At 45.0% G+C, this 128232-nt stretch overlaps 2 protein-coding genes across 2 annotated transcripts; one reads left to right on the top strand and one right to left on the bottom strand.

Annotated features, from left to right (window-relative positions):
- Positions 1-7332: 7332 nt before the first annotated feature.
- ZDHHC17 (zDHHC palmitoyltransferase 17) lies at positions 7333-82780 on the bottom strand. The gene is made up of 17 exons (XM_073560020.1): positions 82511-82780; positions 65608-65714; positions 59714-59836; positions 55265-55342; positions 51413-51557; positions 49661-49725; positions 47691-47853; positions 46270-46395; positions 43082-43224; positions 28512-28612; positions 24445-24569; positions 22703-22765; positions 22400-22493; positions 22179-22262; positions 18080-18237; positions 16005-16099; positions 7333-12831 (listed from the first exon to the last, which is right to left on the bottom strand). Exons 1-17 carry the CDS (start codon positions 82571-82573, stop codon positions 12693-12695), a joined length of 1872 nt encoding a protein of 623 aa, XP_073416121.1. The 5' UTR covers positions 82574-82780; the 3' UTR covers positions 7333-12692.
- A 20242-nt stretch (positions 82781-103022) lies between these two features.
- Positions 103023-107584, top strand: LOC141072842 (uncharacterized). Its single transcript, XM_073560023.1, has 3 exons — positions 103023-103096; positions 105821-105974; positions 106064-107584. Exons 2-3 carry the CDS (start codon positions 105832-105834, stop codon positions 107070-107072), a joined length of 1152 nt encoding a protein of 383 aa, XP_073416124.1. The 5' UTR covers positions 103023-103096; positions 105821-105831; the 3' UTR covers positions 107073-107584.
- Positions 107585-128232: the final 20648 nt, after the last annotated feature.

Here is a 128232-nt window from a genome sequence, read left to right as displayed (position 1 = left end):
TGTAATCAAGTCTCCATATAAATGCACCTGCTCTGTGATAGTCTCAAGGTTCTGTTTGAAGCACAGAGAGCATCATGAAGACCAAGGAACACAACAGGCAGGTCCGTGATACTGTTGTGGAGAAGTTTAAAGCCAGATTTGGATACAGAATGATTTCCAAAACTTCAACCATCCCAAGGAGCTCTGTGCAAGTGATCATATTGAAATGGAAGGAGAATCATACCACTGCAAATCTACCAAGACCCGGCCGTCCCTCTAAACTTTCATCTCAAACAAGGAGAAGACTGATCAGAGATGCAGCCAAGAGGCCCATGATCACTCTACATGACCTGCAGCGATCTACAGCTGAGGTGGGACAGTCTGTCCATAGAACAACAATCAGTCATACACTGCACAAATCTGGCCTTTATGGAAGAGTGGCAAGGAGAAAGCCATTTCTCAAAGATATCCATAAAAAGTGTCATTTAAAGTTTGCAACAAGCCACCTGGGAGACACACCAAACATGAGGAAGGTGCTCTGGTCAGATGAAACCAAAATCGAATTTTTTATATGTTTGGCATAAAGGCAACACAGCTCATCACCCTGAACACACCATCCCCACTGTCAAACATGGTGGTGGCAGCATTGTGTTTTGGGCCTGCTTTTCTCCAGCAGGGACAGCGAAGATGGTTAAAATTGATGGGAAGATGGATGGAGCCAAATACAGGACCATTCTTGAAGAAAACCTGTTGGAGTCTGCAACAGACCTGAGACTTGGACGGTGATTTGTCTTCCAACCAGACAATGATCCCAAACATAAAGCAAAATCTACAATGGAATGGTTCACAAATAAACGTATCCAGGTGTTAGAATGGCCAAGTCAAAGTCCAGACCTGAATCCAATTGAGAATCTGTGGAAAGAGCTGGAAACTGCTGTTCACAAACGATCTCCATCAAACCTCACTGAGCTCGAGCTGTTTGCCAAGGAAGAATGGGCAAGAATTTCAGTCTCTCGATGTACAAAACTGATAGAGACATACCCCAAGCAACTTGCAGCTGTAATCGCAGCAAAAGGTGTCGCAACAAAGTATTAAGTTAAAGGTGCCGAATTATATTGCACGCCCCACTTTTCAGTTTTTCAGTTTCCACAAAAATTTAAAATAACCAATAAATTTCATTCAACTTCACAATTGTGTCCCACTTGTTGTTGATTCGTCACCAAGAATTTACATTTGGTATCTTTATGTTTGAAGCATGATATGTGGGAAAAGGTTGAAAAGTTCCAGAGAGCCGAATACTTTTGCAAGGCACTGTAATTCTATCTTTTCAGTCACTTTATCATGTGTATAATATCAAGCACCTAGCCATGCAGCCTACCTACAAGCATGTGACAGAATGGCTCATTATAAAGAGTTCACTAAATTCAGTGTAATAAGTCAATTCATTAAATTTATTGGCTTTAAATATTCCTCCATCAACTGCGAGTGGTATTATGAAAAAGTGGAAATATTTAGTACAAAACAGCGGCTCTGCTGCCAAGTAAGGTTACAGAACAGGCTCTCGAGTGCTGTAGTGCATAAAAACTGCGAACACCGGGGCAGACTTATCAATGCAGTCCAATTCGTAGACAGTATCAATTTAGACTAGACAGTCTTAACGCTGCAGGTTTCACAATTATAATTATAAGACTGTCCAGTCTGTTGCCATGCCTTTTCAGTTAGCTTGCTTTGTGGCAAAAATGTGCGCCAAATTTTTTGTTTAATTGACAAGGCACAAAATCAATCTAAAACAGAAGTTATGGCGCACTACCATGCAAGACAGTGTTTTGGTTTTTTTTTTTCTTTTTTACAAAAAAAATAATTGTGAATCATTTAGCTTGATAACTCTCCCCTGGTAAGTGCAGAAAATTAATCCTACTCTGGCATGATCACAAAAGCTGGGCAGCTGGATGTAGGCCTTACACCACCAAGCACAATGATAAATGCAGGATAGAGTAGTGTAAAGTACACCACCTCTGTACTCTAGTGGAAATGTGTTCTGTGGAGTGACAATTCAGTCTGATAGTCTGCATATGGCAACTGTCAGAATAACATTATTACCTGACTGAATTGTGCAATTATAAAAGCTACAGTGGAGGAGGGATAAAGCCATGAGGTTGTTCTCCAGGGGTGGACAAGAAGAGAAATCTTAAAAGCTTCAGCATACCAAGACATTTTCAACAATTGTACGATTCTGAAGGTGAGGGAAAGTACTTTTCCTCTTCCAGAATAGTAGGATCCCAGTGCGCAAAGCAAGGTCCATAAAGGCAGGCGAGTTTGGTGCAAAATAACCTGACTAGTCGCACAGAACTCTGATCAAACACCTTTGGAATGAACGAAAACTGAAATTGCAAACCAGGCCCTATCATACATCATCAGCAACTGACCTTAAAAATTCTCTTTTGGATGAGTGGGGGGAAAATCCCACACAAAACCAGAGGAGTAAAAGCCAGTTTACCTTTAAAAGGAACAACCAACTCCATACTAATGCCTATGGTGATAGAATGGGATGTCATGAAAGCTCCTGTATTGTAGAAGTAAAGTGTCCATATGGTGTAGAAACCATAGGGCCCCAAAGCGAAACAAATTACCTGCTCTGGATATGGGGTTGGAGGGGCCTAAGGCCATATAGAGTTATACAAGTACTATTAAAGATTGTGTTTAATACATCTCCCTCAGGTGATAGCTGCAGACAGATACTATGATCGCTGTTGGCACTAGTCACAAGAATGGCCTAATAGCAGTTATATGATCTGTATATACAACTCCATGATAACAAAGTGTGGTACACCAATCTAATCTTTGAATCTTTGAATAGATACACAAGTGTTGACCCCAGGCCTAAAGGGACTGTCAGCACAGAATAACTGTTCAATCCAAGTACAGTCACTAGGTGCATCATGGTGCGGCCACACGTTTAACTACACCTTCCCATCTGCTTGGTTTCCATCTATCTCCACCCTTTTCTGGCTCAAGAAGCCAGAACTGCCAGTTAAAGAAGAGGTGGGTGCAGATTGAGGGTAAACAATCAGGAGGGAAGGTGTATACAGTCATATGTAAAAGTTTGGGCACCCCTATTAATGTTAACCTTTTTTCTTTATAACAATTTTGGTTTTTGCAACAGCTAGTTCAGTTTCACATATCTAATAACTGATGGACTCAGTTAAATTTCTGGATTCAAAAGAGGTTTATTGTACTAACAGAAAATGTGCAATCTGCATTTAAACAAAATTTGACCAGTGCAAAAGTATGGGCACCCTTATCATTTTCTTGATTTGAACACTCCTAACTACTTTTTACTGACTTCCTGAAGCACTAAATTGGTTTTGTAACCTCATTGAGCTTTGAACTTCATAGCCAGGTGTATCAAATCATGAGAAAAGGTATTTAAGGTGGCCACTTGCAAGTAGTTCTCCTATTTGATTCTCCTATAAAGAGTGGCATCATGGGCTCCTCAAAACAACTCTCAAATGATCTGAAAGCAAAGATTATTCAACATAGCTTTTCAGGGGAAGGATACAAAAAGTTGTCTCAGAGATTTAACCTGTCAATTTCCACTGTGAGGAACATAGTAAGGAAATGGAAGAACACAGGTACAGTTCTTGTTAAGCCCAGAAGTGGCAGGCCAAGAAAAATATCAGAAAGGCAGAGAAGAAGAATGGTGAGAACAGTCAAGGACAATCCACAGACCACCTCCAAAGACCTGCAGCATCATCTTGCTGCAGATGGTGTCACTGTGCATCGGTCAACAATACAGCGCACTTTGCACAAGGAGAAGCTGTATGGGAGAGTGATGCGAAAGAAGCCGTTTCTGCAAGCACGCTACAAACAGAGTCGCCTGAGGTATGCAAAAGCACATTTGGACAAGCCAGTTACATTTTGGAAGAAGGTCCTGTGGACTGATGAAACAAAGATTGAGTTGTTTGGTCATACAAAAAGGCGTTATGCATGGAGGCTAAAAAAACACAGCATTCCAAGAAAAACACTTGCTATCCACAGTAAAATTTGGTGGAGGTTCCATCATGCTTTGGGGCTGTGTGGCCAATGCCGGCATCGGGAATCTTGTTAAAGTTGAGGGTCACATGGATTCAACTCAGTATCAGCAGATTCTTGACAATAATGTGCAAGAATCAGTGACGAAGTTGAAGTTACGCAGGGGATGGATATTTCAGCAAGACAATGATCCAAAACACCGCTCCAAATCTACTCAGGCATTCATGCAGAGGAACAATTACAATGTTCTGGAATGGCCATCCCAGTCGCCAGACCTGAATATCATTGAACATCTGTGGTATGATTTGAAGCAGGCTGTGCATGCTCGGCGACCATCAAACTTAACTGAACTGGAATTGTTTTGTAAACAGGAATGGTCACAAATACCTTCATCCAGGATCCAGGAACTCATTAATAGCTACAGGAAGCGACTAGAGGCTGTTATTTTTGCAAAAGGAGGATCTACGAAATATTAATGTCACTTTTATGTTGAGGTGCCCATACTTTTGCACCGGTCAAATTTTATTAAAATGCAGATTGCCCATTTTCTGTTAGTACAATAAACCTCATTTGAATCCAGAAATATAACTGAGTCCATCAGTTATTAGATATATGAAACTAAAATAGCTGTTGCAAAAACCAAAATTGTTATAAAGAAAAAAGGTTAACATTAATAGGGGTGCCGAAACTTTTACATATGACTGTATAAAGGATTGGCAGTCATCCTGTGCTGGCAGGGCCCCTTTAAATGGGCTGTGTGGTCTTAAACTACAAGTCACATGGTGACGGCACACTTCTGAATTCTCACATCACATGTAAGGACTCCCCAGTGCCGCCACCTGGAGCGGGGACCATGTGACTGTAACTATGCAATATGCATACTCATGGTCACATTCAGATTAGACTGGTGCAGCCTCGCTCAATGCAAATATATTGAGAGAGCCCGGAAACCGTGTAGTCGGAAGAGTGACTGCAGACTTGTTTAAGACCGGACAACCACTTTAAAAATTCATTTGTGGTCCATTTTACGACTATACATATTACACTGTGTTCCAAATTATTATGCAAAAAGAGTTTAGGAGTGATAAGGTTAGAATTTTTTTGTTTGTCATTTAAACTCATTGATGGTGATGTGTGTCAGGGCTCTTTAAATCACTGAAAGCAATTGCAGATACCTGTGCAAATTAGTTTGGCAGGTGTGTCCAAATAAAGGCAAGACTACTTAAGAAGGCTGTTCCACATTATTAAGCAGCCTACATTTTTTGCCAAAATGGGAAAGAAAAAGGATGTCGGCTGCTGAGAAGCAACAAATTGTGGAGTATTTAGGTCAAGGCATGACTACAATCAACATTGCCAAGACACTTCATCGTGATCATCGGACAATAAAGAAGTATGTAGCTGATTCCCAGCACACATGTGTGCGTGCTGATAAGGAAAAATTGAGGACTCTTTCCAACAGGTAATTGCGTCAGGTTAAAAGAGCAGCTGCAAAAATGCCTTGTCATAGCAGCAGACAAGTTTTTGAAGTTGCTGGTGCTGCCAACATCCCCCAAACAACAAGATGCAGGGTCCTTCAGAGGTTTGCAGCTGCACGTAAGCCATCCTGTCGACCACCTCTATCCACTGCACACAAGCAGAAACTGCTCCAGTGGGCCAAACGATACATGAAGACTGACTTCCAAACTGTTTTGTTCACCGATGAGTGCCGTACAATGCTCGATGGTCCAGATGGATGGAGTGGAGGATGGCTGGTTGATGGACACCCCATGAAAACACAGCTAAGGCGCCAACGAGGAGGAGTAATGTTTTGGGCTTGAATCATGGGGAGAGAGATTTTAGGTCCCTTTAGGATTCCTGAAGGGGTAAAGATGAACTCCATAATCTATGTGGAGTTTCTAAAACAGCACTTCCTGCCATGGTTCAAGAGGAAGAACCGTGCTTTCCGCAGCAAGATCATATTCATGCGTGATAATGCACCGTCTCATGCTGCAAATAACACATCTGCATCTCTGGCTGTATGGGCATAAAAGAGGACAAACTTATGATGTGGCCACCATCTTCCCCTGACCTCAACCCCATTGAGAACCTATGGAGCATCATCAAAAGGAGTGTCTATGATGGCGGGAGGCAGTTCACATCTAAGGCCTCTTTCACACTTCAGTTTTTTGTGTCAGTTAAAATCCGCCAAAAGGACGGATAGCGGATCCGTTTTAGTACTGATGACAACGGATGCCACCCGTCCATTTTTTTGACGGATCCGCCAAATGAAGAATGTTAAAGGAATCGCAGCCTGGAAAAGGGGAGAGAGAGAATTTTTTTTTTTTGTCCGGCACCCAGATAGAATTTCGGGTTAAATCAGTGTCTGGAGGATCCGCTGGCGAAAAAAACGTTCCAAGCTCCGTTTGGAAGTCTTTGAGGATGTTAACGGACAGCAACATTTTGGCGGATCCGCACAAAAACGGATGCAACGGACGGCAATCCGTCAAGATCCGCCAATAATGAAAGTCAATGGGGGAAAAAACGGATCCGCAAAGAAAAATGGCGGATCCGTTTTTTTTCCAAATCGGCGGATCTTGACTGATTGTCAAAAACGGAAGTGTGAAAGAGGCCTAAGCAACAGCTCTGGGAGGGTATTCTGTCCACATGCAAAACAATTGAAGCACAAACCATCCAAAAACTGACAAATTCAATGGACGAGAGAGAGTTCAGAAGCTTCTTTCGAACAAGGGGTCCTATGTGCAAATGTAACATCACCTAGAAGAAAGTTGTGACTTGAAAACTGTTTGATTTCATTTTGTAATAAGATGATAATGCTTATAATTTCACAATTGACCATTTTTTTGTTCAAAATAAAAAGGTTGAAAACTCTGCTGTGCATAATAATTTGGAACATGCATTTTGAGTGTTTATTATTTGTAAAAATACTGTTTTCATAGGCAGTTTGTTCAAAAACATTGCAATTATACTAGAATATTAGATGACTGGAAAATAACAATGACTGCAATTCATATAGGTAATTTAGAGAAAATATGAGGAAATATTTTTTGCATAATAATTTGGAACACAGTGTAGAAGTAATGTTTTATGACATTACTTCTGATTTCCCCCTCTTCCACCCATCCAGATAATTTCAGAGATTGGGCCATCTGGTTCATTTATTATATAAGCTGCATTACAGGTTTAACGAGGTTCAGATGGGAAGTGTTTTGTTAAATACAAGTACAAAAGTGATTAAATGTTCAAAATAGTGTAAGGAAAAGTGAATGTCACAGAGTCAAACAAGATAAACAAAAAAGATTACAGCTATCCACACGAGAACACTAAACCGAACTGTCAATATTTATTTGATTAATAACTTACAAAAAAAATTTTGATGAAATTAACTTATGTAAGGAGAGCTAAATTATGAAATGTACAAGTTGTTGCTCACAATGTAGTACAACAAGACAGACAGTAGTAAAATAATACTTGGCACAGTTAAATAAATACAAAATGAAATATACATACAGTTCAATAGCTTTAAAAAAAATGTATTGCAGTATTTTTGTAGTTGGCTCGCAAATGGTAAAACATGTAGAGGAAACAAAAAGCATTTTAGGGGCATAAACAAGGACACAGTTCCCCAACAGAGTTAGGTTTGACTATATAAAACCTCATCTCTAATATGAGTTTCCACAGATAACCTTGCCCTTTAACCAAACATGCTTTTTTGTACTAATTACTGCATAAATCCAGGCAGCCAATCAATGCAACGGTAGAATATCAGTGCATAGAGCTACACAGTCTACTGCATAACTTCTTACAATATTGGGTATTAACAAAAGACTTGTGCGCAAAAGAAAGACGTACAATAAAAAAAAGGAACAAAACCGAGAACATAATAGTGCAGGCAGACTTGATCATGAAGAGCCTCAGACAATATTGAGGTGATGGACCAACGCTTCCAACAATGGCCAACATGGTCGTCTCAAGATCAGGCTAGAAAATAATGTGTTCATGGAAGTTGTCCCAGTCTCCAGCAAGGGTTAACAAGTATTATAATCTCTTCCCTTCCAGAGTAGCACAGGGTTTAGGAAAACTACAGCAAGTTCCACAAGAAACCAGGAGGTGACGTTAGAGGCACCAGTATGGAATATCTTTTAACATTAGTTGTTTCGGAGCAGAGTACCCACAGTGGACCTCTGTCTTCACTATGCCCCATTAGACAACATGATACCTTACAATACATTCAGAGACGGGATATTCTTTTAGAAATTAACAGATTTGATGACATTTGAAGACATTTTAGTCATCATGTGAACACACCACCAGAATAATGAAAACAGGGTGTTCTGTAGGGTATATCATCACGTAGTGTATAATAATTCACTTTATTTTACATGTTTACCTGTATATAAATAGGAAAAAAAAAAAGTGTTGAACCTGTGAAAACCCAACCTCAACAGTCACATGTGAATATACCCTTAGGGCATGTTCACACAAAATAGATATCGTACATTAAAAAAAAAACAATTCGATACATGTAGAGCGTGTCTTCTGTGCAATATGTACATGGAGGTCCATCCATTCAGATAAACGAGACAGATGCAGGAGTGTTTTCAACCAATCTGGTATATGTGACGATGTAAAGGCCTCTCTCCGGACTTCCGATATTAATAACAGGTCAATGTCCAGTTGGAGTATTTGAGAGGCCTACACTGCTGTGTTACCATTATTGGGAAGAAGCGACATAAGCATTAGGAAAACGCCATGGCCCTTCACCTCCGCTTGCCTTTTTTTCTGAGGCCACATAGCTTGCCACGGTCTATAAATGGTGGACCTCACTGCTTCTGAGAATAGTGGAACACAGCTAATAGAAGCTGATGGATTAGAGGGTCTACAGACCAATTTTAACTGCACGTCTCTAACGTGAGAAAGCATGGTAATCACACAAATGAAAGAGGACTGGCACAGGAGCACAACTTAGAGTAGTGCATTATGGGGAATGGGACTACACGGGCAAAACTCAGTTCATGAATTTCCCAGAATATTTTTTTACATTTATAGGGAACATGAAGAACCTTCTTTATTCTCTGACACTTTTTGGAAAGACTTAAAAAAACAAAAACAGCAGCAGCATAAATAATATATCCTAGGAGATATCAAGAAAGTAATTTGTTATAAAGTATCTATTTACACTTACAAACTTGCTGTTTGTGCATAGTTCTAATGGAATATATTCCTACAGTTAAGGAGGGCATGATGAAAACCAATCCTACCTTTATTAGACTTTTTTTCTCTCTCATCCACCTGTGGTTATTAATTAAATGGACTAGAGCTGCATTGCCAAACTCTGCCAAGGGATAAACGTGGTGGGTTTTTAAAATTGATTAAAATTAATAAGAAAAAACCCTTTAGGTCAGTTTTTTTTGTATGCAATTTAATATATGTATCACTGTCCATCAGCCTTGCAGACTGGTGGTGTGGGCTAGCTAGTGTTAATAAAACTCTGAAAAAAAACCACACCCCATAAAGGTATTGGTTATCTTCTATTCTGAAATCCATAAAGAAATATTTGCATTTGTGAACGTCAATTACATTTTCAACGATCAACTGAACTTTACTAGATGTATGATCATAGATTGAGCGGTGTAAACTAGGTGTGCCACAGGTGTTAGGTTTGCTATCAAGTTCTTTGTCTGAGTTTTGTTTTTTAAAGAGCGTATGTAAGAGATAATGCTTTCCTTACATTAGCAAAAAAACGAAATAAAGAAATGTATGCAGAAGTCTCCTGGTAGTGGTGACTACAGGCAGCTGAAATTCGAACACTTGAACTAGAAGTCGAAACGGAGTTCTAATTGCTAAAAAGCCACAGAGACAAGCGAGTCGGCTCAGCATTCCGAAGCAATATGGATAGTATCTTATAAAAAAGAAATAAAAAGGGTTCCAAAATGGATTTTTCTCCCCTAGTAATCCTAGGTGACTGTGAAACAATACCCAAATCAGGCACAGGGGTAGATAATTAATCTGGGTAAATATACCTCTGCCTACATAAAAAATAAATGTAGCATTAGTCTATATCCATCTTTCTATAGAAAAACATAAATATCTACTACACACAGCATTTTCTATACCTACTGTAAATTGTTTTTTTTTTGTGATGAGAAAAATAGAGGAGCTTTTCATTTAGACACAGTGGGACACATTTACTAATATTTTGGGAAACATGTTAGATACTTTTGTCTTATTGCATCACTCATTTAGGCCAATATGTTATGCACAATCCAAACGCATCGGATATCGAACCCTCCAAATATTTCCTAAAGCACAATTTTTTTTCATATAATATGAACCAAAATTTTGGAACGTTCATCTTCATCAACCTCACAATACTAAAACCTGTACAAAGGCTAGCGCTAAATGGGGCTTTCTTGAGCAATTTTTTTCCCCCCATGAAGTGAACAGATGCAGATTCTAGATGTGTTCGGATTTATTCAGACATCAGTATTTTTGATTAGTTCTAGGCCAAAACTAGGGGTGCCTGCAAAACACAGAACAGGTGTCAGTCTTTCAATTAGGGCTCTTTCAGACGTCCGTGATCATCTGTCCAATCTCGGATCACGATGCTCAGACTAGCCGTCACGGTCGGGAAACGCGTGGCCAGTCTGTGCATTGCGATCAGAGATTGGACAGACGATCAATGCCGTCTGAAAGAGACCCAAGGCCATGTGCACGTGTGAACATTTTGTGAATCAGCATTTATAAGCCAAAACCAGGAGTGGACCAGTCAGAGGAAAAGTATAATAGAAACACGTCCCCACTTCTGGTTTTGGTTTACAACTACAGAGGTAAAAAACTCCCCAAATACTCAAAGCGTACACATAGCCTCATAATTTCTCAGTGTAAGGTCAATTCCTGGTTTTGGCATACAAATACTGATGCAAAATACCGACCAATTATGGACGTGTGAATGAACCCTTAATGAGAGCAGAAATGTGTTTAGACTTCAGATCTGACACGATCAAATGAAAAAGAAAAAGGCCGTCTACATTGTAGAAATTTTTTTTATCTAAAAAAAACAAAAAACCTGCAGTCATTAAGTGAGCAAATGGTAATAAATAGATTCCTATACATACACTGCAAATGACCAGGGCAGAGTTGTGTTTTTTCACCCTATTCCTTCCATATTTACAGCCCTTCTCCCGCTGACTTCAAAGGGAGGAGAAATGCTAACTGGTGAATATTTTTTTAGATAGAGTTTTTAGCCTAAACTGCATACAAATTTGAACTATACAACATGCTTTTTCACCGTTCTACTATTTAAACCGGCCCTCCCCAAAATATGGAATGACTTGAAATATTAATGGATTACAACAAAGTCATGTAGATCAACATTTTCCATATAATCCCTTATAATATAAAAAAAAAAAGTCAAGTTACAAACAAGTAGCAGGCTTACATCAGAATGCGAGACTTTCCACTATACAAAGAGGTTTCCTAACCGTTTGTGGAGCTCACAGATACACGTGTCATCACAGTATTGTTTTACCGGCTAGGTTACAGGTGACTTCGCTAAGAAATTTACGCACGACAGGAATCCTGCCGCTAACCAGTGGATGCGTATTGGAGCTGAACGTCTATAAAGTGACAACATGACACAGCATCCAGTAATATACAGTATATGTGCCGTTAAACATTTCTACCCCTGGGGACTAACACACAGGAAAATACTCTAAATTGCACAAACAGAAATAAAATGGAAAAAAAATTACAGCCATCATATTTTCTTTGGCTCCTCATCCATATCCACTGCCATCTAGTCAGTGTGAAAAGAGCTTTGTCCAGGACACAACTATGGGATCCAGTCAGCTCTGAACAAGTTCTTAATGTTGCAGTTTGGCGATTTACTAACGTTTCCTTAGATTCCTATAGAAGGCTACTTGCATGCAACTGCTGGACTTCAGAAAGGGAAACTTTGCACCAGATCTCCAGATGGTAAGGGCAGTGGACAGTCAGACACACAATGTAGGAAACATACATTCATCAATAAATTTTTTTGTGTGTGTAACATCTTAATCAAGTTAATCGCAAAAGCTTAATGGCCCAAAGAAAAAGGAAAAAAAAAAAAAAAAAAAAAGTAGGATTCTTCAGGCCAGAAACAAGATTCACATTTTCAATTACACTATGATAGAGCACGATTGGAGGATCACATTACAGGAATTAAATGCCACAGTATTGTAGATCAAGCCAGGCCACATTAGGGAATCATGATGGTGTACTAGAAAGTCCCAGTCCACTGGGTGTACTCAGAAAGAAAGGGGGTAATGAATAGATTCTGTGCAAGCAGACTAAGACTGAAGCTCGTCAAGAGAGAGATGCCATGCTTGGTTGTGAATGGTGCAAAATAAATAATAGTTAAAAAATACACAGAACAGAAACAGATTGCAGATGCACGGCTCTTCAAAATATTTCCAACGCATGGATCTGTTAAAATCCCCCCCCTCCCATATCTTCTTTCTCTACATCAGTGCGGGCAGAAGGTCCTGTCCATGGTCACTGTGATTGATAAAATGCTGACAGAGAAGGTACTGTAAGATTTATCAATAGCCCTACAAACAGCATGCTATAGTTCAAGGGGCAAGTTTTCGCAAGAGACATATAGACATCTTCAGGTACCACCCATATTGGATCTTCTGCGGAGACTACACCAGCTGGTAACCTGAGCCTGACGTTTGTTCATACTCTATTGTGTACTGCCTTGTCCAGTCCACTGTTACAGGGCGGAAGAGACCACAGCATCGGAATTCAAAGAAGTCTATGATATTTCTGATACATCCATGGCTGTAATGTGACGGGGAAAAAAAACTTTAATCAGAAGCACAATGATATGCAATGCACCAAATCACTTATTCACCAAGACAGGAAGCAAGTAAAATAAGACAATGGTCCAAGGGTTAAAAATTGTAAAATCTAACATACTACTCAGAACAATCCAAGCATTACAGATATAGATCTTCCTTGGATTTCCCATTTATATGGTTATTCAAGAATTATATTCTTACTAGTGTTGAGCCAAGAGATTACCAAGACCCTGGTCTGGTGTCCACAGTGGTGCAGCTGGACCAGGGTCCTACAACCTCCCACAGCCGGCACTAGAATGCCAGCATCCTGGGTGACATGTCTGAGCACTAGACCTCAGTGACTCCATGATGACTAAAGTTGTGGACCCTGGGCCAGGCTTCTGTGAATCTTTGTACTCAATTGTATTTTTTTACTTTATATGTTAGAATACTATAATTCTCTGCTTTAAGGTCCGATCATTTTTTTTTAATGAGGGGCCTGTTATTCTGTATGGATGACTCTGTGGGGCCCATTATTCTGTATGAAGGACTCTGTGAGGCCCAATTTAACATGTGTGGGGATCACAGTTGAGACATATCATACTAGGTCCATACTTTGCCAGGGGAAGAATAAGGTGGGGGAGAAGTACAACTGGGTCATCACACCATGCAGGTGGAAAGTATCATACGGTGTTTGGGGGGACACGTTTGTTGGCATCATACTTTATGGGGGCAATGAAACGGAATTCAAGGGGCTTCAGTAGAGAAAAACTTGTAAGGGCTTCAATGTTGTGAGATATGCTCTTCTGTGACCCACCAAATATTAGTTTTATGTGGGGGCAGGGTCTTTTAGCAATTCTGCTATGTGGCCCCATGTTTTTTTTATGTATGCCCCTGCTTGCGAGGAAATACCCAATGCTCCGGTCATGTGATCTGACTCTTAAGGTCTATCAATTAAAATGTACTTTGTTCATGAGACAAGTCCTTTAAGTTTGTTTCCATATGAAAATGTTCATCATTATATTTGATAAGGAAAAACAGCCTCAATTGCAGACATTTTTTTAATAAATATCAAGGTTGGCGTGCAACTTTGTCCAAGCTTTTAATTTTTGCCCTCTGTGTATTTGAATTTGACACTCCTGCTAGGGTAATCCTAAGCTCTATGTAGAAACAGGACGTCTATTTTCCATGTATGAGTCATAAGTCACTGCAAAAGACCCTGGCAGGGGGAGGAGAAGAGTGCAGCTGGGCCTAAAGTTGAAGAGGGGAATGATTCAAGCAGGGACAAGAGACTTCTGGTTTTTACATAGAGCAGATAAAAAAGAATTAGCTGGGTAGAACGGAAAAATGAGTAAGTTTAAGTACAGAGTGCTATATAATATGATGATAGCAATGTAAGGGAGTAAAAAAAAAACTGATGGGAGTTAGTGATGAGCGAGTATACTCATTGCCTGGGTTTTCCCGAGCATGCTTGGGTGTCCTCCGAGTATTTTGGCGTGCTCAGAGATTGTTTTCGTTGCCTCAGCTGTATGATTTGCGACTTGTAGACAGTCTGAATACATGTGGGAATTCCATAACAAACAGGCATTCCACACATGTATTCAGCCTGTCTAGCAAATCATACAGCTGAGAGGACAAAAACTAAATCTCCGAGCACGCCAAAATACTCGGGACACCTGAGCATGCTCGGCAAAACCCGAGCAACGAGTATACTCGCTCATCACTAATGGGAGTGCTTCTTTAAGGTACTGTCACGATCTATTTTTGGATCTGTGCCAGTTTGGACTGCTCACATATAAACTTTTTTCCTTTCTGGCCATCGGGGGTTAATGTCAGTTTTTCCCCCCGGTGGCCGCTGGTGTTCCTACAACTTTAGTCTGCTGGTGGGTTTTTCCCCTCGGTGGCCGCTGGTGTTACTGCATTGTGATTATCTATGCAGGTGGGTGCCCCACCTCCCTTTTTAAGGTCACCTGGTGCTGCCGCTCACTGTTGGTGATACACTGCCTTTTGGAGACCAACCGTGCTGAAGAAAGGAGCTATCTGGAGCAGTGGTGATTCTGCTGGAAGCTGTTCGGGTGCCTTTCTCTGCGGTCCGGTGCAGGACTGCAGAGCAAGCTAAGTGTTGTTTGTTTTTCCCTGTCTGTTATTTTCCTTGGTGTTTTATTAGTACAGCGGTGAGGACCAGTGTCCGCACTTGCCAGTTCCCTAGTAATGGATAGGTTCAGGGCAAGTGAGGGACCCAGGTATCCTGTTCAGCGACAGGTTGAAAGACCCTGTATAGGGAATGTCAGGAGAGTTCAGGGCACTTCCTTAGGAGAGTGCAGGAGGTGTCCATTTCCCCATTCCCTATTGCAGGGCCCACCATTGTAATTGTGTCCCCGGTGTCCCCTTGTTTGTCTTTGTTGGTTTGGTGACCGACCGATCGTCGGGTCGCGGTACACAGGGCCAGTCACTTCGTGACAGGTACGCACTGAACGATCTCTATAGGCTTCCATTTTTCTCGGCAGCACCGTTCCTGTATTCATAGGGTAACGTGCTGCTGAGAACAATGAATGAACGTTTTCCTCATACGTTGGGTGATCAGCAGCTTGTCTTCAAATGAGAGTTCTAGGGAATGCTCGTTCATGACAGTGATTCAGTGTAAATGCACTTTCAGATTCCCTCCCTTATCTATATCCATAATCTACGACAATTAGAAGTCATAAGAGTTTCCCCACTGTCTGTTATATGTTGACGACAATCCCTTCTCTCCAGTTCAGTGTTCACTTCCTTATTTATTGAATGCTTAATTATGACTTTTTTTTTTTCAGATCTTTAACTTTTTAAACGCAACCTGGATAAAACACCTTTAGATGAGGAATTCTATTTCCAAAATTCTTTTTTGGTATTTTTCAGGAGTTATTGTATTTTGTTAGCAAATAGCACGCGCAGTCTAAAGATCTATTTTTGAGTTTAAAAATACTGGTCCCCTATGGAAATCTGATGAACTCCAATAGAAGTCAATAGAACCGAGACCTTCTGTCCTAGCTGGCATTGATCTGTTATGAACAAAAGCTGGATTCTAGAAATCTGATGGCTTGAACCACCCAAAATAGAAACATTTCACATATTCTGGACTTTCAGAGCTGCCTGAATGTAGGACAACCTGAAAGAAAGGAGGAAACCTCTGCTTACTTGAAAGGGCTTTCAATTGAAGTGGTCGTAACTTTGAAATGTTTGTACCTTCTTGCATTCATCCGCTCATTTGTAGTAATTCCCAAACATGATATCTGTCAACATCAGTGACACATAAATGTCATTATACACTGCTGCAAATACAATTTAATAGGAATATAACTCAATCAATGGTTAGCTGAATATCAAGATTTATTTGCAACTACAAACAGGAGGAAACAGAGGCTGAGAAAATTAAAAGAAGTAAATAGGTTTAATCAATGTCTACAGGAGAAAGAAGAAGAAAGGAGAAGTCCGAACAAGAGGTGGGTGGAGAGGAGTATTATTAGGTCAGAATACAGAGCTACAGGATCATAGTACAACACATTCATTTCTTATTTTACAACTAAACTACCTTAATATAATGCATTTTACAACAGTTCATTGACCTGAACTTTCATATTGTGTATTTAAAAAAAACAAAAAATAGTTATACTTACCTAATTCAGCAAATCTTATGTAAAGATTACATTATGTCCAGAGAAAAAGAATCATGGACACATTATATGTGGATTATAATTAAAAGCACCAAGCTCCATGTCAATATTCTTCTGTATCCAAAGGACAGATGCAATAACATTTTAGGAAACGATTTGTTAATTTAGAAATATTAAGGTAATATAAATTGCTCCCATGTTGGGTGGCCAGAACACTATTTTACTCTACACAAATAAATGAAAACTGCAAACTAGAAAGAACAAACTGCTTTCACATCCAACACATTTGTCAGCATTAGGTTAGTTTCACACTAGCGTTACCAAGCGCAGCGAAGGCCGCCGCTAAGCTCCGCCCCCGGCAGCGCCACCTCCGGTCAGGTCCTCCTATGGTCGCATGACACTGCATGCGATCAGCGTACCCTATATTTAGAGTTGGGTACGCTGGCCGTGCGCTAGTATGGTTTTGCCGGCGCATGCGCCCTTTTTGCGCTGCGCCGAGCGCACAAAAATAGAACAGAGTGCGCTTGGCGCACAACGGCATAGTGCAAAAAGGGCGCATGCGCCAGCAAAACCATACCAGCTCACCTATCGCTAAATATAGGGTACGCTGATCGCATGCAGCGTCATGCGCCCAGAGGAGGAGCTGACCGGAGGGGGCACGGTCGGGGGGCGGAGCTTAGCGGCGGCCCTGCGCTTGGTAACGCTAGTGTGAAACTAGCCTTAAAAGGGGTTTCCAGGCTTGGGACTTAACTCTATGTGGCTGGAAGGTTGTGAACCCTCACAGTGTGCACAGACAAGATTCTCTGGTGCTGGGAACGAGCAGTTATGTTACCACCAGTATGCGATTTGTATACTTTCGGTCACATTCCGACTAGACGTATCCAGCCTTGGTACTGAGCAAGGCTACGCACATCTAGCAGGCATGTGACTACATACTTGCAGCAATGAGCCTGTCTGCTCCCGGCGCTGGCATAGGAGAATCCTGACAGTGAACTCACTATGCACTATAGTGAACACCAGGCCTGGACTTCCCTTTAAGTGGACAACTCACATATCTGACCATGAAACATAAAGCAATAGGGAACATCCACAACGGATATTTCCACTGCTCCACAAAATCACCAAAAAGGCGCAGATTTTGCATTAAAAATGTTGTGGATTTACAATGAAATTTCAGGGTAAAATTCGCAGCACGGATTGATATGCAATGAATGAGTGGCGCTGCAGATTTGACAATTTACACTAAAAGTTCTCTCGGCAGCTTGTGGATGAGATTTCATAAATCAAAGCTGGTATTGTAACAGGAAATCCAAAGCCTGACCCATGTGACAGTAAACTTAAAACTTTTGATGCCAAATTTTGTTATACATAGCAATCTATTTTTCTTTTTTTTTTTCCTGTGTTATCATCGAGGTCTATAAATAATGGTCTGCTGAGGGATGTCATGAGGAAAGCAAATTTAGAATGGAAAGCTTATATCTGGGAATAAGTGGTGACAGACGTAGATGGCAGCAGTTTACACGTTCTATTAAATCGTTATTATATACGTTGGCTTTGCTCTGCGAAACCAGGACCAATAACTAACGGGAATATCCTTACCTGGTACATCTGACACATCAATAACACGGCGACCCACATTAAGTGAAACACACTGTTGAGGAACATCCAGAACATCCAGGGTGAACAGGTAGCAATCTGGGTTACATATGTCCAGAATCCATCTTTACTGTATGTAGTGTCACAGTGTATTCCCCAATCTAGAAAAAACAAAATAGTCAATATAGTACTTTACTGAAACAAATGTCTGAGCTCTAGTTTTATATATCTTTTAGCACATCATTAGAAAATGTCTTAAGACATCAGTGGTTATACACTGGATTCCCACCAATCTGCTGTGTACCACCTAAAAAGGGCTACTCAAGTGCCTGGCCTCCTCAATTTTGATTTGGGGTTTGGATGAAGGGGTTCACATGTTCTTTCCATTCCAATACACAGATTTTCAGAGCTATGGAATCGAGTGGGGCAATTTTCAATGCCCCTTTATTTTGGCAAACGAAGGAGATCTCTTCTTAATGTCTCACCGTGTTTTACGTTGCTAGTCAGGGCCTTTGTATCAATATATTGGCGGCAGTAGTAACTGTGCAGCAGCAGATCTGATAACTAGAGGTTAGTTATGACATAACAGACAAAAAAACAAAATGTAACCACTTCTTTCGCAATTGCTTACATAGACAGTGCTCAGGGAGCAGTAGGGGTTGTAATTTAAGCAGAAAGTGGCAGTAATACTGCATTCCATCTGGTACTCATAAAAGTCACTGAGAAATCTTGGTCCTGGTTGAGAGATACTAGATATTACCAAACCCAAATATCCGACTTAGGTCGGTAGTTACTTATATCTTTGTCTACTAACCTCTAGCCCTGGGCCAAAAATTAAAAGTCTAGACATATTTCACAATAATGCCTCATTTAGATGTCCATTTAGTATTGTGCAAAAGGCAGGTGGAGAAAAAAATGCTTTAAGAAAATAAAATGCGTTACGGTACTTTATTTTTCTCAATTAACAATATGCAAAGTGCAATACCATCAGGGAGGCATCTGATTGGAATCAAATTTACGACTCCAAACATAGTCAATGTCATTAAGAATAAAGAAGAACAAAAAGTCCTGGAAGTGATGATATCACCTCAACAAAGTCCTGATCACAACATCATGAAGTCTGTGTGGGATTACATGGATAGAAGGATTTGCAGAAGCGTACATCCACAATATCTGTGGTTAGTTCTCCAAAATGTTTGGAACAACCTCTAAGCCGCGTTCCTTTAAACACTGTGTGGAAGATTACCATATATACTCGAGTATAAGCCAAGTTTTCCAGCACATTTTTTGTGCTGAAAATGCCCCCCTCGGCTTATACTCGAGTGGTTGTCAAAGAAGACGGCGGGGAAAATGCGGGTCACAGGAGGCAGGAGCAGGCTGTTGTGGCTAAAGCCTGTGCCAGCTGCTAAAGAGAAATGAAAATTCACTGCACAGGCAGTAAATATTTATTTCTCTTCTAGCACGCACAGTTTCAGCCGCCAGCTTCCAGAAGCTGCCGGGCTCTCACAGGTGGCCGCTACTTAGGAGTTAGGGTATGTTCCCACGGTCAGTAGACGCTGCGTACATCCACAGCATCCAAACCGCATTGTCCAGATGTTACGGCATAGTGGATGGGATTTCAAGAAATCCTATGTCCACTAAGCGTGCACAGAAGCCCGCAGCTTACTCGCTGAGATAGACATGCGGCATCTTTCCAGATTGCAGCATGTCTATTAACCTTGAAGAGACATGAGTCTCTGCAAGATAAATGTCACCCATCCAAATGTATTGGACACGGTGATTCCGCACGGTTCAATGAACACATGCGTAATCACCTGCGTTCAAAAGCCGACAGAGCTTTAGACACAGCAGACAAGTGCTGCGCTCAAAGCCCTGCCAATTACTGAACGTGGATACGTGGAGTGGAGTGAATATTCATTACCTTAATGAGAGGGGACATGTGATCGCCTGGCCGCTGGAGCTGCTTGTACCTGTGCAAGATGCAGCGTGGACGCGCAGGTAAGGTAAGTAGAATGTGTATTTTTTATGCTTTTCTCATGGGGGCCATACATTCAAGGATAGAGAGAAGGAACCATGCATACCAGGATAGGGATGAGGAGACATGCAGACAAGGTTAGGGATAAGGAGCCATGCATACCAGGATGGTACTCGAGTCAATAAGTTTTCCAAGTTTTTTTGTGGCAAAATTAGGTGCCTCGGCTTATACACGAGTATATACGGTACTTATAAAAATGGATTAATTTATGTTGCTGTAAGAGCAAAGAGCAGCAAATATTGATCTGATTTAGAATTTCCTATTGGTTATTCATTCAAACTATTAATACTTCTATTCTTTTAAAAGCACTCTTGCTTTGCACCATGTTTTCCACATCTGCTTAAAAGATTTGCACAGTACTGTGGTGTTCCATCAGTGAAAACCACAGATAGGACACTCAATATATGTGGCTGTTCACATACCAGAGTTTTCGCAAACCAAGCAGTCTGAAAAAACAAACAAATATACTTATTCCTTTTTGTTTTTATTCTCATAGCCAATTCTCCAATGCAAGTGTGTGTGTGTGTGTGTGTGTGTGTGTGTGTGTGTGTGTGTTTTAAAAACTCAAACTGCACTCTGATGACATCTTAATGTCCGATTTTTAAACATGTCTGGTAGCAGGCAAAAACAGACAGCAAAAACAGACACCTGGAACAAACACTGCTAAAAATCTGATCCCGCATACGGATATTTTTTTATTTTTTTTGCACATGAGAAAAGACACTGTCGTCTGAATGAGTATAAATGTTAAATTGACTCTCGTATAAGCCTAGGGTGGAAAATGCAGCAGCTACTGGTAAATTTCAAAAATAAATATAGATACCAATAAAAGTACATTTAATTGAGACATCAGTAGGTTAAATGTTTTTGAATAACCATATTGAATCAGGAGCCCCATATAATGCTCCATACAGTTCATGATGGCCCCATAAGATGCTCCATACAAAATACGCCACATATAATGCTGCACAAAGGTTAATAATGGGTCCATAAGATGCTCCATAGAATATCCCCCCATATGCTGCCCCCATAAGATGCTTCATTGTATATGCCGCCATATGCTGCCCCCATAAGGTGCTCCATTGAATATGCCCCCATATGCTGCCCCCATAAGATGCTCCATTGAATATGCCCCCATATGCTGCCCCCATAAGATGTTCCATTGAATATACCCCCATATGCTGCCCCATTGAATATGCCCCCTTAAGATGCTCCATTGAATATACCCCCATATGCTGCCCCCATAAGATGCTCCATTGAATATGCCCCCATTTGCTGTCCCCATAAGATGCCCCATAGATTATGCCCCCATATATTGCTGCTGCTGCTACTGCAGATATTAAAAAAGAAAAGCGTGCCGATGTGCTGAGCAGGCGGAGACTCCGGCACGCTATGGGGGACAATTGTCGCCGCTGGCTTAGGACCCGGCACCTGAGATATTCACCTGTCCCGGTTCCAACGCTGCTCGCCACTGTCTGCCCGCCGGGTCCCTCTGTCAGTGACGTCAGGCAGCAGAGGGAGCGCACTGACTAAGTCATCGCGCCCTCTGCTGCCTGAATGTCACTAACAGAGGGACTCGGCAGGCAGACAGCGGCGTTGGAACCAGGACAGGTGAATATAGCATATACTTACCTCCCCCTGGCACGTCTCTGCAGCCCCGTTCTCCCACGGTCTCCTTTCCTTCCTCCAGCGGTCACGTGGTACCGCTTATTAAAGTCATAAATATGTGCATATTCATTACTTTAATGAGCGGTACCATGTGACCGCTGGAGGAAGGAGCCTAAGACCACGGGACAAGCAGGGGGGGCTGCAGAGACGCACCAGGGGGGTCAGTATGATCTGACACCCCCGCTTCCCCTCCCCCACCTACCCCTTGGCTATATGACTCACGTATAAGCCGAGAGGGGGACTTTCAGCCCCAAAAAATGGGCTGAAAATCTCGGCTTATACGCGAATATATATGGTATATTGTTAAAAAAAAAAAATCATTGGTCTAAAAAAATGAAAAGGGTGTCAACGACATTGTTCGTCCAAATAATTTAATTCAAACCAGAAATGTATACTTACAGGAAATGCAGCCATAAATCATCCAACAGATCATGCACAGCAAAAAGAAGAGGTATCCCATGAAATAGCGATGGTTTCCTGCACCTAAACAGGTTCACACCAAGGGCACAGTGGTTACTTTTCTAAAGTTTTGATTGCATTAAGCTAGTCAATACACGACGAGAATGGTCTTTTGAAATCAAGAATATTTTTCAGCACAACAACCAATATCTACAACATACCTACACAGTTGCCAACCCAAGGACAGTGGTGGTCAAACTTTGCTATGCAACGATTGCAAATCCCACAGTGTTTAGACCTCACTGGTTTTCTGATCTGTGAACAGGATGACAGAAAGCATCACTTTTAGAAGCGGTTCAGTAAATGGAAATCTTCAGATTTTTCTAAGTATAGGAGGCTGTGAACAAGACTACTTATAGGGATGGCACCTATCACATTATTGTGCAGTTCGCCTGAATGGGACTCATTTTCATTCTCGAATGCTTTTTTCTAGTGAGGGTGAGACTTATTTCTCACATACTCACCAAACAGGTACTGCAGAATATGCTCAGATCTAGGCTGCCGGTTTCAGCAAGTTCAACAATTGTCTAATAATGAGAAAATACCAAACATTTAATGCAAGCAGCATTACACTACAAAATAAAGCACGTCAAATCAACAAAAATACATTCAATTATTCAGTAAAAGTTCCATCTTATTTTTCACATGCGCTCAGCAAAAATGGAACAAGGACTCTGCCTCTTGTATGAAAGAACCTCACTCAGTAGGAGGAACGTTTAATACAATAGCCCATTTGTGACATGTGTTTACAGGCCTCAGGTGCATGGAGCCATAGGCAGTGTGCCACCACATTGTCTTCCTCATAGTGCTGTATTAAGGGTTTATGAAAGCTATAAAATACAGCATCCTGGAGTCTGACATTATTATTTTCCTGTTGGATTCATTGTAACATCGGCTAACCCCTTCATGAAATCAGATGTACAGACATATGTACTGTATACAACCAAAGAAGTCTATGGGTGTCTTATTACGGCTTGATAAGGGTCTTATAGTGCATAAAGCCATTATATGCCCAATAACCTTAGTGCTTAAAGGGGTTGTCCAGCCTTAGGCTACAAGTCTGCAGTCACTGAATCCTCACATTGTGCACACTGCACGCTATGTGTATTCTCCAGTGCCGGGAGCGGCGGGTAAGAGACTGCAAACATGCAATCTGCATGCATACGGTCGGTCATGTGCCGACTAGACCTGCCTGCCCTCGCTAAACACAAGTGAATTGAGTGAGGCTGGAGATGTCTAGTAGGAATGTGGCAGGAAGTTTGCAAATTGCATACTTTTCGTCACTTGTCTGCCCACTCCTGGTGCCAGTGAATCCTCAGGGTAGGTGCACACGCTGCGGATTGGGGTGCAGATTTGGCCGCGCGGATTTTGTAAAATCCGCAGGTAAATACGCAGGTCAAAAGATCTGCGGTTTTACCTGCAGATTGGTCTGCGGTTTTGCCCTGCGGTTTATTACCTCTACAATGGAGGAGATGGTAAACCGCAGCAGAATCCGCAGAAAGAATTGACATGTCAATTCTTTCTGCGGTTTAGAAACCGCAGGAAAACCGCGCGGAAGAATCTGCACCGTCTGCACTGTGGTTTTTAATATCCATAGGATATTATGGTACTGTACACCGCAGCAAGAACTGCTGCGGATCCGCAGTGGCCATGTGAGGCGAGGATTCACAGGTCTGTAGTCTCGAAGAGGGACTGCAGACTTGTAGCCAAAGGCCGGACAATGCCTTTTACAAGATGACGCAGGCATTTAGCAGTCATGAAGAAACACAGCCAATATCTTGACAGGTAACCACATATGTTCTTTATTTCTAACTACAGTCTTGTATAATTAATCCTTTCAAGCTATTGTACAGGTATTCAGCTGCTTACGCATTTCATGGGATCTATTAGTCAAAAAATGCCATGACTGCAATCTCTGAAGCCTTCCAATGCCAAAGAGGGAGTTTATCTGGGTAGGATTTTTTATGATAATCTCAATAAAAATGAATTTTTCGCTTATTTTTAGGTACTGAACAGTTCAGACTGCTCGATATCATAGATGTAGTAATATTTGCCATCCCATACTGCAACCAATCAATTATCAACCAAGTAAGAAAAGCTTTCACTTGGCAGTTGTGAATGATAACCAGATGTGGAGAGGGCTTAAAAGACGTTGGAATAGTTCCATATTTGCAGTCATGTGAGACAGAGCTACATTTCAATTTACCTTTTTCTTTTGTTCCTCCGTGGCCTTGATAATGCCTGGATCAGATTTCCAGGATTTCCCAAAATTGTAAAACAGGGCAACACTGTTCGCCAAAAATGGAAGATGGATGAAGAGAAAGTTCAGATGTGCTACAAATTAAGGAAAAGCACCAAAGTGACAGGCACAACTAAAACATTCATTTGTGCTGATGGATAGAGAGACATATACCGTACTCTATAAACCGCATACGCTGAAGCCTTGTGTGGGGGTCAGCCCGAATTCTTACAGCTAGATGAACAGTCAGAGAATCAGTCATGAGATCTGAACAGCAGACAAAACAGCGGTGAGAAAATTCAAGACGGTTTCTGGAGGTCATACAACAACCATGGGATGAAATTCCATACATTTCTGCCGAACAAGCTACCCCTATGATGTGTTAGATGCCAAATAACTACACTGCCAAGATTTAGCATTATGTTGGTTTGAGTTTGGAAAATGCAAAGTTTGTAATATTTTATTTAACTCATTGAGGCCATGCATCTACAAAGTATGTACCAAGTGCTAGAAAAATACAGTGCGGGTAGAAGCATCTATATGGTGTCCCCAAGTACTGGCAATTCATGTACAGTACTGCAGAATATGTTGGCGCTATAGAAATTAAATTACTTTTATTAATTCCACCGACTGCTGCAGTATATTATATAAGGGATCATATGATTGCATGTTTAGGTCTCTAGTAGAACTAAAAGATGGGGGATGAAAACAAAAAAAGTTTAAAAAAAAAAATTTCAACCCAAATAAAACCATCTTTTCACCTAAATTAAAGGTTTTAGATATACTAATATGAATATTAAGGTACACATAATGGATATTGCTGCTACCAAATGATCCAAACTACAAAATCAACACATTATTTATCCCACATAGTAAACTCCACCATTAAAAAGGAAAAAAAAAGGCAGAGAAAAAAAATAAAAGTTAACAAAATATTGTGGCATGATAAAATCTGAAAATAATTACGTCTGTGTCAGGGGTTTACCACGACAGAGGAGCCAGAAGACCATGCTGTCTGACTTCATGTATTCCTGCACTGATTAAAAGCACTTCACCTTCATATTTACAGTGCAGGGGTTAATCTGTTCTGATGAGCACTCAGACTTTTCTGCTCTGAATGTCCCAGCTGTTCAGTGCTTGCCACTCCACTGTTTTATATACACTCACTGGCCACTTTATTAGGTACACCTGTCCAACTGTGTGTTAAGACTTAATTTCTAATCAGCCAATCACATGGCGGCAACTCAGTGCATTTAGGCATGTAGACATGGTCAAGACAATCTCCTGCAGTTCAAACCGAGCATCAGTATGGGGAAGAAAGGTGATTTGAGTGCCTTTGAACGTGGCATGATTGTTGGTGCCAGAAGGGCTGGTCTGAGTATTTCAGAAACTGCTGATCTACTGGGATTTTCACGCACAACCATCTCTAGGGTTTACAGAGAATGGTCCGAAAAAGAAAAAAAATCCAGTGAGCAGCAGTTCTGTGGCCGGAAATGCCTTGTTGATGCCAGAGGTCAGAGGAGAATGGGCAGACTGGTTCGAGCTGATAGAAAGGCAACAGTGACTCAAATTGCCACCCGTTACAACCAAGGTAGGCAGAAGAGCATCTCTGAACGCACAGTGCGTCGAACTTTGAGGCAGATGAGCTACAGCAGCAGAAGACCACACTGGGTACCACTCCTCTCAGCTAAGAACAGGAAACTGAGGCTACAATTTGCACAAGCTCATCGAAATTGGACAGTAGAAGTTTGGAAAAACGTTGCCTGGTCTGATGAGTCTCGATTTCTGCTGCGACATTCGGATGGTAGGGTCAGAATTTGGCGTAAACAACATGAAAGCATGGATCCATCCTGCCTTGTATCAACGGTTCAGGCTCGTGGTGGTGGTGTCATGGTGTGGGGAATTTTTTCTTGGCACTCTTTGGGCCCCTTGGTACCAATTGAGCATCGTTGCAACGCCACAGCCTACCTGAGTATTGTTGCTGACCATGTCCATCCCTTTATGACCACAATGTACCCAACATCTGATGGCTACTTTCAGCAGGATAATGCGCCATGTCATAAAGCTCGAATCATCTCAGATTGGTTTCTTGAACATGACAATGAGTTCACTGTACTCAAATGGCCTCCTCAGTCACCAGATCTCAATCCAATAGAGCATCTTTGGGATGTGGTGGAACGGGAGATTCACATCAGGGATGTGCAGCCGACAAATCTGCGCCAACTGTGTGATGCCATCATGTCAATATGGTCCAAAATCTCTGAGGAATGCTTCCAGCACCTTGTTGAATCTCTGCCACGAAGAATTGAGGCAGTTCTGAAGGCAAAAGGGGGTCCAACCCCTTACTAGCATGGTGTACCTAATAAAGTGGCCAGTGAGTGTATACTTGCCTCTATCAAGCTTCTATATTGTCTGGTTTGGCATTTTGGAGTATTTTTCAGGAAACTGTTGTGTGATGATTTGTCTTTGCGCATACCCTCATCCTCTCCTATTTGTTTTTTCTCCCTTTACTTCCCAGTGTTCCACCCTGTTGTTTGTGAGTGTATATTAATATGATTGGCATTTTCATTTATCCTTGTACATCTTCCCTTGTTAGTCTTGTTTTGTTTAGTCATATACACAACAAGTCCCCACTTCCTTGGGTGAGAGAGGAGACAGGTAATGACCGATTATTAAGCTCAGTAAGGCACATGGCCCCGGCCTCTTCTCTTCACCAGGAATAACTAGGGCACCCCTAGCTTTAGGGATAGGGAAGGAGCCCCTAGCCCCGGGATATCTTGCCACTGTGCCATGACAATGTCGTCATGGGCTTAAAACTCAAATGTTTTTTTTTTTTAGGATTAATAATTCAGAATAAAAAATAAATGGATAAATAAATACGGTAGTTGGGAAACTGGGACCACACTAAAGAAAGTATGACCGAAGCACCAGAGCCACTTGAAGAATAAATCCTATATGGGGGCAAATTCTTTACAGCCAGCTTGATAGTATCCTGTTCAGTTAGAAAATATAGTTAGCGACCCAGCAGGAGACTCATTACACCCTCACTCTTTATAAAATTAAGGAAATAAAAAAGGGAACAAGAAGAGAATAGGACAAAAAAAAAAAGGAAGTAGAAGAATAGGAACAGTAAATGCTTTAAGACGACAAACACCTTAAATTTATAAGGGAATTACAGCTGAGACTTTTTTCTTTCGTCTAAAACATTTGCAGCGCTTCAAAACAAAAAAAAAAAAAGAAAAAAGTGAGCCTACCCAGTTAGTATAAGATTGAGCAGTTTGGTAATTAACACCCAATACATGGAGCAGCATGGAGTAAAAACCATGATGTCCAACGTTCCATTCTTTTCCGCAATGAGCAGTTAGACCACGATTACCTCTCGCTCATAATAACCAAAGCAGAATTAAAATTACCCATATGTAGCTAAAGGAAATGAATGCAGAGGAGGTCCAGGCAAACAAGTCACTTATGATTCACTCACAACACATGTCTAGACAGACGTCATCATTTAACTATGTGCTGCCTGTTCATGGTCTTGAGCCGGATGTAAGAGAAATGAAGGCGAGCAAGAAGACTTTACTGCTGAATGCCATGAGTCAGCAGATGAAAGACATGAAATCAGAGGAACATACAGCGGAGGAAACAGGAGGAATTGGGAGGCTGGCTGCAGGAACAACATGTCATTTTACAGACATCATCGCAGACATGGGGGCCGTGCGAGATCCTGCCTGACTTTATCTGGAAAACATCTGTTCTATGTAAAAAAAAAAATGCATTACGAATTATGGTATAAAAAGACAAAAAAGAATTGCTCCAGTCACCAAATTAATGACAATATGGCTAAGCATACTATTCTATTGCATTAAACGTCATCTAGTCTACATAAATGGCGTTAGATCCGGCATGTGACACTATTTGCTATACTATGAAGGTCAACAAAAGAGGTGCAGAAAAGTAGAAGTTTAGAGGAATTTAGCCTGCCAAACGAGCCACTGCCACACGAGCCACTGCCACTGGAATATGAGAAAGGATATCATTCCAAAACCAGAAGAACCAGGTAACGTACATCCAAAACTTTGTTGCCAGATATATCCCAAGTGGTAGAGCACTATGCATTGAGTGATCAAAGAAAGACCTGCAAAAAAAAAAAAAAAATATAATAAAAACGTGAACCTATATTTGATCATATACACAATGATTCAGGAAAAAAAACAACAACTCTCCCTTCAACAATCTATAACAAGCAAAAAAATCTGACTACAGTCATCAGATTAGAAAGGAAGGCAAAATTATAGAAGTTAAATTTGGGAGTACACGTGACCATATATACACATCTTGCAGATATATGTATGCTGTACCTCTTTACATAGTCTACATTGCATTTATACAGAAGAAGGAAAAGGGAAAAAAAAAAAAAAAAAAAAAAAAACACATGCCACCCCCTTTAATGTCAAAAGTCACTTTTTCAATATCTGCCCCAATGAAAATGGGCCCCATGGATATGATTTTTGTACTGCAGCTTTCTCGGCAAACATAGCTAAGAAACATGATGTGAACAGAGCTGTGGTGCATTGTAAGGCCATGGTCACACTGTCAGTATTTGGTCAGTATTTCACCCTAGTATCTGTAAGCCAAAACCAGGAGTGGAACAATCAGAGAAAAAGTATAATAGAAACACATCACCACTTCTGGATTTATCACCCACTCCTGGTTCTGGCTTACATGTACGGAGTTTAAAAAAAAAACAAAAAAAAACAAAAACCTCACCACATACTCAACGTGTGCACGTGGCCTAATGAATCCAAGTGAGGGAAAGATTTAATACTATACATACAGAAGTTGCCAACATTTCTGAGACTTCAGATAGTATACTTTTGGAATATTTTCCAATATAAGCTACTGCAGCAGTGTTTACCTAGAAAAACACAATGTTAATTTTTACATGGTTTTTGCAGCAAATTTGCAAAAATTGGAGTAGCCCCTTTAATTTTTATGTATTCCCTAAACTCAAATAAGCCACATATCGCCATATGCAGTTGTGCTCAAAAGTTTACATACCCCCAGCAGTATTTTTGCTTTCTTGGCCTTTTTTCAGAAAGTATGAATGATAACACCAAAACTTTTTCTCCACTCATATTTAGTGGTTGGGTGAAGCCATTTATTGTCAAACTACTGTGTTTCCTCTTTTTAGATCATAATGACAATGCAAAATATCCAAATGACCCTGATCAAAAGGTTACATACCCCATTTCTTAATACCGTGTATTGCCCCCTCTAACATCAATGACAGCTTGAAGTCTTTTGTGGTAGTTGTGGATGAGGTTCTTTATTTTCTCAGATGGTAAAGCTGCCCACTCTTCTTGGCAAAAAGCCTCCAGTTCCTGTAAAATCCTGGGCTGTCTAGCATGAACTGCGCGTTTGAGATCTCCCCAGAGTGACTCAATGATATTGAGGACTGACATGGCCACTCCAGAACCTTCACTTTGTTCTACTGTAGCTAATGACAGGTCAACTTGGCCTTGTGTTTTGGATTGCTGTCATTTTGGAACGTCCAAGTACGTCCCATGCACAGCTTCCAAGCTGATGACCGCAAATTTGTATCCAGTATTTGCTGATAACGTGCTGCATTCATCTTTCATTTAACTATGACCAAGTTTCCTGTGCCTTTGTAGCTCACAAATCCCCAAAACATCAGCGATCCACCTCCGTGCTTTACAGTAGGAATGTATTATTGACCTCTCTCCAAATGGTTGTGGCCAAAATGTTCAATTTTGATCTCATGACTCCAAATGACCCTGTTCCAGAGGTTTTGAGGCTAGTGTCTGTGCTGTTTTGCGTATTGTAGGCAACATACTTTGTGGCATTTGGGCAGTAATGGCTTTCTTCTGGCGTCTGGACCATGCAGCCCATTTTTCTTCAAGTGCCTCCTTCTTGTGCATCTTGAAACATCCACATGGCTAGTTTTCAGAGAGTGCAGTATTTCAGCTGATGTTATTTGTGGGTTTTTCTTTGCATCCCGAATAATTTTCCTGGCTATTGTGGATTACATTTTTGTTGGTCTACCTGACCGTGGTTTTGTTTTTACAGAGCCCCTGATTTTCCATTTGTTAATCACAGTTTGAACGCTGCTTACTGGCATTATCAATTCCTTGGCTTTTTGTATCCCTTTCCTGTTTTATACAGTTCAACTACCTTTTCCCATAGATCCTTTGACAATTCTTTTGCTTTCCCTATGACGCACAATCCAGAAACGTCAGTGGCTGGATGGAAGATGCAAGAGTCTGTCTGGATCCCATAAACTCACTCAGCTTTTATGCACACAGAATGATTACAAGCAAACAGGTCACAGGTGAGGATGCTACCTTTAGTAGCCATTCAAACCCATTTTGACAAGTTCTGTGCATGTTATCAGGCCAAAATCACCAGGGTATGTAAGCTTTTGATCAGGGTCCTTTTGATGTTTTGGGTTGTCATTATGATTTAAAAAGAGAAAACACAGTAGTTTGACAATAAATGGCTTCACCCAACCACTAACCATCAGTGGAGAAAAAGTTTTGTTGTTACCATTCATATTTTATGAAAAAAGTCCAAGAAAGCAAGAAATCCTGCCGGGATTTGTAAACTTTTGAGCACAAATGTATATGATGACCTAATACCAGCTCCACCTATGTGTAATACAGGAATGTAGGCAGACATTGACCATGTTGCGTAATCTGCACACACGTATACATTCCAGCAATGTCTTCATCTTTGGACACAGGGCAGATATGAAGTTTAATGATTACAGCAAGTGAACCTTCACTAAACACTTATGAGAACACAATGTAACAGGATTCTACCCGGCTAAACAAATTTTCTCCATCTTCTCTTACTGGCAGTTTACCACATTGATATTACACACACATTTTTGCTAGGCTTGGACAAATCTCACCCCGTTTTGGAGCCAGAATTTGAGAATGATTAGTTTATTATGAGGTGGAGGTCTCCTTTAGGCCTCACTCACATGTGTGTATAACATTGCCAAGTGGGTGGCTCCGATGCTCGGATCGCATGCACCCATACAAGTCTATGGGTGTGTGCAAAACATTGGACTGCACTCGGATGGCATCCCAGAGGGGTCAGTTGTACGTCGAGACAGGCAATGGAGGAGATGGAGAAATTACTTTCTCAGTCTCATATGCAGTTGTACTGCAATCTGCTCATGTGAGAGGATAAGAGCACTGACTTGTCTCTCGCTCGTAGCAGAGCAGGAAACTAGCTTCAATTGCATATCGCACCTGATGCTATACGCCAATGTGACTTAAGCCTTACACCGACTTTACCTATGCCTTCAGTTAGCAATTAAAATACTGTTAAATATTCCAGAAGGAACTGTGCCCACAACAAACCTCCATCTTACACCATGTGCAGAATTATTAGGCAAGTTGTATTTGAGAGGATTCTTTTTATTATTGAATAACAACTATGTTCTCAAAGACTCATATCAAAGCTTAATATTTTTGGAAGTTGGAGTGTTTTTTTTTTTAGATTTGGCTATCTTAGGAGGATATCTGTTTGTGCAGGTAACTATTACAGTGCAGAATTATTAGGCAACTTAATAAAAACCAAATATATACCCATCTCACTTGTTTATTTTCACCAGGTAAACCAATAGAGCAACACAAAATTTAGAAATAAACATTTCTGACATTCAAAAACAAAAAAAATTAGTGACCAACATAGCCACCTTTCTTTACGATGACACTCAAAAGCCTTCCATCCATAGATTCTGTCAGTTGCTTGATCTGTTTACGATCAACATTGCGTGCAGCAGCCACCACAGCCTCCCAGACACTGTTCCGAGAGGTGTAATGTTTTCACTCCCTGTAGATCTCACATTTTATGAGGGACCACAGGTTCTCTGGGGTTCAGAACAGGTGAACAAGGGGGCCATGTCATTATTTTTTCTTCTTTTAGACCTTTACTGGGCAGCCACGCTGTGGAGTATTTGGATGCATGTGATGGAGCATTGTCCTGCATGAAAATCATGTTTTTCTTGAATGATACCGACTTCTTCCTGTACCACTGCTTGAAGAAGGTGTCTTCCAGAAACTGCCAGTAGGTCTGGGAGTTGAGCTTCACTCCATCCTCAACCCGAAAAGGTCCCACAAGTTCATCTTTGATGATACCAGCCCATACCAGTACCCCACCTCCACCTTGCTGGCGTCTGAGTCGGAGTGGAGCTCTATGCCCTTTACTGATCCAGCCTCGGGCCCATCCATCTGGCCCATCAAGAGTCACTCTCATTTCATCAGTCCATAAAACCCTACAAAAATCAGTCTTAACATATTTCTTGGCCCAGTCTTGACGTTTTATCTTATGTTTCTTGTTGAAAGGTGGTCGTTTTTCATCCTTCCTTAGCTTGGCCATGTCCCTGAGTATGGCACACCTTGTGCTTTTTGATTCTCCAGTAACGTTGCAGCTCTGAAATATGGCAAAACTGGTGGCAAATGGCATCTTGGCACCTTCACGCTTGATTTTCCTCAATTCATGGGCAGTTATTTTGCGCCTTTTTTTTATCAACACACTTCTTGCGACCCTGTTGGATATTTGCCATGAAACACTTGACTGTTCGGCGATCACGCTTCAAAAGTTAGGCAGTTTCAAGACTGCTGCATCCCTCTGCAAGACATCTCACAATTTTTGACTTTTCAGAGTCCGTCAAATATTTATTCGGACCCATTTTGCCAAAGGAAAGGAAGTTGCCTAATAATTAAGCACACCTTATATAGGGTGTTGATGTCATTAGACCACACCCCTCCTCATTAGAGATGCAAATCACCTGATTTACATAATTGGCAGTTGGCTTTCAAGCCTATACAGCTTGGAGTAGGACAACATGTATAAAAAGGATGATGTGATCAAAATACTCATTTGCCTAATAATTCTGCACCCAGTGTAGTACTGAGCCATAGTAGAGCCACATACAATATTTACTCACCTGCATTTTTAAGCCATGTTCAAGAGTTCAGTATTTGGTGAGTATCTTACCTCAGTATGTGCAAACCAAAACCAGGAGTGGAACAATCAGAGGAAAAGTATAATAGAAACACGTCACCACTTCAGCATTTCTTGGAGGCTTACAAATACTGAAGTAAAAAACTCACCTGAACGAGTGAACGTGGCCTTAGTATGTCTGCTGGTCTTCTAGTTTTTGGACGGACTTATTTTTGGCCATTTTTAACTTGCTTCTTTGATAACGAAATCTAAAATACAACTACAGCCAAACCATGCCAACTTTTCTCATCTGGCCTCTTTTTTGGTGTGAGAAGAATGGCTGACAATTTTGAAGGGATTGTTTAACCTCCTACAACCAGGACTCATGAAATACTTTCTATTCAGTCACCATAAGGGCCAGAACACAGATCTTCGTATCATTATAAAGAGAAGAATTTCAGCTTTTATAGCAATAATCTTAATGCAGAATGGAAGAACCAGTAAGAAAAGTCTCTAAATCTGGTTCTGTGTCTGTTAGGCCTCATTGAGACGTCACCTCTTCTATGAGAGTTATCCATGATTTCCACAGACACATTATGGGGGTTGCGCACATGTCCAATTTTTTCATCGGACTGAGTGGCCCACAGAAAAGTCCAGACTCTAACCTATCAATGCAAGTCTATGTGTCCGAGAACAAATCAGACAGCACTCAGATGCCAACCATGTGCTGTCCATCTTTCAAAGAATATTTACTATGAGACGCTTGAGAAACCCTCAGCAGTTTTTTTTTTATCTTATAAAAACTGATGAAACTCAGACTTTTTTTTTGTATGAAAAAAATTCATCGATATGTGAATGAGCCCTTACGCAAGTGACATCAGGAAGAAAGATCAGCCTGTGAGGGTATGTGCAGACGATCCAGAACTGGCAGCACTTTGGACGCAGCGCATGTTCGCAGCCTTTACTGATCATGTCCACATACTCTTACTCCCCGTTCGTTGACCACATGGGGGATAAAAGGAACTTTTCTTCATGTAAATCACCAACTTTATTAGTCAGGGAGAATATGACCTCCTTCAGCTCTCCCACATATCTACTAAAGAGCAAGAAGATGAACAATTGCACTTCTACTCACCCCCTGCACCTATTTGGACACTCAATGACTTAATGCAAAATTGCACAATCCATTCATGAGTGTAATGTGCTGGGTGGCATCTTCATAGTATAACAGGTGTCCACATTTAGAAAATTTATTGAATAATATGAAGTTTTTGTTTTTCTTAAGTGTGTGAAGATTGTCCTATCAGTGAAAGGGCTAAGCAAAATTAGGTATAACTCGAAATAAGTGTTGGACAATTTTTTCCTACAATTCTTGTAAGAGCCATGACTTTTGTCGTTTCCTACACAGCTGTATGAGGACTTGTTTTTTGCTTTATACCTTTATAGAATACTAGCTATTGAACCCGTTCTACACTCAGGTGGCAAGCATTTTTATTGGTACATTTCCATCTGCAAATTTGCATACACAGTGTCTTCAATAAATCCGGCAGCGTTTTATTGAAGCAATGTACTACAACGTCAACAGAGCAGTGCGCACGCCATTATCCCTATGGTTGGCGCGTGCGCACTGCTCTGTTCACTTAAAGACGCACTCCCATCAAAGTTTTTATCCTCTTACTATATTGCAGTCATCATATTATATAGCACTATGTACTTACTATTGCTCATTTTTTCTTTCTACCCAGCAAATGCTTCTCTTTTCTCTTCTTTTTGTAGAAACAGGAAGTCTCTTTCCCTACATTTAATAATCCGCTCCAACTCCTGACCTAGCTGCTCCCTCCTTTCCCTGTCAGTGACTCATGCAGGAAAACTTCCTGTTTTCATATAGAGCAGAGAAGGATTCAGCTAGTCAGTGTTTATCCCCTTACTGACCGCTGACAGGATAGTACATCAGCGGTCGGTATCCCCTGCTTTCAGGTGGGCTCCGGCGGTGAGCCCACTTCAAAGCCGTGACATGTCAGCTGTTAGAAACAGCTGACATGTGCCCACAATAGGCGCAGGTGGAATCGCGATCCGCCCACGCCTATTAACTAGATAAATCCCACTACCAAATGCTGACAGCGGGCATTTAACTAGAGTTTCCGGCACACGGCTGGAAGTGAGTTCATCACCAACACGTTGCCATGACAACCAGAGGTCTCAAAGAGACCTCTATGGTTGATGTCGGCAGATTGCTATGAGCGCCAACCTGTGGTCGGCGCTCATAGCAATACTGTATTTCTGCTACATATAGGTGATCTGAGCCGATGTAGCAGAGCCATCAAGTATGGCATGCTTCTAGCCTCCTATGGAGGCTATTGAAGCATGTCAAAACTAAAAAAAACAAAACAAAAACATAAGTTTAAATCACCCCCCTTTCGCAAAACAAAAAAATCAAACCTACACATATTTGATATCGCCGCGCTCAGAATCGCCCGAATAAAAAAAAAAAAAAAAAAAAAAAAAAAAGGGATTAATCCGATCGCTAAACAAAAAACGCCAGAATTACGTTTTTTGATCACCGCGACATTGCATTAAAATGCATTGTCAGGCAATCAAAAGAATGTATCTCCACAAAAAAGCATCATTAAAAACGTCGGCTCGGCATGCAAAAAATAAGCCCTCACCCAACCCGAGATCACGAAAAATGGAGACGCTACGGGTCTTGGAAAACGGCGGGGGTTTTTTTAAGCAAACCTTGGAATTTTTTTCACCTCTTAGATAAAACAGAACCTAAACATGTTTGGTATCTATGAACTTGTAGTGAAAATGTCTGGTCAGTTTTAGCATTTAGTGAACCTAGCAAAAAAGCCAAACAAAAAACAAATGTGGAATTGCACTTTTTTTTGCAATTTCACCGAACTTGGAATTTTTTTCCCGTTTTCGAGTACACAACATGGTAAAACCAAAGGTGTCGTTCAGAAGTACAACTCCTCCCACAAAAAATAAGCCCCCACATGGCCATAATGACGGAACAATAAAAAAAGTTATGGAAAGAAGAGGAGCGAAAAACGAAAAATCGGAAACCGCTCCGGTCATTAAGGGGCTAATCACGTGATGTTATAGACCTAATGGAACAAAGAAGAATTAGCTGCGTAGGAAGGAAAAATTAGAAGTACACAGTGCTGTATAATATGATGAACGCAATGCATTAAGATATACATTTTGATGGGAGGAGGGCTTCTTTAATTAAAGACCTAGGTTTAGCTATGTTAAGTGGCTAAAGAAGGAAGCTCTGCTTGAGAAATCTATTTAGCCCATGACATTACTTTAGAAAGACATGGAGCGCACATACAAAACGTATAAACTGATTTATAGCGACTAGGCAAAAATGTTCAAAACTGAACATGAGGTTCTAAGATTTAACATTCTGATCAGACAGTATGGAGCACACTGCCAAGTCATGGCAAACCTTAGTGGGACCCTAACTTTAAAGGCGAGGCTATACCACACCAGCAGCAGGGGGAGCAGGTTTCTCACTACCCAAACCGCAAGGCATGCGCCCACAGCTCCAGGTTATATCACTCCACAGGCACAGCCCCACTGCAACAATGGCTGCCTCCCAGCACCAAAACCAAGTTCGAAAACTCAACTTCCACATGGTCTCAGATTCAAAACAGAGAGGAAAAATTGGTTGGCCCCCACTTGCAGTTTCCCACTAATTTAAAAACAACTGGGCAAAATATTGGTGCTGGTCCAAGTAAAAAGGGGACAGACCATGCAATAACACTCAGCTGTGGAGTGACACTTGGTCTGCACACCCAAAACTTATACAATGATATTTTGCGTTAAACCATAATTTACAAAACTGAACAAGAGGGGTGGGGGAACCTAGAATCATGGGGGTTCTGCCTTGTAGCATGGGTGCTGTGGTTTGTCTGGGTCGCTCTCCCTGCTGGTGCGGCAACACTATGGCAGAGGTCAGCACATGGTCAGGGTCCCACTAAGGTTCGCCGTGACGTGGCGGTGGGCTTCATACAGTCTGATCAGAATGCTATCCAAGAACCTCGTGTTCAGTTTGTTTTTGCTCAGCTGCGAAGGATCAATGTATAGGTGTTTGTTGTGTGCTCAATGGTTTTCCTATAGGTTAGGATATATTTATCCCATTAAAGTAGAGGAGAGCAGAACCGGCGAGAAAAATAAGAAATCCGGCAATTTTTGAAAAAAACGATCCGTCGCAGATTGTGAAAAACTGATGCGACGGATCCATTTTTTCACTAGACCCAACTGCCCTACCTGATAATAATTGGCGCATGCTCAGTTTAAAAAAACGGAATCAGTCGCTGGATTTCATCATTTGTCCGACTTTTCATCGGAGACAAAAAACTTTACTTTGTCCTTTGTCTCCGGCCGCCAAACACAAAATTTCCGACGGATCTGGCGAATGACGGATGAAACGTGAGGCCATCCGCCGCAATCCTTCACTAATACAAGTCTATGAGACAAAAACGGATCTGGCGGCATCCTTTGCAGGATCCGTTTATCAAAAATTGCTATATTGCGACCGATGTCAAAGAACTGATACGTGAAAGCAGCCTTAGGGCAATAACTGCTGAATCCTTTTTGGCTATTTCCCTGTACACAAGTACAAAAAAATGTATGCTTTAGGAACATAGTGTGATGCATAAGAGTATATATAAGCAAAACTTATTTTACTAATGCTCCACGTAGTATGGCATACATGATTTGCAAGCTGCCAGAGCACCAATAAATACAGAGCCTTGCGAAAGTATTCGGCCCCCTGGAACTTTTCAACCTTTTCCCACTGTGAGGCAGTGACCGGTGTCATATGTGAGGGTCGCTATGTGTCCCCCAGGATGTGCTCTGAAATGTATTAGATCCGCTGGAGTGCCTTGTGATCACAGCAACGTGTCTGTGACTCGCAGGGCAGAATAAAAGTTTGAGCCTGGTCAAGCTATTTGGACCAAGGAGTTTAATTAGGAAAACCTGGTATGGGCTTTTATTTTTGAAACAGACTGCAGGAAGGTAGTGGGGTCCGGTCCGTTTCCTCCAGCCCTGGTCTTATGAGTGGCCTATGGCCACAAATTGGAAAAGGAAAAAAAAACCCTGCTGGGAGGGTTTATTTAGTCAGTGTTGCTCTGGTGAGGAAACAGAGCAGGTGATCTGCAGAGCACGCCCTGTGTGAGTTAACACAGGGCCAGCGGAGCCAAAGGTACTGGCAACCCTCACTGCACACCCGGCAGTACGTCGCTCACGGCAACTGCCGTTTTGTTTACCCGGCTGCGATTCGGAAGATATAGCATGCTGTGCACTGAGTGAGTTTTTGTTGGACATTAAAAACCTTTTTGTTTTGAACTTGCTTGGGTCACTGCCTCATAACTGCACAGCGTGGACACCGCTGCTTTACACCACATACAGTCATATGTTAAAGTTTGGGCACCCCTATTAATGTTAACCTTTTTTCTTTATAACAATTTTGGTTTTTGCAACAGCTATTTCAGTTTCATATATCTAATAACTGATGGACTCAGTTATATTTCTGGATTCAAATGAGGTTTATTGTACTAACAGAAAATGTGCAATCTGCATTTAAACAAAATTTGACCGGTGCAAAAGTATGGGCACCCTTATCATTTTCTTGATTTGAACACTCCTAACTACTTTTTACTGACTTCCTGAAGCACTAAATTGGTTTTGTAACCTCATTGAGCTTTGAACTTCATAGCCAGGTGTATCAAATCATGAGAAAAGGTATTTAAGGTGGCCACTTGCAAGTAGTTCTCCTATTTGATTCTCCTGTGAAGAGTGGCATCATGGGCTCCTCAAAATAACTCTCAAATGATCTGAAAACAAAGATTATTCAACATAGCTTTTCAGGGGAAGGATACAAAAAGTTGTCTCAGAGATTTATCCTGTCAGTTTCCACTGTGAGGAACATAGTAAGGAAATGGAAGAACACAGGTACAGTTCTTGTTAAGCCCAGAAGTGGCAGGCCAAGAAAAATATCAGAAAGGCAGAGAAGAAGAATGGTGAGAACAGTCAAGGACAATCCACAGACCACCTCCAAAGACCTGCAGCATCATCTTGCTGCAGATGGTGTCACTGTGCATCGGGCAACAATACTGCGCACTTTGCACAAGGAGAAGCTGTATGGGAGAGTGATGCGAAAGAAGCCGTTTCTGCAAGCACGCCACAAGCACAGTCGCCTGAGGTATGCAAAAGCACATTTGGACAAGCCAGTTACATTTTGGAAGAAGGTCCTGTGGACTGATGACACAAAGATTGAGTTGTTTGATCATACAAAAAGGCGTTATGCATGGAGGCTAAAAAACACAGCATTCCAAGAAAAACACTTGCTACCCACAGTAAAAGCAGATTCTTGACAATAATGTGCAAGAATCAGTGACAAAGTTGAAGTTACGCAGGGGATGGATATTTCAGCAAGACAATGATCCAAAACACCGCTCCAAATCTACTCAGGCATTCATGCAGAGGAACAATTACAATGTTCTGGAATGGCCATCCCAGTCCCCAGACCTGAAGATCATTGAACATCTGTGGGATGATTTGAAGCGGGCTGTCCATGCTCGGCGACCATCAAACTTAACTGAACTGGAATTGTTTTGTAAACAGGAATGGTCACAAATACCTTCATCCAGGAACTCATTAATAGCTACAGGAAGTGACTAGAGGCTGTTATTTTTGCAAAAGGAGGATTTACGAAATATTAATGTCACTTTTATGTTGAGGTGCCCATACTTTTGCATCGGTCAAATTTTGTTTAAATGCAGATTGCACATTTTCTGTTAGTACAAGAAACCTCATTTGAATCCAGAAATATAACTGAGTCCATCAGTTATTAGATATATGAAACTGAAATAGCTGTTGCAAAAACCAAAATTGTTATAAAGATAAAAGGTTAACATTAATAGGGGTGCCCAAACTTTAACATATGACTGCATCATGCTTCAAACAAAGATACCAAATGTAAATTTTTGGTGAAGAATCAACAAGTAGAACACAATTCTGAAGTTGAACGAAATGTATTGGTTATTTTAAATTTTTTGTGGCAATTCAAAAACTGAAAAGTGGGGTGTGCAATATTATTCAGTGCAGCAAATTCACTCCAGAAGTTGATTGTGAATCTCTGAATGATCCAATGTTGTCCTAAATGACTAATGATGATAAATATAATCCACCTGTGTGTCATCAAGTCTCTGTATAAATGCACATGCTCTGTGATAGTCTCAGGGTTCTGTTTGAAGCACAGAGAGCATCATAAAGACCAAGGAACACAACAGGCAGGTCTGTGATACTGTTGTGGAGAACTTTAAAGCCGAATTTGGATACAGAATGATATCCAAAACGTTAAACATCCCAAGGAGCAGTGTGCAAGCGCTCATATTGAAATGGAAGCAGTATCATACTACTGCAAATCTACCAAGACCCGGCCGTCCTTGTAAACTTTCATCTCAAACAAGGAGAAGAATGATCAGAGATGCAGAGGCCCATGATCACTCTCAATGAACTGCAGAGATCTACAGCTGAGGTGGGACAGTCTGTCCATAGGACAACAATCAGTCATACACTACACAAATCTGGTCTTTATGGAAGAGTGGCAAGATGAAAGCCATTTCTCAAAGATATCTATAAAAAGTGTTGTTTAAAGTTTGCAACAAGCCACCTGGGAGACACACCAAACATGTGGAAGAAGGTGCTCTGGTCAGATGAAACCAAAATCGAACTTTTTGGCAACAATGCCAAACGATATGTTTGGCGTAAAGGCAATGCAGCTCATCACCCTGAGCACACCATCCCCACTGTCAAACATGGTGGTGGCAGCATCATGGTTTGGGCCTGCTTTTCTTCAGCAGGGACAGGGAAGATGGTTAAAATTGATGGGAAGATGGATGGAGCCAAATACAGGACCATTCTTGAAGAAAACCTGTTGGAGTCTGCAAAAGACCTGAGACTAGGATGGAGATTTGTCTTCCAACAAGACAATGATCCCAAAAATAACACTAAATCCACAATGGAATGGTTCACAAATAAGCATATCCAGGTGTTAGAATGGCCAAGTCAAAGTCCAGACCTGAAGCCAATTGAGAATCTGTGGAAAGAGCTGAAAACTGCTGTTCACAAACGATCTCCATCAAACCTCACTGAGCTCGAGCTGTTTGCCAAGGAAGAATGGGCAAGAATTTCAGTCTCTCGATGTACAAAACTGATAGAGACACACCCCAAGCGACTTGCAGCTGTAATTGCAGCAAAAGGTGGCGCAACAAAGTATTAAGTTAAAGGGGCTGAATAATATTGCACGCCCCAATTTTCAGTTTTTGACTTTCCACAAAAATGTTAAATAACCAATAAATTTCGTTCAACTTCACAATTGTGTCCCACTTGTTGATTCTTCACCAAAAATTTACATTTGGTATCTTTATGTTTGAAGCATGATATGTGGGAAAAGGTTGAAAAGTTCCAGGGAGCCGAATATTTTCGCAAGGCACTGTAGATATTAGAGGCAAAATTGATCAAATGGTAGCAGGTCCACAATGTTACAACTTTTGGCATTTAAAAGTCTGTTTCACCCAGCTCTGGGTAGGGCTGATGCAGGAAGCGCAACGCCTGCGTGTCTAATTCCTGACAAGCCGTGGCATCTTGAGTCACACATCTTACTCCAGTCTTTCATTGGAGTAAGATTAGGGCCGATGCACACGCCACTTGTCCAGATGAGCATGATTCATTGAGACGTATGCCTTTTAATCAATTGGAAGAATCTGACTCCAGCATGTTCTGTCGTCAAGGCAAGTGTGAACATCGCCGGTCTTGATGACTTGGGCCATTGACTTTAAAAACAATGTGGATTTGGTTGAGATAGGATAAATAGTGGCCAGTTTTTGCTTTTATTGTACTCCCGCTGCTCTCCCGATTTTTTTTTTTTCCTTTCGTTAAATCCGCCATGTGGTTCCGGAGATGTAGGCCTTTGCGCTTGTAGCCAATTGTTGTTGTTTTTACTATGGGGCTTTGCTCAAAGGATCCTCAGCAGGCCGATCTTCAGGCTGCTCTGCGTAATTACTCTGGACAACTAACCCTTGGTAAAAGACCATTAGAAACAGTGCTAAATGTAAAGGCTCATATCTCTGGACTCTTGTTTCAGATAAAAAAAAAAAAAAAAGGAGAAAAGAGAAAAATTCCCAGGGGAATAGCAGACCAGAAATTGGCCACTAGTTCTGCAGACAAGTTTCTTTTAAGATTATGTTAAATTTAGGCACAGATTCAAAGTATTTTAGCCAGAATGCTGGTGCTCAGCACTTTGAAAAGTTGCTAATTTTCAGCGCAATGAAAGTTTGCACAAAATTTTGCGACTTATGGCATTTTCATGCCAATTTCGCCAAAATGGGTGGGTGGAACTGGGTCAGGCTGTGGTGTAACAACGCCATCCCGTCTAATTCAGTACGAGCTGTGCTGTACATGGCACTAGGAGTCTCTTAATAAATCAGGTGGCTCTGACTCGAGCATGCCCCCTCAGCAAGGTTTTGATGAATCGGGGTCTTCGCGCATTTTCTCATACGTAACCCATTGTAAATATGACCCGTCTCAGATTTCACAGAAAAACACGTTCACTTACTTTGATAGAAATTGTACCATTACCCAAACTCCACCGTACATGAGTCCTTTAATTAACCAGGAATCAATATCAAGATCAGCAATAAATCCGACCAACCAAATCACCAGGAATGGTGTGCCTAGCATAACTTTTTGACGAAATTCCTGCAAAAACATAAAACAGCAGATTAAACTGAAGTCAATAATTTATTCAACATATCTAGAAACCAAAATATACTTGTTTGTGATGTGATGGTTGGAAACTAAGATAATAAATGATAAACTTGTAGTAATACACCCAGATGGATCCGGGATGCCTGACTCTAATTAACAAAACTAGAATGTGCACAAATGGCTAAAACAAATAAATCCCAACACATATTTCCGTGAGATGTGTCATTAATCAGAGAGACGAGAGATGGAATGCTTACCCCTCCAGTGATCCCAGTCAGTCCTGCATTGATGACTGCTGCAGCCAATCACTGGTCTAACTGGTAACATTTGCATTTACAGTACATGACCACTACGGCCAGTCATTGGCTGCAGACTGTCCAAATGACTGATGCAAACCTGTGACATGCTATAGTAATATGAGGAAATATTCATCAGTGTTGAGACAACCCAAATATCATTAAAAGGTATCCAGTCATGTAAAAAAATGCTATAAACCAGCAGATATATAGAGTTAATCAGCAGCTTAACATTGTTCTAAAGCTGTGCTGGGATCCGGCTCCCCTCACAAAGTGAGCGGTGACTGTGACCACACTCCGGCACTGACTGACATCCAGCTTTGCACTGATGCAATACTGAGCCGGCTGTCAGTCGCTATGTCCTGAACTGTGGCTGAAGCCGGGAGGAATAAAGTTAATTTTATACCAATAGCCAGGCTTTCAGTGCCACGGCAGCACAGCTTTAGTACACTATTAACCTGCAGATTAATCCTACATTTGCATATTAATAGCGCTTTTTGACATAACACGTTCCCTTTAAAAATGAATGGGAAGGAGCTGAGCACTATGTGAATTAGTTTCTGTTCAAGAACACAATTACAGCCCTCAAAGGGAACCGTGTCATATTATACAAGCAGTCTGATCTGTGGACAGCCTGGCATAGAGAAGACACTGAGCAGAATGATGGGTTTGTTGGAAAAGATTCAGTAGAACTTGTATATTATGCATTGAAATATCTGGTGTGTGTATAAAAGTATAAGTGTCCAGTGGGTGGTCGTAATCAGTGACTGAAAGCCATACAAGGAAGACTGTCATTCATTGTCTAGGACCGCCCACTGGACTGCACATCATATATTAATAAATATGAACGTAAGCACTAGGGATTTCAACGATGTTTTACGGAAACCTTTCAGAACGTCTATAGCAATCTGATCATCTCCTACCCTGAAACATCCCGCTGGCAGAGCAGATACCAGTTTCAACATAACAGATTCCCCTTAAAACAACCTTCTTCCTAACAAAAAAAACACAAAAAAACAAGCAAACAAAAAAAAAAAAAAAATCACATAAAACACAATAAAATTACCCTTTTTACGCTTTATCATGGGGTTCCTCCAATTCACTTCTTCTACGCAGAGTGTGGGGAGTGTCTGACTACTGAAAGGGTGAATAGTTTAGTCTGAGAAACTCTTCCCCTGCATTTAGATAGACCAGGTCTCTGTGCAGAGAAGATGGCAGCCATTAAACACCCATGAAAAAAGGACTAAGAATTGGAAAAACCAATGCCAGAAAGAATAAAAAGGAGGACACCAGGTATTACATTGTGGCATTTTTATTATGAGGTGGAAGTCCCGTTAAGATTTAGGTGCCATCAAACAGTGCTATATTTTCAGGCTAGGCCTTAGACCTCGGCTTCACATTACATGCAATCATTTGGGCGCAGAACTCGTATGAAGCTGTCGAGCCGCAGGACTGTGTGTGTAACACTCAATGGGACACTGCCCCATTGCCAAAACATTGACAACTTTACGGGTCTTGGAAAATGGCACCACTATACATTTTCCAATACCCGTAAAGTTTTCAATGTTTGTCAATGGGGCAGTGTGAGCGTATATTTTTGCGGCAGATACAATGTTTTGTTGCTGTGGACGCTAAACCATAACTTAGATTATTTATCTCATTATGCTGTTTATTGATCATGTTAATTTTATATTTTGACAGATCAGACTTTTACAAACATAATACCACATTGTGTATTTTTTAAATTTCTGTATTTTTAATTTTTTTTTTTTTAAGATATTTTTAAAAACTGTTTTTTTTTTTTTAAACTTTTTACTGTATTTGTTAGTCCCCTCCGGAGACTTTAACCTGCAATCGCTTGTGCCATGTACAGCAATACCATAGTACTGTATTTTGATAGCAAAAATCACAGTCTCCTATGAACACCAGCCAGAGGGGTTATAAACTATTCTTATTATTCAATAAAACTCACCAAATAGAGTGCCAGATTCTTGAATTTTTGTACCAGTCAGAGGCTGGGGTTCAAAGGAGTACCGTCATGACAGACCCTGGCCATCAATGCAACACATTGGTGCCAGATGATTGCATCATGGGTGTGCCGATGGGCACATGGATTGGTGTACTTCCTGCCGGCATACTGTAAATGCTGCTGTCAGATTGACAGCAGCATTTAACAGGTTAACAGACGAGCTCTGTTCCATGTGCGGCTGAATATCACAACCATCAACTCAGTTTCTGAGCCCGAATCAGAGTCAGGGAGCGGGCGAATGACATAACTGTACGTTACATACTGGTAAGGGGTTAAAGGAAGGGATCTTTTTCCTACTAAAGAGGTGAGAGGTCAGCAGTAACACACCCAAGTACCACCTGCATCGAATCAGAACATTGGTCAACTCCATTCCACAACAATTTACAGGCATCTGGATGGTTGACATCTTTTTTGCCACTTAATTCTGTGCCTGTAGACACATACGGACTCGAAGTACATTCCGCATGTAGCCATTGACCCAAACGTGTGAAGGGTATGGTTGTACATCATCTCTGGAGGAGCTGAATGTAAATCTAACACAAATCAGTGCCACCTACATGTAGGAACCTTATATAACTAACTTAAACAGATACGTTTAGATAAAAAAGGAAATTGGATCTCAAGTAAAAAGGTTTCAGAAATACAAATCTTCTGCAACTGCAAACCCTAAAAACAAGACCGAAAAGGCCAAGGGATTTGTCACAAATTTACCTTGTCTGCTTTTAGCTTTTTCAGGAAGGAGGGACTATCATAGCCTTTGGCTTGTCTTGCTTCTTGCAAATGGTTAATCATCCAGACATTTTTTCTCTGTTTTGCTAAATCGAGTGGCGATTCTCCCTGTTGTAATACATGTAAGGTAAAAAAACATTTTACGTATATTAACAAAGGTAAAGAAGTATTTCATGTCAGACATTCAAATATTATCAGCAGTATATCTTCCCCACTAATAATTTCACCAGTATTTCTTCCCCCTACAATAATCTCACCAACATTTCTTCCCCCTTACAATAATTTCACCAGCATTTTCCCCCCTACAATATTCTCACCAGTATTTCTCCCCCCCTACAATAATCTCGCCAGCATTTCTTTCCCCCTACAATAATCTCACCAGCATTTCTCCCCCTACAATAATCTCACCAGCATTTCTCCCCCTACAATAATCTCATCAGTATTTCTCCCCCCCTACAATAATCTCGCCAGCATTTCTTTCCTACTACAATAATCTCACAAGTATTTCTTCCCCGCTACAATAACCTCACCTGTATTTCTTCCCCCTACAATAATCTCACCAGCATTTCTCCCCCCTACAATAATCTCACCAGTATTTCTCCCCCATACAATAATCTCGCCAGCATTTCTTTCCTACTACAATAATCTCACAAGTATTTCTTCCCCGCTACAATAACCTCACATGTATTTCTTCCCCCTACAATAATCTCACCAGCATTTCTCCCCCCTACAATAATCTCACCAGCATTTCTCCCCCCTACAATAATCTCACCAGCATTTCTCCCCCCTACAATAATCTCTCCAGTATTTCCCCCCCCAATCATCTCGCCAGCATTTCTTTCCCACTACAATAATCTCACAACTATTACTTCCCCGCTACAATAACCTCACCCTTATTTCTTCCCCCTACAATAATCTCACCAGCATTTCTTCCCCCTACAATAATCTCACCCTTATTTCTTCCCCCTACAATAATCTCACCAGCATTTCTTCCCCGCCACAATAATCGAACCAGTGTTTCTTCATCCCTTCAACATCACCAGTATTTCTCTCCTCCACAATATAACCAATATTTCCCCTCACAATATCATTAGTATTTCTTCGCTCATACATCACCAGTATCCACCCCCACAATACTCAGTGTTTCCCTCCCTCCAATAATATCACCAGCATTTCTCCCAATATCCCCAGTGAATATCCCCAGTGACTACTACATTACAACTCTTTATCTCTGCATAAGTAACAAAAAAAAAGTAGTTAAATTTATGTTCAAAACAAATTTCTTTATGTAGTGTATGATATACGATACACTTCCGAGACCTTAGACCTTTTACGCATTGGAAAATACACAATGCCATAGAGATGTATTATTACATTTTCCACTTAAAATCAAGTAATTTTACCTTGATATTCTGTGCGTCAACATTGGCACCAGCGTCAAGGAGCAAACTAATAACTGTTGTATTTCCAGCCAAAACAGCCCAGTGTAGTGCAGTGTTCTTATGGTACTTGTCACCAAGATTAATGGACACATTAAACGTAAGGAGCAATCTCGAGGGGTCCACACTATAGAGGCAGGAAAAAAAAATTAAGTGTAACTGCAGGTTAAAAAAAAAACAAAACCCCCAACAATTTGATATGTAACGGAGACAAGTTAGAAGTTTTGCTCACAGACCTTCTAATGAGCACAGCTTCTGTCTCAGAAGACAAAATTGGTCATGGGTAGAGAATGTTTTAAGATAACAAATAAGCAGTACTTACCTGTAATTCTCCTGCCGCTTCTCCACCAGTGACTTCCCATCTGCAACACATAACCGCTGCAGCCAATCACTGACCTTAGAGGTTTTTTGCCATGTACCCCGTCAAAAACCAGTAGGCCAGCAACTGGCAGCAGTGGTCAATGTTTTGTAGAAGGGACGTCACTGCTGAGGCACAAAGACTGACGGGAAGCAGGGACTTAAACCAAGCAAGAACTGCTCAGTTTATTAATTTCAGCACTACCTACCAGTGAATGTATTTTTGTCTTCCCAGCATCATTCTTGTCAAACTGTCTGGTATGGTATGGTAGATCATCATCATTTCAAGTGGTCCTTCAGTCCAAACTTAAGATACATGACTATACATTTCGAATGTATGGTCAAAGAACCTGGTGCCCCCATTATGAAGGTTCTGGCTACTAGCTCTGCTGTTCTAGTTCTATTTCTTTAGTCTTATAAAATGGCCACTACAGTCTGTGACTGCTCTATGGTCCACATTCTTAGAAGCCACCGAACGCCTACTCCAAACATGGAGTGACACTGAGTGCATGGACACCATCGCTAACTTTGGGCAGAACTCATGACTAACCATGCTTTGGGCCTAACTAAGCAGAGAGACAGTTCAGTTTCTAAAATGCTGTATTTTAAAGGCGAGTCTATTTTGTGTGATACTTTTCTTCTACTACAAAAAAAAGAGAAAATTACTACAAAGTGGACCATAAAAGTAAATGTGACTCGTCATAATGCACAGGCAACCTTTTGTATCACCTCTGAAAATCTGCCTAATTAAAGAGGGGTCCAACACCTTGGATCTCCTTTTATTATTCCCTTCAGGTATACATGACAAAGTATTAAACAGCAACTATCATTTAAAGAAGATCTTAGAGAAGGTTTTGCCTATGTAATCTGAGGGCAGCATGAGGTAGAGGCTGAGCACAGATTTCAGCAATGTGTCACTTATTAGGCTGTGTGCTATGGTTTCATTACAATGAGTGTTTTATCAGCAGGAGATCTTAACATTACAGGACTACAGCTTGTGTGCATCCTGGTCCAACTTCACCCCCAGTAAGTAATATACTTTCGATATGCAATGTACACAAAAAATCTGCTAATCAGGCGTGTTTTGGCGGGGACAGCTTTCAGACCTCTGCTACATCTAAAAAAAAAAAACTCTCATTGCGTCACAACTGCTGCATCCAGCAAACTATGTGATAAATCACTGGAATCAGGGTCTCTTTTCCTACATTATGCTTCTTTCAGGTGAGGTAGCAAAAACCTGCTGAACCTGAGGAGGTGCAGGAACATTGTCAGATCAGACCACAGCTCCTGACCAGCGGAGGAAACAAAAGAGAGGATATTACAGCATGAGACGGCAGCTGATTCTTTTTGTGAGATGAAACATTTCCTGCCTGTTTTTAAGCAATGGTTTACCTCCCATGCTGTCCTGTCTGTATACTCTATTGCTTCGTCCCCTGCCAGGAGCTGTGGTATGATCACACCATGTCCCTGCACGGTCAGACACAGCCATGTTTTTTTTATTTAGAATGGCTTACCTTTTTTTTTTTTTTTTTTTTGAGTTTTGCTTGTCAGGGAAATAAACAGAAATAAGTAGTTACCTGTGCGTCCTATAAGCTGCCCACATTAATGCAGTCATGCCATTATGATCCATCATATCTATATCCTGGAACAAAAAGATGACGATATGTTATTGAGGTGTAAATAATTCTCAAGCTCGCATTTCTAGTCGCCTAGAAGATATCAGTAGCTAAAGGACGAGTCTGATGGATACAGGAGACGGCCTCTCGCCACTAAGTGACCGTTTCTTCTTACTACTGAGCCTAGAGACGGAGTAATCCGGTGCAGAACCTGGGAGCCCAGCACCACTTCACATGTTTATGGCTAAAAGCAGACTCTGGTCCATCGAGTTCCACCAATAACCCAACAACTCCATATAGAAAGTAGCATGTGGCCTGGACCCTTACAACTCTTCATATTGGGAATCTAACATTTCAAACCCATTTTCTTAAGCAGGTTTAAAATAAACCCTGCAGAGCATCTGGAATTAGTATTCCTTTACTCCTCTTATTGGCCCATAGAAATACATGTAGCTGAACGCTCCGATCCGAGTGCAGGCGACTGACGCGTGAGACTCGTCCTAGTTTCTCGCATGTGAGTATGAGCCCTAAAAATTTGACTACACTTCTGTAATTGCAAAACCAAATCGAAAAAAACCTCTTTTCCCCCCCCCTAAGACATAAAATTTTAAGTTCATGGTAACAATCATTGCAATGATACACATGGAGAGGCTTTTTATGCCTCTTCTAAAAGGATGTGTTCGCCATCTGCTGGCCAAGAGATGTAACATCATTGTTGAATTTTGGGAGGAAAAAATGATAATAGTGATCTTCCATATTTTTTGGATTATAAGACGCACTTTCTTTCCCTCCAAATTTTGGGGGAAAAAGGGGGTGCGTCTTATAACGCGGATATACCTTACCGGTACCGTTGCTGCATGCTGGGATTGGGGGGTGTCCGGCAGTGCTACGGGGGTGTCCAGCGGTGATGCGGGGGCTCTCTTCAGATCTTAGTGCCAAGATCTCCATCTGCGCATTTGCTGCTCCCCTGCGGTCATTTTCCCAGAGTCCACCACACAGGAAACCATGGGGCTCTGGCTTTTCACAAAATGTTGGCCGAGTTCCCACAGCACCAGAGACACGGGCAGCAGCACCGGAGACACGGGCAGCACCGGAGACACCCGCAGCAGCACCGCTGGACACTCCTGCAGCTCCGGACAACCGCAGTGGCGCGTCGCACATCGGAACACCCCCTCATCCCAGCCTGTGACCTGCAGCATAACCCCACTCCTGCCTCCTCAAGCAGCGACCCTGAGACCCCCGCTTCAACGCAGCCACCACCCCCGGTAAGCAATAAGACGCATGGATTATAAGAAGCACCACCATTTTATTAAAAAAAAAAAATTCCTATTTTTCTCCTCAAACTTTGGGGTGCATCTTATAATCCCGAGCGTCTTATAATCTGAAAAATACGGTAATTTGTTCTAGAGGAGTTAACACCAGTATCCACTCACAGGACAGCAAATGGGATATTAGCTTAGAATCTATAGCAATTTCCAGACTATATTCAGATATGTATTTTGTTCAAACAAAGTATTCAAATTTAATCTAGATTTGTAAATATAGTTTAAAAAATAGATTTAATCACAAATAAAATTTTTAATATTAAACATACTTATTTTATGCAAAACATATAGGGTGTTAGGAATTCATCATATACATTTGTTAACTAAGGTTCTAATTAGATTTTCAAAATTAATGTATAATTATAAGACCAAGGTAAATAAACTCTACCTGTCCTTTTGCTATAAGATATGCCACAATTGAGGTATGCGCAAACTGGGCAGCTAGCTGAATACAGCTGCAGCCTTCTCCATCTATAAGTGAGGGGTCAGCGCCATATTTCATCAACTGGACAACCATGGAGAGATGTCCCTGCCTGAAAAACAAACAGAAGACCAACATAAATACAGAGACTTAAATTCTTCCTACCAATATATAAAAAAACGAAAAAGGAAATATAATCTTAGGATTGGGGGGTTGCCCTGCGCTCAAAGTTCATTTTAAGATCTTAGAATAATAATTTCCACAATTGGATGTGTTAAAAAAAAAAAAAAAAATGTTCCTGTGCTGAGATAATCTTATAAGTGTGCACCAACATAACAGCCGCGTCTGACCGTGCAGGAACATGGTCCGATTGTACCACATCTCTAGGCCAGCGGAGGAAGCAATAGAATATAAGGACAGGACAGCATGGGATCGTAAAGGTTTCTTTTTGCAACATAAAACATTTTAAACAGAGTTTCTTAGGAAATTCCTCATGGGCAATGGCTTCCAGTATACAATTGGATGTGGAACTTGTTTCTGTGAGGTAAATCATTTCTTTCTGTGAAGCAAAACATTTCCCACAGGCAGAGAAATGTTTTACCTCACAGAAAGAACCAGCTATGATCTCCTGAAGTAATGTCGGTATACTCTCTTGCTTCCTCCCCTGCCCAGGAGCTGTGGTATGATCAGACCATGTTCCTGTACGGTCAGACACGGCCATTACACAGCAGGGGCACATTTATAAGATTATCTCAGCACAGGGACATTTATTTTAACACATCCAATTGTGGAAGTTATTATTATTCCAAGATGTATTGACTAAAATGCTGTAGGAAAACCAGGTTCTAGGTAAATCCTAGCACTAGAGGTCCTGAGTAGGAGCACCTGGCTAGCTATGAATAACCAAGCCATGTGCTCAGGTCTGTCAGCTAGGTGAGCGGAGCAGTGTGAGGTATCAGTGAATGTGAGCACGCTGAGCTTAAAGCAGGGCCTGAATTCCTGTCTACACGAGACTCCATTATTAGCTTGCCATCACTGAAAAATTACTGATTTTTGTTTTTACTTTTGTGCTGGAAAAAGGCAGTTTTCATTTAAAGAACTTGTGCAAGGTTATGGCATTTAAAGGGAAGGTGCCACTAGTTTTCTTGTTGTTTTTTTTGTGAAATTAAGCTTAAAATAGTAATTAAAATGTATATGTATTAATGCAATGTTTGCACACATTTCTATATGAAAAATATTATATTTTTCTTACAAATTATATATATATATATATATATATATATATATACCACTAGGGGGAGCATTTTCCATTTTAGACCTCAAGCAGCTATAGTAAGACTTACCAGCTTTACTGATAGCTGAAAAACTGGGGCAGTAACTGCCGACATCACCATTTCCCTTCCCTTTTGGGTGTTCTAGTATCCCTGGGGCAGAATGAAGAGTAGCATCACAGGGCGGCGCCATTTTGTGGGTGACTGCCCTGTGATCTGCTATCACCAGCAGTTACTGTCTCTCTCACCCAGACTACATGATTCTCTCACCCCCCCTCCACAATGTCTGGCCATTCACTGCAGACCTGCAGCTCCTTATCTTACTGAGGGATGAATCACAGCTCCTGCTGATAGCTCATAATGCTGATGGGACACTGTTCCTCCTTGTCTTTGCCCTGTCTGAAACTCTGCCAGTGCTTTTCTCCTGCATTTTACTCCTGTCAATCTAGTATCTGCCGGGAGCAGTACTGCTTATGTTAGCAGATCCGAGGGCTCCATGAACATGGCAGCAGAACACTCACACTACTGTGATTTGTGCAGCCCACAGAGGCGTGCCCAGCTCACAGCAGTGATGTTGCCTAAAGGGCCTTTTACACATAGCAATATCGCTAAAGCGTCAACGATTTTGTGACGCAACAGTGATATCGCTAGCGATCTCGCTACATGTGACACTTACCTCCGACCGGCCCCCTGCTGGATATTGCTGATCGTGCGAGAACGTCCTGGGCCGTTTACTTCTCGCTGGTGCTGACGAGCGACGCATGGACGCAGGCGGAAGTCGTCATCATCGCTGCGTGTGACAGGTAAGTAATGACCGCCGAGCATCGCTGCATCGCTGGTGAGATCTGCCTGTTTGGCAGCTCACTAGTGACCGTTTAGCGATGCACCAGCGATCCTGACCGGGTCATATCGTTGTTGGGATCGCTGGTGCATCGCTAAATGTAATGGGGCCTTTACAATCGATAGGAGATAACAGACGGACGCCGACCCTATGACCATGGGCTGCCGTATTATGACACTGATAGTGTAATGCTGCTACTGTGAAAGCAAGATGTCAGCCCCCAGTGCCTTCTTTAAACTCCTATAACACACGAAATATGTTTCAAATGCATTCAAAACTTGGTTATAACAGCATGTTATGCTACATTACATTGATTTATTAATGATCTACAAGGGCGGTACCTTCCCTTTAATAAACCTCACTCTGTTTTGACAAGAATCGGGTGCCTGTGTGATCTCTAGTGCCTACATGATAGCGTGAATCCCTACAATGTATTTTGTTCTTTGGACAACACCTTTAAATTCAACTGGGCAGACAAGATGTAAAGTAGAAATAGCCACAGTGATATCCATTGATTACGATCAAACTATTTGGCCAAGGTTGCATTAATTTGCAAAACTTCTCCCTTCGTTTTATAGATGAGGTCTAGCATTGATATATGAAGGGAGGAATGAGACCAGACTCAGGGCACTGAACTGCCCATATAATCACATTGGGGTCAGATTAATGTGAAAAACCGAAGACTCGCTGTTAGGGGTATACTGCGACAGAGAAGGTCCAGAAGACCGTGGTGTTTCACATACTCCTGCACTGGTTTCTGTCAGCCATTCTGTGGAGCGCTCCTGAAGCTTTCCGGCTTCGATGGTCTCAGCTGTACGCTGCTGGCCCCTCTGCTATATATACTCGCCTCTGACAATCAGGGATTGCCAATGTTAGCTTCATACTGACTAGTTCTGCAGTAGGAGGTGTTGGTTGCTTGAGGAGCTATTTAGAGAGTTTCCTAAAGACTGTTCCTTTGTGATTTGTCTGTGTGAATATCCTCATCCTCTATTTTTTTTTGTTCCTTAACCCCTTAGCGAGAGCCAATTTGGTACTTAATGACCAGACCAATCTTTACAATTCTGACCACTGTCACTTATGAGGTTATAACTCTGGAACGCTTCCATGACCCCTGAGTGTAAGAAAGGCACCGTATTATCAGGGAGAATGGAGCGTTTAATAAAAAGCAATAACACCCGCTCTAAGTAGCTGTCTACAGGGAGAAGTGTTATAGTACCCCAAAGAGGTTCTCCAGCCCTTCTCTCCTCACCCAGAGTGAAGGGGTATGTAACCTCTGCAGCCAAAAAATGGCCTCCGTGGTGATCAAGGAGTCACTGCCGAGACCCGCGACTGGTGGCAGCACTTGTGTCCGTATGGCAGGATTAGGAAGTACAGCGCTTGTCTCAGCACATCCTGCTCAGGTCGTACAAAAAGGTGACTGCTGCCATCAATCACTGTCCTCAACCCTGACAAGTTGGTTACCCTGTGGCACAGGGATTTATTTTTTTATATTGTTATATGCCAAAAAAAGGGGGATGGCAAAAAAAAAAAAAAAGACGGCAACTCTAGGTAGTAAGAGTGGGTGGGCTGCTGCAATCCAGCAAGTTGCAGTTTCTGCTGACTTATTTCTAACTTGTCTGTCGTCACACAGCCACATTCACCATCACTACTTGGGATTTAGCACCTTAATGTTACATAGTCAGAGTCCTGATGGAGCTCTAGCCTTACCTAGTTGCCCAATGAAGGGGAGTGGAGTTTAGATCACCTCCAAGTTGGTCCACAATAGCACCTTTAGATATGTAGAACCTGCAAATAAAGGAACACGAGGGGTTATCCTTACAAGACCAGCCAAGTCCTTGAGTCCTATATTGGTGTATGGGTGTCACAGGTGGGTTTCCTGCCATCTGCTGGAGCAGACAGTCTTTTGAGTAACTAGTTTCACACTGGCGGTGTAATACAGTCTCACGCAAGGAGAAGAGTGGCTTTCAACAATGATAAAATGTGATCATGATTTTTTTTTTTTGAGGAAGGGTTTTCCTGATATGTCAGCCTCATTAAGAAGTTTAGTTGCATTTACTACAAGCTTTGACCGTTACAATTGATGTTTTAATGTTCCCAATAATAATAAAAAATGGATTATATATCCAAACTCATCCCAAAATAATATACAGAATAAAATTAATCAGGAATGAAGAGCAATAAGGAAGAATTTTAAATGTTTAAGGGTTATCGTCCAAATCACATTATGTTCTTGTATTACGGTAATGTATGGTGGCTTGGTGGTTCGCATAGTAGCCTTCCGGCACTTGGGTCCTGTATTAAATGCCCACCAAGGAATTTATATGGTCTCCTCATGAGTGAATGGGTTTCCTGCAGGTACTCCGGTGTCCTCCCACACTCCAAAGACATACTGATAGGGGATTTAGATTGTGAGCCCCAATGGGGACAGCGACGATAATGTCTGCAAAGTGCTGTGGAATTAATGATGCTACATAAGCTAGTAAAATGAATAAAATAAACATTTATTCAGTTGTGCCAATATAACTTATTTTTAAATCTGCGCCGTTTTGCACCAATCACTCTCCATGAGATGCCTCTCCAGGTTCTATTCACCCTCTAGTTGCCATTGGAATCATCCTGCTGTAGCAACAGTGAACCGGGTTGATCATGTGCAGTGCAGTCTCTCTCAGCTACCTTCCTACCAGCACAGTTCTGTGAATTTTACCTTTAGGATACACTATGTTCCAATACATTTATTGCTCTTGTACAGACTGGCTGATTTTATTTTCTGCTATATACATACAGTGGGGCAAAAAAGTATTTAGTCAGTCAGCAATAGTGCAAGTTCCACCACTTAAAAAGATGAGAGGCGTCTATAATTTACATCATAGGTAGACCTCAACTATGGGAGACATACTGAGAAAAAAAATCCAGAAAATCACATTGTCTGTTTTTTTTCATTTTATTTGCATATTATGGTGGAAAATAAGTATTTGGTCAGAAACAAAATTTCATCTCAATACTTTGTGATATATCCTTTGTTGGCAATGACAGAGGTCAAACGTTTTCTGTAAGTCTTCACAAGGTTGCCACACACTGTTGTTGGTATGTTGGCCCATTCCTCCATGCAGATCTCCTCTAGAGCAGTGATGTTTTTGGCTTTTCGCTTGGCAACACTGACTTTCAACTCCCTCGAAAGGTTTTCTATAGGGTTGAGATCTGGAGACTGGCTAGGCCACTCCAGGACCTTGAAATGCTTCTTACGAAGCCACTCCTTCATTGCCCTGGCGGTGTGCTTTGGATCATTGTCATGTTGAAAGACCCAGCCACGTTTCATATTTAATGCCCTTGCTGATGGAAGGAGGTTTGCACTCAAAATCTCACGACACATGGCCCCATTCATTCTTTCATGTACCCGGATCAGTCGTCCTGGCCCCTTTGCAGAGAAACAGCCCCAAAGCATGATGTTTCCACCACCATGCTTTACAGTAGGTATGGTGTTTGATGGATGCAACTCAGTATTCTTTTTCCTCCAAACACGACAAGTTGTGTTTCTACCAAACAGTTCCAGTTTGGTTTCATCAGACCATAGGACATTCTCCCAAAACTCCTCTGGATCATCCAAATGCTCTATAGCAAACTTCAGACGGGCCCAGACATGTACAGGCTTAAGCAGTGGGACACGTCTGGCACTGCAGGATCTGAGTCCATGGTGGCGTAGTGTGTTACTTATGGTAGGCCTTGTTACATTGGTCCCAGCTCTCTGCAGTTCATTCACTAGGTCCCCCCGCGTGGTTCTGGGATTTTTGCTCACCGTTCTTGTGATCATTCTGACCCCACGGGGTGGGATTTTGCGTGGAGCACCAGATCGAGGGAGATTATCAGTGGTCTTGTATGTCTTCCATTTTCTAATTATTGCTCCCACAGTTGATTTCTTCACTCCAAGCTGGTTGGCTATTGCAGATTCAGTCTTCCCAGCCTGGTGCAGGGCTACAATTTTGTTTCTGGTGTCCTTTGACAGCTCTTTGGTCTTCACCATAGTGGAGTTTGGAGTCAGACTGTTTGAGGGTGTGCACAGGTGTTTTTTTATACTGATAACAAGTTTAAACAGGTGCCATTACTACAGGTAATGAGTGGAGGAAAGAGGAGACTCTTAAAGAAGAAGTTACAGGTCTGTGAGAGCCAGAAATCTTGATTGCTTGTTTCTGACCAAATACTTATTTTCCACCATAATATGCAAATAAAATGAAAAAAAAACAGACAATGTGATTATCTGGATTTTTTTTTCTCAGTTTGTCTCCCATAGTTGAGGTCTACCTATGATGTAAATTACAGACGCCTCTCATCTTTTTAAGTGGTGGAACTTGCACTATTGCTGACTGACTAAATACTTTTTTGCCCCACTGTAAATATAGCTGTTTGTGTGTTTTTACAACCTTTGTTGGTTTCTAGCAGTGTTCAAAAATTCTTCTGCAATCCCCTACAATGATCTAGGCAGCACAAGGCTGAGCCTTGTTTGTTGCCTGTGACTAACGGATGAGTCCTGACTAGAGATGAGCAAATTTGATCGGATTCGGTTCTGAATATGATCAGAATCGTATATTGTTTTTGCAATATTCATTAAACACAGCCTAACGTCATTAGAGTCAATGGGAGTCGAAATTACCTAACATGTTCGGAACCAATCATACATTCGGCACGAATATTGTTTGAATATGGCTCAAATTTGTCAAAATTAGATTCGGAGCCAAAATCCAAACAAATTCACTTAGGCTAGTTTCACACTAGCGTTTTGGAGCGCAGCGTCGGCCTGCGCACGGCCGCCGCTAAGCCCCGCCCCCTGCCGCGCCTCCGCTGTTAGCTCCGCCCACCGGCACATGCGCCCTGCGTCCCCTATCTTTATCACAGGGGGCGCAGGCCGTGCGCAGTATGCGTTTGGCGGCGCATGCGCCTTTTTGACGGTGCGCCGACGCAACCAAACTGCAGCAGGCCTGCGCCCCCAGTGATAAAGATAGGGGATGCAGGACGCATGCAGCGTCATGCGCCGGTGGGCGGAGCTACCAGCGGAGGCGCGGCAGGGGGCGGGGCTTAGCGGCGGCCGTGCGCAGGCAGTCGCTGCGCTCAAACGCTAGTGTGAAACTAGCCTTATCTCTAGTCCTGAGAAACTGCAAATGCTTCCCTGTTGATCCATACTGCAGAAGATAATCCTCTGCCATGTGCATTAACAGAGCAGCATTTGAAATTTCATATCACTGATCTGTCAGCGGCAGGCAGAGACATCTTTGTTCTACACTGACTACTAATTACAAGCTCCCTTCTAGAGGAGTTCAGCAGAGACACCTGATACACAGAGTTTAAGTCCACAAAATTTGTATGAAAAACATATGCAAATTTTATTAGTTTACAAGACAATTCAGTATATAATGAAGAAATAATCAATTTTCGACAGAGGGTCTTTATATTAGAGACAGGTTGCACAAAAAAGACCAGTGTGTCCAGACATGATATTAAGAGGTGGGGGAGCAATTAACAACCACATATCAAATATTATAAAATGTCTTTAGTGCTTCTAAAACTAATCATGGCTGCTGGATAGATTAAATCATTATTGAGGATCCAAATATCCTCTCTTATAGTTTAAATGTCTATACATGGATTGCTTGTTTTAACAGTCACAATTTAATTGCAAACTTGCTCACACCCATAGTGCCTCAGTCAGGATCACACGGTACTGCAGCCCCAACGCGCGTTTCGCGCTGGTTTCTTCCGGGGGCTTAAACTCTCTGTCTCTAGGTTATTTAAGAGTGTCCAATGGGGATTTCCCTAGTCCCAGTAACAAGACTGTGGAATCCCCCAATCTGGCTATATACGTATATGTATTTTGTTCTGACTTTGTTATCAGAGTTCAGCAGAGTTGCGAGCTCCTATAAACCAGCTAATTATGTAAAAATACATAGGCAGCTATACAGATTTAAATGGTGGTAGATAAAATTGAATATAACATACACCTCATTGCTTATCCTTATTCTCTATGATCACATTCATTTGATAGTGCATGCTGCAAAACAAGTATACACCTGGTACACAGATTGGAGGAATATATTGTAATTTTGCAGCTTGTTGACCCTTGCCAAGAACTATGTGACAAGGATGCTGCATTTATGAAGCTTTACTCACTTCACCAGATCTATCCTATTGTTGATGGCAGCCCAGTGAAGCAGAGTAACATTCTCTTTGTCAGGTTGTCGCACATCATAGCCTGCGTCCACCAGCTCTCTGCAACGCTCATATATTCCATATCTGAGGAGACGACAGAAGGGGAAAAAAAAAAAAAAAAAAAAAATCAGACGAATACTAATATAAGCAAATAGATCAGAGCATTGATCATCACAAAAATTGTAATAAAGAGCCAAATAGCCGCCTAGAGAATGTAGTAAGGCGATAAAACACTCCTATAGATATACTTGAAAACGAAGAGAGATGTAGTCAGAAAGTCTTGTCTATAATAATCCAAACATAATAATACAACAACATTTTATATAGTATTTTTCACTCAGAATAAATAGTAATATAAAGCATCACGTAGATTGTAAAGGACTCAGGCAAAGCAAGGGATAGGGAAACCAAAAGTTGGCTTTTACCCCTGTAGGGATTGATTAGCTTGTAAAAATTTTGAGAGGACCACGTCATTCACTTCCTCAGATGACTCTTGTGAGTTCAAAAATCAGATAATAGATCACATGTAGTACAACTCATGTGATATATTATGCTAGATAAACTTATAATCTAATTTACGCAGAACCTAGCTCGTGTGAATTGGGTGCGAGAACGCCAAAACACGTGAGGGACATCCTTGCCGCCCTTGAGAACCCTAAAAACAATCCTTAGGCACTTCAGAGACATGCAAAATTGTAGTCCTAGAGGACTAAGGGTATGGCATTGACAGGATCCGTACTGGAATTAGAGAGGGAGATGCCAAACATCTACTGGCCCAAAGGGAATGTAGCTGAATCACAGTTCTGGGAACTATGGTACTAGAGGGCCTTAATGAACAACTTAGCTTTGTCTCATATTTATAGGCCTATTTCTCTGGATTTGGTTTTTATTTGTGCGTCTTTTCTTTATTTGTATTTTACCAGTTGTTTATAGTCATACTGGCTACTGATTGACTCTAACATTGATGCTGGATCTTAGGATCTTAAAGTGATTGAGCCATTTTATCGGACCAACATATGCAACTTACCCCTGCTGAGATGAAATTTAAAGATCCATCTTATTCTCCAAGTTATGGAAATGTATTTAAATGACTTATTGTTAAATATTCAGGGGATTTGGTATGGGATATGTATGAGAATATTTGTTTTAGATATCTGATCTTTTATTCTATTTTTCTTTACATCAGCTTACTATGATATGTTTTGTACTGGTCATGCACACTGTACTCACTGTCTACATATTGAATTACATATATGTTTTTATAGTGTTCTAGCTGAATAGCTCGGGCATAGTAACTAAACTGTGTTTAGTTATAACAAATTATAATGATTATATTGCACATAAAATATTTCACATCATATATTCAACACTACAGATTTGCAACAAAAATTAACCAAATGATTACCCAAGTATTGATACACCTCATGCTTCTGCTTTTTACACAGCCTCCTCCTGCACCTCACGCTCCTCCTTTTAGTATCAGCCACAGGGGATATATACCTTCCCGCTCTGCCCGTTCGCAGCCCCGTTCTCCACTCGCCGTCCCGCTCTCTTCCTCCGAAGCGCAGCTCTCCACCCGCCGTCCCGCTCTCTCCCTCAGCAGCCCTGCTCTCCATCCACCGTCCCGCTCTCTCCCTCCGCAACACCTGTCTCCACTGGCCGTCCTGCTCTCTCAGACCTCAGAAGCCCCACTTTCGCTCCACAGCCCCGCTATCTCCTTCCACAGCCCAGCTCTCCATCCACCGTCAGAACACTCCTTCCACAGCCCCACTCTCCAATCGCCATCCCGCATTCTCCCTCTACAGCCCCGCTCTCTCCCTCAGCAGCCCGTCTCTAGTGGCTGTACCGTTCTCTCCCTCCACAGCCCTGCTCTCCACTGGCTGTCCCGCTCTCTCCCTCAGCAGCCCAGCTCTCCACCCACGTCTCACTCTCTCCCTTAACAGCCCCACTCTCCACCCGCCATTATGCTCTCTCCTTCCGCAGCCCAGCTCTCCAACCACGTCAAGCTCTCCATCCATGTCACGCTCTCCCTCCACAGCTCGGCTCTCCATCCATGTCCCACTCTCTCCCTCGCAGCTCCGCTCTCCACCAGTCTGTGGGCGGGGCTATGTGGAGTGGCTTGATACATACACACACACTCAGCTAAAAAAATATATATACACATACACAGTCATATGTTAAAGTTTGGGCACCCCTATTAATGTTAACCTTTTTTCTTTATAACAATTTTGGGTTTTGCAACAGCTATTTCAGTTTCATATATCTAATAACTGATGGACTCAGTTATATTTCTGGATTCAAATGAGGTTTATTGTACTAACAGAAAATGTGCAATCTGCATTTTAACAAAATTTGATCGGTGCAAAAGTATGGGCACCCTTATCATTTTCTTGATTTGAACACTCCTAACTACTTTTTACTGATTTCCTGAAGCACTAAATTGGTTTTGTAACCTCATTGAGCTTTGAACTACATAGCCAGGTGTATCAAATCATGAGAAAAGGTATTTAAGGTGGCCACTTGCAAGTAGTTCTCCTATTTGATTCTCCTATGAAGAGTGGCATCATGGGCTCCTCAAAACAACTCTCAAATGATCTGAAAACAAAGATTATTCAACATAGCTTTTCAGGGGAAGGATACAAAAAGTTGTCTCAGAGATTTAACCTGTCAGTTTCCACTGTGAGGAACATAGTAAGGAAATGGAAGAACACAGGTACAGTTCTTGTTAAGCCCAGAAGTGGCAGGCCAAGAAAAATATCAGAAAGGCAGAGAAGAAGAATGGTGAGAACAGTCAAGGACAATCCACAGACCACCTCCAAAGACCTGCAGCATCACCTTGCTGCAGATGGTGTCACTGTGCTTCGGTCAACAATACAGCGCACTTTGCACAAGGAGAAGCTGTATGGGAGAGTGATGCGAAAGAAGCCGTTTCTGCAAGCACGCCACAGAGTCGCCTGAGGTATGCAAAAGCACATTTGGACAATCCAGTTACATTTTGGAAGAAGGTCCTGTGGACTGATGACACAAAGATTGAGTTGTTTGATCATACAAAAAGGCGTTATGCATGGAGGCTAAAAAACACAGCATTCCAAGAAAAACACTTGCTACCCACAGTAAAATTTGCTGGAGGTTCCATCATGCTTTGGGGCTGTGTGGCCAATGCCGGCACCGGGAATCTTGTTAAAGTTGAGGGTCGCATGGATTCAACTCAGTATCAGCAGATTCTTGACAATAATGTGCAAGAATCAGTGACGAAGTTGAAGTTACGCAGGGGATGGATATTTCAGCAAGACAATGATCCAAAACACCGCTCCAAATCTACTCAAGCATTCATGCAGAGGAACAATTACAATGTTCTGGAATGGCCATCCCAGTCCCCAGACCTGAATATCATTGAACATCTGTGGGATGATTTGAAGCGGGCTGTCCATGCTCGGCGACCATCAAACTTAACTGAACTGGAATTGTTTTGTAAACAGGAATGGTCACAAATACCTTCATCCAGGAACTCATTAATAGCTACAGGAAGCGACTAGAGGCTGTTATTTTTGCAAAAGGAGGATCTACGAAATATTAATGTCACTTTTAGGTTGAGGTGCCCATACTTTTGCACCGGTCAAATTTTGTTAAAATGCAGATTGCACATTTTCTGTTAGTACATCAGTTATTGGATATATGAATGTGAAATAGCTGTTGCAAAAACCAAAATTGTTATAAAGAGAAAAGGTTAACATTAATAGGGGTGCCCAAACTTTAACATATGACTATATATATATATATATATATATATATATATATATATATATATATATATATATATATATATATATATATATATATACACACACATACACATACATACACTTTATTATGCACTCGCCACTTTTGTTCTTCATTTTTTCCCTTTTTTCCCTTTCACTGAGGATCGTTCACTCTCAGATCAATTATACTTAATATAGTACAGTAATTTATACAAGACCAATCCATACTCACACCTTAATGTGATGCTGTAACATCTTCCCTCAGTGGACATGTACGCATGCCTGTGACGCTTGTGTTCCAGAGCATCGCCGTCGGCACCAGAGGTGTGACACGTGTGGGTCACTGTTGCCATGGTGTTGGGTCGCATAGGAAACCGGGGGGTGATACAACTTCCGGCAATCGCGTCATGCAAGTGTGAATGCGCCGCCATAGATGTCCTCAATTCACAACAGCTGATGGAGGCACTTGCTACTGTACTCTTTGCCTTTTAGGCGTATTATGTCTTGACTTCCAGACTTGCTTGGCTTGAGTCTTTTACAATCTGCCTGATGCTTTGTATTACTATTTATTCTGGGTGAAAAATATTTTATAAAATGTTGTTGTATTATCTTTCTTTAGTTTTTATATAGCGCTAACATATTCAGCAGCGCTTTACAGTTTACACACATTATCATCACTGTCCCCGATAGGGAATTTAGATTGTGAGCCCTATCAGTATGTCTTTGGAGTGTGGGAGGAAACCGGAGTGCCCGGAGGAAACCTACGCAAACACGAGGAGAACATACAAACTCCTTGCAGATGTTGTCCTTGGTGGGATTTGAACCCAGGACCCCAGCGCTGCAAGGCTGCAGTGCTAACCACTGAGCCACCGTATACCCTGTATTATGTAGTAATAAAGATTTTTGGATTATTATAGACAGACCTTCTGACTCCATCTCTCTTCGTTTTCAATACAAATACTAACAGTATTGTATAAAGCATACAAATGCAATATGTACAGGATCATGTAATGTTTTGTGTCTTTTGGTCTTAGTTGCATGTAAAGGGGTTTTTCAGGCTTCCAGTATTCATGGCCTATTCTTAGGACACTCGACACTCCTACAGATTAGCTGTTGTCAGCCCCATTCACAGGTATGCAGCTGTACACATACTCAAGAGAATGACTGTTCCAACCAAGTACAGGCGCTGAGTGCTTCACGCCGGGACCAATCATTTATATACACCTTCCCATCTGCTTATTTTCTATCTATCTCTGCCCCTCTCTTCTTCCTATGAAGCCAGAGCTGTCAATCAAAGAGATGGGAGGAGACAGAGGGAAACCAAGCAGGTGGGAAGGTGTGTATAAGGCTAGTTTCACACTAGCGGTTTGAGGTGCAGCGGACGCTCACCGTGAAGCTCCGCCCCGTGCTGCGCCTCCTCCAGTCAGCTCCGCCTATGGGCGCATGACACTGCATGCGACCTGCGTACCGTATCTTTAGCATTAGGTACGCAGGCATGCTTTTGCCGGAGCATGTGTCCTTTTGACGGTGCGCCGGCCGCACCAAAATGCAACACGATGTGTTTGGCGCAGGTTGGCGCACCATCAAAAGGACGCATGCGCCAGCAAAAGCATACCTGCGCACGGCCTACATATGCAATGCTAAAGATAGGGTACGCAGGTCGCATGCAGCGTCATGTGCCCATAGGCAGAGCTGACCGGAGGAGGTGCGGCAGGGGGCGGAGCTTCACAACGAGCGTCCGCTGCGCCTCAAAACGCTAGTGTGAAACAATTCTGTCTGGCTATGCCGCGGTGCACTGAGCACCTGTGGTTGGATTGAACAGTCATTCGGTGGTGACAGTCCCTTTAACTCTGTAGCTGAATGAGGAGAAGTCGAAAACCAGAGAGCTAAAAAGACCGTGTAGAACTGTAGATGGTCTCATTTCACTAAGTTGCAGCAAGTAGGCTTACAGACTCATTATAAGTCAATTACATCTACCAGGATCAGTGATGGATCCAATAAAAACGGAAGCCATGAGATCACTGGAAGCTGTGCCCAAGACTGATTGATACCTGATGAAAACCTTGAAATGTGAGCAAGTTCTCTCTTACTTACTGTGTGGCTTTGACGATATCCCACGTACTATAGTCATCCATGTGGCTTTTACGTCCCATGGATTCAGTGCTATAACCATGATTGTAATGGCCCTGAGTCTTGATTTCCTGGAAGAGACAGGAAAGATGTATATATTTGTACTGTGTTAGCCAGTGGATAGAAAAATAGTCAGAATTGAGAGTCCTCAGTAGTTGATACCTTTTAATGGCTAACTGAAAAGATGGTAACACATTGCAAGCTTTCGAGACTACTCAGTTCTCTTCTTCAGGCTAGACTAATACAAAATCTGAAGTCACGTATTTATACACAACACAGCCTAGAAAAAATGCAATAGATAAGACAAGTGACGTGAAGCAGAACTATCAATATGCTCATCGTCACACAATAAGAGAAAAAAGAATGGATCTACCTGTGGCAAAACATTTCTGTATCCCTGATCACAGCAACGTGGATATGAAATTACTGGTATTGAAAGGTAACTTCTATTCTCAGAGAGAGAGACGAGTTTGGGAGTATAAATTTATGACGAGCTTTGACACTCTCAGTGCTGGAATGAATGTGTCGCATGGATTTATGTCTTTTTACATCAATTAAGGAATTTCCTTTTAAAACCTTGTGGGGGCTTCACAACACAGAACTAGACCCCAATCAGAGGACCATAAAACATCCGGACTCCTTATCTATGAACTGGTCCAATGTTTATATTTATGTTTCTCCCTCTCCCATATTGATAGTTCTGCTTCATGTCACTTGTCTTATCTATTGCATTTTTTCTAGGCTGTATTGTGCATAAATATGTGACTTCAGATTTTGTATTAGTCTAGCCTGATGAAGAGACCTGAGTAGTCTCGAAAGCTTGCAATGTATTACCATCTTTTCAGTTAGCCATTAAAAGGTATCAACTACTGAGGACTCTCAATCCTGAATATTTTCCTGGAAGAGACAGTTACTAATTTTAGAGTATTCGAAAACTGTAAAAGGGAATCTGTTACCAAGTTTATGCTGTTCCATCGGAGACTCATATTCAGGGCAGAGACCCTAATTCCAGCTGTGTGATTTACTGGATTTGCTGTAGTTTTAATCAATTTATCTGCTGCATCTCTGCTTCTGCTTTCACATGCAGTGTTCAATATTGATGAGCTCTAGCTATCCCCGACCACTAATATTTATCGGCTGCTTTCCGCCTATGCACTGTGCAGAAAACACTACCCAAGTTAGCAAATCTTAGGACAAAGAAGGCCCATATGCTATACATACATTTAAAATACTCTTTATTGTAAATCAATATAAAATATAAAGTTAAAGATGCATGGGCATCCATAACCATAAGTAAGGCTCCAAGGAGCTGAAACGCGTAGGTCTCAGTCACATTGGAACTGTCATGCACTTTTAATTCATTTTCCTACAATAAACTTGGATTGTATCATATATACCTGCTGCCTGGCTGGACTTTCGTTATTTTGTTTATCTTTAGGGATATTCTTCTTTTGCAAAATTCATATTTGTGCATCGGACTTTTCATCTTATGTACATATACTGGTATGCAGAAGCTTGCATGTTATTGGTTTGCTACATCTGGGAAATCCCTGCTTATCTTTAACTTTTTTATTTTATACAGATTTACAATAAAGAAAGAATATTTTAAACATATGTATGGCATATGTGCCTTCTTTGTCCTAAGATTTAGTATCTTGTGTATTGTTTTCTGCTTATTTGTTGGTCTATGATGCACTGCATAGGCAGAAAACTGTCAATTAATAATATGGGCGAGACCACACAGATCTCATGATTGAGAAAACAAGCAGAGCTGAAGATAAGACACTATTGTTATCAAAACTATAGCAAGGAACCCAGTAAGTGACTCAGAGCTGTAATCAGGGCTGTTGAGTCGGTAAGCCAAACCTCCGACTCCACAGCCCTGGCTGTAATCAGGGTCTCTATTCCCATTTTCTGTTGCCATCAGATTAGGAAGCATAAACCTGTCAACAATTTACCTTTAATCAGGTTTTTTTTTTTTTTATAACTCTAGAAGTTTGCAAACACAAAAAAACATTTCCCTTCTGCATTTAGTTGTAGTTTTATGAATTGGATAAACATATGACACATTCCTTTACTATGTATCGAAGATCTGGTATATGAGATTAGAAGAGGAAACTCCTATGATAATTCACTTTATTTCTAATACTAATATTCTAAATGTCGAAAGCAACTGCTTATTGCAATCCCAAATATGCCCTCAGATATGTAACATGTTGGTGCCGATTCACCATGATGTTACTATTTTTGGAGTTTTCAAGACAGTTTCTACTAGCGCTCCCAAACTGAGCGCAGCTGATGAGGAATGGCACGAGGCAGGGGTGAGACGCTGCAGTTGGTCTTATTCATGAGAAGCTATGGCATTCCTTATGTCAGAAATCTTATTCCAGTCCCTGACTAGAGTTCCTGATTCTTCCAGAGCGGAGGCTTCTTTTCCGGTCCTCTCTGTCAATGGAGCAGGACTTCCAGTGTCATTCTGATTGACAGCTGGATCTCCACTGCCTAACTGGGGGAGCAGACTGTCCATCAGAATGACATCGGAAGTCCCGCCCCATCATGTCAGCAGAGACTGCCAAATCCCTAGCAGGAGACCGGTCTTTGCTGGGGACAAACGGCGCCTGGCACAATAGGCAGGCAAGTTGCAATTACCTGCCTGTTAGTGCTTAGGTAAATTTTTTTTACTTTTTTTTTTTTTTTGTATAAAGTCCCTTATATCCCTCCCCTTTAACAAAGGTTGAACTTGATGGATGTATGTCTTTTTTCCACCTATGCAACTATGGAAGAAAACTGTAATTTATGAACCAGGGAAACAGATGAAAGGTTGGAGCATAAAATCTGATTACGGTAAATTGGAGAAGAAATACATAAAGCACTTACTAAGCTTACAATTAACCATATTAACCTCAGATATCCCTATGAATCTGGGACAGTTAGACTTGATGGATATCAGCGACAACCAATTAATTTTTTTCTCATTAAGACCCGTATTATAGGGCCATGCTATTCATTGTGCAGACCAAGATGTGACTATCACCTAGAGAAGCAAAATCTATTTTATATTATGCAGCTACATCTGCAGTCTTCTAGAGAATTTATACAGGTTGTTGTTTCGGGTAAACTAACGATTGACTCTAGGTGACCACACAACTTAAAGGGGTTGTGGATTCCTGGCAAAACCTCTAGAACCCCATAAACTGGTGTATATTTACATAGAAACTCTTAACCTCACTCATTTTTATTGTAAGACCTCAGCTGTTTGCCCCTTACTGTCCATGGATCTGCAGGGTAAACTCTAGATGCAGCATCCACCAATCTACAAGTCAGATGGCTGAGCGGCAGGGAATTGCTAAGGCAATGGTTTTCAGCTCACAATGCCTTACCAATTCCTTTTTCAGTAGTAGCCGAGTGCTGATGTTCATGACAAATGACAGATCTGCATCCCATGAAAGCAAGCTACAGAATGAGGCCGGTTTCACCCCTCCGACATGCACGGTCTGAGCGCAGAAGTGACGCCCTCCTCGCTTAGCAGTTTTCTTCCATATATGCCTATGAGGCTGTTGTGTTCAGGTCTGGAGACCCATGGCCATCCCAGACATCTCTGCTCAGACGTGCGAGAGCGGTCCTAGGCAGAGATCACTTACTGATTTGCCATTTTATCTTTCCTTCTAGATTGTAAGCTCTTGCGAGCAGCACCCTCACTCCTCTTGGTAATTGTTTAGTTAATTGTCACTCTGTAATGTCATATTATGTCTGTCAGGTCACCTCTGATTTGTAAAGTGTTGCAGAATCTGTTGACACTACAGAAAAATGATAATTACTTACCGGTAATTTGATTTTCCAGAGCCATGACAGCACCGCAGACATGAGAGAAGGTATCCGCCCCCAGGAAACCTGTAGCAGAGACATAAGAAGGGGGCGGCACCTCTCTCCTCAGTTTGTTTCAGAGTATGCAAAGGTAACCTCCATATTAGTTTACATACATGTTATATAACAGTGTCACTAATATTCACCTTTTTCCTTTTTTTCCCATACATATTATATTTTATTTTCACATAGATTTACATATCCAGATACAACTTTACATTTTCTGGTGCACCACACAACCATCACCAAGATAGGACGGGAACAATGCAGTGCTGTCATGGCTCTCGAAAATCAAAATTACTGGTAAGTAATTATCATTTTTTACCTTCCCCATGACAGCACCGCAGACATGAGAGGAAAGATAGAATAGACTCTTAGGGTGGGACAGCAGCAGACAACACTTTTCTCCCAAAGGCCAGATTTGAGGGCCCTAGGTCTAGTCTATAGTGTCGGAAGAAAGTGGATGGCGAGGACCATACAGCTGCCTTACAAATCTGCTCAACCAAAGCATTTGCCCTTTCAGCCCAGGACGAGGCTATGGCTCTCGTAGAGTGAGCTGTTACACCCAGTGGGGGAGTGTGATCTGAAGAAGAATAAGCCAGTGCAATATCCATACGTAGCCATCGTGCAATTGTTGACTTTGAAGCTTTCTTACCCCTGTTTGTCCCCTGAAAGGAGACAAAAAGGGCTGATGACTGTCGCCATGATTTTGAAGCTTCTATATATTGAAGCAGACAACGTCTGACATCTAGGCAATGGAAGGGTTTCTCTCCCTGGGATTTGGGGTTTGGACAAAACGACGGCAAATTTATCTCCTGCTCCCTGTGGAATTTGGAATTAACCTTCGGTAGGAAGGCCGGATCAGTTTTTATGATCACTCTATCATCCAAAAAGGTGGTATATGGTGGATTTACGGATATTGCCTGCAGCTCGCAGACACGACGAGCTGAAGTCAGGGCCACCAAGAGTACTGTTTTTAGCGTTAGCACCTTTATTGAGATGGAAGCAATAGGCTCAAATGGAGACGATGTCAGTGCCCTTAATACTAAATTCAGATCCCAGGGAGCTACCTTGGTTGGCAATTTTGTGGGCCTGGATGTAAAGGAGGCCCGAATGAATCTATAGATCCATGGGTGGTCAGCCAATTTCTGATCAAACAACGACCCAGGGCCGACACCTGCACCTTTAAGGTGCTCGTGCTCAGTCCTCTCTCTAGTCCCTTCTGGAGGAACTCTAGGACCTCTTTTATTGGTACTTTTTGGCCTGTCCTAGTCCATTGTCGGCCCGTGAACTGTAAGAATTTTCCCCAAATTTTCTGGTATTTACGTGGGTATTTAGGGAATCCTGCACCTGAGGTGAGAGAATGATCTCCCGATTTAAATTGTAAGGCCCCCTTCCCTGCTCGGATAGGATCTGCCACTGTAGTTCTCTCGTGTGGGCCTGTGCCCACCGGACCGCTGGGATTGTTGCTGTCAAAGTGCCCAGGAGCGACATTGCCTCTCTTATTGATATGGCTCGACCGGATTGTATCCGTTGTATTTTTTGTTGGATAGCCCCAACTTTCCTCTCTGGAAGAATGCACTGCTGTTTTAATGAGTCCAATTGAATTCCAAGGAATTCTTGTGACTGAACTGGAGTTAATCTAGATTTTTTTAGATTGATCATCCAGCCTAACCTGGTTAATATCTCCAGAACCTCCGTAACTGCATTTTCGCAACTTTGCTTGCTGTTTGCTATGACGAGGAAATCGTCTAAATAGGGTACCAACAGGGTATTTTCCCTTCTTATAAAGGATGCTACCTCCCCGATGATTTTTGTAAATATACGAGGGGCTACTGATACAATGAAGGGTAGACATTGGTACTGGAGATGAGTGGGGACTTGAGCAATCTCTACTACCAATCTTAAATATTGCTGATGTTCCCCCGCATATTGGCACATGGTAATAGGCGTCGGTAAGATCTATTACTGCCATATAGCAGCTTGGGCCGAGTAGCTTCACTGCCGATCCCAAGGTCTCAATTTTAAACTTTTCTGTTCTGATGTACTGGTTCAGGGCTTTGAGATTGAATATTGTTCTTAGTGACCCATCTGGTTTTGGCGTGAGGAACAAAGTGCTGTAAAACCCCTTCCCTACCTGATGATACCGTACTTTTATTAGTACCTCTTTTTGTATGAGGAGTTGAATCTCCTTTTCCAGCGTGGCCTGGTTCTTTCTGGCTACTCGGGTCACTTTTACTCGATGCGGTGGAAGGCTTAGAAAACTTAGTCGTAGGCCCCCTGCTAACAGGTCGGTTACCCACTTTGAGGCGGGCAATGCTACCCATTGATGGACAAAGAACCGAAGCCTTCCCCCCACTGCCCTGGCGTCATTGCTTAGTATCGGGCCTCGGGGTGGTTTTGCTAAAGAGGAATCCTCTTTCCTTTCCTTCCAGGGTCTGCCCCGCATGGCTCTATCGTATGGCTGCCCCCGGCTCCCTCTATTCCCTGCTCCACGAAAGGACGAGCGAGTTTCAGTCCACCGACGCCTAGGGAAGGGGGTTGGAAACCGTTTTTTCTTACCTGACGCTTTTTCTAAAATTTCGTCCAATGCTTTCCCAAACAGGTATTGACCCTCACAGGGGACGGCGCAGAGTTCGACCTTTGACTGGAAGTCTTCCGACCAGTTTTTTAACCAAAGAGCTCTGCGGCCTGAATTCGAAAGGGCGCTTGCTCGGGCGGCACCTCGGACGGAATCTACTGCGGTATCAGCCAGGAATCCCGCTGCCTTCTGTAGGGAAGGTATTGCCTCCAGTAGTGTCTCTCTTGGACCTTTATTTTTAATTTGGTCACTTAATTCGTCCAACCACTTGACCATAGCACGCGCTGTACAAGTGGCGGCTACCCCGGGTTTGAACGACCAAGCCGATGCCTCCCAAGCAGATTTTAGAAAAGCATCCGCTTTCTTGTCAAGGGGCTCTTTTAGGGCGCCCATGTCCTCAAATGGCAATGCTATCCCCCTGGAGGTACTAGTAATGGCGGCATTTAGCCTGGGAGCTTTTTCCCCATTTATCGCATACCTCCTCATAAAACGGGTATTTACGTTTGAGCGCCTGCGGTATGGACATCTTTTTTGTTGGGTTTTTTCCATTCCCTCTTAAATTTAACAGGTTATCATGAAAGGGAAAAACCCTTCATTTTTTCCCCTCAATATTACTAAACATAGTATCTTGAATTGATTTTGGTTCTTTAGGTGTTTCAAGTCCCATTGTGGACCTTACAAGTTTTAGTAACTTCCCAATATCTTCGGATAGGAAACATGGATGCCCCTTTTCCTCGTCCGAGGAGTCTAGGTCTGAGTCCGAGGCCCCTATCTCCCCTTGTTCTTCCTCAGACTATGTCGGTAGTTATTTCTGCGGGAGGAAGAGGAGGAGGTGGGGGTGGGGGTGAAGCAGGTGTTACGTTGGAGCTAATTGTAATCTGCTCCTTCAATTCATCTTTAATTGTCAACTTTACTTGCTCCCGGATCAGAGTTTTAATGCTCTGGAGTAGAGACGGTGACTCTTCGGCCACTGTTTTTTTTAATGCATGAGCGACAGAGTTGCTTCTCATAAGTTTTAGCTAGGGCCTTTTTGCATAATGCACATTTTCTATTCTTTTGCTTTGATGTGGCCTTTCCCTAAGAGAGACATGACATAGGGCAGTCGTTAATATTATGTGTTGCCTTACAAAGGCACTCACCCGGCCCTCTGGGTACCCCGGTAGCCTGTGGCTCTTCCTCCTGTGCGCGCATCTCGCCTTCAGGACGCTTTAGCCGCCTGCCTGCTGGTCTGGCTCTGCTACTCCGGAGCCTCTATGCAGCCTCTCAGGGACCGGTGGCACCTTGCCTTATCCTTCTTTTATGGAAGAGCGTTGCGTACCTCTGGGACTGCTCCCTCCCGGAAGTGCCCAGTACACCGCTCCCCCGGCGTGTGACGTCACTTCCGGTGCGACCCCGAAAGTCGTTGCCACTCAGTCGGCGCCAGCTTCGTGGTGGCCATGCCTCCCCCGGCCCAGCCTCCCCCAGGAGCGGCCGCCGGGGAGTCTCACGAGGAGGCCTGCTGCAGCGCCCACCGAGCCGGGCTGACAGGCGCGCGCCACTGCGCCCCACTACCTTCCTCTCCCCGCGGACCTCAGCCTCCTGGCCGGCTAACATCAGAGGGGGATCCCTCCGGAGGTATGGACTCTGCCTTAGGCATCCGCCTGCGGGAAACAGGAAACCAAACTGAGGAGAGAGGTGTCGCCCCCTTCTTATGTCTCTGCTACAGGTTTCCTGTTTCCTGGGGGCGGATACCATCCCTCATGTCTGCGGTGCTGTCATGGGGAAGGGAAAAAATTATTACTATGCTATCCAAGATAGCAACCTTCACAGACCATTCCTGAACAAAAGGTTAGGGAAAATGGCTATCGGAAATCCCAAATGTATGACCAGCTGCTATATTTAAAGGGAATCTGTCACCTCTTTTTTCGCATATAAGCTGCGGCCACTGCCATCAGGGGCTTATCTACAGCATTCTGTAATGCTGTAGATAAGCCCCGATGTAACCTGAAAGATAAGAAAAGCGATGACGTCCTCCTCTTTGCTTCTGTTGTGGCTTCTACGCAGGCATAATTCTCAGATCTCTCTGACCTTTCCCGGTGCCTGCGCACTGCAGTACTCTGCCCTCAACAGGGCAGAGAATTATGCCTGCGCAGAAGCCATGACAGAAGCAAGGAAGAGGATGTCATCGCTAGAGGATGGGAGGCACCGGATCCAGACCGGACCGTCCCCCGGTGAGTATAATCTAACTCGTTTTTCTTATCTTTCAGGTTACATCGGGGGGGGGCTCATCTATAACATTATAGAATGCTGTAGATAAGCCCCTGATGGCGGTGGCCCCAACTTATATGCGAAAAAATAGGTGACAGATTACCTTTAAAGGGGGTTGTCCACTACAGGACAACTACTTATCTACTGCTAAACTGCCCTAAGTAAAATTAAAAAAAAAAAAAAGCACATTTTCAACTTCCGGAGCAGAAATGCAGGGATGTCATGAACTTGTTGTCGCTTGACAATTGCAGCCACTCAGCAGTACTGATCGTCTGCAACCTTCTCTGCTCCATCAGAGGGACACTGACAGTGCACTGAAAGGCTGCAGCAGACTCAAAAACATAATCATGGTTCCCTGTAGCACATTCTTGAGGACAAGTGATGTCAAGAATAGATCGTATTAACAATTGTTCTGTGCACATTAAAGTGCGGTTAGCTGCAGGGCTGTGGAGTCGGAGCTCATTTTGGTGGAGTCTGAGTCGGTATAAAATGGTCCGACTCAGAGTCCTAAAATATATAATAAATTGGGTACAGTAGTTCAATGCAGAATGTGCTGAAGATTTTTTCATAGGAATTTGGGAAAGTTATGAAATGTCCTATAAATGGCTGTTCTAAGGCTACATTCACACACAGCGTTTTTGCTGCGTTTTTTGAGGATACGTTTTTCAGCTGCAAAAGCAGATCAGGTTTTTAAAAAATCGCATCACCTGAAAGTTTTTTGAGCTCATAGATAATGTTTTCAATAGCAAAAGCAGATTAGAAATCTGCTCTATCCATTTATCGATATCTGTCTATCCACATCTTATCTGTACCAAAAAGAATGAAAGCCGGGTAGCACACAGACTAACACTCCTTTTTTTTTTTTTTAAGCACCAGTCAGGTACACCTCATTGCTGCCCAAAAGGACGCCGAGGACAGGCATTGTTCCTTTTCAGTAACACATCAACATCAATTGATAGTTGGAATAAATAGACTGCATTCACCACATCTTAAGGTGCAGGCTTTATTTTCAAGTGTAGGGGTGTACAGTATAAGGTTCTGCAGCAGCTGAGGTGTGCAGTATGAGATTCTGCGGAACAGTATGAGGTTCTGCCCCCCCCCTAGTTTTGATCCTGGCTAAAACCGTTTCTTATAGATATGGCAAATCCTCAGGTAACCCTGAATGAAGGTCAATGGACACAGGTGGCTGAATTGAAGGAATTGCTTAATCACCTATTTACCGTAACTAAAAAATTACAAGTTGATTTAACTCCTGGCATTTTCATAAGGGAGTGGAAGAACGTGCTATTTTGACTGTCCCAAAGAGGAGATTTAATCGCAGATGGCATTTCTGCTTCAATGAAATGGAGAGAGACACAGCTATTGGAAAATAAAATTTTTCTGGCAGCTGTTTATGTGGACCTAAGTCATCGTATATTGCTTGATGATCAACAGTTTACAAAAGGAAAAGAAGCTCTGACTGAGGTAGCAGTTAGGATGAATGGCCTACAGGAGGACTGCCAGGCGCAAGAGGACTTGGGTCCTGACAGGGCTACTGCTGCCATATCTTCATCCTCATCAAATGAGGAGTTTGACTTTGACAAGTATTTGGATGACATGGAGCAGGCAAAGCGTTGCCGCAAGGAAAAGGATTTCACTCCGTCTCCTATAGCAAGAAGATTGACCATATTTCAGCAAAATGTTTCACTTGCTCTCAAAGAAAAATTCAACCGTTCATCAAGACTGACTGTGCATGAGGCAATTCCTCTATACCCGGAAATTGTTAGAGATGTTGCCCATGTGGTTACGACTTTGCCGCCAACCCAAGTTAGTGTAGAGAGGTTGTTCTCTAGCCTTAAAATTATTAGGTCAGATGTGAGGTAATCTATGAAGGAGGATCTGATGGAGGCAATTCTATTTCTTAAGAACAAATTCATAGACTGCACAAATGTTATTTAGTATGTTTTTGTTGAAAACTGTTTTTTGCCACTTACATAGTTTATTACATAGTGTTATATATATATATATACACACACTGTATATATAATCGATATTACATAGTGTATTACATATTTACAATTTATTACAGTTTTTTGTGTTCTAAAGTTGTATTCCAATGTTCTAAGTGTCTTGATTATTGGATCATAGAAATGATTCAATGTCTGATGTTCACATTGTACTACAATAAATTTTTCACTTAAATATAAGCAATATCTGTGGGAGTCGGAGTCGGTGTAAGGGAAATGGAGGAGTCAGAGTCGCAGGTTTGGCTTACCGACTCCACAGCCCTGGTTAGCTGGACTAAAGCAGGTTATTAAATGCCGATCAGGTTCATGCAATTCATAGGCAGTTGTTTACTCGCTACGTCTAATTCACGGGCATATAGGCGAGATTACACATCCAGTAATTTACCCAGGTCTAAATTCTCATTAAAATCTACAATGTATAGCAATGCATCTGCAGTGAAAGTGTACCACATTTCAGCATCGGACAGGGCTAGGATCTGTTCAGGCTTTTTTTTTTATAACCCCATTCACTAGTTATACCTCACCTGTGAGACTGGGGTCCCACTAGTGAATCACATCCGATGCAAGATGCTAATGACCCTCTGCGCCGTCTCTGGTGCCAGCGTGAGCCGATGGTCAGTGCTTTGTGCTCCGATCTTCTTACATGAGAGAGGCACAGCACAGATGCCGAAGATAGTCATTTCTCCATCTCCTCTGCTGCCGGCAGGAATTAGGTGATATCCATGTGCAGTGTGATATTTCAAATGCACCCAGAGACTTATATGGGTGCAATCCGAATTCAGCATGCAATCGCAGCTTGTTGTGATTTTTTTCCTGTCTGGTCAAGATCCGATCGGAGCAGTAAAAAAGAAAAAAAACAAAGAAGAACAGAACCACAGGATTAAATTTGTACGACTGCAATCTAATTTTTAATCAGATTGCATTCGTCTGATTTAATCATAAATGAGAGTGAGCCCCGAGCGGCAGAATCTAAAAATAACAACCAGAAACTCACATTATATGATTTTTAAATAATTAAATTGCATTTTATTGCATGAAATAAGTATTTGATCACCTACCAACCATCAAGAATTCTGGCTCTCACAGACCTGTTAGTAGTTTTTTTTTTTTTTTTTTTAAAGGAGCCCTTCTACTCTGCACTCATTACCTATATAAAAGACACCTGTCCACACACTCAATCCTCGCCATCATGGCCAAGACCAAAGAGCAGTCTAAGGAAATCAGTGACAAAAATTGTAGACCTGCACAAGGCTGGGATGCGCTACAGGACAATAGGCAAGCAGCTTGGTGAGAAGGGAACAGCTGTTGGCACAATTATTAGAAAATGGAAGAATGACAAGAAGACTTTCAATCTTCCTTGGTCTGGGGCTCCATTCAAGATCACACCTTGTGGGGCAAGAAGATTCTGAGAAAGGTCAGGGAATCAGCCCAGAACTACACAGGAGGACCTGATCAATGGACCTGAAGAGAGGTGGGACCACAGTCTCAATAAGCTATACTGTCATGGATTAAAATCCTGCAAGGCACGCAAGGTCCCCCTGCACAGCACATGTACAGGCCCATTTGAAGGTCACCAATAACCATCTGGATGATCCATGGGAGGAGGTCATGTGGTCAGATGAGACCACAATAGAACTTTTTGATATCAACTCGACTCGCTGATTTTGGAGGAAGAAGAATGAGTACAACCCCAAGAACACTGTCCCAACCATGAAGCATTGTGGTGGAAACATCCTACTTTGGGGGTTCTTTTTATGCAAAGGGGACAGGCGACTGCACCATATCAAAGGGAGTATGGATGTTGTCATGTTTTGCAATATTTTGGGTAACAAAGTCCTTCCCTCAGTAAGAGCATTGAAGATGGGTCATGACTGGATCTTCCAGCATGACAATGACCTGAAAACACACAGTGAGGGCGGTTTCACACATCCAGATATTTCCAGTACCGGAGATGTCCATGTGGCACATGTGTGCCGCATCAGTACCACACGGACGGCCGCTGGGGAAGAAGCGGCTACAGTAACCGCTGTTCCCCTGCATGTGGTGCTGAACTCAGCTGTCATTCTCCCTGCTCTGCCAGCAACAGCTTGAACAGGGAAGGTTGAATGAAAAAAAAAAAAAAAAAAAAAAGACGTGTGGTCCTCCTTATATTTTTAACCAACCTGGCAAAACTATACAGGTGCGGGTTTCTATTCTCAGGCTGGTAAGGGGCCATGAATATGGCCCTCCCCCAGCCTAAATACAACAGTCTGCAGCTGCCCAGAAAAGGTGCATCTATTAAAAGTGCCCATTCTGGAGCTTTGTCGGGTTCTTCCTCACCTTGCTATTGTAAGGTGACATTAATCCCGGCTTAGTAATGGAGAGGTGTCAATAAGACACCCATCCATTACTAATCCTATAGTAAGTAAAGGGTTAATTAAACACACATTAAGAATAACATTTTTCCCATCTTTATTACACTGCTAATCCCATCTGGAAGCCACTGATCACCTGTAAAAAAAAAAAAATAAATAATATACAATACCTGTGCGATGCTCAGTCAAGTCCCACAACGTAAATCCATATCTGGGGGTTAATCAGTTTACAGCCAGAGTGCTGCTAATGCGACTGCTCGGGCTGTAAACTACTGGGGAATGAATGTGAAGCAACACGCACAGGATCAGTTACGAGCGCTGACATCACTGAGTCTGTGTTCGCTACCGCAATGATCTCCTGTGACCTCAGCACCGTGGGAAAATGACGGTGCTGAGGTCACAGGAGTTCATGCCATATTCATGTCCCCTTACCAGCCTGAGAATAGCAGCCCGTACCTGTATAGTTTTGCCGGGTTGGTTAAAAATATAAGGAGGACCCCACATTGTTTTTTTTTTTCCCATTCATTCGTCCCCGCTCAAGCTGTTGTTGGCAGAGCAGGGAGAATGACAGCTGAGTTCAGCACCACATGCAGGGGAACAGCGCTTACTGTAGCCGCTTCTTCCCCGGAGGCCGTCCATGCTCACGGAGGACAGTGTACACTGCTCTCTATGTGCAGCACGTGTTGCGGGCCGTGTGTCCCTGTTAAAACGGACATGTCTGTGTTTTACACGGTCCGTGAAAACACGCTGACATCTGCAGAGACACATTCAGTTGAATGTGTCTACGTGTTAGTGTCTCCGGTACGTGAGAAAACTGTCACTACACGTACAGGAGCCACTGACTTGTGAAACTGGCCTGAAAGCAACTAACGATTGTTTCCGTAAGAAGCATTTAATAGGTCCTGGAGTGGCCTAGCCAGGCTCTAGACTTGAACCCAATAGAAAGTCTTTGGAGGGACCTGAAACTCAATGTCCCCCAGCGACAGCCCCGAAACCTGAAAGATCTGTATGGAGGAGGGGGCCAAAATCCCTGCTGCAGTGTGTGCAAACTTGGTCAAGAACTACAGGAAACGTGTGACCTCTGTGATTGCAAACAAAGGCCTCTGTAACAAATATTAAGTTCTGTTTTTCTATTGTATCAAATACTTATTTCATGAAATAAAATGCAGAATAATTATATAAAATACATACAATGTGATTTTCTGGATTTTTTTTTTTAGATTCTGTCTCTCACAGGTGAAGTGTACCTAGGATATAAATCACAGGCCTTTCCATTCTTTGTAGGTGGGAAAACTTGCAAAATTAGTGTGTGGCAATATTCGCGTGGGCGTCGGTGTGAGTTATCATTTGTGCAGTCATTCATCCCCCTCCCCCGTCTCATACAGGTTCCATCTCAAGTGAGTGGCAGATGCCTGTGGGCACAAGGGGCCGTGCTAATGACAAGTGATGGCTTTATGTCAGCATATGAGATTAGATGGAAGACAGCAATTATCGCTAGACATGGTAACAGTGGCCAATGACCCGAAGCGATCATGCAGCCAATGATCGCCACAGGTAAACACCCCTTTAATCAATTCTTCCACTATATTCCTATGTTCTTATCTCTGTATTTTGTCTACAAAACAATGGATAATTTTTCATCCATATTGTGTCCTGCACATCCATTTTCAAGTTCTCATATAATCTGTATGTCAGTTTTTTTGACATCCAATTTACTGCATTAAAAATAATAAAAGGCATAGTTATTTTTTATTAAATCTTTGCAATGGATCAGTTATAACAGATGTAACACTTTTTTCTGGGCACCCTTTGGCTGCACGCGGTAATATTTTACCCATAAGAAGACAGCCCCCATAGTAAGTCTACTACAACGTGGGTGCACAAACGTGCCTAGTACAAAGAAGTCACATGCCCAAAATTTTCACTATTTATAACTACGGTACATTAAAAGGCTTTTCCACAAGTTAATTTTATGTACACAGGCTTGCCAAGGGTTAAAAATTAGCAACCTGAGCTCTTCTCACCACAAACTGCATCGGCAATGCTTGGGCACCAGGGGCCCCAGGTCTCTGTTGACATGCTGCAGCAGTGATGTCATGACTACAGAATGCATGACCACTGCAGCCAATCACGGAGCTTAGCAAGTTTGCACTTACTATCAGTGCTTAATCTTAACCTGGCGATTGGCTACAGTGGTCACAATATCACCGCTGCAACTTATAAAAGAACGGGGCAGTGGGAGGAAGGCAAGTAAAGATCAATTGACTTTTTTAATCCTTTTTTAAGGATGATCCCTTGGTCTGTCACTGATAAAGCTGCTGTATGGACGGCTGGAAGAAAACAACTTATTATAGACTGCGGCGCAGTACAACTCATGGGAGCAAACAAGGGGAGAGATGGTGGGATCAGCACCGCAGCACTTCCACCAATGGGGGGCGATATCAGATGCCGTCTGTGCTGCCACCTAACCTAGGCATCAGCGGAGTCTTTGTGAAAGGGGTTCCTGCCATTATCTGCCCCTATGTAGTAAAGGCAGAGTCCTATATTATGGGGGTCCTGTGGAGGATGTGTGATAAGCGTCTGGTAAATGGAAGCACCACTGATCCCAAGGTCGGGGGGCTGAGACCCCTTTCCTTCTCAATGTGGTGCTGCGTTGAATGGAGCCACATAGTATTGAGTACACCACTATTCACATGCACATCTGAAACTACAGCGGGCAATAGACTAAACAGCGGGACCACCGGAGCGATACGGGAATCAGTAGACCAGTAGGGGGTTTTAGCCTATACCCTGCATTTAGGATTTGTTCTTTTATCAAGGACAGACCCTTTAAGCCATGATGTGATAGACTCAATAAGACTCTCCAGATGAGCCAGTGAGGGCGCCGGCAGTAATAAGGCCCCCGTTATTACACGACCCCACCATACCATTAGAGAACAGGTGCAGTGTGGCGCTCTGCCCACCCTGCCTTCTCGGGACCACCAAGGCCAATATGTAGATCACAGCAGGCGTCTCCCCGATAAAGGCACGCGGATATGGTGCTAAAGAGCAGACGACCACCTGGCTATTAAAGGGGCTGTCCACTACTTGGATAGTGACAGGTCATTACCACGGGGTCAGTGAGGGTCTGACACCCAGCACCCCCAAGCGTCAGCTGGATGTACACTGTGAATGGAGCTGGAAGACGTCAATGCGAAAGTACATGGACAACCCCTTTAAAAATGAAACACGAACAAAAGGTGAATACGTGACCCCAACTCTGTCCTAGAAATTGGCACAGATGATCCAATAAGTGACCGCAGGGCCCCATGAGTCTCCGCTGTACGGCAGCCCTAGTTACCAATCAGATGGCAGCTTTCATGTGACAGATAAGAGCTGGCCTCTGATTGGCTGTGCTGGGTGTTTATAACTGGCTCCCTAGCCTGCAGCTTCCTGACCCCGGAGAGAACAGCAGGGGGACACATCCCCTGGGGTTGAGGCGGTAGGCGCAGCACATTGGCCCACCAGCCATGCCGGCTACCAACTGCTCCTGTGCGGCCAGGAGACGAGCGCTGTACCCGCAGCCAGTGACCGCCGCTGCCGGGCCTCTCCTCCAAGCAGCCATGGCGACAAGACTGTGCCAGGACGGGTCCATGGGCATCACCCCCGGCCAGCGGGGCCAGCTCGTCACCGGGTCCTCAGGAGCACAGGCCGCGATCTTCTCCCTGAGCATCCTCAGTCCAGCGGCACACCTGTGCCCCAGCGCCCACAGCCCGCGCTGCTCGCCCGTACCCGCAGCACCGGCCGCCCACACCGCAGCCACAGGACGCACTCACCTCTGGGTGCAGGATCGGGACGCAGCTAGCGTCTTTCTCATATTCCTCCATAGTGTCCGCCATCTTGGTGTTAAATCCCCCGCTGCATGCTGGGTAATGAGCAGCCGGGGAGGGAGAGGCTGTTGTCCTGACACACAATACACAGGACGGAGTTCAGAACCACATGCACTGCCGCCGTGCAGGACCGCTGTCAGGGGCCTCTAACCCTGCTGTACCCAGCCTGTCCACAGGGGCCCCTAACCCTGCTGTACCCAGCCTGACCGCAGGGGCCCCTAACCCTGCTGTACCCAGCCTGTCCACAGGGGCCCCTAACCCTGCTGTACCCAGCCTGTCCACAGGGGCCCCTAACCCTGCTGTACCCAGCCTGTCCACAGGGGCCCCTAACCCTGCTGTACCCAGCCTGTCCACAGGGGCCCCTAACCCTGCTGTACCCAGCCTGTCCACAGGGGCCCCTAACCCTGCTGTACCCAGCCTGACCGCAGGAGCCCCTAACCCTGCTGTACCCAGCCTGACCGCAAGGGCCCCTAACCCTGCTGTACCCAGCCTGACCGCAAGGGCCCCTAACCCTGCTGTACCCAGCCTGTCCACAGGGGCCCCTAACCCTGCTGTACCCAGGCTGACCGCAAGGGCCCCTAACCCTGCTGTACCCAGGCTGACCGCAAGGGCCCCTAACCCTGCTGTACCCAGGCTGACCGCAAGGGCCCCTAACCCTGCTGTACCCAGGCTGACCGCAGGGGCCCCTAACCCTGCTGTACCCAGCCTGTCCGCAAGGGCCCCTAACCCTGCTGTACCCAGCCTGTCCACAGGGGCCCCTAACCCTGCTGTACCCAGCCTGTCCGCAAGGGCCCCTAACCCTGCTGTACGCAGCCTGTCCGCAGGGGCCCCTAACCCTGCTGTACGCAGCCTGTCCGCAGGGGCCCCTAACCCTGCTGTACGCAGCCTGTCCGCAGGGGCCCCTAACCCTGCTGTACGCAGCCTGTCCGCAGGGGCCCCTAACCCTGCTGTACGCAGCCTGTCCACAGGGGCCCCTAACCCTGCTGTACCCAGCCTGTCCACAGGGGCCCCTAACCCTGCTGTACCCAGCCTGTCCACAGGGGCCCCTAACCCTGCTGTACCCAGCCTGACCGCAAGGGCCCCTAACCCTGCTGTACCCAGACTGTCCACGGGGGCCCCTAACCCTGCTGTACCCAGACTGTCCACGGGGGCCCCTAACCCTGCTGTACCCAGACTGTCCACGGGGGCCCCTAACCCTGCTGTACCCAGACTTGACCGCAAGGGCCCCTAACCCTGCTGTACCGACTGTTCACGGGGCCCCTAACCCTGCTGTACCCAGCCTGACCGCAGGGGCCCCTAACCCTGCTGTACCCAGCCTGACCGCAGGAGCCCCTAACCCTGCTGTACCCAGCCTGACCGCAGGAGCCCCTAATCCTGCTGTACCCAGCCTGACCGCAGGAGCCCCTAACCCTGCTGTACCCAGCCTGACCGCAGGAGCCCCTAACCCTGCTGTACCCAGCCTGACCGCAGGAGCCCCTAACCCTGCTGTACCCAGCCTGACCGCAGGAGCCCCTAACCCTGCTGTACCCAGCCTGACCGCAGGAGCCCCTAACCCTGCTGTACCCAGCCTGACCGCAGGAGCCCCTAACCCTGCTGTACCCAGCCTGACCGCAGGAGCCCCTAACCCTGCTGTACCCAGCCTGACCGCAGGAGCCCCTAACCCTGCTGTACCCAGCCTGACCGCAGGAGCCCCTAACCCTGCTGTACCCAGCCTGACCGCAGGAGCCCCTAACCCTGCTGTACCCAGCCTGACCGCAGGAGCCCCTAACCCTGCTGTACCCAGCCTGACCGCAGGAGCCCCTAACCCTGCTGTACCCAGCCTGACCGCAGGAGCCCCTAACCCTGCTGTACCCAGCCTGACCGCAGGAGCCCCTAACCCTGCTGTACCCAGCCTGACCGCAGGAGCCCCTAACCCTGCTGTACCCAGCCTGACCGCAGGAACCCCTAACCCTGCTGTACCGACTGTCCACAGTGCCCCTAACCCTGCTGTACCCAGCCTGACCGCAGGAGCCCCTAACCCTGCTGTACCCAACCTGACCGCAGGAGCCCCTAACCCTGCTGTACCCAACCTGACCGCAGGAGCCCCTAACCCTGCTGTACCCAGCCTGACCGCAGGAGCCCCTAACCCTGCTGTACCCAGCCTGACCGCAGGAGCCCCTAACCCTGCTGTACCCAGCCTGACCGCAGGAGCCCCTAACCCTGCTGTACCCAGCCTGACCGCAGGAGCCCCTAACCCTGCTGTACCCAGCCTGACCGCAGGAGCCCCTAACCCTGCTGTACCCAGCCTGACCGCAGGAGCCCCTAACCCTGCTGTGCCCAGCCTGACCTCAGTACTGAAGGTCTAGAGCCAAGACCTGTATTGGAAGGATGGGACACATTTCATAGGGGGCATGAGAAACGGCCTAATTTCCAAATGCCACTCTAATATTGATCACAGTACCCCATAACAGTAGTAACCACAATACTGCCACTATAGTACAGATCAGTACTCTAATAACTAGTACTAACAGTGCTATCACGCTAGTATTGATCACAGTACCACTATAACATTAGTAACCACAGTGCTGCCACTACTGCACTTATCATAGCGTCTCCATAACGATAACCACAGTGCTGCCCTCTTGTACTGATCACTGCCCCAAGACAGTAGTAACCAAAGTGCTGCCACTCTTGTACTAAGCATAGTGCCCCTATAAGAGTGGTAACTACAGTGCTGCCACTGTACTGCTGATCACAGTGCCCTTATAATAGTAGTAACTGATGTCACTATACTGCTGATCATAGTGCCCCCTTAGCACAGTACTCTAGTACTGATCAGAGTCCCAATAACTGTAGTACCCAAATAATAGTACTGAGCCCAGTGCCCCATAACAGTGATATATCATTGTTTTGGGGCACTGGGCTCAATACTGTTATTTGGGTACTACTGTAATGCCCCCATTAAACTTGTAGCCACAGATGATGGAATAAGAGAAAACATTCAGCATTGTTAGCCGCAGAGCCTTCCCAACAATGCTAATAGCAGTCATGACCGCAATTCTCTCATAATAGTTCCATCCACCGTCCCCATTACATTGCTAGTAACGGTAAGAATATGTGCACACAATGTCTTTTTCAGGTGACTACAACTCCATAACGCCCGAAAAAGCACAAAATAAACGCTAAACTGAAAGAACATATATACTGCAATGTCAAAATTACTAGCCATTAATATGTTCAGTCTTTGGACTTCATTTTACTTCATGTTTCCAATGATGGGACCTGACCATTATTCCGGTGACTTCTCCTTGGAAACTGCTCACTAGTTTATTCAATACAAGTTAAAAAAAAAACTGGTGGCCGAATACTTTGCAAAGAATGGTTGAAAAGATGTCCCCCCACCAAAAAAAAATGCTTCAGGACAGAAGATACTGTATGTCCTGAAGTGTCTTCCTCCTAAAAAAACGTACATAGTTTGCACAGTCTGAAGGACGTCGAGTACACATACCCTTACATGCACAATGGCTATGTGCACACTGTGTCTTATAGACGCTTGCATACCCACATAGTTTTTGAAGCAGAAGATCCTTTTTCATTTGACATATAAAATAGTGACCGTTTTCTAAGCCTGAAACAGTTAAAAGAGGTTACAAAAGATCACAGCAGGTTCGCGGGGTTGCGCCGATCCACCTGCTGTCATTTTTGTGATATTAACAGCCCTTTGCTGCTTCCTATCGCCAGGACAATTACGCAATTGACCTACGATTAACAAAGGAGGCCACGGTTGTTTCCACTACTAGGCCGATTATTGGGGAACTCACAATGAACGTATTGTTTATATGCATCTGATTCTTATGCATGGAAATTGAATATATGTAGATAGATACAGCGATTTTGGGATTAAAACATAACTTTTAATATGCTTATTCAATTAAAAGTTAAAAACAACTAGACACACAACATATAACAAACTTGAAAGCCAAAAATCAGTTGGTTAAAACAAAGTTACTTGCTTGATATTGTCACTACAGCCAAGGAGGAATTAACCCCTTACCAACATCGGGAGTAATAATATGCCGATGTCGGATAGCCTCCCTTTGATGTGGGCTCTGGTGCTGAGCCTACATCTTTCCCGACACATGTCAGCTGTTTTGAACAGCTGACATGTGCCTCTAACAGCCGTGATTGGAATCGTAATCCACCTGCGGCTGTTATCTAGTTAAATGCCACTGTCAAACTCTTAACAGCGGCATTAAACACGCACTTCCGGCAAGCGCGCCGGAAATTCCACCCATTGGTGACCCCAGTCATGTGATCGCAGGTCACCAATGGGTTGCCTTGAAAACCAGAGGTCTATGGTTGTCACTGTCAGATTGCTATGAGCAGCCCCCAGTGGTCGGCGCTCATAGCAAGTCAGCAATGCTGCTACATACAGGCGATCTGATCATCACCTGTATCACTGGTGAAGTGATGGAGGAGAGATACGTGTCACTGCGCATGATGGCGTCAGTGATGTAAAACCAGAATAGTTTCCTCCAGCGTACTACATGTTGGGATGGTTTATTAAAAGTTATATTATGGGCTGGTTTTAGTGGAAATTCATAAAGCGGGAGGCAGAATGTCCACGTATCTCCACCTGCAGTGTCCTGTCACGTGATGGTGGAGTCAAAAGATCTAGGCTTAAATGGCTGAAGGCCAGAGCTTGTGGGCCTGGAGAATGAGCACTCCAGGAAAGTGTTGCTTGCACTTGTGAACCTTAACAGTGTGTGTTCTGCCAGCTGTGAACCCCGCCCACAGAAGGACTGTGGTTATTTTGCCACCATTTTGTTTTCCTCTTTTGCCCAGAGGGCTGTATTTTCTTTACTACCCCTTGGTTTATGCTGCCTACTGTCACGACTTCCGGCTCTGCCTTCCCCCTGCGCGCTCTGGCCGGCGCGCTCCCGCGCCTGGTCTCCGGCTCCCTCGGCGTCTGGCACTCAGCGCGCAGCCTCCTGGGTAGTCTGACGCGCTGGCCCCGCCCCCAAGAAGGCGGCGCCCACCGCTATTTATGTTCAGCGTCTCCTCAGGGAAGACGCCTGGTTATTGCATGCGGTGACGCCTGTCTTGTGCGGCGTTCACTGTGTTCTCAGGCCCCTTCTCTTCCCCTCTGTCTGCGCTGCCCTTACTACCTCTGTGCTCCCCGTCCTGTCCTCTGTTCTCCGCCGCTACACTTTGCTCTCCGTGCTTCCTGGGTCTTCCTGCCTCGCTACTCTTTCTGTGCCGCCTGCTTCCCCTCTCCTCACCTACCTGCCGAGTGTCTTCCCTCTTTTCTGTGTACTTCATTATACCTCTTTCATTTGCAGTCTCCAGTCCTGGTCTTCCCTCCTGGCTCTCCAGTCCTGTGTATCGTTAGGTCTCTGTGTGTCTCAGTGCTCTACTCATCCGGTACCCCTGTGCCGCCTCTCCGGTATACTACCCCTGTCACCCCTTTGGTTCCGGCTGTCGCGGTTCTACCTCCTGGGGGCCTGTCCCTAACGCTCCCTGTATAGGGGGTGGTCTTCACCTGGGCACTCGCCCTCGGGGGCTCTGGAGCCGTGACCCAGAGGGTCCACTCTTGGGAACGTCTGTCTTTCCCCTTTTGCACTAGTTGCATTGCAACAGAATAACCAGGCCATGGACCCCGCTGGAGCCACGGCTGCTCAAAAAGAGTTAGTTTTTCTCCGGGAGAACCAGACGCATATGATGTCCTTCATGAAAACTATGGACTCGCGTCTCTCCGCTCTCCAGTCTTCGGACCCTGGTAATGCCGCCTAGTTGGCTGGCTTACAACAGGAATTGGCTCAGCAGCGAGACACCCAGTCACACATCCTCAGCTACATGGCTTCGGTGGATGGTCGGTTGCTCGCTCTGCATGCGGCCGCATCTGCGCCCTCCACCACGGGTTCCCATCCCCCTCCGCGGTTAGCCAAGCCACCCCGGTTTAGCGGTGACCCCAAATCATGTCGGGGTTTTATAAATCAGTGCCATCTCCATTTTGAGCTGCTGCCCCAGCAATACCCTACAGACCGAGCCAAAGTGGCCTTCATCATTTCCCATCTAGAGGGGGATGCTTTGGCTTGGGTCAATCCCCTCTGGGAGCGTGATGACCCGGTTGTCACCCAGCTTTCTGTTTTTCTTGAGACTTTTCGTCGGGTTTTTGATGAACCGGGCCGTTTAGCCTCCACCACTGAGGCTTTGTTTAATTTATGCCAAGGTTCCCTAACTGTAGGCCAGTACGCTATTCAGTTTAGGACCCTTTCCTCCGACTTAGGTTGGAATAACGAGGCCCTGGTGGGCGCTTTTTGGCGAGGTCTTTCGAGCCGTATAAAGGAGGAGATCGCAGGCCGCGACACCCCAACGATTCTGGAGGATTTGATCTCGTTAGCCATTCGAATTGATCTCCGGTTTCAGGAGCGGGCCAGGGAGAGAAGGGTCTCTCGTCCATTCTCTTCTGTCCACAGGCCACCCAGTCCTCGACCTAGGAGCCTTCCTTCATCCCCAGCACCCGAGCCTATGCAGGTGGACCGCATAAAGCTCTCTGACCAGCGTCGCAAGGAGAGGAGCCTCCATGGTCAATGTTTCTACTGCGGTAGTGGCTCCCATCTCATCCGAGCTTGTCCAGAGCGTCCGGAAAACTTCTCCGCCTAGGCCAGGTAAGAGAGGCCTCCCTAGGTGTACGTGATACCTCTCTTCCCCTCACTTTGTGTGTCCTCTTGCATGTTGGTAGGAAGCGGGCATCCCTGGTGGCCTATGTGGACTCGGGTGCCGCCGGAAATTTTATAAGGCTAGAAGAGGTTAATAGACTTTCTGTTCCCGTAAGGGCCTTGCAAAACCCACAAATTCTCGCTTCCGTAGATGGTCGACCTCTGCTAGAGACCGTTACTCTAGTTACTCATGAAGTAGAGTTGCAGGTAGGGGCGCTGCACAAGGAAAAAATTACGTTTTACGTCTTGGCAGGAATTTCTCATCCTATCCTGCTAGGTCTTCCTTGGCTGCGGCTTCACGAGCCCACCTTAGATTGGCATAGTGGCAACATCTTGCACTGGTGGGAGTCATGTCAGACTCGGTGTCTGCTGTCGGTGCGTCCCGTAGGTGTCCCCAGTCCTTCCCTTGTTCCTCCTGGTTTGCCGTCGGTGTACCATGATTTTTTGGATGTTTTTGATAAGAAAGAAGCTGAGACTCTTCCTCCGCACCATTCCTACGACTGCCCTATTGAACTCGTTCCTGGTACCACCCTGCCTCGTGGAAGGATTTATCCTCTCTCCCCGGCAGAGACCGACGCCATGTCTGAATACATCCGAGACAACTTGGCTAGAGGCTTCATTTGGAAATCTTCGTCCCCTGCAGGAGCGGGCTTCTTTTTCGTAAAGAAGAAAGACGGATCCCTGCGCCCGCGCATCGATTATCGAGGCTTGAATCAAATTATGGTGAAGAACAAATATCCCCTACCACTCATCTCTGAGCTTTTTGATCGCCTGGGGGGGGCACGGGTGTTTACGAAGCTGGATCTTCGAGGAGCCTATAATCTGGTTCGCATACGCTCCGGGGACGAGTGGAAGACGGCGTTTAACACGCGTGATGGACACTACGAGTATTTGGTTATGCCCTTTGGGTTGTGCAACGCACCTGCCGTATTCCAGGAACTCGTTAATGATGTCTTTCGGGATCTCCTTTACTCCTGTGTCGTGGTCTACCTGGACGACATTTTAGTCGTCTCACCCGATCTGGCTACCCATCGGCGAGACATTCGCCAAGTTCTTCTACATCTCAGAGAAAACCACCTTTTCGCCAAATTAGAGAAATGTCTCTTTGAGCAAACTTCTTTGCCGCTTCTTGGTTACATCGTCTCAAACTCAGGATTGGAGATGGATCCTGAGAAGGTCTCGGCCGTTCTTAAATGGCCACGTCCCCTCGGAGTGAAGGCAATTCAGAGGTTTTTGGGTTTTGCCAATTATTACAGGCAATTTATCCCGCATTTCTCCTCTTTGACAAAACCCATCTCAGCTCTTGTCCGCAAAGGAGCCGATCCCAGTCACTGGCCCTCTGATGCCGAGGCTGCCTTCAAAACCCTGAAGCAAGAATTCGCTAAGTCCCCAGTACTCCATCGCCCGGATGCCAGCAGGCCATTCATCCTTGAGGTTGACGCATCCTCAGTGGGAGCTGGAGCAGTTCTTCTGCAGAAATCATCTTCGGGTCGCACTCTCACCTGTGGATTCTTTTCCAAGGCTTTTTCCACTCCCGAACGTAATTATGCTGTTGGAGATAGAGAACTCCTGGCCATAAAGATGGCTCTTGAAGAATGGCGCCATCTCCTCGAGGGTGCCCTCCATCCGTTCATCATTTTCACGGATCACAAGAACTTAGTCTACCTCCAATCCGCCCAGAGGCTCAATCCTCGTCAAGCCAGATGGTCACTGTTTTTCGAAAGATTTGACTTTGAACTCCACTTCCGACCCGGGGAGAAGAACATCAAGGCGGATTCTCTTTCACGGTCATTCCTGTCTGTCGACAAGGAGGAGGGTCCAATCCATCTCATCGATCCCACCAAGATCCTTTCCGTGGCTCCATTAAGCCTGGTCTCCCCACCATCTGGTAAGACCTTTGTTCGAAGTGGAGACAGATTAAAGGTTCTTCGCTGGAGTCATTCATCTAGATTCTCCGGACATGTCGGAGTTAAGAAGACTCATTTGTCTCCCGCCATTACTGGTGGCCTTCGCTTTGCAAGGATGTCCAAGATTTCGTCGCCTCCTGTCCGTCTTGCGCCCGGAACAAGGTTCCTCGACATTCTCCTGTAGGACTCCTGCATCCGTTACCAGTACCAACCAACCCGTGGACTCATATCGCCATGGATTTCATCACTGACTTGCCTCCCTCTTCTAGATGCATGGTGATATTGGTGGTCGTGGATCAGTTTTCCAAAATGGCTCATTTCGTCGCTCTTTCCGGTTTGCCTACCGCTTTGGAGTTAGCAAAGATCTTACTGCTTCACGTTTTTCGCCTCCATGGTTTTCCCCAGCATATTGTCTCAGGTCGTGGAGTCCAGTTTACTTCCCGTTTTTGGCGAGCTCTCTGCGGATTACTTAAGATAACGTTGGATTTCTCCTCTGCCTATCACCCTCAGCCTAATGGACAAGTCGAGAGAGTCAACCAGGTGCTAACATCTTACCTTCGGCATTTTTCCAACGCTCATCAAGACGACTGGGCCTCCCTTCTTCCTTGGGCGGAGTTCGCCTACAACAATCACCCAAGTGAGGCTTCCTCCAAATCTCCCTTTTTTGTGGTTTTTGGTCAACACCCCGGCATTCCACTTCCCATATCCCCCACCTCGGGTGTACCGGCAGCGGATTCCTTGTCTGTGGACTTCTCTCAGATTTGGAGGGAGACCAAAGTGGCTCTTGAGAGTGCCAGTCTCAGAATGAAGCGGTATGCCGACAAGAGACGGCTAGACGCTCCCCCGTATCCCTATCCCTAACCCTATCGGGATAGGGTTTGGTTAGCTTCTCGATATATTAGGTTAAAAATTCCCTCCTACAAGTTAGGTCCTCGTTACATTGGTCCCTTTGAGGTCTTGAGTCGCATCAACGACGTGGCCTACAAGTTGAGGCTACCCGCCTCTCTAAAGATTCCCAACACTTTCCATGTATCTCTCCTTAAACCAGCGGTGTTCAACCACTTCCATGCTGCTCCTTCCCTAGTCTCCCAGTCTTGTAGCTCAGAGAACACCTTTGAGGTACGGGATATTTTGGCTAGGAAGACTATTAAAGGAAAGACTCTGATTTTGATTGATTGGAAGGGTTTCGGCCCCGAGGAGAGATCTTAGGAACCTCAGGAGAATATTAATGCTCCCCGCATTATGAGACGGTTTCTCTCCAATGTTAGGAACGAGGGGCGTAAAGGGGGGGATACTGTCACGACTTCCGGCTCTGCCTTCTCCCCTGCGCGCTCTGGACGGCGCGCTCCCGCGCCTGGTCTCCGGCTCCCTCGGCATCTGGCACTCAGCGCGCAGCCTCCTGGATAGTCTGATGCGCTGGCTCCGCCCCCAAGATGGCGGCGCCCACCGCTATTTATGTTCAGCGTCTCCTCAGGTAAGACGCCTGGTTATTGCATGTGGTGACGCCTGTCTTGTGCGGCGTTCACTGTGTTCTCAGGCCCCTTCTCTTCCCCTCTATCTGCGCTGCCCGTACTACCTCTGTGCTCCCCGTCCTGTCCTCTGTTCTCCGCCGCTACACTTTGCTCTCCGTGCTTCCTGGGTCTTCCTGCCTCGCTACTCTTTCTGTGCCGCCTGCTTCCCCTCTCCTCACCTACCTGCCGTGTCTTCCCTCTTTTCTGTGTACTTCATTATACCTCTTTCATTTGCAGTCTCCAGTCCTGGTCTTCCCCCCTGGCTCTCCAGTCCTGTGTATCGTTAGGTCTCCATGTGTCTCAGTGCTCTACTCATCCGGTACCCCTGTGCCGCCTCTCCGGTATACTACCCCTGTCGCCCCTTTGGTTCCGGCTGTCGCGGTTCTACCTCCTGGGGGCCTGTCCCTAACGCTCCCTGTATAGGGGGTGGTCTTCACCTGGGCACTCGCCCTCGGGGGCTCTGGAGCCGTGACCCAGAGGGTCCACTCTCGGGAACGTCTGTCTTTCCCCTTTTGCACTAGTTACATCGCAACACCTACTATCAACCAAATGAAGTACTTAAAGCCGCAGTGTGCCCGTGTCTACCTTTGTGTGCAGCCGAGTGAGCCGATCTACCACAGGTGGTGTTACGAGGCTACACCTGACAACCTGAAAAAAAACCGTAATATATTGTGAGTTGTCAGTCTGCAGCCCTTCTGATTGTATCGTGTGATACTTGATGTATTGGGGGCTTCTCCCAAGGTTCGAAGATGATTTTGTGTTTTTCGTGCAGTTTTGAGAGGCCTAAAAGCAATTCATGGAGCAGAACCAAGGCATGGCTCGCACAGCATTGTTGCTGCATACATTGTTTTCTTTATGATTTCCCTTCTACGTTTTTTTTTTTCAGGTTGTCAGGTGTAGCCTCGTGCTCTATAGCACCCCCTGTGGTCTGACCAGAGGGGTGCACAGCGTGATGTTTATTGTCCTCAGGAATTCAACCACAGGTGGTGTTAGAAGTGTAGGCAGCGTTTCCAGTGAACACGTGGGACAGCCACAAGCCAGTTTACGTTGTCAGGCATGATGGAGGACCTGCTGAAACATCTGCTACAATCACAGCAGCAACAGCAACTACAGCACCAGCAGCAACAGATGGTGCAGGAAGAGACAAGCAAGCTGCTTATGCAGCAGCAGCACCAATAGCAGATTGACTTGCTTACAGAGGCGGTTCTTGGAAGGCCGGCAGCCCCTCCCCAAAGTCCAGGTGATAACACGTACATCCGGAAGGTGATAAGATGAACTATGCAAAAAATAACCCCAGGTTATGATGTCGAGGCATTTTTGGCTTTATTCAAGTGGGTGGCGGGACGTGAGAAGATACCACAAGAGCAGTGGGCAGAGGTACTTGCCCCCTATTTGACAGGTAGAAGCGCACGTACGAAACTCGGAGAGAGAGCGCGAAGAGATCTGTCAACAGCTGGCAAAGGAGTGTTTGAAGGTGGCGAGTATGGAAGTCGCCAACTCCATGCAGTTGGAGCGGCTACGCCACCTAGAGTCCGAGCTCTCAGCAGTCAAGGCCCTGAGACAAACAGCCGAGCACAGAGTGGATGAGCTGAAGAAAGAAGTCTTGGAGCTCAGAGGTCACCTGACAATGTGGCAAGGTGTGAATAAGACCCTAAGGGAAGATATGGAAGTGCTCAGAGAAGCAGTGAGAGGACTTCTGCAAGAGGAGAAGATGGTGATCAAAAACTCACAGCGGCCATGCCCGAGTGATAGCAAGGCAGAACTACCAATGCCCATGTTGGAAAAGGGTCATGAAGACTGTAAATCTCAGGAAGATTGTGAGCCAAAAGCCGAACAAGACAGTCACCCGGTCGGGGCAGATGTCTTGAGGGAAGTTGCTGTGGTAAACCAGGAGCCGTCTGTCCATGAAGAGAGTGAGGATCCCACCTGCTGGTGAAATCCAAGCAGCTATTGAAGATGACATGGTTCCAGTCATTGTTGTTGGCTCTGTGGAAAGCTTTAGGAACATCCGAATGCTCCTGGAATATCGAGTGACGTACCTACGAGAGGTAGAGCAGCTGATCCGAGAAAAAATGCAAATTAAAGTACAGCTACAGGTGTTGGAAAGAAGAGGGCGACCGCTTCCTGCCCAAGAAATGGAGAAACAAGGGGCTTCTCTGGAAACTGGCAGTACGCGGTCTGAAACAAAGAGGGTTAGAGGGGGTGACTCCTCTGTTAACTCAGGGCTTGGTAGCATAGGCAGGTAGTGGATGTAGCGACAAAGGATCAGACTCAGACCAGCCAGTTAGCTCGACTGGACATGGGACTTCTGACCATACCAACCAGGAGAGCCAGCCATGGAGAGAAAGGTTGGGTGACGGGGTGTACGGCAGAAATGTGGAGACTAACAAGGGTCTGGTAACACAGTTGGACTGTGACTTAAAGGCCAAAGCTCAAGGCCGACATAAGGACCGCTGGGGGCGGAGGAGGTCTAGCAGACTGACTCTGAAATGTGAAAGGATAAAATCCGATAATGTGTTGGTCACAGAGAGGGATACAGTGACAGTGTTGGACTATCTCTCGGGAGCTGACACTCAAAGACGACTAAGAGGGCCCTCTCGACTGGTAGGGCAAGGTGACATGGGTGCCCGGTCTTGAGGCCCCCGGTTTGTGACAAGTGTTCAAGCCCACAAGTTTGAAAAAGGGGGGGTATGTGATGCAGTGACCCCTGTGACAGCTTGGGGGCGCTGTATGGGCTTCCCAGGACATGCATGCAGGCATTTCCTTTATTGTGATGGGGAAATGGTGAGCGGCAGGATTGTAAATGACCGATATGTATCACAAGGGTGGGTGCCTTGTGATGGAAGCTGGAACGTGTATTGATCAGCAGAGGTACTGCTGAGGGTTTGTTACTATGTATAAGGGAAGCTTCCAGGTGACTTGGTGAGATGGGTGGGACCCAGGGGTGTGTGTCTGAATGCCCAAAGTAAAGCCTGTATGTATGGCTGGGTGTGTAATAGGACCTGTAGTGAGGTCATGACCATGTGATCATACCTCACCTGTGGGTGTGGTTATGTACCATATAATGTGCCTGAGGTCTGGTCACATGGGAGAGAGTGTGTACCTGAATCGTTCAGGGTGCAAGGTCCTGGAGGGTCAGTGTTGGGAGAAGGATCAGATCCCTGGAGCACGTGCTGCGACCTTGGACCTGGTGTGGTGTGAGTGTTGGACGGTCTCAGGAGGGAATGGACATCCTGAATAGCACCCATTGAGGCCCTGGACCTGGTGGGAGGAGGGTTGGATCCCTGGGAGGAGGGTTGGATCCCTGAATAGCACCCAGTGAGGCCTGTTTGTTGGATGGTTCCAAAGTGGGGACAGACATCCTGAATAGCACACAGACAGGCCACGTGTGTTTGCAGAGTCAGTGACGGCACTGCATTGGGGGAGCTACTGTCCATCTGTGGATCTGTACTGTTAAGTGGCCTGGTGAGCAAGGCGTTGTCCTGGACGGTGATCCCAGTTCGGCAGCTTCCCTGAGAGAGAGAGTACTGACAGGAGTCAGCGTGCGGATCAGAAGCTCCTAAGAGGAGCTTGTGAGGTTCTATGAACGTTAATTAACTGTTTGGCGTGCGGTCGCCCATGGTCACTGGACAGAGAGGTCCAGCATGTTTAGGGACTGCAAGGAAAAAGCCATAACTTGTAAACATTCTGGACTATGTGTTAAGCCTGTGAAGTGTAACATGGCCTACAGCGGTTTATGATGCTTGAATAAACTAAAATGGACTGTTTATGTGAAAAAAACCTGTGCCTGACCCTATTAATCTGCTGCCGAGTGTCCCCCAACACTAACAATAAGCGCTACCTTACAGGGGATAAATCGCCTCGGTCCCAAATGTTTGACCTACTGCATCTGGTGCAAAAATGCACTGAAGGGTTATCAAAGGCCACGGGTAAAGACTTGCCTTGCTGGAGATGTTGCGGTCCAGGACATACATACTCGTATAGCTACACGTTATCCCTTGTCCCCCGAAGAGATGGACTGCAGCCTAGGGAGATGCTGCTCCTACTATGCATATCCTGCCTGCAGTGTGGACTATCATCCCGGAGTGGGGTTGCAGTCATGTCCTGCGACCATAAACGGAGTGCTAGTGTCAGTACTGTTAGACTCAGGGAGCTTGGTGACCCTGATAAGGAAAAACTTGGGCGTCTGCTGTATCCACGGTGATGCCAAGGACTATCCCTTTAGCCTGTTCTAGGACTTGTGGGGGATGCCAAGTGTCCCAGACAGAAGCCAGTCCAACTCTGAGGGAACTCCATTGCAGTTGGAAGTGGATGAATTCCCCTTATGCAGGGGTGGGATTAAAATTTTTAACAACAGGTTCTGTGTTTGTGTGTAGGAAAACCACACCCATTTTTAAGGCACACCTATTTTTAAGCCACACCCATTTACACACGCCTTTTCCTCAAACATATTCAAGTAGGGGCACAGTCAAACAGTTGAAAAAAAATAAATTGGAATGAGATCAGAACAGGTAAATGTCCCCAATAGGCAGCATTGGCCCCCAATAGGCAGGTAAATGTCCCCAATAGGTAGCACTGGTCCCCAATAGCCAGCACTGGTCCCCAATAGGCAGCATTGGCCCCCAATAGGCAGGTCCTGTCTAGTCTGGGTGCAACCAATTGTTTAGTGCGTATAGAAAGAATGCCATACTAATTTTTGGACAGCACATACTGACCTGGCGTTGGAGTGGTACAGTACAGTAGTACACAGTGACGGGCAGGCAATGTCTGAAGTAACAGTCTCGCGGTTGACCTCACCAGGCCTCCTGGGATGGCCCCTAGGCCCCGCATGCACCGTCTGTCCAACTCCTGCTCCACCGGTCCGTGCACACACTGGCAGCACACCACCGCACCGCACGGTCTGCACCGGTGACCGGGCCGCCGGGGTGATGAAGAAGATGATCTGGCACAGAACAGCCAGACAGGCCACAGGTGGCAGACTCACACTGGGTAGCGGGCGGCACACGGTGACTCATCCAGCTCAAGATACCCAATAGCCGCACTACACTGCCGCAGGTATCAGTGCGCAGGGGCCGGCGGGGTCCGCTCAGTCCTAGTGCATGTATGACGTATCAGTGCGCGGTATCCGGCGGGCGGGGCTAGGAAGCAGAGCAAGAGTCCTCGTCTGCTCCTCCTGCAGCAAAGTACTGGATCGCGGCTCTGGATCTCCCCGGTTCGGGGAACCGGCTGCTTTTTTAACAACCGGTTCCACCGAACCGGGGAGAACCGGCTGAATCCCACCCCTGCCCTTATGTGTCTTGGCTGATGACAAGGATGAGATTTTGACCAGTGAGGCCGAGATTCCTGAACTGGGGGTTTCTGGTGGAAATTTTGGGACTGCTGAAATGCGTGATCTTACCCTAAAAGGGGTGTTGGAAAATATGACCATAATAAATGGGGTTGCCCAAGAGCCGGGGGGCTGACTCCAGGTTTCCACATTTTGCATTAAATGAAGAGCTGCTGTATCGGATCACTAAGCTAAGAGAAGAAGTGGTAGAGCAGTTGTTAGTACCGGGTTCCTATAGACGTAGAGTATTAGACCTGGCCCATTCCCATATCTTGGGTGGACATCTGGGAGTAAACAAAATACAAGAGCGGATCCTTAGGAGGTTCTACTGGCCTGGGTGTCACAGGGAGATTAACTACTGTCAGTCTTGCCCTACTTGTCAGCTTACAGCTCCTGTGTCCCATTTCCGAAATCCCCTAGTGCTATTGCCCATTATAGAGCTCTCATTTGACAGGATTGCCATGGACCTTGTGGGGCCCTGGTTAAGTCCACCAGAGGGCACCAATACATTCTAGTGGTGATGAACTATGCATCACGACGGTACCCGGAGGCGGTACCCCTTAGAAACTCCTCCACCAGGAGCATAACCTGAGAGTTAGTCCATATTTTTTCTCGGACATGCCTACCGAAAGAGATCCTGACAGACCAATGCACACTATTTGTGTCCAAAGTGATGAGGGAGTTGTATAAGGCTCTCCAGGTTACACAACTCCGCATGTCGATGTACCAGATAGACATCCTGGTGGAGAGCTTCAACAAGACGTTGAAGTCCATGCTTAAGGTCGTGGAGAGGGATGGCCGAGACTGGGATTGCCTGCTGCCGTACCTGTTGTTCTCTATCAGGAAAGTTTCCCAGTCCTCTACGGGATTCTCACCGTTCGAGTTGTATGGACGACACCTGGTGGACTTCTACATGTTGCAAAGGAGACCTGGGAGGCATAAGATACACCCCAGTGGAGCGTTATTGAGCATGTGGTCCAAATACAGGACCGTATCGCCAGGGAGATGCCGATAGTGAAGGAGAGCCTCCTTCAAGCACAAGAAGGCCAGGGTCTACAACCGAGCCATGAGGCTGAGACAGTTTAGCCCCGGACAAGGGGTGTTGGTGTTGATTCCTACCATGAAAAGTAAATTCCTGGCCAAGTGGCAAGGGCCATATGAGGTGGTTGAGAAGTTGAAAGACGTCAACTTCAAGGTTCACCAACCTACCAACCAGGGAGATGAAAGCCGTACCAGGTATACCACATCAACCTGTTGAAAACCGTGGCGAGACCGGGAATCGGAGGAGGCTGCATGCCTTGGAGCCAGTACTGAAGCCAGGGTCAAGGATGTCACGGTGGCAGAGACACTGTCACCGGCCCAGAAACAACAATGCCGCAAGCTGCTTCAGCCGGACGGAGCTACTTGGTTATATGCAGGTTGCACAGCATGAGATCCTGATCGCACCACATGTGAGGGTGAATCAAAGGCTGTATAGGATTCCCAAAGCCTTCCACGAGGTGATCTCCAAGGAGGTGAGAAGAATGTTGAGCCTGGGCGTCATCAAGGAGTCAAAGAGCGGTTGTTCCAGCCCTATTGTCCTTATGCCGAAGCCCGATGGAGAGTGGCACTTCTGTAACAAATACAGAAAGCTAAATAAGGTGTCCAAGTTTGACGCGTATCCAATGCCCCGGGTTGGTGAGCTCATTGAGAGGCTAGGGTAAGCCAGATACATCACCACCCTTGACCTAACGAAAGGGTACTGGCAGATTCTCCTGTCCCCCAGTGCCAAGGAGAAAACAGTCTTCTCTACACCTGATGGATGCTTCCAGTATACCAGAATGTCGTTCAGTCTGCAAGGAGCCCCAGCTACCTTCCAGAGGCCTATGGACCGGATCCTACCCCCTCACAAGAGGTACGCCTCGGCTTATTTGGACTACATTGTGATCTTCAGTCCAGAGAGGGGAAGTCACCTGCAGAAGGCCCAGGTGGTACTGGATACACTGAGAAAGGCAGGGTTTACTATAAACCCAAAGAAGTATGCTCTCTGGAAAAAATAGGCAAAATACTTGAGCTACATCGTCGGAAGGGATGAGATAAAGCCGCAAGAAGACAAAGTGGAGGCAATCCAAAACTGTCTACAGCCGATCTCCAAGAAGCAGGTTTGAGTGTTTCTGGGAATTGTGGGATATTATCAGTGATTTATCACAAATTTTGCCAGGATCGCCGCCCCCCTGACTGATCTTCTCAAGGGAATAAAACTGACGATGGTCAATTGGACCTCTGAAGCGGAGATGGCATTCCAAGAGTTGAAGCTAGTCCTGTGCCGACAGCCAGTCTTGGTCACACAAGACTTCACAAAGGAGTTTGTGCTCCAGACGGATGCCTCCGAAGTCAGCATAGGAGCTGTACTGTCCCAGGTAATAGATGGCATCCAGTCTTATTCCTGAGTAGGAAACTTTCCTCCTGTGAGAAGAACTATGCCATCGTAGAGAAGGCATTTTTGGCCATTAAGTGGGCAGTCGACACCCTGAGATATTACCTGTTAGGCAGAAGATTCAGGCTAATATCAGATCATGCACCCCTGAGATGGATGAGGGAAAAGAAGGGGAAGAATGCCCGGGTAACTAGGTGGTTTCTGTCGCACCAGGACTTCACTTTCCATGTGGATCACAGGCCAGGGAGGTTGCATGGGATGGGAGATGCCCTGTCCAGAGTCCCCTGCTTAGCCAGTGAAAGTGCAAAACCCCCGGCTGTGGGCAGAGGGGGGAGTATGTGACAGTGTCAATGGTGAAGTAATGGAGGGGAGATACGTTTCACTGCACATGATAGCATCAGTGATGTAAAACGAGAATAGTTTCCTCCCTCACACTACGTGTTGGGATGATTTATTTAAACGCTATATTATGGGCTGGTTTTAGCCGGCATTCATAGAGCACTTTGTATGGCCCTTACCACTTGGCCAGGAATTCACTCTCCACTTTGGGGATCAACACGAGCGCCTGGTACCCAGGGCTAAACTGTCTCAGCCTCGTGGACTGGTTGTAGAACCTCACCTGGGTTTCTTGTGCTTGAAGGAGGCTCTCCTTCACAATCGACATCACCCTTGTGATTCGATCCTGCATTTGGGCCACATGATAAATGATGCTTCGGTGGGGTGTAACTTCTGATTCCCAAGTCTCCTTTGCAACATCTAAAAGTCCCCGGGGGTGCCGTCCGTATAACAACTCGAATGGTGAGAACTCTGTAGAAGCCTGGGGAACTTCCCTGATGGATAACAGTAGGTATGGCAGGAGGCAATCCCAATCTCATTCATCCTTCTCCACGACCTTCCTCAACATGGACTTCAGGGTCTTATTGCACCTGTCCACCAGGCTGTCTGCGGATGGTATACCGACATCCTAAGTTGGGTAATCTGAAGGGCCTTGCACAACTCCCTCATTACCTTGGACATAAACGGTGTCCCTTGCTCCGTCGGGATCTCTTTCGGCAGGCCTGTCCTGGAGAAAATATGAACTAGCTCTCGTGCTATACTCCGGGCAGAGGAGTTTCTCAGGGGTACCGCTTACGAGTACAGCGTAGCATATTCCATTACCACGAGGATGTACTGATGACCCCTGGCTGACTTAACTAATGGCCCGACCAGGTCCATGGCAATCCGGTCGAACAGGACTTCGATTATGGGTAACGGAACTAGAAGACTGCGGAAGTGGGATACATAGGCAGTAAGCTGACACCCAGGCCAGTAAAACCTCTGAAGGACTCATTCTTGGGTCTTATCTACACCTAGATGCCCCACCAAGACATGAGCATGGGCCAAATCTAGCACCCTATGTCTATAGGGTCCCGAGACTACCAGCTGCTCTAATACTTCCCTTCTCTGTTTAGCAACCCGATACAGCAACTTTTCATTGACCGCAAAGTTTGGGAACCTGGTGTCGGCCCCCGGCAATCCCATTTATCACAGTCAAGTTCTCCTGTACATTTTTCAAAGTCAAGTCCTGCATTTGGGCAGTCCCAAAATTCCTGGCAGAATCCTCCAGATCAGGAATTTCAGGTTCACTGGTAACCATCTCGTCCTTGTCACCAGCCAGGACACACAAGGGGAACGCATCCATCTCCGACTGTGGTGGGGTTTCAACAGGGTTGAGCTGGCTCCTTTCTGTGTCCTTTGACAGCTCTGCCATTCCCCACAAGTCCCAAAAATGGCTGAAGTCCCTCCCAATTATCATGGGATGCAGCAAACCTTTGACCACCCTGACCTCATGGGACACCGTACCCCGGATTGTTTTCACCGACACTCTGGCAACAGGATAGTCTTTGGCATCTGTAACGAATGGAAGCGGAGGCACACGTGATGAAGTTCACATTTTTTTTTTATTTTTTGAGTGGAACCTTGAGACCTCGGTCCGGGGGGCTCCGAAGGGGGCGTAACTGGTGAGCCCCAGGTATCCATAGTAAGATCCCTCGAACAGGACCAGAGTGGAATATCTGGGGGACACAGGTGCTACCTCCAGTTAGACTCTGGACACATGGCAGCTGTCCCAGCTGGACAAATGGGTAAACAGATATTACAGAAATAGTCAAGCTGACCGGCGGACACCGGGTATATGAGATGAAGCTGACTCTGGCGAGGATAGTCAGGTTCCGGGTAGACTGAAGGAAGCTGGCTCCATCAACTTTAGCATTGTCCGCGGGTTCGGATGGTGAGTGGCAGAACGGGATGGCAGTTGAGTGTATAGGTACAGATGTAGTCTAGGATAGCTGAACAACAGGTCACTGATATACTGCAGAAAAAAACAGTATAAGCAGAGTGCCAAATAGAATGCTATAATAGCGCAGACAGGAACAGAACCAGATTTAGCAAGAGTAGATACACGTTACTTCAGCACTCCCCCAATGGCGGAGTGGCCAGAAATAGTAATCAGTGCGCTGACATTGGTTAATTGATATTTTCAAAAAGTGCGCGCTGTCCCTTTAAGAGAACAGAGGGAAGGGAGGGTCCTAAACATTCTCCCTGGTGTGCCAGGAAGGTGGGGAGAGAGAAGCAGCAGCAGGATGCTGAGGGTCAGACAGAGAGCGAGGATCCTGACAGGGACCTCGCAGAGGTACAGGGGCAGCCTCAGGAGCGGGTGAGGGACCAGAACTGGGTGCAGGGCCAGAACCTGGACCAGGTTTAACAGCATCCTCATGGATACAGCACACCCCCACATGTTTCCCTGGGATTAACTGATGGGATAGTGTGGCCCTTACCAGGGACAAATTCCCTGAGTCTAAGAGTCCTGTCACCAGCACTCCATTTGTTGACACGGAACATGCCTGCGGCATCTCGCCGGACTGATAGTACACACTGCAGGCAGGGTAGACATAGTAGGAGCAGCGCCTCCTGAGGCAACAGTCCATCTCTTCAGAGGACAAGGCGCAATGGGCGGCTATATGTCCAGGACCATGACACCTCCAGCAAAGCAAGTCTTTACCCATGGCCTTTGATAACCCTTTAGTGACCCCTTGTGATCCAGGACTTCCCCCAGTGGTGGCTTTACTACCCCTCTTTTGGGGTTCAGGTTCTCGCTGGGTATCCCAGTATGAAGATGTACCACCCCCTGGCTTCCTTAGGGACCTCTAGGCCACCTGGAACCGCTCCACTAGGCCCACCAGTTCGTCTGCCTTTTGGTGATCTCCCTGGGCAACCCAGGTCTGCACCGGCCTAGGAAGGGAATGCACAAACCGGTCTATGACAAAGCGCTTGAGGGGTGGAGTATTCTGGCTGCAGCCATTTTTGCACCAGATGTAGTAGGTCGAACATTTGGGATCAAGGCAGTTTGTCCCCACAGTACGCCCAGTGGTGAACCCTTTGTGCTCTGACTTACATAGTCACTTCTGCGTGTACCAAAATTTCAGTCTTTAACTTGGCATATTCCTGTGCATCCTGTAATGCAAAATTGTAATAGGCCTTCTGTGGCTCACCAGTCATCTAGGGGGCCAGCACCTCTGGCCATTGCTTTGGCGGTAGCTTCTCCTGTTTCGCTACCCGCTCGAACACAGAAAAGCCTCCACATCATCCCCCGGGGTCATTTTTTGCATGGCTTGTCTTACTGTCTTCTGGACGTACGTGTTATCACCTGCACTTGGGGGAGGGGCTGCCGGCCTTCCATGAACCGCCTCTGTCAGTAAGTCAATCTGCAGCTGGTGTTGCTGTTGCTGCATTTGCTGTATAAGCAATTACTTGCTGGTCTCTTGCTGCGCCATCTGCTGCTGCTGTAATTTCTGCTGATGTTGTAGCTGTTGTTGCTTCTGGGCTTGTAACAGATGTTTGAGTAGGTCCTCCATCTTCCCTGACATGTGTGCTGGCTTGTGGCCATCACATGTGTTCCCTGGGAAACTGCCCCCACTTCTAACACCAGCTGTGGTAGAGCACCTCACTTGTCTTGACAAAGAGGTATATCTAGAACACAATCTCTTTAAGGAAAGGCTTGGTCTATTAGATCAGTATAAACCAAGCTTAAAAGTAAATACAGCCCTCTGGGCAAAAAAAACAGCAAAACAAAGAAACAAAAGAAAGAAACACAATACTTTTCCTACCAGGATCAACCGGCTAAAGCCCCCGTCTCACATAGCGAGTTCGCTAGCGAGATCGCTGTTGCATCACCAATTTTGTGACGCAACAGTGATCTCGCCTGCGATCCCGTTGTGTGACACGCAGCAGCGATCGGGCCCCTTCTGCGATGTTGCTGATCATGCTCGAATGTCCTGGGCCATTTTTTGATCGCTGGTGTCCCGCTGGCCAGCATGCATTGCTATGTTTGACAGGGACAACGACGAACGACCTCAATACTAAAGGTCTGAGAGACAGGGTCCTAACAACCGTCGTATCGTTCCGTATTGTTGCTGCGTCGCTGTTGAGATCTGACTGTTTGGCCGGCATCACACTAGAGAGGAATACGGACGAGTGAGAGGCGATAAAACAACGCATTGCACACGGACCAATGATTCTCTATGGGGTAGCTCCCATCAGCCGTATTTTTCTCTCGTATTTTCTACGGTCCGTGCCAATCGCAGCATGCTGCGATTGTCAGCGTATTACGACCGTAGTACGCCAATGCAAGTCTATGGGTGCGCAAAAACATCGCATTACACGTGGACCACCCGTGTGACTTGCGAGAAATACGCAAGACTTTTCCTGGTGACAGGAAATGGGCCAATCCATCATCAGGAAGCTTAGACATGCAAATTAGCTCAAAAAGCGCTCCAGACATATAGGAAGTACGCCTCCACGGAGTACAGCATCATGGCACCCTACCAGAATCTCAATGTGGAGCTGCTAATTATTCTTTTGCATGATCGCCCGGAATTATGGGACCAACGGCATGCACATTAGAAGGAGTCTGCATGGAGGCGCATATGTCGCAAAATGTTCCCTGATTTTGGTGATCAGTCACGTGAGGAGCAGCAGCACATAAGTACGTGCACATAAATTATGTATGTCAATTTACCTGCCATCCCCAAAAAATGTTATAAGTAGGCCCCCCCCACATCCTGTGCTTCTGATATTGGGCTCTTGTGTCTTGTAAATTATTTTTGGACACAATGTTTGACCCTGAGAGAATGTTACCCTGTCCCCAAGCTCCTCATAATGCCTAGCAAAAACAGTTTAAAGAGTTGCTCATTGCCACATGAGCTATTGTGATTCTGTGCATCTGGCCTGGTTGCAGCAATGCTATATGCCACCCTGGGTAGAACTCACACCCTAGTAGGCCACATGACTTTGATACTAGTTCAAAAACTTGTTTAAGGCAAATTGTAAGTTTTCATTCTTTTATGTCACATTGCAGTCGAAGATGTGATGAGACGCTGGTGCAGCATCCGTGACCAGTATCGACGTGAGCGCCAGCAGCGGGCAAGAAGTGGTTCAGGGGCCCACACAAAGCGGAAATATGTTTATTTCGACCGCCTGTCGTTCCTCGCTCCAATTGTGGATCTCAGACCGTAAGTATAACAAAAACACCACATGACACAAATGCTTTATAGGGCCCGATCAAAAATTTCCTTTTACTACATTTTATATTTAATCACAGAACTCACTCTAACATCACTGAAAGGGAGACAGGGTCTGAATCAGAGGCCATCGATCCTGTAGGTGGAGGGGTTGAGCTGTCTGGACCATCTTGTGAGCTTCCAAGGAGCCAGGCCCAAGTCACTTCTCCGGCTCGACCTGATCCTGCCCTAGAACCTGGGCCGCCACCAGAAACACCACCACCAGGAACAGAGCCACAACAAGGACCGTCAGCTGCATCACCACCCAACATCCATGATGAACAGGGCAACAGCAGCAGCCCAACTGTTAGCCTAGAGGGCTCCCCCCAGCCTGCTGTGCCATCCAGGCGACATAGACAAAGGCGCCATATCCCTGCCACTGATACCACAACCAATGTGGATACAGGGGCCCAAAATTTCAGTAACAGAGTTGCCACTGATGATGGGGAGGAGGAGTACTCACGCAGCCTTGCCCATTATCTACGTTCACTTCCCCGTGAGGTGCTGCTACGTGTGCGAGGATCCATTCAGATCCTAATTGACGTAAGCACACACCCCAAAACCCCTTATGAGCTGTTTGAGTTTCTGGAGAGGTGGCAGCTGTCATCCAGGAATCTCATGCCTCTTAACCCACACCCCCAAGTGGTTGCTCAATCAGGGTCTGAGGATCCTCCTACACGTGGACCTACACCTCACCCCCTTCCCCCGCCTTCCCAACATTGGCAACATCATTCCCAAATGTCAGGGAATAACCCAGCACACCAATATGGCCACTTGTTCCCAGCCAATGTTGGAGGCTTGTCCCAATCTGGTTGGAGACGACATGGCCATTTTGGTGGTTTAGACTCACGGCCCTACCAGCCTCAACAGGAGAGTCATCTCCAATATAGTGCCCAGTATCCACCTCAAGCCCATGAGCCGGCCCACTACCTCCATCATGGGCAAGAGTATGCCCCCACACAGGCCGAGGCCCAAGGTGGCCACGCAATCAATCAGGCAACACAGGCTGGGCTGCCGCCTTCTCCACCCCCTACATACTACAATTTATAACTTTGTGTGTGTTTTTGTGGTTAAATGCTGTATTTTAACATTCAAAAAATTTGTTTGTGTTCTAAGGCCAATTCTGGCCATTTTGCTAAATAACATAAGGCTTCACAAGGCCTTTAAAAAAAGGATACATAAAAAATTTTCACTTTCAATTGTTGTTGTCTTTATCAGTGATGCACTTACATCACGACATGTTGCCATATGCTTACACATTGATTTCTAAACAGAAAAGAGATAAGGGGTTGTAATATATATAGTTTCCCAAAGGCCAAAAAGAAACATTTACAACATAGACACACAGCGTCGGACTGGAGCACCTTGGGCCCACCAGAGAAAATCATTCTTGGGGCCCACTATGTAGCTACATAGAAAGAAATACAAGACCACCAATTGTGCGGTAAAACGCGCTAATATCAGGGTATAATATAAGGCAGTACAGGTCTTAGTTATGTAGCAGGAGTTGGGGTAGCCTCCCTCATAGAATATAATGCAGCCATCTCATAGAATATAATGTAGCCCCCCTCATAGGGTATAATGCACCCCCTCTTAGGGTATAATGCTGCCCCCCTCATAGGGTATAATGCACCCCCTCATAGGGTATAATGCTTCCTCCACTCATAGGGTATAATGCTGCCCCCTCATAGGGTATAACGCTGCCCCCTCATAGGGTATAACACTGCCCCCTCATAGGGTATAATGCTGCACCCTCATAGGGAATAATGTACCTCCTCATAGAATATAATGCTGCCCCCTCATAGGGTATAACACTAGATAGATAGATAGATAATGGATAAATAGATAGATATAGAGATAGATATATAGAAATAGATAGCTATAAATAGATACAGATAGATAGATAGAGATAGATAGATAGATAGATAGATAGATAGATAGATAGATAGATAGATAGATAGATAGGGGATAAATAGATAGATCGATAGATAGATATGAAGATAATAGATAGAGATATATAGCTATAGATAGATATAGAGATAGATGGATAGATAGATAAAGGATAAATAGATCTATGGATAGATGATAGATAGATATAAAGATAATATACATATAGATAGCTATAGATAGCTATAGATAGGTATAGAGATAGATAGACTATATCTATCTCTATATCTATCTATCTATCTCTGTATCTATCTATCTCTATATCTATCTCTCTATCTATCTAAATCTATCTCTATATCTCTCGATCTATCTCTATATCTATCTCTATATGTAATATAGAGACAGATATAGAAATAGATAGATAGATAGATATACAGATATAAATACATAGATAGATATAGAGAGAGATATAGAGAGAGATATAGATAGCTAGAGATAGAAATAGATAGAGATAGATAGATATAGAGATAGATAGATAGATATAGAGATAGATATAGAGATAGACAGATAGATATAGAGATAGATATAGAGATTAATAGATATAGGGATAGAGATAGATAGATAGATAGATATAGATAGATATACAGATAGAGATAGATAGATATATAGAGAGATATAGATAGAGATAGATAGATATAGAGATAGATAGATAGAGATAGATAGAGATATTGCTATAGGGATAGATATAGAGATAGATAGACAGACAGATAGATAGATAGATAGATAGATATAGAGAGATATAGATAGATAGAGATAGATAGATATACAGATAGATAGATATACAGATAGAGATAGATAGATATAGAGAGAGATAGAGATAGATATAGAGATAGATAGATAGATATAGAGATAGACAGATATAGATAGATAGAGATAGATCGATATAGAGATAGATAGATATACAGATAGAGATAGATAGATATAGAGAGAGAGAGATATAGATAGATAGAGATAGATAGATATAAGAGATAGATATATATAGAGATAGACAGATATAGAGATAGATAGATACATATAGAGATAGATAGAGAGATAGATATAGAGATAGGTAGATATAGAGATAGATAGATATAGATAGATATAGAGAGAGATATAGATAGATATAGAGATAGATAGATAGATAGATATAGAGATAGACAGATATAGAGATAGATAGAGAGAGATAGAGAGATAGATAGAGAGATTGATATAGGGATAGATAGATATAGAGATAGATAGATAGATAGATAACTAGAGAGATAGATATAGAGATAGATAGATAAATAGAGATAGATATAGAGATATATATACAGATAGAAATAGATAGATAGATATAGAGAGATATAGCTAGATAGAGATAGAGATAGATAGATATAGAGATAGATATACAGATAGAAATAGATAGATAGATATAGAGAGAGATATAGCTAGATATAGATAGATATAGAGATAGATAGATAGAGATAGATAGAGAGATAGATAGATATAGATATAGAGATACTGTAGATAGATAGATAGATATAGAGATACTGTAGATATAGAGATAGAGAGATACAGTAGATATAGAGATAGATAGACAGATATAGAGATAGATAGATAGATATACAGATAGAAATAGATAGATAGATATAGAGAGAGATATAGAGATAGATAGAGAGATAGACAGATATAGAGATAGATAGATAGATATAGAGATACTGTAGATAGATATAGAGATAGATAGACATATAGAGATAGACAGATATAGAGATAGATAGATAGATAGATAGATAGATAGATAGATAGATAGATGGATAAGATAGATAGATGAATATAGAGATAGATGGATATAGAGATAGATAGATAAAAAAAAATCACAATACTCACCTCTCCTCCTAACTCCCATGCTGATGCCGGCTTCAGACTCAGGAGCTGTCCCATCTGCCAGACACACAGCGGGTGCACGATGGTGACGTCATCGCGCACCGGCTGTGAGTCAGGAGCAGAGAGGACTGATGGGAGAGAGACGCTCTCTCTTCCACTGCAATTGAGGGCGGGGCCGGCTGCCTAGGCTGGGGGGCGGGGCCCCGGGGAGTGAAGACCGAGAGTGAAATGATATTCACTGCTTCGCAGTGAATATTCATTTCTCTTTAGTAGCGGGGACAGGGGCTCCTGCCTCCTGACACCCGCTGCTGCTCCGCTGGCACGGGCCCCCATAGCAGCTGTGTGGCACTGGCTGGGAGCCCCTGGAGCAGTGGGGGCCCAAGGCAACTGCTGGCCCTGTATGCCAGCAGGTGCCAGGGGCCAGGGCCCACCAGATGCCAGGGCCCACCGGAGAATCCTCCGGCTCCCCGGTGGGCCAGTCCGACGCTGTAGACACAGCATGCTCTGGCCAAGAAGTTTCCCCCTCAGGTGACATAAAGTAATTTGTGAAAATATCAGGCACTATGAGCCCAGAGAGTGTTCTACGTTGAGGGTTGATAGGTGGTCTCGCCCTACGTACATTGTCTGACCCACGCACAACACCAGCAGAGGAGGAACAATCATGTATCCTGGTGAAGTTATGGGCAACGCCACATGCTTTAATTACTTCATTTAAATTTTGTTCACTCAGCTGAATGCCGACTGGAGGACCCACCATTTTGGCCAATGAATGCCAAAGGAACACTCCACCAGCCGCCGAGCACATGATAGGTGCAAGTTACAAATTCAGCGCCGGTGGTCCAGGTTGCGCCGGGAATATGGCCTCATGACATTGCGCGTTAACTGAAAAGCCTCATCTGCCACAGGGACATAAGGGACTAATTCTTGAGTGGATCCTGGTAACTGGCGTGGTGGTGGTAGATCCAACTGGTTGTTGTGTAGCTGCCGACCCATAATGGAAGTATTGAAGACTCTAGAGTCTCCCGTCCTTCCATAGGCCCCAATGACAACAATTATAAACTTGTATTGAGGGTCGGCCAGAGCCAACAATACAACAGAAAATTATTGTTTCTAATTGAAGAATTGTGAGCCAGAGTTCGCCAGCTTACGCACCCGGATATGTTTGCCATCAAGGGCCCCAATCCAATTAGGAAACTGGCATTCCTCCTCAAAGTCCCTTGATATCCTCAACCAGTCTTCCATCTTGGGCTGGGGCATGACGAGTTGATGTAGTGTTGACCATATTTGACTACATGTCGACCTGACTATGCCAGAAATGGTAGATCTTCCAATGCGAAAATCATGGTGATGGGCGCCAGAAGACAGGCCAGTGGACAGGAAGCTGAAGAACAACAGAAATGGAACGTTTTAGAATGCACAAATTAGCAGAACACCAGGTACATACATACCAAACTTGTTAGCGATTTATATCTACTAACACACATATATTTGGTCGCACAATCACTACGTGATATTCAGTACATATTACACATAACATTCTGGTCTGTAAGTTTATATATATCTGGAATAAGATGAGGGCATTAAACTTCGGACCAAATAAAAAACAGAGTTTGGGCAACACATCATGAACATATAGAATGTGGTTGTGTAGTACATACCGTAATGTGAGTAGAAGTCGCTCCTCTGCAGATCTAGCTTGGCGCATCCTTTTGTCCTGAAAGGTTATCCCAGGATCCCAGGGCGCACGGTCTCCAAGAGTAGATCAAATGTTGCAAGGCTCATGCGACAGTATTTGTAAAATTTTTCCGGATGATCCCGCAGAGAAGAATAGAGGGGTTGAAAATGACCTCTTGTGAGTCGTTGCCTCAAAAGTGGATGGACCCACATGCGTCTCCTCCTCGGATCCACAATTACTGGGTATGGCTGGCCAAAGCGTCTGGACAAAACCCAGTTGGGGTGAACTGAAGTGTGTCAGACATGTTTGCTAACAACCAGCAAGACCCCCACACAAGCAGAGCACCAAAATGTGCAGATTGGAGGCTGCCACCTGATGTTGAGGCAATAAATAGGGTTGGTGCTGATGATTTAAATTATGTGCAGGCCCCAAAACCGTTAAATGTCCGTTTTGCAAGCCTGCGAGAAAAAAACGATATACGGATGCCATACGGATTACATATGGATGCTTACATGAGAAAAATACGCGGCCACACCCTGATAACGGATGACATACGGAGCACTATTTAGGGACCATTTATGCGTATTACAGATGGAAAATACGGTCCGTATTTTTCTACCTTGTGTGTGACTCCAGCCTTTTACATCTCACCAGCGACACCCTAACAGACAGCAATGTGCACTGTTCAGTTAGGGCACACCACTCCCTGGAGTCCTTTCTCTCCAGTAAGGCCGGCGTCACACTAGAGAGGCATACTTACGAGTGAGAGGCGATAAAACAACGCATTGCAGACGGACCAATGATTCTCTATGGGGTAGCTCCCATAAGCCGTATTTTTCTCTCGTATTTTCTACGGTCCGTGCCAATCGCAGCATGCTGTGATTGTCAGCGTATTACGACCGTAGTACGCCAATGCAAGTCTATGGGTGCGCAAAAACATTGCATTACACATGGACCACCCATGTGACATGCGATAAATACGCAAGACTTTTCCTGGTGACCGGAAATGGGCCAATCCATCATCAGGAAGCTTAGACATGCTAATTAGCGCTCCAGACATTCAGGAAGTACGCCTCCACGGAGTCCTGCAGCGTTATGTCTGGCCACATTAATGTGGAGCTCCTATTTGTGTTGGTCCAGGAAAGGCCCGAACTTTGGGACCAACATGATGCCCATTATTCTGACTGGGGTCGCAAAGAGGGGGCATGGAGGCGCATCTGTGTGCACATGTTCCCAGACTAGGCCCAACGGCCACGTGAGGCGCAACAACACATTCGTAAGTAATTGTCATTTTTACCAATCAGATTAAAGCCCAAAAGTGAGCTTTTTTAAATGTAGACCCTACAATCCTAGACTGTATATGTAGGTATCCCTGTTGACGTGATACGTGACTATGTGAAATGTTAGGAATATTGCTTGGGATAATTCACAAAGGTTACAGTCCCTTTCCACTTCACATTGCAGTTGAGGATGTGATGAGACGCTGGCGCAGCATCCGCGACCAGTATCGGCGGGAAAGACAGCAGAGGGCCAGGAGTGGGGCAGCAGCACCGACCAAGCGGAAATATATCTATTTTGACCGCTTGGCATTTTTGGCACCCAGTATGGATCTCAGACCGTAAGTACAGACCTCATACCACATGACACATATTCTTTTTAGCATCACAGCTACATTTGTTTTTTTTTTTTACATTTCCTAACAGAACTCAGTCCAACCTCACAGAGAGGGAGACAGGGTCGGATACTGAGCCCATTATAGACCCGGACGGGGGATGTGAAGAGGTGGCTGACCCATCTACTGACCAGAGCTTTTGCAACCCCCAAGCTCCACCAGCATCAGGTCCAGCATCAGGTTCTGCACCTGGTCCAGACCCAGCAGAGCCACCAGCAGCCAGCAACTTAGAAGACCCTGGCAACAGCAGCAGCCCTACTGGCCGTGATGAGGGGTCCCCCCAGCCTGCAGCCGTAGTCCGCCGTGGGAGACGGAGAAGGGACAACACTGGCTCTGATACCTGGAGGCAGGTAGACAGAGGTGTCCTAAATTACCTGTCCAGGGCTGCCCAGGATGAGGGTGAAGAGGCATATTCCCGAAGCCTGGCCCTGTACCTCCGTCCCCTACCCCGTGAGGTGAGGCTACGTGTGCGCGGATCCATTCAGATCCTAATTGATGCATGCACAGACCCCAATGACCCATATGAGTTGTTTGAGTATCTTGAGAGGTGGCAGCTCTCAACCAGTAACCGTCTCCGCCTTGTCCGACAACCAGCTGTGCATACTCAATTAGGATCTGAGTGTCTGCCTGCACGTGTGCCTACACCTCCACCCATTCCCCCCCAAACCAACCTTGGCCACAACAGGGCCAAATGGCAGCTTATAACCAACCTGCCCAATATGGCCACTTGTACAGACCTGGTGTTGGAGGCTGGCCCCAACCTGGGTTTGGACGACATGGTCATATTGGGGGGTATGATGGACATGGCTACAATCAGCCACAGGATTATCATCGACAGTATCCTTATGGTCTCTTTGGTGCACAGCTGCAGGAACATGGGCACATCTTCCCACAGGGCCAAGATCATCCACCCCAACAGGGTGATGGTCAAGCTGGGCACCACAATCCCCAACAAAGAGATGAAGGCCTCCCGCCATCACTTCCGCCAAGCTACCAGCAGTTATAAAATAGCTAATTGTTTTGTAAATTTTTTTTGGTGGTATTTATAATTTCTTGTTACCTCTTTGTGTGTCAAAAAATTACAATGTTATATACAGAAAAGGCTAAATGGCCTGGGCAATATCTGCCATATGACAAAAATATGGTACACCGTATTGTAAGCTATTTTTTTAATTTATAAAAGCTTTGAAAATGCATCTTTGGCCTTCCTGAATTATTTGAGGCATTCGAATAAGTAAGTCAACTTTATCACATATAAACAGACAACACAAATCAGAGAAGACCAAACAAAAACAAATTATATATACACACATAAGAACATCACAACATAGATACAGCCTGATCTTGCCAGGTAGTAGAACCATGAGGTGAAACAAAATACTGGGTGAACACATCACGTACTTTGAGTCCTGAGAAAGGACGCCGTAAAGGGAGCACATGTGGCGTAGGCCCCGAGGGGCCCCGGGCGAGCTGCCAGGTGAAACCGACCCCTATACAGGGACCGTTAGGAGCAGGCCCAGGGGTTCAAGTACCACGGTAGCCGGTACCGAGAGGGGCGGCTCAGGATGGACTGGAGTAGGAGTGCGGGACTGAAGTGTAGACTGTAAGGCTGGAATGTGGAGAGATGGCTGGAGCAGAACAACAGAGGCAGGACTGGAGTAGGATGGAACAGGGACTGGAGTAGGTCTGTAGGAACGCTGGAGCAGAGCAGGAAGGAACAGGAACACTGGAGCAGGACGGAGAAGACTGCAGGGAACACGGATGACAGGGCTGCGAGGCTGCTGCAGGAAACACCTAGGACGGAGTCTAGAGGCTGAAGAGAGCACAGGAGGAAGCAGGGCCCAGTGTGCAAGGTAACACAACGATCAGGCGCCTCCCTCAGGGGGAAGTGGCCTGATATGGCCCCGTCTGGTCTGCCATTGGTCCGAAGATGCTTCCGGGTGAGGGCACAGCCGGAGCACAAGAAGCAGAAGGGAGGCGCGGCCTATGGCGCATGCGCATTGCATGCAGGAGATGGCGTCGGCCGTGAGCCTGTCAGAGGTGACAGCCGTGGCCGTTGGGGGGGTGAGAGGCTGCGGCGTGGGAGTGGAGGCTGGGTGAGTATGCAAAGACGGCGTGGGATCGGAGGCCAGGTGAGTATGTAGGAGCGGTGTAACAACCAAACAAGCTTTGATGACCTCATTGACGTTGGCTTCACTCAGCTGAATGGCAGACTGGAGGACACACCATTTGGCACAAAGAATGCCAAAGGCGCACTCCACCAGTCTTCGGGCACGTGAAAGGCGCACATTAAAAATCCTGCGCCTGTGGTCAAGGTTTCTGCGCAGGTATGGCCTCATGACATGCCTGGTCAGTTGGAAGGCTTCATCCCCCACTAGGACATAAGGCACCGCTTCTTGATTTGAGCCTGGCAGCTGACGTGGTGGTGGTAGGTCCAACAGGTAATTGCGCAGCCGCCGACCCATAATGGAAGAACTGAAGACTCTAGAGTCTCCAGTTCTTCCATAAGCCCCAATGTCTACAATTATATACCTGTAGCTGCTGTCAACCAGAGCCAACAAAACTACAGAAAAATATTGTTTATAATTATAGAATTGGGACCCTGAGTTCGGCGGCTTACGCACACGGATGTGCTTCCCATCCAGGGCTCCAATACAATTGGGCAATTGGCAGTGCACTCAAATCCCCTGGCAATCCTCAGCCAGTCTACCATCTTGGGCTCTGGCATGACCAGATGATGAACTCTGGACCAGATTTCCGAACATGTAGCACGAACGATGCCGGATATTGTCGATCGCCCAATCAAAAACGCCAGATGGAGTGCTGCATAGGAAAGGCCAGTTGAGAGTAACCTACAATTAAACAAATGTAGAAAATATATACATTAAAATACATGCTCAAGGATAGACACATTATATATAGATCACCAGATTAAAAACACACATGTGACATGCACAATGTGAACAAGTCTGTTGGACCATGTTCACACCACCCTGACTGAAACACAAACAAAAAGCACAGAATGACAAATGTGCAAAAATACCTTGCAATAAGACATATAGCAGTAAACAGCAAGTGCTGATAAAAGGTAATAACAAACACAGGGTATTTACTCGATACGTTTTTTTGCAAAAAAATGTATGCCAAGCTGCTTCACCAACGTCAAGGTAACCCGTATTGAAGCAGTCCCTATCTAATGTATTTAAAACCTGAACATATGAACAGTGCTCATTTAGACATTTAAGCCCAGACCTTGTGACTCCTTCATCATGTGACTGTTCACATGAGTCTGACATCAGATCCTCGCAGTTTTTCAGGAGAAGATACATAGACATTCTCCCTCCCGCTCTATGAATGTCCACTAAAACCAGCCCATTATATAATTATAGTGCTTTGAATAAAGCACTATCTTGTAATCTGAACGCTGCTAACTTATTCTTCTTATTATTCAGTTGATTTCCGCAATTAAGGCGGCCCGAACCGCTACACGCTCAGACTCCGTTGAAGCGTCGTTTCAAAAGCCAGCGTCCATGAGTGGTGTGCTAAGTATTTTTCGTGCCGATTGGATTTGTAGTTTTTGCGCAATTTGCGTTTGAAAAAACATTTTCCCATCATTGGAATGCATTGTCTCAATGCATTTCAATGGGAAAATTTTGCCATAGGGAAAACATGGGGCAGTCGTGAGGTGGCAGTTAAGCTCATTGATATGCGCAGGCGCACCCAGTTACTATGCCTATGCCTACGAACTTTACATTACCCCACCAGGACAGAGTTTCTGCCAGATAATATCAGCTCTTAAAGCGAAACCCAAAGCACAAATGCAAATCTAGCTTCATCACATGACGCATGCCCCTGAGAGAGAATGTGCGCCAAAGTGGATTTAGAAGCCCAGTGCACCAAACTGGCTCTTAAAGGTCTGACGCGCCTAAGTGAGTCTTAAAGGGCCGGCGTGCAAAATCGAAAGCTGAGTGACCCCAGGCTCCAAATCGGAGGCTGATTGACCCCGGCCTCCAAACTGGAGGCTGAGCCACCCCGGCCTCCAGATCGGAGGCTGATCGACCCTGGCCTACAAATTGGAGGCTGAGCCACCCTGGCCTCCAAATCGGACCCAGAGTGGCCCCGCCAACCACATCGGACCCAGAGTGGCCCCACCCACCAAATCGGACCCAGAGTGGCCCCGCCCACCAAATCGGACCCAGAGTGGCCCCCCCACCAAATCGGAACCAGAGGGGCCCCGCCCACCAAATCGGACCCAGAGTGCCCCCGCCCACCTAATCGGACCCAGAGGGGCCCCGCCCACCAAATCAGACCGAGTGGCCCCACCCACCAAATCAGACCCAGAGTGGCCCCGCCCACCAAATCGGGCCCAGAATGGCCCCGCCCACCAAATCGGACCCAGAGTGGCCCCGCCGACCAAATCGGACCCTGAGGGGCCCCGGCCACATAATCGGACCCTGAGGAATCCCGTCCACCAATTCAAGCCCTGAGGAAACCAGGCCAAAGAATCAGATCCTGAGGGATCCCGTCCACCAATTCAAGCCCTGAGGAGCCCAGGCCACCGAATCGGATCCTGAGGGGCCCCACCCACCAAATCAGACCCTGAGGGGCCCCACAAGCCAAAGTGGCCCCTGAGAGGCACCCACAGTTAAAACAGATCCTGAGTTGAAAGTCTTGCAGGGGCAGCAGGCAAGTCTCTCTTAAAGGGGCAGCCCAGGCACCATTTCAAAGCACTATCTGTACTTCCTTCAGGAAATACACATCTAGTTTTACATATACCGTCTCAACACGCAGTGCTAGAGGAAACTAATCTGGTTTTACATCACTGACACGATCATGTGCAGTGACATGTATCTCCCGTCCATCACGTCACCAGTGACTCTGTCACAAATGCCCCATATTTGCATACTGTATGCAAGTATTCAATTAGTCATATACATAAAGAATGGAACCTCACCTAAGGTTCAATTTTACTCCAAATTATAAGGTATCAACCCTTTACGAGGCACATCAGGACGCAGAGCAGATTCATGTCTCTGTTATGCATCCATTTTTAAGGGCAATGTGGAGGATTCTAGCAGGACAAAAGACCACTTCCCGATATGTTTCTTCCCCCACTGGGATTTATCAGGGGATCTAGTAGTCTGAAAAAGGAGGTTTGTACATTCACCTCCAGTGTATGACCTAATTCGTGAGCTCCTTTTATATTATGAAGAAATGCCTGAGTCCCAGATGCCATGTGTTAAGGGCTTGCGGAACTCACCAAATAGTAAAGTAAAGGCAAGGTGTGTTCGCAGCTCGGGGTCCACCGTGCAGAGATGTTATCTGCTGCGAGGTAATGGCGGATGCAAGATGGCGGTACAACAAACACGTGGGTTAACCTCACCCGGTATGTAACAGGCGGGTAACAACACACGCGGTTTAACCTCACCCGGTGTGTAAAAGGCGGACCCTGTTGCTTCACAGGGCCGCAGTACCGCAGGGAGAACGCTAGTGTCTTGGTCACAGGACCCTGCCCCAGGGACACGGGGTTAGAGTCCCTCTAGACCCACTAGCGTTTGGAGCCGCAACTGCGGTACCAGGAAAAGCAAAGGTTAGACCGCAGCTTAGGACTGGAAAGTGCAATAATTGCGCATGACGCCGCTCAGACGGACGCTGCTGTGAATGCAGTACAGATGTGCCTTGTGCTGTATGGCACAATATGGCGCTAACACGTGTGCTGAAAACTGGGAGCACTGTGGCACAAAGGCAATGCCACTACTAGGCACTCACTCTAACCCCGATAACCCTATAACATGCACAACCAAAGGGAGGGAATCATAAGGAGTCAGTCACCAGAAACATGCATCCATCATCTCACACACAAGCACAAAATTCTATACTAGAGCATGGCCGGGCGGCCATGCGAAGCGTTTATAGTTGCAGCCTTCCCGGACCTTCCTAGTGGTCCAATCGGAGCATCAACAGGACCTGAGCATGTGACCTCCGACCTCCAATAAGAGGTCGTCCCACGACCATGTTCAGCTGTCCGAAAGAGGGACTTAGTCCCAGGAGCTGCTCGCTGCTGGCTAGTGTGGATTGCTATAGCTGGACCAGGGGTGGCAGCAGCAACCAAACCAACAGGACTGGCTTGGGCAAGACGCCAGGATCGACGTCTCTGCTGCGCAGCCTTCTCTGCGGTCGGGAGTGAATGGGAGACCGCAGAAGGCAAGGTTCGGGATTCCTCCTGTGCAGAGGAAGAAACCCGACACCTAACACCATGTACGTCATTTCCGCTTGTTAAGGCGCCTGCTCCAAAGCAAATAGCAGCTAGCGCCTGTATTGTGTGCCGAGAGGTGTGCATCTACATGACTTCCTCCCCTTGGAACTCAAGAATTGCCTGTCCGACACCATAGACGCCAAAATCATCAACATAAACAGAAATAAACACTTGAAATAGATCACTCTGTTTGTAATGACTCTATATGATATATGAGTTTCACTTTTTGTATTGAAGAACTGAAATAAGTTAACTTTTTGATGATATTCAAAATTTGTGAGAAGCACTTGGGTGCTAATCCAGTGGGAGGGAGGACAAACTGGGAACCACAACCCAATGCTCCCATAGCTATCAATGGCCAAAAAAATTATTTAACAGAGTAAAGCGGCTGCTCTCTGGGACGGAAGGTAATACAGTGTGTCACAAGCAACCAAGCCGTTCCTGCATCTCAAATCATACTGATATATTGGAAGATAGCATAACATCTTGGTATCAGAGAAGGGGGGCTCATTAGAGCTCCCATTAAAGAATTGTGTGGTAGTTCTGACTCACCCCCGGAGGCCGTCTGGTACTTGGTGCCAGGCCTGTTGATTCCAATGGAAGATGTCACAGTGGCAGGGACCCGGTCTGTGGCCTCAGGCAGTCAATGTAAAAGGGGTAGAGTGATGGGGATTAAGTTATTGAGATGATTCGTGACGCCACCTGTGGTTTATGGTCAGTTTGACCTGCGCTGCAGGGTTTCTTCTCTGGGACAGATGGTGTGGTGCAGCAATGATGATGAAGCTCCCCACAGGCGGAGCTGTAGTCCCAGGGCAGTAGTAGTAGGTGTTGAGGTTGATGGTGCAGTACTAGGCACAGAGATGTAGCAGTGCTGGATCAGTGGCGCAGGAATAAGTGGAGGACACAAGGGCTTGTAGTTCCAAGGCTTTACTCACAGTCTGTTGCGCATACAGATGCCCACTTCGGTGCCGTGTCCTCCAGGTCAGGGGCTCAGCCAATTCCCAGGCAAGATAGAGTACACCTTTCCAGCACTCATCCAACATATGCCTTTCCTGAACGTCTCCTCACTAGCGCCTAAACTGAAGTACTTGTAGTTGTGAATTAGACTCAAGTTCCTCCTTCCAGATGTTACTTGGAACTCCACTCGTACGGCAGACAGCTGTAGCCCGCTTCGGGGACTTCTTACTATCAGGTCCCGGCTCACACACATTGCTATTGTGCCCCCAAGTCTTAGGCTACTTTCACACTTCAGGTTTTCGGCGTCAGGCGCGATCTGGCGTCGTGCCGGAACGCCGGATCCGGCAAATGTTTAGTAAAACCGGATGTGACGGATCCGGTTTTCTGCCGGATCCGTCTTTTTCTTGACAGACAAAACCGGATCCGTCTCATCCGGTTCATCCGTTTTTCTATCCGTTTTTCGACGGATTGCGCCGGATCCGGTTTTTAAAATTGACCCTTGTGGCCTTCCGAACGGGATTGGCTACTGGAAAACTATATATAGCATGTTCCTACAGCCCTTCTTTGACAGGTTGTAGAGGAGAAAGTGCAGGTTGGAGAGAAGAGCAAGTTACTGGCGAAGATGGATGTTGTCATTGGAAATATTTTGAAGAATTTGGCGGATTTTATAGCGGAGGCGAATCGTTTGAGGGTGATTGTTCTGGAGAAGGAGAGAGCGAGACAGCAGCGCATCAGGCATCGTAGACGACGTTTGTGGATCCACCCCATCACAGCCAAGAGAATGACGCGTGGGGTCTATTCTACACTCTGCATGGACCTTCGACGAAACCCGGATAAATTTTTTGGATATGTTAGGATGAAAATGGAGAATTTTGATTACTTTGTGGAGCGCATTGCACACCTCATAAGAAAAGCGGACACCTATTGCCGCTTCTCTGTTTCACCCGCAGAGCGTCTGATGGTGACTTTAAGGTAAGCCACATTTATTGGATGTGATCGCATCAGAGCACACTTTCACTGCAATCTTGTTGGTGGTAGTTTGTATCTCCAAGTGTTATAGCTCAGTTTTGGTATGTAATGCTGTGATTTAAAACTAATTTATTGTTTTTTAATTCCCCACAGATTTCTTGCAACTGGAGAATCCCTTTCGTCACTGCATTTCCAGTACAGACTCGGGATTTCCACCATATCTGGAATAGTGAAGTACACATGCCGTGCACTGTGGGACTCCTTAGCTGAAGAGTTTTTACCAGAGCCCACAACAGAGAGGTGGATTGAAATTGCTGACAAGTTTCAACAGATATGTCAGTTTCCCAACTGCTTGGGCGCTGTGGACGGGAAACATATGCGCATTGTAAAGCCAGCTGGATCGGGATCGGAATATTTCAATTACAAGAAATATTTTTCAATTGTCCTCATGGCCATCGCTGACGCGGAATACAAATTTATTGCGGTTGATATTGGGGCCTATGGCCGCTCCAATGACTCTCAAGTTTTCAAACTGTCTGCCATGGGGCGTAAACTGTATGGAAACACCTTCCAGTTCCCACCACCTAGACCGCTGCCGCAAACATCTGGTCCACCTATGCCATTTGTCTGTGTAGGGGATGAAGCCTTCCAGCTGTCAGAACACCTTTTGAAACCGTACTCTAGCAGAGGATTGACAAGACCAAAATGCATTTTTAATTACCGCCTCACAAGAGCAAGAAGAATGGTTGAATGTACCTTTGGTATTCTGACAGCCAAATGGCGGGTCCTATTGACTGCGATCAACCTCAAGACAGAAACTGTGGACGAGGTGATCAAAGCGTGCGTGGTACTCCACAATTTTGTTATCTGCAAGGAACCCATTTCCATTGAGGACACCTCTGAAGAAACCACCTTGCAAGATTACCATGACATTACCACTAGAAGTTCTGTGACGGTTTCAGTAATGAGGGACAATTTTGCACTATACTTTATGTCACCTCAAGGCAGAGTACACTGGCAGGATGACAGAGTGTGAAAGATTTGTGCCCAACCAAACTTGTGTACCTTCTGTACCAACAGTATATACCTTTGCCAACCAAAGTTGGCTATCTTGTCATGGTCTCTATTTTTAGCTTTAGGCCACAGGTGTGTACCTGGTTGTGTTTTATGCAAAGTATTTCACCTTTTAACAAAAGTTGTGTACATTGTTATGAAATCACCAACAATAAACACAACTTTTTAGGTGAAATACTTTGCTTCAAACACAACCAGGAACACAACTGTGGCAAAAAGCTAAAATTTACCCACAGTTATATACTGTCACGGGGGCTTAGTTCAACTAAGGCTGAAAGACCCGGGGCCCCTGTGGTGTCCCTTTACTAGGGGAAACCCTGTCTGACCCTCAACCCAGGGTTTTTGCTGAAGGTGCAAATGCCTGAGCCTCCGACCTTTCCTTATCTCCTGCTCAGCCCTGCACTTAACCCTCCACCCTCCACCCAGTGAGAAGTCACCACCAAAGCTCCCACACAAATAATGACAGACAGGGAGAACTTAAACTGCACTGCGCCGCACACACACAGGAATAAACAGTAATGTGAACAGGGCACAACTAAACACAAATATGGGAAGGAGAAAGGATAACGACGGATCATACGACACCAGATATGAATCTCTCTCTCTTGAACACCTCCACTCCAGACCGGAACCACTTGGTATGAAACACAAGCTATAATCGGCGACGCCCATAGGCCAGCATGACTATTTAAAGACCGTGGGCGTGACTAACCAGCCAACCTGGTCTCCAGCAGGATTAACCCCCGAGAGCCTGAAGATCAGGCCGGCGCCACTGAGGCTATAGTGGCTGGAGGTGGAACTACCTCTGCCTGCCGGATGCTGTGGTGTGAACAGCGTCCGACATGACAGTACCCCGTCTTCTACGAGGGACCCCAGGGCCCTCAAGACTCATAGGACCCGGCTTGTCCGGATGACGACGGTGAAAAGAACTGACCAGCCGATCCGCATGTATGTCTGAGGCTGGAACCCAAGACCTTTCCTCTGGACCATACCCCCGCCAGTGCACCAAATACTGAAGAGTACGGCGTACTACTCGAGAGTCCACTACCTTGGCGACCTCGAACTCTAACTCGCCATCCACCATGACTGGAGGTGGCATCGGCGTTGTGTCCACAGAGCCTACCACCTTTTTCAATAAAGCCCTGTGAAACACGTTGTGTATCTTATACACTGCGGGAAGTTCCAACCGATAAGCCACTGGGTTAATGATGGCAGAAATCCTAAAAGGCCCAATAAACCTTGGACCCAGTTTTAAAGAAGGGATTTTGAGTTTTATGTTCTTCGTAGCTAACCACACCCATTCACCCACACACAGGTCCGGACCTGGCACGCGTCTACTGTCAGCCACCCGTTTGTACCTGGCACTCATGCTCAACAAACGCTGTTTCACCCGCCTCCAGACTGATGACAATTGGGCTCCTAGCTGATTCTCCTCCGGGACACCCCCCCCGGAGTCACCCTGACGTAAGGTACAAAACTGAGGATGTTGACCGTACACACAAAAGAATGGAGACTCTCCTGATGACTCTTGGCGGTGATTATTTAATGCGAATTCGGCCAGAGGAAGGAAAGTAGACCACTCCTCCTGGTTGTCGGACACAAAGCATCGTAAATACTGTTCAAGATTTTGGTTCATGCGCTCAGTTTGTCCATTAGACTGTGGATGAAACGCCGATGAATGTGACAACTTGATCCCCAACCTTGAGCAAAAAGCTTTCCAAAACCTCGCCACAAATTGCGTACCCCTATCAGATACTATGTCAGACGGTACTCCGTGGAGTCTGACCACCTCCTTCACAAATACCTGAGCCAACGTCTTAGCATTGGGCAAAGAGGACAACGCCACAAAATGCGCCATCTTTGAAAAACGGTCAACCACCACCAGGATGACCGTGTTCCCTGCCGAGGCTGGCAAGTCAGTGATAAAATCCATGGAGATTTCTGCCCATGGCCTATTGGGTACCCCCAGAGGCTGTAGCGTGCCAGCAGGACGGGTTCGGGGTGACTTAGCCCTAGCGCACGTGATGCAAGCTGCCACGTACGAGACCACGTCCTGCCGGATTTTGGGCCACCAGAAACGACGCGATACCAGCTCTAAGGTGCCCTTCACCCCTGGGTGACCAGCCAGTACCGAATCGTGGTGTTCCTTCAACACCTTAGGCCGAAGATGCAGGGGTACAAATGATTTGTTGGCGGGAAGTCCTGGTGGTACCTCCTCTTGGGCCTCGGCAATCTCCGCCTCTACCTCAGTCGTGAGAGCCGAGACCACTACCCCTTTCTGGAGGATGGGTACCGGCTCTTCCCGAGGTTCTCCCCCCGGAAAACACCTAGACAAAGCATCCGCCTTGGTGTTTTTAGCCCCGGGACGGTACGTCACAAGAAAATTGAAACGAGTAAAAAACAATGCCCAGCGAGCCTGCCTAGGAGACAGACGCTTGGCCGACTCCAGGTAGAGCAGATTCTTATGGTCGGTGATAACTGTGACCTGGTGAGCCGCCCCCTCCAAGAAGTGTCGCCATTCCTCAAAAGCCAGTTTGATGGCCAACAACTCCCTGTTGCCGATATCATAATTCCGTTCGGCCGGCGACAACTTCTTGGAGAAGTAGGCGCATGGATGCATCTCGCTCAAGGACGAGCCTTGAGACAGTACTGCCCCCACTCCCCCCTCCGACGCATCAACCTCTACCACAAAAGGTTTAGACACGTCTGGTTGCACCAGAATGGGGGCTGAAGCAAAACTATTCTTCAGACGCTCAAATGCACGTATAGCCACCTCAGGCCAGTTCGCCAGATCGGCACCCTTTTTTGTCATGTCCGTGAGCGGTTTGGCGACAGTCGAAAAGTGTTTTATAAATTTCCTATAATAATTCGCAAACCCCAGGAACCGCTGGAGTGCTTTCAGACTCTCCGGCCTCTCCCATTGCAACACCGCTTGCACCTTAGCGGTGTCCATTTTAAAACCAGCTGCGGACACAATATATCCCAAAAAGGGCAACTCCTGGACTAAAAATAAACATTTTTCCAGCTTAGCATAGAGCTGGTTCTCCCGGAGCAACTGTAACACCTGCCTAACATGCTGCAAATGAGTGTCCCGATCGCTAGAATAAATGAGGATATCATCCAGGTATACAATCACAAATCTCCCCAGGACATGAGCAAAGACATCATTAATAAAATGTTGGAAAACGGCAGGCGCGGTGGTCAACCCAAACGGCATAACCAGACTCTCAAAATGACCCTCAGGAGTGTTAAACGCCGTCTTCCACTCATCCCCCTGACGGACCCTTATGAGGTTATACGCCCCCCTGAGGTCCAGCTTGGAAAACCATTTTGCCCCCGCTACCTGGTTGAACAAATCCGGGATCAACGGCATTGGGTAGGGATCACGGATAGTAATCTGGTTTAACTCTCGGAAATCCAGACACGGCCGTAACCCCCCATCTTTCTTCTTAATGAAGAAAAACCCCGCGGCTACAGGCGAGGACGAAGGCCGGATGTGACCTTTGCTCAGACTCTCCGCGATGTAGTCTTTCAGAGCTTGTCTCTCAGGACCAGAAATATTAAACATCCTGGCCTTAGGTAATTTGGCCCCGGGTTTTAGCCTAATAGCACAGTCATAGGCTCTATGTGGAGGCAGTTCTGAGCAACCCTTCTCAGAGAAAACATCCGCGAAATCCTGCAAAGCCTCCGGCAGGCTGGGCGTCACGGCGGACACACATGTGGCCAAGCAATTGTCTTGGCAGAAACCACTCCATTGTACTATGTCCTGAGTTTTCCAATCAATTACCGGGTTGTGCCTGGACAGCCATGGAAAACCCAGGACCATTTGAGCTGGGAGATTACGGAGGACCCTACATGTAACCGACTCAGAATGTAGGACCCCAATGTGGAGTTTCACCTCTGCCACAAACTCAGTAATCTCCCCTTGAGGGAGGGGAACAGCATTAATGGTCACCACCTGTATGGGGTGAGGAAGTTTTTCAATCTTAAACCCGGCGGTGTGTGCAAACTCCTCATCTATGAGATTGGTGGCGGAACCGCTATCCACAAACACTGATATAGGTAGCTCTCTGCCGGCGACAATAACCTTGGCAGGGAGCATACATTGAGATACCATCATGGAGGATATGCATACGCTCAGTTGGGTCTCCTCCATACCCTCTGAGCTTAACAGTTTTCCGCCGGTGTGACCCTCTTAGGTAGTACCGGGCAAACGTTAACATAATGACCACCTTTACCACAGTAGAAACATGCTCCGGACTTCCGGACTCCCGGAGCGCGAGGCTGAACCTGTGCCACGCCAGCAATCTGCATAGGTTCAGGGGACTCATCTACTTCAACCACACCTGCACCTCTGTTTTCCCCCAGAGGTAGCGTCTCCTGTGCCCCCTGACGAAAACGGCGATCAATACGTATCACCAAACTCATGGCAGACTCCAATGATGCCGGAGTCTCATACATCAGGAGGGCTTGTTTCACCCTCCCTGATACCCCATGAATAAACTGGCTCCGCAGTGCTGGGTCATTCCACTGTGTGTCTACAGCCCAGCGGCGAAATTCCGAACAATAGTCTTCTGCCAAGCGCTCCCCCTGGCGGAGGGCGCGGATTTTAGATTCCGCTAGAGCCAGTCGGTCAGGGTCATCGTAAATGAGCCCGAGGGCAGAAAAAACATTATCGACCGAATGAAATGTAGCAGAGTCAGGTGGTAAGGAAAATGCCCATGCTTGGGGGTCACCACTCAGTAATGACAACACCAGCCCTACTCGCTGGGCCTCATTACCTGAGGATATTGGCCGCATGCGGAAGTATAATTTGCAGGCCTCCCGAAATACGACAAATTTGCTGCGATCGCCTGAAAATCGTTCTGGCAGCGGAAACTTCGGCTCTGCACCGATACCTGCAGATGCCGTTTGCACCTTTGCTACTACCAGGCCCTGCTGCTGAACTGCCCCATTCAACTCGGAGACCTGTATGGACAGCGCCGCCAACTGGCGGGTTATGGAATCTAATGGATCCATGGACTCCTGAAAAAATGTGGGCCGATTATAATGTCACGGGGGCTTAGTTCAACTAAGGCTGAAAGACCCGGGGCCCCTGTGGTGTCCCTTTACTAGGGGAAACCCTGTCTGACCCTCAACCCAGGGTTTTTGCTGAAGGTGCAAATGCCTGAGCCTCCGACCTTTCCTTATCTCCTGCTCAGCCCTGCACTTAACCCTCCACCCTCCACCCAGTGAGAAGTCACCACCAAAGCTCCCACACAAATAATGACAGACAGGGAGAACTTAAACTGCACTGCGCCGCACACACACAGGAATAAACAGTAATGTGAACAGGGCACAACTAAACACAAATATGGGAAGGAGAAAGGATAACGACGGATCATACGACACCAGATATGAATCTCTCTCTCTTGAACACCTCCACTCCAGACCGGAACCACTTGGTATGAAACACAAGCTATAATCGGCGACGCCCATAGGCCAGCATGACTATTTAAAGACCGTGGGCGTGACTAACCAGCCAACCTGGTCTCCAGCAGGATTAACCCCCGAGAGCCTGAAGATCAGGCCGGCGCCACTGAGGCTATAGTGGCTGGAGGTGGAACTACCTCTGCCTGCCGGATGCTGTGGTGTGAACAGCGTCCGACATGACATATACCTAGTTTTGAATACCATTTCACCTTTTAAATACCCTGTATTTAACCTTTTTCGCCGCAGAAAGAAATGACAGACAACCAGTGTAAAATAATTTAACTTTTATTGAAAAATGTTTTTTTTAGTAAACTTTTTAAAAATTTTAATAAACTTGTTTAATAAA

Source organism: Dendrobates tinctorius, unplaced genomic scaffold (genome assembly GCF_039654945.1).
Source record: "Dendrobates tinctorius isolate UK_male_01 unplaced genomic scaffold, ASM3965494v1 ptg000290l, whole genome shotgun sequence".
In the NCBI taxonomy this organism is placed as follows: domain Eukaryota; kingdom Metazoa; phylum Chordata; class Amphibia; order Anura; family Dendrobatidae; genus Dendrobates; species Dendrobates tinctorius.
The sequence above is the reverse complement of the archived record's forward strand: the minus strand, read 5'-3'. Positions and strand labels throughout refer to the sequence as shown.

What these genes read in the sequence shown, in the direction of transcription:
- LOC141072842 (XM_073560023.1), top strand. Translation starts at nt 105,832, where the DNA reads ATGAGACGCTGGTGCAGCATCCGTGACCAGTATCGACGTGAGCGCCAG. An exon ending in CCAATTGTGGATCTCAGACC is followed by an intron (nt 105,975 to 106,063) that starts GTAAGTATAACA and finishes ATTTAATCACAG; the next exon opens with AACTCACTCTAACATCACTG.
- ZDHHC17 (XM_073560020.1), bottom strand. Translation starts at nt 82,573, where the DNA reads ATGGCGGACACTATGGAGGAATATGAGAAAGACGCTAGCTGCGTCCCG. An exon ending in ATCTTATAGCAAAAGGACAG is followed by an intron (nt 49,726 to 51,412) that starts GTAGAGTTTATT and finishes TTTTTGTTCCAG; the next exon opens with GATATAGATATGATGGATCA. An exon ending in ATGGTACAATTTCTATCAAA is followed by an intron (nt 28,613 to 43,081) that starts GTAAGTGAACGT and finishes TTTTTTTTGCAG; the next exon opens with GTCTTTCTTTGATCACTCAA.